Source organism: Carettochelys insculpta, chromosome 6 (genome assembly GCF_033958435.1).
Source record: "Carettochelys insculpta isolate YL-2023 chromosome 6, ASM3395843v1, whole genome shotgun sequence".
Lineage (NCBI taxonomy): Eukaryota > Metazoa > Chordata > Testudines > Carettochelyidae > Carettochelys > Carettochelys insculpta.
In genome coordinates, this window is record NC_134142.1 from 97569655 (window position 1) to 97713833 (window position 144179).

The following is a 144179-nucleotide window of genomic DNA, read 5'->3' on the forward strand; positions in this document are numbered from 1 at the left end:
AACAATTTACCTCCCTCCTTGTAATACCCTTTTATCTACTTGCATTATTACTTAATCTTGTGTGTACGTGCAAGGTATTGCTCAAGGTGAAGGGCTTGCTGTACTGCAGCTGACAGCAGATACAGCCTCAGGCTCTCAGCAAGCACCCAGCATATCTCTCGTATTGTATTGGTTCACCTTACACAGCTGATATAGATGCAACCCCACTGGAAATGGGGTTCCCTTTCATGCCTTTTTTGCCAGTTGAGCACACTTCATTCTGCACATCGTCATGGAGATGCTGAATGGACAGGTAGCAGCAGCTGAAACTGAGTTGCTCATCTGTCGCTGATTGCCAAAAGCTAGGCCAAAGCTGAATTGCAATTATGAGATCCTAACGTGCCCCTGTGACTTAGGTTGCATCCAAATACTGAAATGATTCTGTTGTCTGACACTCTCAGATCACCCTGGCAGTGTCTACATTACCACCCGCCTTCAAAGGACGGATGGTAAGTAGGGTATTGGGAGTACAGCACTTCATTAAGCAAATCTGCCCCTGTGCCCCTCCCCCTGGCAGCAACTTCAAAGTTTTAAACTTTGAAGTACTGACTAGCCGTGGCTCTACCACTGGTACTTCAAAGTGCTGGGGCAACTCCTCAAGAGTAAAGGGACTTCAAAGTTGCCCCAGCACTTCGAAGTACCGGCAGGTGAGCTGCAGCTAGCCGCAAGCTGGTACTTCAAAGTTTAAAGCTTCGAAGTTGCCACGGGGGCGGGGGGGGGGGTGGGGATTTGCTTAATGAAGTGCTGTGTATGCACCACAGCACTTCATTAATAAACTCCCAACACCCAAATTACCATCCTTCCTTCGAAGGAAGGTGGTAGTGTCACCAAGCCCCTTATGAGCACTGCCATTCTTGCTAAACTTCAGTGGAGATTCACAAGACCAGTCCATCTTGTAGTGTTTCTACTACTTTTGCTCATATATAAAGCTCAGTATCTATCTGATTTTTTGTTTCAAACCCTAACTCTAGACCAGTGCTTCCAAAAATGGGGTCTCTGAACGCCTGAGAGGCTGAGGGTTAGGGAAGGAGCTGTCCTTTGAGGAGGACAGCTATGGGGCCAAAATGTATCATATGGCCATTCTGGGTCTTTGAGGGGACGCTGTTTTGTTGTTTAAAAGCTGTCCTCTGCTCAACATAGCCTTAAATACCCGCTCCGTGAGCAGTCACATGGATAGAGGCATGCGAGCAGTACCGGTACTTGCCAATTCAGCACTATGCAACAAAGCCATATAGTTAAACAATATGAAGTGTATGTGCACAAAAAAAACAAAGAAAAAGAAAATGAAGGCCGTCCAGCAAATTTATTCAGCTGTAGCTCAGGGGCTGACCAGCACCTTCTTGGTACATACCCAGTTCCCAAATGAAGAAGAGACAATTGTACCGTTTACTGGTAATTTGCCCACAGAGTCATCTTTTGTTTGTGTAGCTGAAACCGTAAATAGGTTGCAGCTCCTAAAAGCAGCAAGACCAGGGATGCTCCTGGACCAGAAAGCCTGGGCAGGAGGGTAAGCTGAAGCGGGCATCCCACATAACCCATAAGGCAGCCTCACAGGGTCAAAGCTGGAGCCATGTCCCCTGGCAATGCCATGTGGGGATAGCAAGGGCCAGAGACCTCTATGGGCAGCATACACCAGGTTGGAGCCCAGCAGCAGCTGGGCAACCAGCCTGGGGGTGGGGGGGGGCAGAGTGGTTTGGTGGCCTATGCAGGGGCCCTCCCCTGGTATGGCAAATTCTCTTATTTGGGATCCCTACTGGACCAGGGAGGTGTAGTCTGCACAACTGTGAAACTGAGACACAAAAAATCACTTGCAAACCAATACAGCAGAAACATGTCCTGCTTGACTTCCGTGCTAAGAATGATGTTTTGTAGCAAAAGTTGTTAAAACCAGAACATATTGAGCCAGACTCTGAAATCCCTAGAATTGCCCAAGATATACGCTGGTATAATTAAGAGCAGAATTTGACTCACAATGGTGATCACTATTAAAGGCAACTTTAATGTTTCTGCAGGCTCTGAGAAAATGTTAAACAACTGAGTCAGCTCTGGCACTTGTTAGTCACATGACCGCAACTGACATTTGAATGGGTTAAATATCTTCATTTTTGTTGGAGCTGAGCGCAGCATAGCTGGGGTATGAGGGACGCAAAAGGTGATCACATACCAGTGAACATAATTAAATACATGACAACTATTGGGGAAATTTCTGTCCGTAGTTACATTTGTGCAATCATTAGTGAGGTCAATGGTTTGCAGCCTTTGATCTAATTTGCTGTGAACTGAATACAGAGAATCAGATGCTCAGCCTTCATTTAGAGTTCTGACATGCTTATATAAGGAATGCATTGATTTACTTACGTACACAGGACATGGTGTTATAATACAGGATTTAGCCTGTCTTGGGCCTGAATGTTTTCAGAATGTTGTAACCTGCATACAACACATGCCAATTTATTCTTGTCCCACGATACAGCATGATGATTTATAAAACATAGTTGGCTAGTCATCACATGAGTTTGGTGGAAGCAATGTAATCCGCAGTGGATATTTTTGACATAAACTAACATTATTGCTAATGTATTTGGCACTCAGTTCAGGGGTAAACTGCGAAAGCAGGTGTGTTGGAAATTAGGATTGAATCTCATTGTGAACTTCTGTAGAAGAATGTTTGTCTGATCAGTCTATAAATTAATGCTCATGTGTATGACTTAAACCTTGTTAGTCTCCAGAACAAATGCAACCTATTACTTTATTTTCACTGGTGATCACCTTACGGTCACAATCATATGCATTTTATTAAATGCCACTATTTGATAAAAGGAAAAGGGGAACTTGCTGTCAAGCAGACACCCGCACACACATACCCTCTTGCACTCCCACACTTACACAGGCAAACTCATGCAGGGGAAGAGTTGCATAGAGACTGTGGAGGAAGCCAAGACATAATAGGTCCGCTGTGTCTGGCTGCAGTCATGAATCCAGTGTGGCAAGATAATTGTATGCAACCCTCCCCTGGCCACCTGTTGTCAGCTTGGTCTCTTGTAATACGCATGAGCAGTCAGTACCATCCATCCAGCCAAGACTAACTCCTGCAGAGTGATGATGGCAAGAAGGCCACCCTTATAGCTTTGCACCTATCTTTTCATATGTTTCAGCCCTCTGGCCCACTGCCCCAGGACACTGTATGACCATGAGGCATCAGCTAACAGCAGACAGGATTTTGATGGGGCCTCTTTTTCTGTTTTGGGTGGCTTCTTTTGCAAGGTTCAGCTCCTATTTTTCTCCAGCCCACAAGGTGCTGCTGGCAGCTGGTCATCCAGACAGGCTGGCTTCGGGGACTGATTCCATTGCTCACACATCCACATTCACACTTTCCTCATTCATACAAAGGAAAGCTCACTCCAGAGAAAGCAATTTCTTTTACAAAGGAACGGCCAGGATTTATGATATCTATAAACAATTTCTTACCAACTTATAATACTTAATATAGACCTAGCAGCTGCTACAAAACAAAACATAAGTATATAGAACAAAGCTAAATCTAAATCTAAGCTAAAACAAAGCTCCTGTTAAAAAGCTTAAGCATTATACAGGCAATGACTGTTGCGAAGTTACAGAAGGTTACAAGCCTCACATATGCATCCTACTGGACTGAGCGGGACCTTTAATGCAACGCAACCTGCTTGCTAGTCAGTGGTGCAGTAATACCGTGTCACATTTGTAGTACTAATAGGCTATGTCTAGGCTAGAGAGTTTTATTGACAAAACAACCACTTAGTTGACAAAACTCTGGTGAGCATCCAGAGTCCCAAGGTGTTCTGTCAACAGTAAGCTGATAGAAGACCGCACTTTTGTCGACAGCCACATCCCACTCCCCACAAGGAAGAACGCTTCTGTCAACAAATCGCTCTAATCTAGACATAGCCATAATTCCCAGACACGAAGATAATAAAGTGCCTTCTGCCTACACCTGTCCTGATTTGTGCTAGCTATCGCTATTAGAATATAGCAAGTCAATAAAGCTGGGGTGTTACATACAGTCTATAAATCTCCTTTTTGGCCACAGCTGTCTGAGACTCCTCCTTAGATAATATTTAACTGCCATGAAGAAGAGATTCGAAGAAAGATTTACTAGTTGTTGCAGTAAAGTGCTTTACTGACCTTTGTCTTTAGATATAGCTAACCTTGAGAGATACTCACAGAGTAAATCATACTTTTCTTAGTAGAGATAGGAGATTGGCAGAGAACAAATACGAACTGCATGCCAAGAACATTCCTTGTGTCTACATGCGCCCCTTCCTTTCTAAAGGGACATGTTAATGAGAGGGTTCAAAAGATGCTAATGAAGCACTGCAATGAATATGCAGCGCCTCATTAGCATAATAGCAGCAGCATCAATTCGAAAACGCAGCTTTTTGAATTGCGCGCTGCCCATGGAGACGGGACCTTCTGAAAGGACACCCCCCCACCGCCCCCACAGTTTTCAAAAGCCCTTCTTCCTATCTGGTGATTGGAAGAAGGGCTTTGGAAAACTGGGGTGGTCCTTTTGGAAGGTCCCGTCTCCACGGGGGGCATGCGATTCGAAAAGCTGCACTTTCGAATCGATCATGGCTGCCATTATGCTAATGAGGTGTTGCATATTCATTGCAGCACCTCATTAGCAGCTTTCGAACCTGCTCATTAACATGCCCCTTTCGAAAGGAAGGGGCACGTGTAGACCCAGCTATTATGTACAACTAACCACAGCTGAAAATTCTGCTCCCGCAGCTTGCGCATTACAACACAAAGAACAACAATGCACGTGAGCAGGAAAAGAACATGGCAAAACCAAGCAGGAGGCAAACATGAGTCATGCTCGATTGCAACTACTGCACTGCACAGCAAGTTTACTATGATGTGTTGGGAAAGTAGGAGGGGCGGGGGGAAGTCAGCGAACACCCAGCGTTAAGCATCATTATGACTAATGAGACTCTCTCCACACGAGGCATACTGATCTTGAGTTACAAAAAGACTGAAACCTAAGAACTCTGGGAGGTTCAGAGCTAGGGCCTACAGCCCATAGATCTAGCCTTAACTTTTATTGTAGTCAGCAGTAAAGCAAAGAACCTACAGACCTGTATCCTGTAAAGAGATTGGCTTCGGAAGTTAGCACTAGCCTGTGGAATATGTCACAGATAAATGTTCCAATGGTCAGCCCTACTGACTACGCATTAGGTGCAGAGATTTCAGCATAGCATGGTATAAAAGTTGCATCCCAGCTTGTGTGCTGGAGCCTTTGGAGGTGCCAGGAGGAAGGCCACTAGCAAGGGTGAAGAAGATGAGTGTATAAGGCAGATCATGGTTGCTGTGTCTAACCCATGTAGAGTGTTTAGTAGTAGTAGTATCCTTCAAGCTACGTAGACTATGGATCGCGCCCTTCGTAGTTCCGTTTGGCATCCTCATTTGCAGCGTCGGCTGTGACTGTGAAGACCCACATGAGAGTGACAGTCCTTGCTGCATCTGTTGCATATGTAATGGGTGTCTGGCAGTTCCTTGCTGTGCTTTCTGTGGGCTCGCTTCTCCTTTGTTAGCTGCCTGATCCTCAACTCACTCTTCTGAAGGCCCTTGTATAGTTCCTGCCTCCATCTGCTGAGATCATCTGCCAGCTCCTCCCAGCTGTCTGGCTTGATGTCTACTTCCCTGAGGTCTCTCTTGCGAACATCTTTGTAGCGCAGCTGGGGGCGTCCAGGAGGTCTTTTGCCAGAGGCTAGCTCGCCATACAGGATGTCTTTTGGGATCCTTCCATCGTTCATCCTGTGGACATGGCCACGCCAGCGGAGCCGCCGCTGCCTGAGGAGGGTGTGCACAGTTGGGACTCCAGCTTGCTCAAGGACGGTAGTGTTGGACACTCTGTCCTTCCACGATATTCCAAGGATGCGCCTGAGGCAGCGTAAGTGGAAGACGTTCAGCCTCTTTTCCTGGCGGGCGTACAGGGTCCAAGTCTCGCTGCCGTAAAGCAGGGTGCTGAGGATGCAGGCTCTGTAGACTTGCATTTTGGTGTGAGTGTACAGCTTGTTGTTATTGCACACTCTCTCGCTGAGTTTGGACAGAGTTGTGGCTGCTTTACCGATCCTCCTATTTAGCTCAGTCTCCAAGGAGAGGGTGTCAGTGATGGTGGACCCAAGGTAAACGAACTCATGGACGACGTCTAATGTATAGTTGTCAATGCTGATTGATGGAGAAACAGCAATGTCCTGAGCAAGTACATTTGTCTTCTTTAGGTTGATGGAGAGCCCAAAGTCCTTGCATGCTTTGGAGAACCGATCCAGCAGCTTTTGAAGCTGGTCTTCTGTGTGTGACACGACAGCAGCATCATCTGCGAACAGCATATCTCTGATGAGGACTTCCCGCACCTTAGATTTAGCTTTCAGCCTTGCAAGATTAAACAGTTTCCCGTCAGATCTTGTGTGCAACAAGATGCCCTCTGTTGAAGATCCAAAGGCGTGTTTAAGGAGGAGTGAGAAGAAGATCCTGAACAGTGTCGGAGCAAGGATGCATCCTTGTTTGACGCCGCTCCTGATGCTGAAAGCATCCGGTAATGTGCCATAGTATTGGATGGTTACTCTCATGTCTTCATGGAAAGACTGGATCATCTTGAGTAACCGTGGCGGACATCCTATCTTGTGGAGCAGTTTGAACAGTGTTTGTAACTTCATTAACTGTATTAATAAAGCTATTACACATACAGAAATGTTCCTTTAGTGTGCATCTTGTAGCTATGCACATCATAGCACATCTTGTAGCTATGCACATCCCACATGACCAGTAATTTTAATACTTCTTGGGCTGATCTTGAGACAAGAGCCTATCAAACCTCAACTTGATGACAGAATTCTTAAGCAATCAGTATAACTCATACCAAATCTATAGCTGCCTTAGACAACAAGCCACACCCCTGCTCATTGGCATCTTCCATTAGCTAGCTCCTAGCCTAACAGAGTGGCTTTTGTGGATTCCATTCTCAGCTACTTCTTTCTCCCAACACATTGTAGCGGGACTCAGGCACCTAAGGAAGGTTCTGTGGCTCTGTCCAGTAATATCTTCCCCCTAAATGTTGCAATGTGTAAGTTCCTGCATAGCTCAGCCCACTTCCTTTTGCAGTTTCAGTAGTGAAGCCATGAGCCAGAATCGTCATGGAGACTGTGCCTTCCTGCCAACTCACAGTGGTCTCTATGGCTCAAGGTAAAGGCACAATTGAGTAGGGAGTGGTAGTGGAAAGCTATTCCTTACACTTCACGTTACATACATCTGGTATACCAAATGGCCAGAGATAGCGAACAATGTACTTAACTGAGTCCACCAGTGATGTCAGTGGTGGAGAGCACAGCGCAGGTGTTACACTGATGACCAGCTTGCAGAGCTGGTCTGTGTTCTTTTGGTGTTTTAGCTGCCCCACCCCCACATTGAAAAGCACAATGCTGAACTCTGCATCACCTCTCAATGGGACCGTTTGTTGACACTGGCTTTTACACTGATTTTCAGGAATAGCAATTTACAGGGGCTGTAGCACACTCTGTATGCAGTGACCTTGTTAGTCTTTTTTTCCCCTTAAGCCAGGGACAGGCAAAGCCAAGCCTTTGGATCCAGCTTGTGGCCTGCTGGGACCCTCAGGCAGGCTCCCGGCCTACACCCAGGCTGCTTTAACGCAGGAAGAGAACCTGTCTGCGGGGCTGCTGGCTGGACTACGCCTAGGTAAACACCTCCAGGCTAGAGCCTGCATTTGGCACGCAACCCCACCACATCACTGCCCCAGCTCACACCTCCCTCCCAGACCCTGCACCCCTGCTTACCTCCCTCTTCCAGGCCAGCATCCTCTCCTGCATTGCTACGCCCTCCATGACCTTGAACCCCTTGTTGCACCCAAATTCCTGTCTCAGTTCCCAACCCAAACATCCTGCACCCTCTCCTGTACACTTCCTCCATGTCAGAATCCTTTCCTGCCCCACATCCCCTCTCAGACTGCGCGCCCTAAGCCCCTGCTCTAGGTGACAACCCCCTCTTTCATCCAAACTCCTTCGCAGACCCACGCCTGCACCCCAAGCTCCTTTCTACACGCAGCCTCCATCCCAGACCCTGGCTCCCACAGAAAACTGCAGCCCTTGACCACTTACCAAACTCTTTGCACCCCCCACACCCTGTCAAAAATTACTTCCCACCCCCCCTGCCCTAAACTGTGGCATCTAACATGGGCAGAGTTGAGGGGAAAGGAGTGTTGTCCCCGCTCCACTACCTGTAGATGGGTAGAGAATACTGGTCAGCCAGAGATGGCCCTGGCCCAGGCCTGTGGTTTCCACCACCTGCCAGTGGGTGTCTGAGGGTGGAGTGGTGCTGTTGGGCTGAGGGCTTGGTCCTGTGAAAAGAATGAAGGGCCCACTCAGACTGGAATACCTCTACTGCCATAGGGCAGGGGCAGTGCATGGGGAAGACCTGCTGCAAGCAGCACTCCCCATCCCCCCACAATGGGAGCTGCGGGGGATGGGGGCGGAGTAGTGGGCAGCAACCTTCTGCACCTAGCAGTGAGCCTGGTCCCCTCCCAGCAAAGGGCCCTGCTGCCCTCCAGCATCTCTGATCAAGGCAGGTAGAGGGCCACAGGCTGTTTGGGGACTCAGACATGGGGGCAAGGCAAGAATTTTCAGGTTTCTGCTATTAGAAAATTGGCAACCTTTGCTCACGGGCTCTGATCCTTGCTGAGGTGAGGGGCTCTGTCTGCCCCACCAGGCCCTTCTTCCTGTCAGATGTGTAGCAGGCTGCAGGGTGGGAGGACACTACCAAACTTCATATATTGCTGCAGGGGCACAATGTAAAAGTTTGCCTGCCTCCCACAACAGCTTGAATCTGGACCACGTCCATTGGGGTAGATTGGAGGGCATTGTCCAAGCCTCTGCTCATTTCCCCTTCAGCTCCCTCATATTGGCCCTATGACATGCACTCCCATCCCTGTTTTTCTTTTCTGCCAAACACTGTAATCTGGGTTCCCGAGTCCATTGGATTCTGCCCCCCTCCCCCTCGTGGGGGTGATTTTAGAGCTGTGGGCAGGGTTGCTCCTGCCTACTTCTCAGTTGCCCAAGAGGACAAGAGCTTGAGTCACCTCCCCTCCAGCTTCATCTTAGGGAGAAGGAACACCACACCCAGGTGCCGTGGCGGGGGGATCCACTGTGTACATCTGACATAATCCAGTTCTCAGACAAAACAGACAGACCAAACTTCTCTTCCCAGAATAGGCAACATGGGCATGTAAATGTTTGTGGTGGGCTGAACTATTTGATGGTTGTGTGGCATGTGTGGGGCATGATCTTTTGGGCTGATCCCAGGACTAGCACTGAGCAACTCTTGACTTGTAGTCTGTGTTTGATATGATGATATAATAACCCACCTCACAGAGGTATGGATTAATCAGGCCTTGTTGGTGCACGACTAGAGCAGCATAAGTACTATGTCTTTCACAGAATCATCATACCTCTTTATTTAAAACATTAATTAAGTTTTGATATACTTCTGCAGCCCCAGGCCTTTATGGCTAGGCTGTTAACTGCATGCAGCTCATTGCAAAGCAGGCTCTAACTTCCCTGCATCGAGTGGAAATACCATACAGCATTCAGAATGTCTCCTGGACCTCTTCAGTGTGCAGTGGGAGGGTGTAGACTGCTATACTCACTCTGAGCATAGCATAAAGCCCCCAGCATGGCTGGCCAGTGGTTCCCATGGGCCAGATTCTCCCAGAGGTAGGTGCCTAACTTCTATTGAGTTCGGCTGCTTCAATTATACGATCCTCTGTGGCCTAAGTCAGATTCCTACCCTGCTAGTTTTGAAACAAAACATGGCCATAGGCTTTGCTAGTAAAGAAACACACTAACTGTAGTTGCATACACACCTAGCAATGCCAAATGAATGCCAGCACTATCCTTTAATTTGCAGATTTGTGAATAACCTTATGTTTGTAACCGGCACACAGTTCATCAGGGAAAAGTGTCCTTGGGCTAGGCAGAAAAGGAGCAGGGAGCTAGGGCAATAAAACAGCACTTCTTAGCATGAAAATCAAGCGTCTGACTGCCATCAGCATTTAAAGGCTTCAGGTGTATAACATATTACACAACTCTGAATATAAAACTAGTCCAGGACACAGGACACACCTTTTGTAAATGGAACTTTCCAAGTAAGCAGCACAGCTTTTTTTTTAAAATAAATATTGAATGTTTAGGGCAACATGAATATCAAGTAAATAAGCACAGCAAGGTCGCGATATTCGTGTGTTTAACATTTGAGAATTCAATTATTCGTGAGTGGCTGCTGCTTCCCCAGGGCTCCCAGGGAGGAGTGCTGGCAGCTACTTCCCTAGGGCTCTGAGAAGGGAGCACTGGGGGTCACACACCCTGGGGCTGTGGGTGAGGATGGGGCATGGGGCCGCGGTACCTGTGCTGGAAGTTGGGTGAGAAGGGGGCCCAGCTCAGGCAGCCGTGGCACCCCCATGCCCCACACCACATTGGCGGCTGCCAGCCCCAATGCGGCCTATGTACAGCAGGGCGTCTGACCTTCCCTTCAGCCAGGGGCATGACACAGCCACTGACCTGGCTCCCCATGGCTTCACCGCTGGTCTCTGCCTCCCCATGCTGCTGCCCAGTAGCCCGACAAGTTCTTCTCCCCCAGCCAGGGTAAAATGATATTCGCAAAATTCAACATTTGTGAGGGGTCTCAACACTGAACCCTTGCAAATGTTGCGACCCTATTGTATATACAAGGTGTCGACATAAGAACCAGAAGGGGATTTTGTTTTTATTTACTTTCCACTTCGCACGTGGTGTCTCACATGTATGCAAAACACACACACAAGCAAATCCACAGTTCTCAACAACTGTAAAGGGGCTGAATTCATGCTCTCTCTATTCCTGATCTAGCACCACTGGGAGTTTTGCCATTTACCTCTCTTGCTACTAGATCCACTTTTATGGGCTCGGACCTGTCTGCGGAAGGCCACACACATCATGACAGGAGAGGGTACGGGGCACCTCCTTCCATGGACAAGCAGGCTGTCTCTCTCATAGCCAGGAGATGGGTTCCACTGTGTGCTGAAGCCCAACATTGAAGCTGGCAGGGTTCTAGGTCAGTACGGTGCAGTCACCAGTACACGCTCAGTAAACTGCATTCATTAAGCACATTCCCCAGGCTCACCTGAATGAATACAGCAGCGGCAGTGCATTGCTTGATGTAAGCACCTGAATCAGAATTTAGCTTCTATAGCGAATTGGTAGCTATACAGCTTGGGCAAAAATTGGTTTCACTGGGCACATACATCACCAATCAATCCCCTATAGATGTCTCTTTGGAAAAAAAATCTTAGCCACTATTCTGCAGAACGTGCGCAGAACATTCGCTACTGTAGGAAACAATGATGGAGTATTAGGCCAAAATTGAATAGGATAATCAGCTCCAGCACAACTTTAAATGATACAGACACATATGACTAACATGGCACTGAAAATTACAGCACAAAATGGCTCTCCCAGTAAGCATCTGTGTAAAGCCAACCTGCCTCGCTTTATAGTTACAATTCACTTTAACACCACTAATGTGGCAAACGAAATATTGGAAAACAAATGTACAATTAAAACAAAGTGCTGTGGGGTCTGGGTTTTAAGAGCGATATACAAACAGACTTTCTGCCAATTTTCTGTAGGAAACATAGAGGGATCACAGCCACTAAAACTAGTTTTTGTGACTTATCACATCAGCTGGTGCTCTTCACTTCAGCGTACAACGGGAGGTCAAAACTCTGAGATGTCAAAATTCACACTTCAGTGTTTGTGATGGATCTGGGCTACACTCTCCACATCCCAGTCCAATTCCTGATTGAGCTTTCATGGCCAGTGCTTTGGTTTGACCCATCATAGAGATGGGACAGCTGTGAAGTCTGAATGTGATCTGAAAAGCCCTGGGGATAGCGTGTCAGGCTAAGTAATGGAGTACTGAACAGATGCTATCCACAGATACTTAATTCCATAGTCACTCTGCTGGGTTTGAAAGAGGATGAGGTACATTTGCCGTTTAAATCCTAAACAACTCATTATGTTTCTCATATTCTGACATCAGGTGTGTCAAAATAACCTGCTTCTGCAATACTGAATTGTTGGGGAAAAAAATGAATGGATATAATACATTGCTAGTTAGCAGAATATATATTTTTAAACTTTCCTTTTCCAAGCAGAAATGTGAACAAAGGAAATTCATTTCTGTGTAGAACCCAGAAAACCTGCCAGTACTTTGCTTTTACACACCATCCTGTGTCCCGTATTCTGGCCTCGACGACTAGTCTGCACTACAAATGGGAATTTATCATGAAAGAACAATGATCTTCAGCTAACTCTATTCAAGCTGCATGAGAGGAAGGATACCTTGGTGAGATGGGTTCTAGGAGATCTGGGTTTAATTCCCAGTTCTTCCAGAGACATCCCGCGTGAGGCTGGCCAAGCTCCTGTGGCTGGGAGTCACAAGGTGCTTTAGTCCAACATTTAGGCATATTTGGTGATAGAACCATGCTGAGGCACCACTCTAGGCTTGTATGACTGCCTGTCTTCTGGTTAAACAGAAGAGTGTCATTGAAGGACAGATCCTCCACGGTGGAAACTCCCTTGGAAACTCCAACATATTGAAGAATTCGATGATTTTTCAACTGTAGAAAACAGAAAAAAATTATCTGTGTCCTAAATTGATGGCTAACTTTGCAGCACTGTTGAACCAACAATTTCTCCACTGGGTGGGGGTGCGGGGTGTGTGTGTGGAGATGGGAGGAGAAAGGGTCTTGGTGTAAAAACCTCAAACTAATCTTTGAAAATCTACAAACGGAACAATACACTCTGTTTTTGCAGTGTTTTTCCCATATATGACAGCTTGTAGGAAATGCTGCAAAGTGAAGCCCGCTTGCTTGCGTGACAGCATCATGCAGCTGCTCCAAAAGATCTTTAGAAGATCCATAAACTCACCCTGTCTCAAACAAACAAAAGAATTGTCAAAGATTTCTTAAATCCAGAAAATCATGTGGAGGATAACAAATTGTTGGATTCTGTGCCTTTCCATTCCTGAAATGTGAAGAAATGCAATGCTGTGCTCATGGTGACACTATTAGCAAAAGATTTTACTTGGTTGTATAGTGAATAGAAGTGGAGCTATGAAAGCTCTTTTGGACGAACTCCAAGGGAAGGATGACATTTTACAGTCTGTGTGTTAGATTTGAGGAAAAGAAGCAGACATGAGTTTTCTATTCTATTGAAACCACTGAAGACCCTTCCAGTAATTCCAACAGAAGAAATGGACAGCCTCACCAATGAATTTGTGAGCTCTTAGTTCACTAGGAAGTTTGAATTTGAACCAGAATCAATGCTAGTGATGTTTTTTGTAACAAAATGCATAAACTAAAACGTCCAGTGTCAGGGTCACCACAGTTTCCGCTGCTTTCCAAAGCTGTTCTAGTTCTATCTCACAGCAGTGCTGCGTATGAAAGCATTTTCAGGGTATGTGCAAAAGTTTGTGCCCATCAGTGAAGTGAAATTAAACTAGCATACTACAGGGTGTGCTTGCCACCAAAATGAATTCATTTTGCAAACGCTACTGTTACCAGCTCCATCCAAGCAACAAGAGGCCGAAGAAAGCAAAACTGCTATGTTCGCAGTACTTCAGCAAGATCAATATTATTTATATAGTATTTGTTTTCTATATTATTATTTCACCAAGCAATATAAGGGAATTCATACTGTGTTTCTATCAGATATGCTTTATTAGCAAGTTAAATACCACCACCATCACAAATCTCCCTGAAATTAATTTGGAAATCTTGGTAAGTATGGATATGGGAGACAAGGCAGAGTGGGAAAATGAAACAAGGTCTCTCAGGTTCCTGATGACTTGATGTCAGTGGGAGGCAGCTCCTCCTCTGTTTTTCTTGGGAAACGGCTGGCTTGACTTATGCAATGTATTCCAGGAAGGGCATCATGTCTGTGACTCTCAAGTGGAGGAAGATGCCTCTCTTAGGCCTGGTGTTTGGCACCTACTACTTACCGAAGAGCGAGATTTAAGACACACCTCTCCCTTGGCATTTCCTGCTGGCCAGTTTCGGCAGCTCCCATCTCAATCTGCTGTCTTTGTGAATCCCTTCTTTAGGCAACTAATTCTTTCCTTGTATTGCATAGGGAGCCTAGGTGCCTTCACTCAGGGTTGTGAACTCCACCTGGTGGCTAGGTGCCTAAAAGTTAGGGATGCCATGCTGAGCATAGTCCTTCTTATAAGTCTCATGCTGAGTCTCTCAGTGCCTCAATTCTTGGCAATAAAATGGGGCCAAGAACACATTCCTCATCTGTACAGAAAGTAAGCTCTTCAGAGCAGGGAGAGTATTCTACTCAGCCCATTTGAATCTCTTTAATCTGGCAACCCTGGGAAATAGGGCATGTTAGATTACAGAATCTTCCAAGGGGAGCTGGGGGTGGGGTTTGGGTGTGAGGAGAATGGGCGTGAGGTGCTACCTGGCACCATTCCCCCATCCCACTATGGGAGTGGCAGGGATGATGCCTCTAGAGAAGTGTGTTGCTATGCTGATGTTCTCCCAGATGGCAGTAGGGGAGAGGGAAGGGGGAGTGGGAAGCAGCATACCAAGTCACTTCTTCCAGTCTGAACCACAGGTGTTCCAGATGAGGGACTCCCAGACAACAGAGGTTCAAGTGTACATGCAGGGCATCTACTGCAGTAGGGGCTGATCTGGTTAGGTAGGGTTGCAATACTATTACTGATAAGGAGGGGTCTGAATCCATGTCCACAACTGTATGGACTCTGTAGAGGTAACTGGTGTAAAAAAAATTAAACACTTCGTTGGGGATGTGAAGTTAAACAGGAGTTTCTCTGAATGTACATAATGCCTGTTTTGAGTGAGCAGATGCAATTTTTGAACAATCACTTTTCTGAGTAGACTTGCTTGTTAACATCACTCCAGATTCTAGAGTTATTGTGCTGTTTATTTGGTGGGGCATAAAGAAAATAAGTCCTTATATATAAATGGTATAAATTGTTTTATATCTCTGAAAATAGATATAACATTTGCAGAAAGCTGTTGTCCATTAGAAACCCTAAACAAACAATGTCATACAAAAGGGTTTTCTTCCTGCCACACCCACGGAGTTTGACTTCTGAGACAAGAAGGCCTATTTATCATGTACTGGTATCAAATCACTCTCAAATAAAGCAGGCTGTAGTACCACTTGCAATGACAACAGAATAAAGTTTTTATTAAGGAAGGTTTAAAATGTACACTAGGTGTTGGAAATCCAATACGTTAATATTTTTAAAACCAAGATGACCTGTCCCAGGCATTGCTAATTATTAAACCAGTAGAAAGTTTAATTGCCATTCTGTACAATGTGCCTCAGGCATCGGAGTCTTGACATTACCACATCCCAGTCTGCATAAGCCCCTTCAAGGTGACGGGATATTTGAGTTTCTGACTGGTAGCTCTGACGCCCATGGAGTAAACGCCAGTTGTCAAATGTGACTATGTCTCCTATGAAGAGATTAAACAATGTTCTTCACAACTTTGTCACGTTTTCCACCATTTCAAACATATAAGACATTGAAGTGATTTAAATGCATTTGTTTGAGCGTCTCTTAGAACCTACACCGCCCTCCCCAAAACCCCCTCCCTACAAGAAAGAAATGAAAATATTCCTGGAGAGCCCAATATTCCATGACAACATTCGCCTGTGCCTGAGCTAATGAATACATTTTTCAAACAGGGAACTGAGGCACAAAGAAATTAAGGTTAAAACAGCCTAAAGTCTCCAATGATTTTGAATGCTCAACTTGATACATCTAGGACCTAATTTTCCAGAACACCTAGCATTTTTATAGCATTTACACATTTGAATCACAGCTTCAATTCATTTCAGCTATGGTCATGAGAGCTCTGGACTTCTCCAAATCTGACCCCAAGTGTTTCACGTTGGGTACTTTGGCTATGTCTACATAAGAGAGCTTTGTCAACAAAACCCCCAGAGTGTTCACATTCCCAAGGCGTTCTGTTGACAATAAATCGACAGAATGCAGCACTTTTGTTGACAGCTGTACCATGCTTCCCCACAAAGCAAAACGTCTCTGTGGACAGAGATCTGTTGATAGAGAGTCGCTCTGGATGTTCCAGGGTGGTGTGGGGGTATCTTCTGTTGACAGACATGGCTTCCGGGACCCCAACAGCCCTGTCTGCTGTGCTTCTGGTTGGCCATTTTGTTGAGAGAGTGGCCGGGCAGTCCGGTTGCTCTCTGTTGACAGATCGGATCTCTTTTTCGATCCACTTTACAGTCTGGCCGCAATCTGTCAACAGAAGATTTGTTGGAAGATATCTTCCGACAGTAACTTCTGTTGACAGATTGCTCTAGTGTAAACAAAGCCTTAGAGAAGATCAAGATTCCCTTTTGGTATCAGCATTGTACTAAATGTTAAGGATTTTGTTATTAGGCAAAAGCATGAAAAAAATCTCTTTTTATTATTGTTGGCAGAAGCAACTTATTTACTGACCTGGTTTCATTTTGTAGGTAAACTTATGTTCTGGCTTGTTCAACAGATCAACAAACTCTTTCAGTGCTACATAAAATGGCTGCACTTTTTCAGCAGGTATGTCAAATACAGTGTCTCTTGTTGCATTATTATAATTGATACGAACCACCTGGCCTCTGTAATCTACACTGAGAGAAGGAGAAAGAAAGAGAAATGTATTAACATGTCACTCCAACTGTTAGCATATTTTTGTTTCCGTAAGGACAGGCTAACTTTTCCCTTTCAATTGCTGGCTGTTACAGTACAGTACAACAATGAATTGTAATGGTCTGACCAAGTATCCTACATTATCACATACCAGGCTGCTCTGTTTAAGTTTATTATAGTAGTAGTAGTAGTAGGCATCCTTCAGTCTGCATAGACTATGGATCGCGCCCTTTAAAGTTTCAGTTGAGGACTTCATTTACAGCGTCTATTGTGACTATAAAGACCCACACGAGAGTGACAGTCCTTGCTGCATCTCTTGCAGATGTAGTGGGTGTCTGGCAAGTCCTTATTGTGCTTTCTGTGCACTCGTTTCTCCTCTGCTAGCTGTCTGATCTTCAACTCGCCCTTCTGAAGGCCCTTGTGTAACCCCTGCCTCCATCTGCTGCGGTCGCCTGCTAGTTCTTCCCAGTTGTCCAGCTCGACGTCTACCTCTCTGAGATCTCTCTTGCAGACATCTTTGTAACGCAACTGGGGGCGTCCGGGAGGTCTTTTGCCAGAGGCTAGCTCACCATATAGGATATCTTTTGGAATTCTTCCATCGTTCATCCTGTGGATGTGGCCAAGCCAGCGGAGTTGATGCTGCCTGAGGAGGGTGTGCATGGTTGGGATTCCAGCTTGCTCAAGGACGGCAGTGTTGGTAACTCTGTCCTTCCATGATATTCCAAGGATGCGCCTGAGGCAGCGCAAGTGGAAGATGTTTAGCCTCTTTTCCTGGCGGGCATACAGGGTCCAAGTCTTGCTGCCATAAAGGAGGGTGCTGAGGATGCAGGCTCTGTAGACTTGCATTTTGGTGTGAGTGTACAGCTTGTTGTTATTCCACACTCTCTTGCTGAGTCTGGACAGAGTTGTGGCCACTTTTCCGATCCTCCTATTTAGCTCGGTGTCCAACGACAGGGTGTCAGTGATGGTGGACCTGAGGTAAACGAACTCGTGGACGACCTCAAACGTATAGTTGTCAATGCTGATTGACGGGGATTCAGCAACATCCTGACCGAGTACGTTCGTCTTCTTTAGGCTGATGGTAAGCCCAAAGTCCTTGCATGCTTTGGAGAACCGATCCAGCAGTTTTTGAAGCTGGTCTTCTGTGTGAGACACTACAGCAGCATCGTCGGCAAACAGCATGTCTCTGATGAGGACTTCTCGCACCTTAGACTTAGCTTTCAGCCTTGCAAGGTTAAACAGTTTCCCATCAGATCTTGTGTGCAGCAAGATGCCCTCTGCTGAAGATCCAAAGGCGTGCTTCAGGAGGAGTGTGAAGAAGATCCCAAACAATGTCGGAGCAAGCACGCATCCTGGTTTGACGCTGCTCCTGATTCTGAAAGCATCCGATAATGCGCCGTCATATTGGATGGTTCCTCTCATGTTTTCGTGGAATGACTGGATCATCTTGAGTAACCGTGGAGGACAGCCTATCTTGTGGAGCAGTTTGTACAGACCATCCCTGCTGACCAAGTCAAAGGCCTTGGTCAGGTCGATGAAGGCTATGTAGAGTGGTTTTCTCTGCAGGGAGCAGAGAAGTTTATTAATGGGCCAGGATTTTGGAAGACTGATAATTAAAGGGACTTTTTCTTCTAAATATTTTGGCATTTTTGAAAATCTCATTTTATTTTGTCTACATGAAAAAAACCCCACCTTTATTCTGCCTACAGGAGGGCTGACAGCCAGGTAGCCACCGTTGACCCTGGGGCAAGGTGGTAGGGGGCCCTGGCTTTGTGTCCTCAGAAGGGGTGGGGCAAAGGGTGGAAGGGTCAAGGCAGTCAGTACTTTGTGCTACACAGACTGCAGCACTGCCCTTCCCCTCCTGCCTTCAGAGCTGCGTGGAGCAGCACAGCAGCGCTACCTCAGAAGTTTAAGAGGGCCTGGAGCTCTGGCTGCTGCCACAAATGAAGTAACAGCAGCAGTGGCCAGAGTTCCAGGCCCTTTTGGAATGCCAGGCCACAGGGTAACTGCTCTGCACTCCAGCCCCCATGGGCCTGTGTATGTTTAAAAAAAAAATCAAATCTCTCCCCCGCCCCCCCTCTCTCAAATGTTTTTATTAACATATTTTCATGGCCAGAAGGGACCACTATGACATCTAAAATGACTCCTTACCATGTAACAATATTAATACAGCAAAACCACCTCTTAAGAGATTTTTTCCCCCCATTTAGGAGGTTCAAAACAGCATAATGGGTGCACATTTCATACAGAATTTAAAATAAGACCAACTGCTGTGCAGGACATGGTTGCTGTGGAGTACTGGAGGGTGGAAAGATTGAGTAGGAAGAGTTGAGACATTATGATATATTCAATAATAAAAGTTTAAAATAATAACAGATATGTCATAGTACAACATAATTCAATTGATAAGACATGGTAAGTAAAGATGAAGCTGAACCATTGTTTTCCCACAAGGTGGCAGGCATACACCCTCTAACGTCTTCCTGCGAGAGAAACAATGAGAAATGCAACCAGAACTTTTTCTTTCATGCAAGTTTTTGCTGTGCAACCAGCACTTAATTTGTAATGAAAGAAGTGCTGGGACTCAAAGATTTTTTTTTCCATTCATAGCTAATGCAGCAAGCCCAAAGGTACCAGGACTATGGCCTGCCATGATCAGAGGTGCTGGGTCTCAAGGAAAGTCCAGGCACAAATTTAGAATTGTATGCAACCCAGTAATTCCTGGCAAAACAGCAATATATGAGGTACTCTGCGAGTTTTTTTAGATATAACAACATCTTTGACTATTACTCACTCTATAATCCTCTGTTTAGACTGCATAGCAAAATCACAGTAGTCAACCCCAACATCTGTGAAGTCTACAAGAGTGGAGGAGAGGATCTGAAAGGCTTGAGGATTTTGTTCCTTCAGCTTGTTGGATACATAAAATCCATCTACAACTTCACTTTCGCCTCCAATAGCTGCTTGTTTTGTACAGTGAAGAAACTGGATCTGTAACAAATTAGTGCCTCATTACAGGAAGATACAGCCTGGGTATTTAATAAATCATTACAATCAGTTTGCTCATTGCTGTCCTAAAATATGCTAAAAGAATAGTCACACTGGTTTACCATCCCCATTTTCACACCAATCTGAGTTTACTGTCACAATAAGGTAAAACTAAAGTAACCGGGTGGTGAATTAGGCTTAAATCAAAAAGCTCTGGTTTCATAATTTTCATCTGGGCTGAGTCAGTTTGGTCTAACTGCTTATTGTTGCTATATAATTTTAAACAAACTGATCATTACAAACTCTCTAAATATAAGGGATTATTTTCCACATGCAGAAAGGACATAATTAGTTGTGAAAAATATGCTCACCAACAATGGCAGCATTTGTCACTGGCTTATTCTGAATATCAGGTCCAAGATAACTACAGCAAATGCGGACCCTCAGGAAACTCCCACCAAAAACTAGCATTCATCTTTAGCAGGTTATCATGGGAATGAGCTCAAAGCTTTGGAAAAATCTTTGGATATTTTATAGCTAGCTTCTAAAAATTAGTCCACATCCATTTAGGGCCATACTTTTTGATAGTCTGTATTAGTTATGTCTTGTTAAAGTACCCAAATACTATGTAATGATTAGGAAATTATCATGCCCATCCATTGTGAGCCTGGATGGTAAATAAGCTTCTAATATGCTTTAAACTAATTTTATTTTAAATCAGGGTTTTAAAGTTGAACAGGTTGTGCTTTTCTTTAAAAAAATATTTTATGGCAGTGTGTGATTTTGTGGTTTTGGCACAGATAAGATAGTGAGCTAAGGCACATCTGTTTCCTATTAATGAACTACCATTCTATTCCTACTCCACATTAACCGACAGCATCTAAATGAATTTTCAGCAGGTAGCACATTAATGTGAAAGATCTGGCACCTGTTCAGAAACAGATCATGCTGGCCTGTTCTTTTCATCACAAAATGATTACTTCAAGCCTTGGAGTGGTGATGGGGTTGGGGCGGGGGGGAATGCAAGTATGCAATTTGGAGGTACAAATATTTGCTGTAATATTGTTTGATAGCTGCATATTCTTTGTGGTACTCTTTGTTTCAGGACTGTTGTGAATTATTTGAATCATCATGTGCTGGCATGGTGACTCAGTGTTCCACAGGTGAAGAGAGTGAAAATGTATTTCCTGTTATTGGTTTAAAGTTGCTGCCATCCTGTTTTATGGCTTGTCTCCTTGCTCTTGTATAATGGCTGAGTAAACAGAAGTGTCAATTTACCTTCCTTCATTCATTCACAAATTTTATATCTTGATCATGTCTCCTGTGTGTCTCCTGTCTGAATTAAACACAGCTAGAATAAAATTCTCAAAAGGTGCCTAAGATATGCCCAGTCCCCATTAGTTTTAATCTTTTCAATCTCTCCTCATGTGAAAGTACACTACTCCTCTAATGGTTTTCTCTGCCAACCTTGGAACTTCAGGTTTTGTTATTTTTCAGATAAGAGGGTTGGAAATGGACACAGCATTCAAAGCAAGAGACCCTACTGAATTGGATAATGGCACTTTCATACAGTCAATATTATTTTGGTGCAACATACTTCATCCTAAGGTGCTGTTTTTTTCTTCGTTTTTATGACTTGCACATTAAAAAGAAATTTTTACAGAGTTGTCCATAGTGGCTCCCTGTTTAGGGATGTAAAATCCCACTTAATTAGTTAACTGGTTAAGTGGTAGGTTTAACTGGGTAACTGATTACATGGAAGGTGTGTGGGTATGACAAGGGAGCTGCTCCAGCCGGACTGGAGCAGCCCCCGAGTCCGCAGTGGTCCTGGGCACACAGTGGGGTATGTAGCAGCAACGAAGGGTCCTGTGGCACCTTACAGACTAACAGAAAAGTTTAGAGCATGAGCTTTCGTGAGCACAGACTCACTTCTTCAGAGTGGGGTATGAACGCTCCAGCTAGGCCAGAGCAGCCTGAGGCCCTGGCATGCCTCTCCAGCCACTCCCTGCTCTCCAACCACCACCTCCTGCAGACAGTAACTACTCTGGCTGTGCTGGAGTGCCCCTCCCGCCCATAGAGGTCCCACTGGGCTGGAGCAAACCCCCGTCCACTAGTAAGCTTTGTCCATTTAGAGTGAGACTTACCATTAACATCCCTATCCCTGATCCTTTACCAAGTAATTACAGTTAATTTAGTCCCTGTAAGTGTGAGCATTTCAAATGCTTCCTTCCTTTCATTATGAGAAGTGAATTTCATTTGCTATTCTTGCTGTCCATTCAGCTGGTTTTATTAAGTTAGTCTGGAGTGCCTCATATTCTCTCCTAATCTTGATTTACATCAGGCTGTATCTTCTTATTGTTTACTGTCTTTTCTAGATCACCAATGAACATTTACATAACATTAGTGCTATTTTGGCTCAATGGGTTACCTTTTGCCACATGGAAAGCTATTATCCTTGCTCTTTCTGTCTCTTCTTCAACTTCTAATTCATGATACAGAACTCTACTGTTATCATTAATTTTCTTGGTAGCTTCCTGTAATGGACTTTGTCAAGGTCTTATGAAAGTCCAAATAAATTATAACTATCAGTTCTCCTTCATCAACTATTTCGTTGACTCTCAAAGAATTCCAGCAAACTGGAGCAGCTGTTTTTCCCATTATAAACATTTGATGTTGAAACAACAATTCTGAGTTATAACACATTGGCTGTGTCTACACTAGCACAAATCTTCAAAATGGCCATGCAAATGGCCATTTTGAAGATTACTAATGAGGTGCTGAAATGCATATTTAGCGCCTCATTAGCATGCTGCCAGCTGCGGCTCTTCGAAATTGCTGTGTTTCACTGCTGCGCAGCTTGTCCAGATGGAGGTCCTTTTTGAAAGATAGGAATAAGGGGATTTCAAAGTTCCCCGGGTCCTTTTAAAAAGGATCCATGTCTGGATGAGCCACGCGGCAGCGAAACGTGGCAATTTTAGCGCCTCAATAGCATGGCCATTTCAAAGATTTGTGCTAGTGTAGATGTAGCCATTGACATAAATGTCATTGATACTGACTTTACTTAACCTTTCCTATGACATATCACTGAGTAAAATTCAGGGACAAGTTTTCCTTAAGTAGTGTTTCAAATTGTTTTAAACTTCCAGAGAAAGTGCTGAGGTGACTTGATCCCAGTCTATAAATACCACAGAGAATGTATCTGGTATGATACCTTTCATTTAGTGGACAAATGCATACATTTAGTGGACAAATGCATAAATAACTCCAATAGTTGGAAGCTGAAATTAAAGAAATTCAAACTGGATATACGATGCAATTTTTAATTTCAGTGAGGGTGATTAAGTATCAGAACAGCTAACGTAAGGAAGTGGTAAATTCCTAATCATTTGGAGTATTTAAATCAAGACCAGATGTTCTTCTAAAAGGAAATAATCTAGCTTAGCCACTTGTTATGGGGTTTGATAGTGTGCACTCACATAGCAGGAAGAATAATTCCCCCACTGTGGGGATTACTGGGTGTACCTCTATGGCCTGTAATATGGGAATTCAGACTACACAATTATAATTCTTCCTAAAGATTTATTTCCTTTTTTAAAGTTCATAAATCAATATCATGTATCAATACCAATATCACAGTTTTCGCTCAGCAGACACATTACCTGTTGCTTTTTCAAACTATAGGAACAATGAAATTTCCCCCTATCTTTGTGGAAAAGTCAGTAGGTTCCTCTTACCCCAGGTGGATGCTGCAGAACAGGGTAATCAGTGTGAAAACTTAGCTTCCCAGATGTGTAAGCTACATTATTAGCATCCATTTTGTCTTCCACTTGCCAAGTAGGTCTTCACAATGGGGGTTGGGGAGAAAAACAAGAGGAAACACGTTAAAGACCTCTGCCATTTAAGCCAGCAGAACACAATGAAACTATGAAATCCTAATACAAAAGAACTTTAAACTTTGTTGAATATAGCATCATTATTATAATGAGAAGAAAACAATGAGTCCTTAGCATTCTTTGCTGTCCAGTTCAGTAACCTTTAAATTACAGGGAAAATCTCAAATACAGACTTTTGCAAAGTGGCTTTTCCCTAAGTCCCTTAAAAGAAAAATCTCTGGATGAAAGACGTCAAATGTAATTTCTTGCCTTTCCCTTTGTACTTTCTGAGAACTAGTCTCATTATTTTTCCTCGCAATTTTTATTAAATTTCAAAATGGAAGAACTAAGATCAGCATAAATCTTGCTGACAACAGCAACAAATTAGATATTGTAAGGTGACTGAGTACAAAGACATACAGACATCACATTGCAATGCAGTCAAAATGTGTTTCAAATGACACACCATACAGCAAAGTCTAAGGCCAAAAACCACATGTTCTGGTTTGCACAAAGTTCATACAATTTAATACAGTTCATGGCAAACATGTAATATAGATCCAGACACATGTCTGTGAAGTGTAAGTCAACATATGCAGTCCATGTAATCACTGAAGAAGACATGATTTAAAAAGCAAAATATGAAAAACTCATTTCCCCTGGTAAATTACTGCAAGCCAACTAGATAAAAACACAAGCCATTTGAAATATAGACATGATGCTTTTTGCATACTTAAAATGCTCAGGTTAAACTTGAAAGTGCAATTCAAGATGATTTATACTTTGTTTACAAAAGCTTTTGCTTTGGGATAAGGATTTTTAAGTACAGGGTTGCCAAAAATGCAAAAAGCAGATTTATAAAATTGCTGGGAAAAAACCAGACTAACATGAACAAATGTGTTCAACTGTCATGAGGAAATTCATTTAATTATATGATACAGTAAGTATTCATCACATGTGACTTCAGTTCTAAAATATGATAACCTCAACCACATTTGCATAGTAACTAATTTTAAGGCCAAAAATCCTTGTCATTAATGTTGACAGTAGCTTTGCCCTGGTAGGCTCCAGAAAAATTTAATGGCTTCAAAGTACTTTATAGTAATGCTCTTGTTTCTGAGAAAATATATTACCTCCAATGAAATAAAAATACATTACAAAATTACTGTGACATTGTACAAAAAGGCACGTTCGTTCTGTTAAACAAGGCAGCGTTATGGGAGCTAACTTACTTGAACATTCCTTCCATGTAAGGAGAGTCTATTAAAGATCAAGTTACTAACTTACAGCCAGACATTGATTAAACGCAAAAAGCTACTTAATGCAATGCCCAGGTTGAAAATGTAACGCACAGAAGTTGAGAAATTCAAGCCTTAACATAGCTGGAGAGGCAGAACTCAGTCACAGGGAGAGTTATTGTTAGATGAGAGTGCTGGTGCAAGAGATAAAAGAGGAAAATGGAGGTAAACTCAGAGGACACTGATCCTTCAATGGAGAACAAAATGGCTTGAGAATAGTCTATGGATCAGTAACATGGGTCATATTCCAACTTCAGTTGCACAGCCTGCATGACAGAAAATGAAGCACTGTGCAGGTACAACAACTATGTGTTTCACATAGCAAACCACAGCCCACCTGAGATGAGAAGTTAGCCTGTCAGCTGTGACTTGAATTTTGGGAATCACTGATGGGCCACAATAATTAAAAGTTTCTGGAACCCACCCCCAGTTTAGTGAAAATATACCACATTTTTGATTCAGAAATGGGAACACCTGGCATGAAGCAGCGGTTCTTTGGCCATTGAAAAACAATAAAATGTATCTTTTAAAATATTTGACTTGGAGGAAATAACTTAGTTCCTGGATTTACAAGAGGTACTATAGACACTACAGGCTTGACTAAATGGCATACACAGCACTTCATTAAGCAAATTCCCTCCCGCCGCCCTGTGGCAACTTCGAAGTTTCATACTCCCAAGTACTAGCGTGTGCCTAGCGTGTCTACAGATCTTTAGAAGAAAAATCCAATCTTGATTTAAAAATTGTCACTAATAGAAAATTCATCAGGACCCTGCATATATTTTGCCATTGGTTAATTATGCTCTCTGTTAAAAAAATTTACATTATTTCCAGTCTGAATTTGTCTGGCTTCAACCTCCACATATGGGATCACATTATAACTTTCTTGGCTAGACTGAACAGCCCTTAACAAATATTTGCTCCCAGTATAGGTACTTATAGACTGTGATCAAGCCATCTCTTAGGCCAAGGAAACTATCTATTTAGATTAATAAAAGAGAAGGCTATCACTACAAGGCATGTTTTCTAGTCCTGTAAGCTTTCTGGCAGCTCTTCTCAGAATCCTCTCCAGTTTATCAAACTTCTTGAACCATGGTTCCTGAATTGGACAGTATTCCAACAGTAGTTACACCAGTACCAAATGCAAAGCTTATGCACCTCTGAAGCCTCACTTAAACATTAAGTTGAGCGTTTTAGTGGGCTTTAAGAGGAGTATAAACTTTAGGCTGATCCTCTTCTGTGCCGTGTTGACTTCACCCATTATTTATGGCAAAGTCCATTAGCAAAACCTCACTTTTAAAGATCTGGCTAGTTAAACCCTCAAAATACTGAACATTCAGTTAGGAATGAAACCACTAATAGCTAACTACAACTTGAGGGCAGCTGAGTGATACTCAAGAAGATGGTGTCATCTTGAATATAATGAGTGTGCGTAGGTGACAATAAGAAAGCAAAAGAGGAGCTATTTAAGCATCAGGAACAAACAGTATCAACTAAGAGAGGAAGTGAGGTTCAGCCACCATCTGCCCACATTTCTGTTTTTAGTCTCTGAAGCAAAAAAGTATCTTAAACAAGACACAAGAATTTATGCATGCAGGGCTCAATGTTCAAAACATGGCTACACTAGGTTTGCAATTAATGAACATGCAGGCAGAGAATGGTAACCATGACCCAATCCGAAGTCAAATGAAATCATAAAGTCTTTCTAATAACTTCACTGTGATTTGGATCAGACTTCATGCATGCAGATAATTACCTCTTTGGGTGCACATTCTTTGCAGGTGCAATTAGACTGTACATCTTTGGAAATTTATTCCTTATGTTCACAACAGTAAACAGTGTGTATTCACTTTTTATGTTTTCAGAGCACTGGACAATATTAATAAATTAGTTCTTGTACAGCTGTGAGATATCTAACTATTGTGTTATTATCTCTGCGTCAGAGATAGGAAAATGAAGATTTAGAGAGGAGGAGTACACATGCTCAAGGCCCAGTACAAGGGGTTTCTGGCTCTGAACTCTAAGCTAAGACAATTAGGCAGTGTTCAGAGAGAAGGTTCAGAGAAGAGCCAAGAGAATGATTAAATAATTGGAAAACATGCTTTACAGTGAGAGTAAAGAAGGTATTTATCTTAACAAATCATCTGAAGTGTATATTATTCTTCATGCTTGCAAGTTTGGCAATCGGTTTCACAAAAAAGAAATGTCTGTTCCACAGTTATTTTCCACAAGAGCTCAGAGCTCTATTAGTATATATACTCTTCTGTGTACATCTTCCCTTTTATAAGAAGCTGCTGTCCTTTGGCAGTAGAGAGTAAAGTAATAGTTTCTCAGAGCCATTTGGTACAACATCTGTTGATTCCATCATGTTACTGATTTGTTTTTAATTGCACACAAAGGCCAAATATTTTGGAAAACAAGTCTCCTGATTTGAAATTTGCCTTTTGCACCTAAAACGTTCATGAGATTTCACTCTGAGACGGTAAGTTCTACATCAACTTGCATTCTCACTTACACAACAAATATCCTATAGCGAACATGACAATTTTCAAAAGCTTTAATTTGAAACAATAAAAAAAAATCTCACACATTCTTTTAAATGCTGAGGTACCAATCAAGTTGGAAATGGGGCACAGTTGAAATCATCTTTCTACATCCTTGCTAACAAAATAAGTGGTGAAGAAGAGAGGATACTTATAAACCTTTTCCCCCTTGTTCATAGTAGGACATCATAGCCAAGAGCTTCTCTGGAATATTAATTACTGAGAATACTTATACATAAGGAAACACCAGAACTAAGGTTTTAGTTAACACTGCGCTACAAGCTTGGCTTAAACACTATTAAGGATAAAGTGGTTCCTAATGTGCTCCAGCTGCGGGGGTGCAGGCTCTGGGATGGGACTGGGAGATGAGGTTTTGGTGTGGGGACTGGGGTTCCACCCTGTGGTCAAGAGATCTTCAGTATGGGAGGAGGCTAAGGGCAGGAGGTTGGGGTGGGCGTGCAAGGTCTGGGAGGGACTTACAGGGAGTGGGCTCAGGGGTGGGACAGGGGCTTAGGGTGCATGGTCAGAAGAGAGTTAGCAGGCAGGAGGCAGCTCAGGGGTGCAGGAGAGGGCTGAGGTGCAGACACGTGCCTGAGGAAGTTCCAATTTTGTGTGTATGTGAGAGAGAACAGGTAACTCTGCATGGCCCAAGCTCAGTTACAGGAACTGCCCCTTGCAGCTCTCACTGTTTGGGAATCACAGCCAATGGGAGCTGTGGGGAGAGGAGAGTGAAGCCTCGAGGCAAGGGCAGCACTGGGACAGAACTTCTTGGTGCCCATGACAGATCTGGGGGAGGGGAGGAACAGGAGCATGAAGAGGCTCCTGCCCAAGCCTTTGTCAACAGAGAGCAGTCAGACTGCCTGGCCCTCTCTCGACAGAGCAACTGACCAGAAGCTCTGCAAACAGGGCTGCCCAGTGAACTGGAAGCCCTGTCTGTCAACAAAAGGGCTCTGGAGTGTCTACATGGCTGTTCTGTCAACAGAACACTGTCAAGAGAGGCGTTATACCTGAATGGGGAGACGTATAACGCTGCCAGCAGATGTGCCGGGTTTTGTCAACAAACTGTTGACAAAACACATTTTGCATGTAGACGCTCCATGGGTTTTTCTGACAAAACCCCTGTTTTGCCAGGAAAAGCTACTCATGTAGATGTGGCCAGGCTGTCCCTAGCCCTCCGACTGCTAGAAGTTGGGATTGGGTGAAAGGGAATGGATTGCGCGATAAATTGCTTTGTTCAGTTCCCACCGCGTGAAGATCTGACAAGGATCACCGAGGCAACACAACCATTCCTTTGTTCTGAAATTCAAGAGATTAATTTGTTTATCTTATCAAAAAGAAGACTGAGAACTGACAGTTATAATGTACAACTACCTTCACAGAGATAATATATCAGATATTAAGAAGGTCTTTAATCTAGCAGAAGAAACATATTATATGAAGCAAGGGCAGGAAGCTGAAGCCAGACAAATTCAAACAAAACAAAAAAACAAGGTGCAGATTGAATAATAAGGATGCTTAACCTTTGGAACAAGCCACCAAAGGAAGAAGTAGCTTTTCCATCTTCTGTCTTCAGATCAAGGGCGTGTGTGCACTTGAAATCACTAAGCTACATGTGAAAGCATTAAACTGGCAGAACAACTGCAGTGCTTCAGTGTAAACACTACCTATACTGATGGAAGAGGTTTACACATTAGGATGGGTAATCTGCTTCCCTGAGGCTACGGCTATACTACAGCCTGGCTTGATGCTAGTGAAGACCTGTCAAATTCACCACACAGAGCTCTCCCATCAACCCTGTTACTCTAACTCAGATGAGAAGAGTAAGAGAAGCTGATGGACAGCTTTTCCCATTGATCCTCTGGGGGCACAGAACCTGTGGTTACACAACTCCAGCCATATTATTCACATAGCTGCAGTTAGGTAGCTTAAGTCGACTTTCTGCTGTAATGTAGATGTAGCCTGAGAAGTGTAACTAGGTTAATGGAAGAATTTTTCTGTTGACTTAGTGCTATTAACACACGGGGGATTAGGTTGGTTTAAACTACACTACTCCTGGGTATGAATTTTTCCCTCCCTTGAGCAATGTAATTATGGTGATGTAAGTTCCTAGTGTAGACCAGCCTGAAAAATGGATACCATTCAGAAAGGGATGAGTCAGTGGAACAAGCTTTTCAGCTAAGTGCGGGGATCACTGGTATGATAAAGGAGGAAAAAATACTTAAACTGTCCTTCTGTCCTTAAAAAAACTATGAATCTACGAACTGTTCTCCAAACCAGTTCTTAGCCCAGTGTAGTTGATAAGATTAGTTCCTAAAAGCACTAATAGCTATCCTTTTGCTTTACTGAGCTGGCCTGCAAATCCATAATGGACTTTCATAGATAATTTTTCCTTGAGCATTAATATAGTAAGTTTGCTTTTGAGCCAACACCTGGAGCTTGCATTACTCATTCTGGTAGAGCTGTCTGGGTATGGAGCAGAGTGCATCTGTCACCCTTTTTAAAGCATCCTGCAAAATAGGGCTCTAGTTTACTAGCACAATCTAGCCCTAAATCTATTTTTGCAGTTTCTAAATTATCTGCCACTAAATTCATGTCAGAACTAAAATGGATTGGAAAGCAACAGGTTAATCAAAATGATGCAGTTTTAAAGTCTGATATCTGTGAACCACCAGTACAAAAGCTTTCAAGGGCAAAACATACTTACAAGTACTGGGTGAGGTTTTCAAAGCCGAGTAGAGGATTCATCTACACAACTCTCATGAAATAATTAAAGGGTCAATCTCCCAGTCAGCTCTGAACATCTCAACCACCATTCTGACTGACACAGTGAGCAAAAACAGTAGCAACAATTCTTGGTGAAAGTACATCACCCATTAAAGTTTTTCTAAAACACTTTAGTGTACCTCCTATCCTATCACATGGTATTAAACTCAGAGCACAAAAATTACTTTTTTCTGGTATTGACACAATAGATAAAACACGGCACAAAGATGTTATGTCTGACTTCCAGCTAGATGAACGGTCAGCATTCCACACACCACTTAAGAAGTTTCTGTTGGCTTGACAGAGATTTCTTGTTCCAACAGTATTCCCCATTTTAAGTGCAGGGAACCTTTCTCAGACTGGTGGAGTATTTCAAAATAAAAGAAACTTTTTAAGTTCAGCCTCTGTAAATATTATATTTGACAGAGGCTTATTTTACATGCCTACGGTGGTTGCCTACTGTGGTCACATTATTTTATTCTCTAAGGAAATTAGCAGCTTTTTGAAGGAGACCAATATATTGGATAAAAACCTTAGGCAAATATATAGATTTGGTTATTTTGCCTCCATTTTATCCCTGTTACGCCGTATTTTCCTTTGGCAAATCCAATAAGAGCAAAGCAGTATTCGTCTCACAGCAAACTCTTTTCTGGTTGACCACCAGTAAGTGCCGATGGCTGGAGTAATTCATATGCTCTTTGTGGGCCAAAGGCCAGGTACTAAGAGAACTTTTTTCAGCCAGAATATCTCTAACAGAATGAGGCCTAACTTGGCTCACAGGCATCTTTTTGAAATACAATGAAATTTGGACAGCCATAGTTTTTTTTAAATCCAGCTCCTGTTTCAGGAAGACAGAAAAGTTAATCACTCTAGGTTGCTTTAAAATTTTAAAAGGCAAATAAAACTATATCTACTACATTTATCCCAGTTATTGATGCTTTATACAATGAATCAAATTCTTTCCTGTTGCATTCATGCAACCCTGCTGATTTCAGTGCTGTTACATCAATGTGACTGAGATCAGAACTTGGCGCTGGAAATGTAGCTCAGTAGTTGAGTGGACATAAAAAAAATGACAGAATGGAAAATAAATCAGAGGGAACTTGCCCAGTTCCAGAAATAAGCTATGGAATCATGAAGGCTATTTTTGTGTCTTTCAGAACTTCTTCAGTAAACCTGAATAGTGGTAGCACCCCAAATAAGTTATTTTCCCACAGTGGTCAATAACTGACCTATTTTAGCCTAACAACATGAAGAGTTCATATTCATAGGCCTTATTTAAGCTTTTCTTTATGTGGCCAAGATTTTCACTGTACCTCTTCCTAACAGAGAGCAAAACAATGAGGGAAAAGGATCTTTTTTTCCCCTCCCTCTCTTACAAGTGAACGTATCAGGTAAATATATTTTTCCCATTATCAACGAGCCATGGTCATCAATCTTGCCAACCTAGCATATGCCTACATGTCTTAAATTTGGCCTCATACAAAAACGTTACAGGAGGGAAGTCGGTCTTTGCTTTTCTGTTCTAATGTGAAAGGAATGTAGGCTTTCCAGCCAAGGTTTGGATTTTGTCTTCTATTTATTTTAAATCTTTCCAGGAGAAGGAGACATTCATTGTTGCGCCCCTTATTGTTAAATTTTGCACTGAAGCGCTCAAAATATTTCGCTAGAATTTGTTTAGCTTCTTCAGCTAGAATTTGTATGATCTGAAGCGGGGGAGAAAGCCTGGCTTGGAGCCCCTTGATGTCCTGGTTTTAGCAGTTCTGCAGACACTAAGGTATAATATAAAATTGGCAAAACATGACAGAAATACAGATGGTAATATTTAAATCCTCTGGGTCTATTATTTTGTTCTTACGTCATTGAAGAATATGCACTAATCAGATTTCTGAAAATTATTCTATAAAGATGGTTGGGTGACAGAGCAAGATGGCAGAGTTTAGCAGAACATTCACTAATAGCATTCAAATGGGGTCCCAAAAGGATCCGAGTCTGGTTCTTCTCAATACATTCAATGATTTAGATAACACCGTAGAGTGTACACTTATAAAGTTTGTGGCTAATACCAAGCTGGAAGGGATTGCAAATACTTTGGAGGATAGGATTAAAATTCAATATGATCTGGACAATCTGGGGAAATGGTCTGAAACAAACAATGAAATTAAATAAGGACAAATTCACTTCACTTAGGAAGGAAGAGAGTGGGAAACAGTTACCTCAGATGGAATGCTGCGGAAAGGGATCTGGGGGGGTCATAGTTGACCACAAGCTCTATATGGGTCAACAGTGTAACACTGTTCCAAAAAAAAAAAAAAAAACAAACAAACAAACCCTGAACATCATCGTGGAATGTGTTAGCAGGAATTTTGTATTCAAAACCTGAGAAGTAATTCTTCCACTCTACTCCACGCTGATTAAGCCTTAACTTGAGTATTGTGTGTAGTTCTGACTGCCACATCTCAAGAAAGAAGTGGAGAAAGTTCAGAGGAGAGGTGGGGGGAAAAAAAAGATTACAAGGTCTAGAAAACATGACCAAAGAGGGAAGATTGGAAAAAAAAATGGGTTGGTTTACTTTGAAAAAGAGAAGATTGCGGGGAAATCAAAGTTACAAGGAAGAGGGAGAAAAATATTTCCTTTAGCCTCTGAGGATAGGACAAGCAGCAACGGGCTAGTAAAAACAGCAGTTTAGCCTCCAAATTAGGAAACGCTTCCTAACAACGGCATGGTTAATCACTGTAATAAATTGCCTTTGGAGGTTGTGGAATCCCCCTCACTGGACATTTTTTAAGAGCAGGTTACACAAACTGTCAGGGATGGTCTATAATACTTAGTCCTACCTTAAGCACAGGGAACTGGAGTAGAAGATCTGTCAGCATCCCTTCTAGTCCTATGATTCTATGATTGTTTATTCTCCCCTGTAGCTGATCATTAGGGAGCTGGAAATTTAGGTCCCTAATTCATGAAGTCAGTATGACTTCTTGAAGCATGGCACATACTTTTGTGTCTTACTGCTTATGACATTTTGAAATGAACCCTGACATTCAGAAGAAGATCTGCAAGTGAAACACTGTAGGTACTACACAGTTTCAGGTTGAAATTCACTCGTAGTTCTAGGAAAAAGCCATGGAAAGTTATCAATGCACAGGTTCTGCTTTGTTGAGAGAGAGGCTCTGAAATGGGCATACAAGTTGATCTTCATCCTATGCACATCGTGGAATTGGGCTCTGCACTGGTCCTGCAAGGACCACTCTGGAAAAGGGGAGGGGGACAGACCAAGGGTGTGAATCACTAGGTTTATGTTTACATGAGCATTTGTGTGATGCCTGTATTATCTAGTTCATGAGTTCTCAACCAGGTGGTTGCAAATGGATGTCACATTACTCTTCCTATATTGCTAAATGGAAGGAAGAGCCTGGCTAGATGCAATGGGAGAAGTGGTATGGCTCCTAGCACAGAGCGGGTTTGGAACTACTGTGGCCTCGTCAGCTTTGAAGAGCATTTTAAATATTTACATAATAACCCTCACTTTAGCACATTCTGATCTGACTTTTTGGGTGTCTGAGCAGAGCTGTCATTTAAAGGTGGAGAAGGGGGTACTTCAAACTGATATGAAAGACAAATCATCTCATTTGAGCCTCCTGTTTCCATAACTAGAAATGGGCTTGACACATGAAGTTAAATGCAAATGCTAATCCAAAGTTAAGATGTTTGGATCCAGGGTATTTGATCAGGCACGTCTCTACCCAAAGCTCGTTATCTTGTTGATTGATTATCTTCCCATATTTGTTTTCAATTCTGTTTTTTTTTTTTTTTTGCAGTCACCACTTATAATTTGCTCCTGAGTACCATGCTATTTGTCATATTTCCCATCTGGCATGGCAAAGCAATCCACATACATGCAGTATTATGGGTCATCACATTTTCTAATGTGAAGCCAAGAAAAATTCAGATCCAGCTACAAATAAATTAAGCCCCAAGAAGGGTAGTACCTTCTGAAGAGTAACATATCAAAGGTGGTTACGTTACTGACAGAACTAGGACATTTGAAAAACTAGCTCACCCATAAAATGTGAGACGCAGGAAACCAATCCTTTTCCCAAGTTTAACCAATTCTCCCTGTCTAGCAGCAGCTCCAGTTAACAGTACAATTCCTACTTTTTTAAGGGTGGAAAGCCACTTGTAGGCACATTCATCATTGTGTAAAACTTCTTCAAAAGACATATTTGGGAGCTGTAGATCTGAGCCCCAATATTTGCATTCTGAAAGACAAAAAATATCGAAACAAGCTTTTAGTTATCTTTATTATTTCTTATTTGTATCACTCTAGCTATTTCCAAGTTCAAGGTTAGGACATATTCATGATATTAAACTACTTGACAGTAACGATTTGCTTTTGAGTGCATTTTTGAGTATGATTCCAGTCCTGCAATTAGATCTGTACAATATCACCATGTGGAGCCTTGGTATAGATACAGATAAACAGTTTTTCTAGAAGTAAAATACATCAAACAAAGAAATAACAATGCCATTTTAAACCATGTATAATATAAAGGAATATTACACTGCAAAATTTAAATCAGACTGCCCCCTTTCTCTCTCAAATACAAGAGCTGAAAACAGTCTGCACTCAGTTTTTTTAATGTTTTTATGCTATGCTATTATTTTTATTGTTTGTTCTACAGTAGCACCAAAGGATTCCACTCAGGATTGATATTCCATTGTGATTGTTACCATATGGACACTGAGTAGAATAGGATCCTTTCATTGAAGAGCTCATGATCTATGCACCAAGGCTATGTTACACTGACGCAAAGTGCCAGCTGCAGTATGCAAATGGGTGGTCTCGAAAATACAAATAGACACTCATTAGCATATTCACTCACCTGCAGGGGCTGCTGCCAGTAGAAAAAAAGCAGTGTAAACATGGTTCAGCCAGTGAATCCTGCACTTTGTTGGAAGCCTCTTATGCCTGGAAAATATCAGGCATAAAAAGATGCTGACAACGGCGGAGGTTTGCCAGCAGAACACGTTTACACTGCTTTTTTCCCTTTGAGTATCCATTTGCATTTTCAAGACCACCCACTTGCATACTGCTGCCAGCAGTTCGGGTCAGTGTAACTGTAGTCAAAGAGAGGACAGATGAATGTGTTAATGTATGATTTGAAAAAAAAAAAAGAATATTTAAAATGGTTTGTTCTAAAACACAAAGAAAAAAGAAACTGAACTCAATACTTGAAAGTTACAATTCTTAAAGTTAAAATTGATAATACAGTGTGTAGTTAAAGGACAATCAGCACCTTGCTCTCAGTTTCTTTTCCTATGTGGATTTGTTGTGGACATTTAATACTACTTCATACAGATGTCATTTCAGTAATTTAAGACCAAGATGTTAAAAAATGTTAAAATGATTTGAATATGGAGAACACACCACAGCTGGCAATGATTCAGTGAATAAAAAGAATATACATTCTGGCCACTATCATAAAAATAATTTCTACGAGATGTTAGCTCGTGTTGGACCTATAATAAATAACAAATGATATAATACTGTTGCCTAAAAAGAATGATAATTTTCTGGAATTGGAGAATATATTGCAAACAAAGCAGAACATAATTATGAAACATAATTGCATACTGATAACACCTTTAAAAGTTTTAATATTGATCATTCCTGCTTTTAAAAAGTTTTCAGTGTTCTTTAGAAAGGGAATTTTATGGACCATAACCTCATTTTCTAGTTCTTTTACTAGAAAAAAAATCATGTAGGTTAAAACAAAATAAAACAAAGCCACCCTGTAGCTAAATGATGTGAAATAAATAAAATAAACATGGATGACACAAACTTTGGAAATGCTTGCATTTTTTTTTAACCACTTCTCTGTTAGAGCTACAAACAGTGACTTCTGTTTATGATCAAGCTATTAGTCTCTCATTCAAAGCAGGAGAGAAAAAGGGAATTCCTATTGACTATTACCTGAGCCTTATGCTTCATTCACCCTAGGGCATGCCAACACTTTCCAGTTATGTGGAGACGCATAAAAGCGACAATAATGTGCGTGCACCAAGGTGGAGACCCTATGGATTCCTCTATAGGTACAGCACTGTACAAAATGTACATACACTATATTTTTACTAATAAATGTACAAATATATTCAAAGAGATTTTTATTCATGGGCAGAACTGTGGTGGTCTTTCTCCTCTGCCTCCAAGCAGAAGGCGGCCAGAGTACTAAGTAAGGTATGTGTTCCTGAGCACAAGCCTGGGAGAGCACAGAGGGCAAGACTTCAGTTGACTGCAGCATTGTGCACTTAACAGGTAATGTGATCAGGTGAGCTGGCTAGAGGGGCCAAGGGCAATGCATTTTTCAAAATGCATTTTTCAAAGCAGAGAACATGTCACTTCTGAGAGGGCTCTCATAAATCTACTTCATAACATCTCTAGACATCACCACTCAGGAACTACAAGTCCATCACTGGTGGATTAAGACTGAATGCAACCCTGAGACAATTTAACTCTTCCTCCCCAAATTAAAAAGAAGGCCCACTGTGACAAATCAAAGCCGAGTCTATCTGACTCAGATAAATAAACTTTCTGTAATCTGAAAATCACCTCACCACCGTACAAACATAGAAAACAGGCACATCTCCACTTCCATCCTGGTTAGGGGCCAAACATAATGCAGACCCGGTGTTGAGGAAGGATACTGGCCTTTTCAAAGTGGGCTCAGCAGAGAAGAGCCATTGCGAGGCTGGCCCCTTTGCATCACCAGCACTGGACATGGGGGGAGGCACAGCGAACCTTGAAACACTCTGACTCAGCAGCTGTTCTCTCCCTGTGATTTTAGGCCCACTGTGCCTGGGCATTTTGCTTGCCTGGAACTCCACTGGGTTCGTAAGACTCTGCAACGTGCCCATTTCAGAGCTGTGGCTTAAAGACATAATCAGTCCTTGTACATTTATACATGATATATGTGCTATAAAACATGTTTACCACTGAGTGAGAGATTGTGTTCTGCTCCACACATAGAACTCAGATATGTCTGTAGTTGATATTAACCCCCCAACAGCCCACACACAGCAGCTTCAAAGTCTGAGTAAGAGGAAGCTTTTGCTTAAGCAAGGGAGAGCAGGATAATCATATTGTCAATGTGTTGCACTATTTCACATTTCAGAGGAAAGGAAACCCATAACTTCCCAATTTTTCTGAGCGATACGTAGGGTTTACTCAACCAATAGGACACATACGACCAAATGTAAAATCCACTGAAAATCAACAGTTATTTGTTCAGATTCTTTCATATAGCTTCAGCTGCCCAAATACTCTAAACCTAGCATGGATATTCCAAGGGTGCCTTAAGCCTACAGCCCGATTCAACAACATAGTAAAGGTTCCTGACTTTCATTTTAACAATATTGTTTTCTTTAGCTCTTACTGAGTCTCACAGCCACCACATTTTATGAGTTGGAGAGTTCAGGAACAGATAAGCTTCCTGATACAGAGCGATCTACGGATCTCATGGGAGTGCCACGTTCAAAATGAATTAAAAATAAATTAATGGACTGTGACTAGAAGAAAACCCTCCTGAGCTCTTCATTGGGCTCTTTCCTTTCCTGAGGTTTCTGAAGAGGAATGTTTTCTGCATTTACGTTCTGATGCCAGTAAGCCAGACATAAATTTATAGTTGGAAAAGAAAGTACAAATTATATAGTACCGCTGTATTAGAGTAGATTTTCACAAGTGGTGAAAAAATACATCATTGACAAGAGTCAAGGCTTTGCATGAGATAGAATATCTAGGCCATCTTTTCATCATGGGAAACTTTTTAATGTTTCCTATTGTTATATTCAATTCAAGATCACTATAAGACACACTGCAAATTTTTGGCTACGCTGTGGTGTTCAAAGAGAGCTAAATAAGCAGGGGATACTTTGAGCAGCAATTCCTGGGATCATTCTGCTTAGAGGGGACAAAGATAGGAAGCCCTGCAGAAGTACTTTGGGAGGACATGTAGAAACACTGGTTACTATAGCTCTTAAAGACATAGCCTTCAACCCATTAAGGCCAATTTAAGTTGTACTACTGACTTCAGGGCATGCAGAATCAGACCCCAAAGTAAAGCAACATAGAATCGTTCTTCCATTGACTTTGGCCAGCCAGTGCATAAGACAGACCTGGACATGGCAATGCCCCCTACAGGTCAGCTTTTGGGGTGTCTTGCTCCACAACCAGCTATGCCTCTACTGTGCCCTGAGGTCAGGGAGTGTGAGAATCTAAATTCTGGCTTTCCCTGCACACTCTCTCCTCTTTTATGAGCGTATGCAAATGCAGCCAGAATCTAGACCATTATTTAGGACAGGAATGGGGAGTCTCTGAGGCCCCAGCCAGACACAGTTCCTCAGGGTTAGCTACTGACAGTGTGCCAGATGTTTTGTTTGAGTGTTCGCAGGCACAGCTGCTCCCAGCGGCTGTGGTTGATGATTCCTGGCCAACGGGAGCTATGAGGAGTCATGGCCCAGTCACTGGGAGCTGCAAGCAGCTGTGCCTGTGGAGGTTCAGGTAAACAACCGTCTGGCAGCCTGCCAACAGCTAACCCAGATGAACTGCATCTGGCTTGCAAGTCAGGCGTCCCCTAGTTGATTTAAGACAAAAATGTGGAAATGTGACACAGTACTTCTCCCTCTTATTTTGCCTTCTTATTCCTCTTTCTTGTTCTGGTCTCTTCACATCCTTTCCCTCCAAGGGCACACTTACGTTTAGGGGGATCCTGTATGTGATGCCGGCAGACCAGGAGCCAGCTCATGCCAAGGCTCTTAGGCCTCACTAAAAACTGACAAATGTATATCGTTGGAAACCAGTGCTGAGGGAGTTCCCTTAAAATCCAGATCTCTGGAACCACAGACTGGACACACACCTACAGCTGGACTTCCATCTCCTTCCTCTTCCTGATTTCCTGTCCCTCCTCAACTCCATCCAGAAGCTCTGTTCATGCCATTTCCTTTACCATCAAGTCCAGTCCTCTCACTTTGGGCAGTACTCATCTCCGTCAGCCTATAACACATAGACACGGTGAAGAAAGAAATTAAGCAAGCCTCCCTAACTTCGTAGTTTCTTTTTGGCAGTTCTGAGGGTAAGAAATACCACAAAAGATCCAGGTACAAAATTCTATTTCTCTGAACATGTATCAGGTACAATAGTGATGAGCACATAATAATACCTGTAAAGAACAAGACAGAATGGGGTCATTTATCAGTCAACCTGAGTTGGGGGAAGTGTGGTACTGTGTGAATCCCTGGGGATCTTGCTCCTTTAATCAATTGTCTGCCAGCATCTGAGCAAGCAGGTGATTGTGTAACGCGTACAACCTTTGAACAAGCCATGGTCATACCTCCATTTGGGTGCTGGCAGCCCTAGGGCCCTTCAAGGGTGCAGTCTCTGTGTTCCCCTGAGTGGCAGAACTGTTATGCAGAGTGAGTATACAAAGAAGGAGACTACATGCACATGTCTCTTGCTACTGCTTATCCTCCATTCACATTACATGTTCATTTGTGAATCAAAGCAGAACAACTGTGCTAGAGCAGACAGTTGCCTTGCGTGGCTGTAGAAGTACTCCCCGTCAGACAGCACTAAGTGAAAGAAAGCAGCTGCTCTGTTTCTCATGACCCATGGAAGGAGATTATTACATGTGCCGAGGGAAAAATCTTTCCAATTATTTATGTATGAAGAAAGTTAATTTCAAAAGTAACTCTTGGGAATCATCCCAAGAATTTCATTCTGTGATGAGTGAATCTAAAATAAGACATCATCATCTTTGGTTACATCATATCCACCACACCGTATAGAAAGGAGTGATACAGTGCATGCTTTCTGACTCCATTGTAACATTATTTTTTAGTATATATTGTTCATATTGTACTGATTGTATTCCTGTAGCATTCGTTACATGCTGGATGTTGTCCACTCATACAAGTAATCACAATCCCTTGTCTGAAAGGCTTGCAACCTAAGAGGACAAGCAACATGCCAAGCACAGAGGAACTTTGACGAGGACCAATTGCGTGAAGTGGGAGTGGGCAGGAAGGTCATTTGGCCTTGGTCTGAAGCTCCAAAGGAACCTGAAAGCTAGATTTTTCCTCAAGAATTAGTGCATTTGCACAGAAAAAGCCTATAAAAACATTTGTTCAACTAAAAAAAAAATCTGATTATGTCTCACTCTTTTTGGTGCCTTTTGTTTTCATGTGTCATCGCTGTTTATGTTTATTATGGCTAGAAGCCTCCAAAGTGGGAAATGGCCTGGGCCTCTCTGGACCTTTGAGAGGGTCTGTGACTCTTGGGCTATGTCTACACTTGCCCCCTTCTTTGAGGGGGCATGGTAATCAGGATGATGGGAGATTACTAACGATGAACATACAGCACTTCATTAGGCAAATTTCCCTCTGCAGCAACTTCAAAGTGTCAAACTTCTAGCTGCAGGCACTTCCAAGTGCTTTTACTCCACAGAATTTTCAGAAGGGTGTGGCATGAGTAGAAGGGGCAATGTTAGGGCTAGCCTCCCCTTGGACAGTTGTTCAGCACCACCTGTGGAGTACCCAGGGCTCTAGAGCACGTCATGTAGGGTTCTGAAAGGAATTAAATGGTGCTTTTGAATCACTGGGTCCAGGGCAGTTGCCCCTTTTGCTCCCTCAATGCTCTCCTGCTCCTGTCAGTGGGCCAGTTTATTATTAGCTCCAGCATCATGTAACTTGAGGAAGACACACTAGTGTGTGGACAGAAGTCAGTTTAGGAGCAAAACAGAAGTTACAACTTTGAGATAACAGTGCACTGAAGACAAGCCCTTCATTAAAGTCATGCCAATTCTTGTGATTTTGTTGTGCACATTGTGACACTTGATTTTTTACTTTAAGCTCCAGCTCCTACAGACAAGTGGCTTTGAGAAATCTCAACTTGTCATAAATAAAGGAAGACTCTAAATCTTATGTTTGTGGGGAAAAGCTTGAAAATGTGACCTGAACGCACCTTGAAGTCCCAGGGCTGGGTGGGGTACAATCCACCTCACTCTCAGAACCCTCATTTTTCCATTATCCTGCCCAGCTCTATGGTGATGTATAGCTCTGTTCCCCTTCCCTTTAATGTGGGAGAGGGGAGATCCATTCATGCTGCTGGTCTCCTCTGGGCAGGGAATGGTACAGCAGGGTGCTGCTTCCACCTGAAGGAAGGACAATTGCGCTTAAGTGTTTCAGTTGTCTCATTTCTTACATCCTTCCCACGAAAACAGCGTTACACAGGAAATGTTGTCCTAATTAGATAAATTGCCAGGTTGAGGAGTTATTTCAGTTGTTGTTTTTTGTTCTGCTATGTGTTGCCATCTCTTCCTGACTCTGCCAGCTGAGAAATTGGCTGGATTTTTGATTCTCTACTTGCAGTGTAACTTTCCTACAATCATCAGAGAGTTAGCTGAGTTAGTCGGTATTTTCCAAAACAACAAGAAGTCCTGTGGCACCTTACAGACTAACAGATATTCTGGAGCATCAGCTTTTGTGGGCAAAGACCTGTTTCATCACATGCATGGGGCAGGGGTCTCAGAGGAGGATTTAAAGAGGGCCTTTGCCCATGAAAGCTTATGCTCCAAAATATCTGTTAGTCTATCAGGTGCCACAGGACTTCTTGTTTTCTTCTACACTCAACAATGTTGGCACTTTTCTGATAGGTTCAGCAAACCCGGGTCCTTTTCAAAAATTTACTAATCACAAACAAGTAAATCTGAGGCAAATCACTTTCTCTCTCTGTGCTTCAATATCCTCATCAATAATGGATGTAAGTGGTCAATCCTAAAATGAACAATACTCCCTTTTGTAGGAAATAGCCAATAATATTTTTGCCATCTCTCTTGCAAGGGAATATATTCCTGACCAAGAAGATACTCAGTATAAGGAAGTTGGAGTGCACCTACTGGGGCTGCTGACAGCCTGAACCAACTCTGAGCCATACAGCTATGCAGTGTAAATCTGTCCCAAATGAGCCACAACCTAGAAAGCCATAGTATCTTGACAAGGAAGCCTCCAAGAAAAGATGAAGTACCTACGTAATAGCACAAAGGTCACCAGAAGAATATATAATAAAAATGTCTTTCGATTTGAATCTCATTCAGTTTCTGTATTAGCTGAAAAACAGATTTTTTCACCCCCAGTAACAAAATTCGACATGAAGATTTGACAGCATTGGCAATGGACTGTGAATGAGCAGTACTTTGTTACATATTTCTGTGGCAGAAGGAATGCAATGCTACTGAAGGCTGGGAGGAATGTGTCTCCCAGAGGTCATCTGCATGAGAATGCAAAGGGCTGCAGGTGTGATACCTTTTCAGGCAAAGCCTAATGGATAGCAAGTAAGCCATGAGATTTGGTCTATTGTAAACATGTAGTTGTAAAATCACAATTTAAGCTGACACTTAGTGCGGGAGTTGTGAGATCTCACCAATGCTCTGCCTTGTTGTGGGGGACAGGGCAGTCGCCATAGCTGCATAAGACATTGATTACACAGGGCTCCCTGGTTTAAATTAGCATTGTAAAAGGAGAAGGGGAGGGGTACTGGTTGAGCCTGCTTGCTGAGTGCCTTGGCCCTGCCTATGCCTTGGCCGTATAGCCATAAGACTAGCTTGACTAACCGTCCCCACCTGTTGAAAGATAGAGCTGGATACTAGGGTGTTTGTGAAACCCCACACTAGAGATATCAAGAGCTGAAATCACAGAGTAGCAGCTGGGAACACGCAGAGCTGAAATCACAGGGTTCTGCCTCAGGGCGATCCCAAGCAGTGGGGTTGGGAGCAACGACAGTGGCTGGTAGGAGTGGTAGCAGATGATGGCGACTGGCAGGTGGCCGGTAGGAGCGGCAGCGGACCGGCAGGTGGCCGGTAGAAGCGGCAGCAGACCGGCAGATGACGGCGACCGGCCAGTAGGACGAGCGGCGGATGACGGCGACCAGCGGGTAGGAGCGGCGGCGGACCAGCGGATGACGGCGACCGGCAGGCGGCCGGTAGGAGGAGTGGCAGACGACGGCAGCAAGGGGAGGCTGCAGACAAGTGGACAGCTAGTACTGCCCTGGTGATGTATCTGCGGGCTTTGGGTTTGGAACTGCACCACAGAAGGTACACCCTGTAACTGTGTGTGGGGTAAAGGGCCAAGAGCCCCAGCGAGAGACTTGGTTCTACTGCATATGGGGATGGTATCTTGGTAAAGGGGTTTGTCTCTTCTTTGCTTAGATATATTGCATCTGTCACTGTAACCTTGGGGTAGGTTATGGTCATTAAACAAGCCATTTCTATCTCAGACTCTGTGCTTGCAAGGGGGGAGAACCGCCTTATAGGCACCCAGCACGGGGGTGAAATTGTCCCAGGCCACTGGGTGGGGGCTCGAGCCGGCTGGTTGTATCCTTGACAGGAAAACCCCACAGGAGTTGAACCCGGCCCTTCCGGCAGGCATCTGGCATCAATAGAAGGGTTATATTTCTATATATTCCATAGATCTTGCCAAGATTTTCCTTTCCTGAGCCCCACATTGGATCCAGTCCCTGCAAAAGCCCATTCAAGTTCTTTTGGGATATAAAAGCAATTCTGTATAAGAGTGATCACGGAGGTAGTGTTCTCCATCTTAAACTACATTAATAGTTCATATTGCACCTCACGTTTATTTTTAAAAGGTCAATAATTGCATCTCTATTGCTCCATAATGTCTCACAGCAATCATGTAAATTATTCTTATGTGGAACAGTCTTTTGAGCTAGAAAGAAAATACTCTGGGCAAAAGCTCTAGGAAATTATGTACATAAAAAAACACTGATTTACTTGTTGCAGCAGTTACAATCAATGGAATAGATTCATAAATGTTGATAAAGCAATGATCATGGTTTCAAGAATTCTAAGCCTGAATTTTGATTTGGTATTTTGTTGTTACTATTATTAAGGTGCATCTACACTAGGAACTAACTTTGAATTAACTTACACTAGGAGTTAACTTCGAAGTTAGGCACTACTTCAAAGTAGCCAGCAGAGAGTCTACACACATTTTCCCTTACTTCGAAGTTAAGTTAGTAGGGATCCCAACTTTGAAGTCCTTACTCCATTCATGGGAATGGAGTAGTGCCCTACTTCAAAGTTTAACTTCGAAGTAGGGTGTGTGTAGACACTCAACTTCGAAGTTGCTTACTGCCATGTTGTACTTCAAAGTAAGCAACTTTGAAGTTACTTTTGTAGCATAGACACAGCCTTAGAGGGACATTTTTAAACACTCCACTACTGCCAGTAAGGTGAGATTCTAGTTTAACAGGATTTTAAGGGATACTATCAAACTTAAAATCTAGTCACTTTCAAAAAAATTAGTTGAGAGAGAGAGAGAGAGAGAGAGAGAGAGGATATGAAAGACTATGTACAAGATGCTGTCAGATATACAAAATAAACTGAAAATTGATTTCATTTTCATGTACTACTCCCAGGGACACTAATCTTAGATGTTGCTTGTAAATACACAAAACGGAAAATTTCCAGATAGAAGCATGAATTCTAAATCAACAGTGTCTCTAATTTTTTGTTCAGAAATCCGCTAACATCTGTGAACGCCTTTGCTTTTCATTTTCCTATGAGACATCAGTAATGTGATGATTGTGTGTCATTCACCCTTTCTTTAACCTGGGATTTCCAAAGAAATAAGTGATTAATCAGTATTTTCTTGTAAAATATTTACATTTTGCTATTGCAAAATTTTTTGCTATTGCAAAATCTCCTATTGCATTTAATTTTCCTAACCTCTTCTCACAGAATTATTCTTATTCATTTATTTGTAATAATGTGCTTATTATTTCATATTTTCGTAACACCATGAATGTCCGTGGTGTTTTCAAATTCAAACAAAGATAAATTGCTTTCGGCTAAGAGCTTTCAATCTAAAAGACAAATTGTGACCTTTAGCCTTTGACCAGGATAAGGAACAGCAGGATGTGACACTGGAAGACCCTTAACAACTGTGTATGACCCATAATGATTTAACAAGAGGCACTGCAATTGCATCAGAATAATTAACTTCTATGTGAGCAGAGCTAGGCCAGTGTTGAGAGCTTTAGAGAAACCCACCCACACAGCACAAAAATCACAGTAATTTTTAAAAGAACTTCCAAACAGAACTGTAAACTTGAGCTGGGGAGGGCAAAATCTTCACAATGAAGGATCTGATTTATATCTCCTGCTAAAAGACTGTTCCCTTTGAAACTAAGGCCAATTTAATTTAATGCAGGATGGAAGACGTCTAGAGAAAAGAAAATATTTATTATGACATTCTCCATGCATATAGGACAAAGGGTCTTCTCTGACATGGCAGTTAAGATGGATGTGCAGGAACCCCAGATAACATTGAGCTTTCTGGCTTTTTCCCTTCTTTAATCCATATGCACACTGTGAGACTTACAGAGAAAAAAAAAAAACTAAAAATGCTAAAGAAATATTCTTCAAACATCGGGAAGACAGCGTTACATTAAATAGTTCTTTGCTTATAACTTCTGGAGAGCTATATGAGGAAGCTTGCACACTCTGGCCAGTACTATCAGTTTCTCCAGTCCAATTCAGTACCACTCACTCACTACAGGCAAAGCTGGTAGCACTTCTATTGTTAAGATTGCCCAGTACTTTCCAGTCTAAAAACCTGTTTTCAATTGCTTACAACATGGCCAAACTTTAACGGTTTTCCATGCCAAATGTCTGCCAAAGGCTGAATCTTTTGGGAAAGTTTCAGCACTAATCACAGAATACTAGAACTGGAAGGGACCTTGAGAGGTCAGCAAGTTTAGTCCCCTTCACTCACAGCAAAACCAAGCACCACTTAGACCAGGGGTCAGCAACCATTCTGATGCAGAGTGTCAAAATTTCACCTTTTGACCTCTATGTACTGTCCGAGTGCTAGTGATACTTTTTAAAGTCACTAGTAGTCCTACTTACAACAGCTTCATTGATAAATAAAGAAGCAGATCTTTACCGTTTAGGTGGTGGTTGGTAGCATTAACAGGTGGCCTGGCTTTGAGCAAGTTCCTGGCCACATGGAGGAGAAGGGATGGGACTGAGATCCCAACTTGCATGCTGCTGATCCCTGACCTAGACTATCCTTGACAGAAGTTTGTGTAACCTGCTCTTGAATATGGTGAATAATGGAGATTCCACAACCTCCCCAGGCAATTCACTCCAGTGTTTAACTACCCTGACAGTCAGGAAGTTTTTCCTAATGTCCAAACTAAATCTTCAGTTTAAGCCCACAGCTTCTTGCCATATCATCAGAGGTTAAGGAAAATAAGTTTTCTCCCTGCTCCTTGTAATATCCTTTTAGGTACTTGAAAACTTTTAACTTGTCCCCTCTCAGTCTTCTCTTTTCCAAACACAACAAACCCATTCCTTTGAGTCTTCCCTCTTAGGCTGTATTTTCTAGACCTGTAATCATAATATTTTCTTCCTCTTTTCTGGACCTTCTCCAATTTTTCCACATATTTCCTGAAATGTGGTGCTCAGAACTTAATACTCCACGTGAGGCCTAATCAGCACAGACCAGAGTGGAAGAATTACTTCTTCTGTCATCATCAACCTCACAAAATCCATCAACCTCATGAAAAACTTGCACAGATACAGACAGATATCATCTTCCTCTCCAAATATAAACAGAATGGCATCATACCAAAAGGACTGAAGGTGAAAAACCCACTGAAATCAACATACTACACAGATTACAGTGAGAGATTGTGCCACACACACTCTAAGAAACGGAGGAACCACCTAATCAGCATCCTGCACAACAAACAGGGCAATACCAAAAGAGAGCTCTCAAATCTAGAGACCCTCATAAATGAGCAATCTTTTACGCAAACCTCCACATGGCTGGACTTTACTAGAATAAGACAGGAGATTTACAACACACATTTCTCTTCTCTACAGAAGAAAAAGGACTGTAAACTATCTAAACTCCTACTTTCCATATAGGGCTACAATAGTGGTACCCCTAACTCACCCAGCAATATTGTCAATCTATCCAACTACACACACAGCCCAGCAGAAGAATCTGCCCTTTCTCGAGGACTCTCTTTCTGCCCCACCACCCCCACAAACTTGAGACAGTTCTGTGGTGATCTGGAAGCCTTCTTTCGCTATCTACAACTCAAGGAATACTTCCAACGTGACACTGAACAGCACACTGACCCACAGGTACCCTCCCACCTACAGAACAAGAAAAAGAATTCCTCATGGACTCCCCCAACGGTCAAAATGACAAACTAGACCTATACATAGAATGCTTCCGCCAGCGTGCACAGGCTGAAATTGTGGAAAAGTGGCATCGCTTACCCCATAACATCAGGCGTGCAGAACGCAACGCCATCAACAGCCTCAGAAACAACTCTGACATTGTCATCCAAGAGGCTGACAAAGGAGGCGCTGTTGTCATCATGAATAGGACAGACTACCAAAAGGAGGCTGCCAGGCAACTCTCCAATACCACATTCTACAGGCCTCTGTCTGAGGATCCCACCGAGGAATACACAAAGAAACTACAGCATCTGCTCAAGACCCTTCCTATAAAAACACAGGAACAGATTTACACAGACACACCCCTTGAACCCAAACCAGGTTTATTTTACCTGCTACCCAAGATCCATAAAGCTGGAAATCCCAGATGCCCCATCATCTTAGGCATTGGCACCGTCACCACAGGATTGTCTGGATATGTGGACTCTCTACTTAAACCCTATGCTACCAGCACCCCCAGCTTTCTTCAAGATACCACCAACTTCCTCAGGAAACTACAATCCATTGGTGACCTTCCTGAAAACACCATCCTGGCCACCATGGATGTAGAGGCCCTTTACACCAATATCCCACATGAAGATGGACTCCAAGCTGTAAGGAACATTATCCCTGATGAGACCCAGGCACAAATGGTGGTAGAGCTTTGTGACTTTGTCCTCACCTACAATTATTTCAGATCTGGGGAAAAATTATACCTTCAAATCAGGTATAATATACTGCTATGGGCACCCACATGGCCCCACAGTATGCCAACATTTTTATGGCTGACCTGGAACAACGCTTTCTCAGTTCTTGTCCCCTAGTGTCCCTCCTCTACCTGAGCTACATTGATGATATCATCACCATCTGGACGCATGGGAAGGAGGATCTTGAAGAGTTCCACTGTGATTTCAACAGTTTCCACCCTACCATCAACCTTAGCCTGGACCAGGCCACACAAGAAATTCACTTCCTGGACACTACTGTGCAGATAAGCGATGGTCACATAAATACCACCCTATACCAAAAACCCATGGACCGCTATGCTTATCTACATGCCTCCACCTTCCATCCAGGGCACACTATATGATCCATTGTTTACAGCCAGGCACTAAGGTACAAATGTATTTGCTCTGATCCATCAGACAGAGACAAACATCTACAAGACCTTTACCAAGTTTTCCTCAAACTACAATACCCACCTAAGGAAGTGAGGAAACATTGATAGAGCCAGATGGGTACCCAGAAGCCACTTGCTACAAGACAGGCCTCGCAAGGAAAACAAGAGAACAGCACTGACCATCATATACAGCCCCCACCTAAGTCCTCTCCAGCACATCATCAGTGATCTGCAACCCATCCTGAACAATGATCTTTCACTCTCACAGACCTTGGGAGGCAGGCCTGTCCTCACCAACAGCCAGCCCGCCAACCTTAAACAAATCCTCACCAGCCACTACAAATCACAAACCAGTGACTTTAGGCCTGGAACCATAAGAACATAAGAACATACCCAGTCCCTGCAACAGTCCTCGCTGCCAACTCTGCTCACATATCTACACCAGTGACATCATCACGGGACCTAACACCAACTATAACATCAGGGGCTCCTTTACTTGCACATCTACTAATATAATATATGCCATCATGTGCCAGCAATGCCCCACTGCAATTTACATTGGCCAAACTGGACAGTCTCTCCGTAGAAGAATAAATGGACGTAAATCAGACATCAGGAACGGTAACGTACAGAAGCCTGTGGGGGAATACTTCAGTCTCCCTGGACACTCAGTGGCAGATTTAAGGGTGGCAGTCCTGAAACAAAAAAAAATTTCAAAAATCAAATGGAGAGAGAAATTTCTGACCTTCAATTTATTTGCAAATTTGACTCCATTAAAAGTCTGGGAGTGGCTCACAGCTTACAAAGGCAGTTTCTCTGCTCTGGATGTTAATATCTCCCCATTAGACTCTGACAAAGGCTCACATCCCCCCCACCTGATCTGACTTGTTTTTAACTCTTTTGATAAGTACTGTTGATACTGGGCTATTTCCATCTTGCTGAATAGACCTGGTCAGCTCTGGCCCTCCCTCTTACTGGGACCCCACTCTTTAAATACCCCTCTGAAACCCGTCCCCCGTGCATCTGATGAAGTGGGTGTTTGCCCACAAAAGCTTATGCTCCAAAATATCTGTTAGTCTATAAGATGTCACAAGACTTCTTGTTGTTCTTCTGTCTTGCTTACAACACTCCTGTTAATGCATTGCAGGATGATGATCGCTTTTTTTTTTTTGCACACTGTTGACTCATACTTATCTTGCAGTCCACTAGAAACCCCAACATTCCTTTTTGCAATACTCCTTCCTAGACCATCACTTCCCATTTTGCATGTGTGAAACTGATTATTCCTTCCCAAATGGAGCACTTGACACTTGTCTTTATTGAATTTCATCCCATTTACCTCACACCATTTCTTCAGTTTGTTTAGATAATTTTGAGTTATAATCCCATTATATAAAGCACTTGCAACCCCTCCAAGTATGGTATCATCTGCAAAATTTATAAGCATACTCTTTATGCCATTATTTAAATTACATATGAAGATGTTGAACAGAACTGTGGACCACTGGAAACAGTTATCCAACCATTTATGAAACCATTTTAACACAGCCTGCCTATGTTGTATTTCCCTGTTCATTGATAAGAGAACGTTGTGCTAGACTGTATCAAATGCTTTACTAAAATTTAAGTACACTCATCCCTCGCTATACAAGCACAATTGGTTCCCAACTTTCTGCTCGTAGACAGAAACTCCAAAGAGGGGCACTAAATTCCTATTAAATGACATGTAAAAGCTCCGATAGGTTCCGAGGGCTCCTAACTCGGAGAAGGAGTGGCAGCAGGCGGCACTGCTTTTGAAGGGTGAGTGAACTTTGGGTTGGGGAGGGTTAAAGGCAGGGGGAAGTCTGGGACCGTGAGCAGGAGGGAGGGTTAAAATCTGGTGGTGGGTTGGGGGGGCGGTTCAGGCTGCCACAGTTTGGAGATGATGGGGGGAGAGGGGAGGGCTGCGGGGCCATGGGTGTCAGGAGCCCGGGGGGTCCGGCTGCAGGCTGGTAAGGGGGTCTGGCTGCTGCTGTTTGGGACTGTGGGGTCACAGGGGGGTCAGGTGGCGGGGCCACGGAGGTCAGGCGGCAGAGGGGTCTGGCTGCAGGCCAGTAAGGGGGTCTGGCTGCCCCAGGGGTCAGGCCGCCCCAGGGGTCAGGCCATGGGGGCCGTGGGGTTACAGGAAGCAGGGGAGGTGTCTGGCTACAGAGGCGGGGGGGGGGGTTTACAGGTGGTGGGGGTGGTTGGCTGCGGGGGGCGGGGGTTAGGCTGTAGGGCCACAGGGGTTAAAGGTGGCGGGGGGGGGTTGGCCGCAGGGCTGGGGGGAGTCAGGCTGCGGGGCCATGGGGGTTAGAGGCAGCAGGGGGGTCTGGCTGTGGTGTGGGTGTCTGCCCATGCGGGGGTACAGGTGGTGGTGGTGGGGTCTGGCAGCGGGGGGGGCGGGTTCCAGGCGGTGGGGGCGGCATCTGGCCATTGGGATTGCAGGTGGTGGGGAGGGTCTGGCTGCGGGGGTTACAGCTGGCAGGGGTGTTGGGCTGCAGGGCCGGCAGGGGGTCTGGCTGCTGCTGTTTAGGGCTGTCAGGGTCAAGTGGTGGGGGTCTGTCCACGTGGTTGGCAGGAGCATCAGGCTGCCACGGTTTGGGGCTGGGGTGGGGAGCGGTCTGGCTGCAGGGCCAGCAGGGGGTCTGGCTGCAGTGAGTTGGGGCTGGTCAGACTAGGGGGTTGGAGCCACGGGGAGGGAGCTCGTATTAGCAGGGGGGAGTTCACTCGTAGAGTGAACAAAGGTAGATAAATGTGTCCATTTAAGTGAGTACTCGTAAATACTCGTTTAACGAGGGATGAGTGTATGCCACACCTACTGCTCTCCCCTTATTCACAAGGCTTGTTATCCTACCAAATAAAGCTATAAGGTTGGTCTGACATTAATTGTTCTTTACAAATCCATGCTGACTATCACCTTATTATCATCCATTAACCTTCCTGGCACCAAAGTTAAGTTGATTGATCTGCACTGACTTTTCTGGTTTGTCCTTATTTCCTCTTTTTATAGATGGGTACTATATTTGCTTTTGTCCAGTCTTCTGGAATCTCTAGTCTGCCATTACTTTTTTTTTTTTTTAAAAAGATGATAGCTAATGGCTTAGATTCCTCTTCAAACAGCTCCTTGAGTATTCTAGGATGCATTTCACCAGGCCTGATGACTTCAAGCCATCTAAATTTTCTAGGTATTGTTTACCTTTTTTTTCCTATTTTAATTTCTGAACCTATCTCCTTTTCTCCAGAATTCACTGCTGTAAGCATCCAATTATCCCCAACCTCCTTCGTGAAAATTGAAACAAAGAAGTCATTAAGCACTGCTGCATTTCTATATTTTCTGTGATTGTTTTTCCCTCATTTAAGAATGGGCCAACCATGACCTTGGTTTTCTTCTTGCTTCTAATATATTTGTAGAATGTTTTCTTATTATCTTTTATGTCTTTAGTTGGACAGAGCTTCTTTTGTGCCTTCATGTTTCTAATTTTGTCCCTATATATTTGTATTGTTTATATTCTTCCTTAGTACTTGCAACTACCTTGGAGGATAGGGTCATAATTCAGAATGATCTAGATAAATTGGAGAAATGGTCTGAAGTAAACAGGATGAAGTTTAATAAAGATAAATGTAAGGTGTTGCACTTAGGAAGGAATAATCTGTTTCACACATACAGAATGGGAAAAGACTGTCTAGGAAGGAGTACAGCAGAAAGGGATCTAGGGGTTCTAGTAGATCACAAGTTAAATATGAGTCAACAGTGTGATGCTGTTGCAAAAAAAGCAAACATGATTCTGGGATGCATTAGCAGGTGTGTTGTGAACAAGACATGAGAAATCATTCTTCCGCTCTACTCTGCGCTGGTTAGGCCTCAGCTGGAATATTGTGTCCAGTTCTGGGCACCCCAATTCAAGAAAGATGTGGAGAAATTAGAGAAGGTCCAGAGAAGAGCAACTAGAATGATAAAAGGTCTGGAGAACATGACTTATGCAGAAAGGCTGAAAGAATTGGGCTTGTTTAGCTTGGAAAAGAGAAGATTGAGGGGGGACATGATAGCGGTTTTCAGATATCTTAAAGGGTGTCATAAGGAGGAGGGAGAAAACTTGTTCTTCTTGGCCTCTGAGGAGAGAACAAGAGGCAATGGACTTAAGCTGCAGCAAGGGAAGTTTAGGTTGGACATTAGGAAAAAGTTCCTAACTGTCAGGGTGGTCAAGTACTGGAATAAGTTGCCAAGGGAGGTTGTGGAATCTCCCTCGCTGGAGATATTTAAGAACAGATTCGATAGATGTCTATCAGGGATGGTGTAGATAGTGGTCGGTCCTGCTGGCGGGGCAGGGGACTGGACTCGATGGCCTCTCGAGGCCCCTTCTGGTCCTAGTGTTCTATGATTCTACTCTGATCAAATGTACATTTCCATAGGATTTTTAGATCATGCAAGATCTCTTAGTTAAGCTAGGGTGGTCTCTTGTCACACTTCCTATCTTCTCTATGCACTGCTCTTTTGAGCTCTTAAAAATGTCCTTTTGAGAAACTGCTGTCTTCAATTACTTTGACCTATGGAGGAGAGATTGAGGGACTCAGGCTTATTTAGTCGGTAGAAGAGATGGGTTAGGGGCGATTTGATAGCAGCCTGAAGGGGGGCTCTAAAGAGGATGGAGAGAGGCTCTTCTCAGTGGTGATGGATGGCAGAACAAGGAGCAACGATCTGAAGTTACAGCAGGAAAGGTGTAGGTTGGATATTAGGTCCATGTATACGGACACGACTGTCTCCCTGCCCAATGAGGAGCTGCTGAGCAGTCCAGTCCCTCCTGTCTCCCACAAGGAGCCCCCAGGGTGGCTTGACAGTGCAGCCCCTGCTCACCTGGAGGACCTGCCAAGGGCAATGCAGCCCTGGACCCCAAAGAGAAGCCACCATTACAGCAGTGCCACCCTACGCTTGCCACCATGGGTGGCCATGGTAAGCCCCTTGACCTCCCATCCCCTTGTCCCAAGCCCCCTGGTCTGGCCCCCCACCACCCTGAATCCTGTATCTTTCCCCCCACACCCAACACTGCCGGGCAGTGTTCCTTGTCAACAGAGAGCTTGGGCAGCCACCCAGGAGAGATTCAGGTGCTGCCCAGATGATCAGCAGAGTGCCCACAGCTGGCTACAGTGGGCAGCATGTGTTTCTACCAGTGGTGCACATCCACATGTGCCTTGGTGCACATTACAAAATTTATTCCACCCATGGATGACAAAGAGAAAGAACATTGCCCTCCACCTCCCACCCTATTCCCTGAGCCCACCACGTCCCCAAGCCCCTGCTCCGACTCTTGTATCCCCCATAACCACCACCCTCTGCCCTGAAGGACCTGAACAATGCTGGGTAAATCTTCAAGTAAGAAAATATAAAAACAATTGGACCTTATCTTCAGCTAATCTAAATGTGCATAACTCTATGGCTTTTAATGATGCTAAGTTGATTTTCATCAGACAAGGATATTTACGCTTGTTGCTCCATATTTAACTTTGTAACAAACTAGAAGCGTGACTCATACCAATACCACACATAAATTTTAGACAAGGCAAGCTGCTATAACCATTACTGTTGTCACTTTCTACACGGTTACTGTGCTCTGCCACATGGCACAGCCAGGGGAAGAATCTCTTTGGGAACCATCTGTTCAAAATTGTTCTACTTCTTAAGATTTGTAGAGCCATTTTCATCATCACACTAAATTTCTCAGATAAAAAGCACTCTTGTAGCTGTTCATTACTGCATAAACCATCGCTTTGTAAGCAATGAATTCTGCAACTTTATCTGCATTATAACATAATTAATCCCTCTGCCAAGACTATTTTGCTAAAATAATAAAAATTGTTCCACAAAGGCCAATTCTACCAGACGAAACTAAAATGGATATCGCCAAGGTTTTAATGGCTCCAGATAGAAGGCTACAGTGCATTCAGTCAAAAACTCAAGGGAACGGTAAAGCAAAAAGAAAGTGCAAAGACAGGAAATTAATCATGGAACCCAAAACACCATTTCTCAACAGGCCACTTTTAGGAGTCTGGAAACTGGATGTTAAATCTAACTTTAATTTAGGAGCCTGCCTGTGCTACCGGTATATGCAAGCTTGAATTATGGATCAGACATCATTTTATACATTGGAATGAAATAACCAGTAATTGTAAAGCAGGCACGATAATAAAAAAAACATGTTTTAAAATATTGTACACCATTTAGAATCCTGGAACGATTCTGGTTTTGTTTTTAAATTTTATGTTTATAGTAAGCGTACTTATTAAAGCCAATTTAATCTGCCACAAGTGCACCTTCCAGAATGCCGCTATAATCATTGAACACAGCATTTTTATTATAATAAATTATTTTTGTAACTACCTGAATTCATAGATATTAAATTGAAGTAATTACTTTCTGCAGCTGTGAATAAACTTGGGGTCAAAATTTGACTTGCAGAGCTGCTATCTAGAAAACAGCAGTTAAGTTTTTCTTTCTACCTTTTACTTACTCTGTCATTATATATACAGTAAACTCTGTCTTAACTGGCATTCTATCATCCAGAACTCTCAAATTTTAATCGTAAGTAAAATTTAATTATGTTGTCCATAAGTACACTATAGCAAAAGTAAATACAACTAAATACAACAAATACAGTATAAGCTGACAGTGTATAATACTACTGTTGTTTGTAAGTAAAGTACTCTGCATACATTTTTGTTTATTTCTTAATATCTAATCTTGCTTTTCTTTAGTGTTATACCTAGCAATGCATCTCTCTCTATTATCCACAATATTTGAACATCTGGCAATCTCCCAGTTATGGGACTGCTGGATATGAAAGAATTTACTGTATTTGTTATTAATCTGAACTGTCCATGCTAAAACTTGTACTTAGAGCGAAATGAGGAAGCAGTTGGTTGAACGGGACTAAGAATTGATGGCACTGAAAAAATTACTAGCAGGGGACACTGTCACCAGCAGAACAAGGGAACTGGGAGTAGGACTCAGAGGCAACAGAAGAGGATTTATTTATTTAAAATATTTTTGCCCCACCTCTCTAATATATTTCAGGCGGCTTACTTTTTTTTTTTTTTTTTTTTAAAATATAGGCATATCTAAAAAGATTAAAAAAAAAGTCCAAAGGACATAAAACCTACTCAAATATCTCAAAAGAAGGAACACACACAAACTCATACACCAATAAAAGCCAAAGTAAAAAGGGTGGCTTTAACCTGGTGCCAAAACAACGTTAATGTTGGCGTCATGCGAATATCCCAGGGAAGAGAATTCCACAGCCTGGGAGGAAAGGCTGAGAAGGCCCTGATCCATGTTGATGTTAATCTTATCTTCCTATGTGGGGGAACAGTGAGCAGAGCCTCCCCTGCTGATCTCAATCCCCTGGCAGGTTCATATGAGAAACAATGGTCCTTTAAATACCATGGAACCAACACATTTAGGGCTTTGTAAGTCATAACCAATACCTTAAATTGTGTCCAGAACCATACTGGAAGTCAGCGCAGCTGCTGGAGCACTGGCATAATGTGCTCCACAGAACGAGTGTTCATTAAAACTCACGCAGCCACATTCTGGACCAGCTGAAGTTTCTGAAGACTCTTTAAAGAAAGTCACATATAGAGTACATTACAATAATCCAGGTGAGATGTGACAAGAGCATGGATTACTGTGGACAAGTCATGCTTGTTCAGGAAGGGTCGCAACTGGCGGATCAGACGAAGCTGCCCAAAATCACTCTGAGACACTGAAGACATTTGATTTTCAAATGTTAAAAAAGGGACCTGGAGGACTCCCAAAGCTGCATACTTGTTTTTTCAGGGGAAGAGTAACCCTGTCTAAAACAGGTACCATGCCACATTCTTGAACATATCATCTCTTCACCCACAGGACCTCAGTGTTATCTGGATTCAACTTCAGCTTATTAGACTTCATGCAGTTCATCACCATCTCTAGACAAAGGTTTAGATGAGTTACTACCATACCTGGTTCTGGTGTCACAGGGACATAAATTTGGGTATCATCTGCATATTGGTGGCGCCATCCTCCAAACATTTCCCAACGGCTTCATGTACATGTTAAACAGCATAGGGGACAAGATATGTGTGGGGAGATCTGATGAGGAGCAGTAACTTTGGAAGTGTCTGATTATTGCACACTGCTGTTAAAGATTAAGACCCTTATCCTGGGATTGGGACTATGCAGATAGTGCTGCCACTGCACCAGAGTTTTGTGTGGGAGGGTGCGGGGGTGCGCTCCATATGAATGATATGGTTCATTTATACAGGTCTGAGTACATAACTGGGGCCGAAGTTAAGCAATTCACACAGAAATAAGTAACTCAAGCTTAGATGTGGTTTGTGGAAAGAGAAACTATTTGTGTATAGTAACAGAGAGTAAGCCGTGCTAGTCTGGTTCTCTGTGTCTTAAATATTGAGTCTGTTCTGGTCTGGCTATGGTCTGAAGAAGTGGGTCTGTCCCACAAAAGCTCACCTAATAAACTATTTTTCTAGTCTTTAAAGTGCTACTTGACTGCTTTTTTTTATTTGTGTATAGATTACTTTTTACGATAAAATACATCATAAGATGAGCCAAGAATTCTCCCATGCCCTACACGTTAATACAGACACTGCAGCAAGCAGAAACAGAGAATCTTGCATATGTTATTCAGGGGGAAAAAAAAGAATTTGTTTTATGAGCTACTTGGCTTGCAAGTGACTGGAGAAGAACCTATTAAATACATAAATCATCTGGAATCATTTAATTGTCAAATATGGGATTTCTTTGCAACTTCCTGTGATGTATATGTTATTGATCACAAGACTGATCACTGGTCTGGCTGAATGTGACAGTTCTTATATCTCGAATGCTGTAATTGATTCTGTATTATTCTAAATGTTTAAAAGATAGTAGTGGGAATACGATTTATTTTCTGTTTATATTACTGTAGTACAATTTCATTATTTATGTCATTAAAGAGCTAATTAGAATTACTCTGATTTTTTAAAAATTCTGCATGATAATATTCTGTTCATTTTAGTTACGCAAGCAGTCTCACTGAAGTAAATGGGGCTAACTGAAAGAGAATGGCCATCAAGATTTCATCTCCTCGGACAGCGTGTCCCAAATGGTGTTCGGCAGAACCCTGGGGTTCCATGAAGTGAAAAGACAGGTTCTGTGAGAAAATTCTATTAAAATAGCTGACTCTTCTGCGGCTCCCTGCCCTGCCGCCACTGAAACTTGGTTTAATTGGTTTAACAGCCTGCATGTCAGTGGGAGGGATCCAGCCTTTAAACCAACTGAATTTAGTTCCATTATTTCAGCAGAGGCAGGGAAAAGAACCACAGAGAGCCCCTCACTCGCTACTTTAGCGGCCACACCCCTCTGGTGGACATGAGTCAGCTCACCCCCACATCAGCCTCCTTTCCTCTGGGTGCACATGGCTGCCAGACGTAGGATCCCCAGCCAGTGCCACAGATGGGTTAGTCCCAGGGGATGAATTGGGGCTGGGAGGGGTTAAGTCTGGGGATGGAGAGGGGGGTTTGTGGGATGGAGAGGTAAAGCTTGGGGACAGTGGGACAGATTTGGGGGCTGAGGTGGGTAAAACCTGGAGAAAGGGGGAGGGCTTAGGGGCCAAGGGCGGTAGAGCCTGGGAATGGGGTTCTGCAAAATTCTTTCAAGTCTAAAAGGGTTCCACGTCCAAATAAAATTGGGAAACACTTAGCATATTCCAGTGCATAATCACTGAATCTAACGGCAGATCTTCGGCTGGCTTAATCTGCAACAGTTCCACTGATTTCAAAGAAGTTGCTCCCTGGTTCTTAGAAGGTTCACATAGGCTGGGTCTTACACTTGCCCTCAACTTTGAAAGGGGCATGGTTATCAGGGCAACAGGAGATTACTAATGAAGTGCTGCAGTGAATATGCAGAACGTCATTAGGCTAATTCTCCCCCACGGCAACTTCAAAGCATTAAATTTTTAAGTGCTGGCATGAGTGTTTACAGGAGTAAAGGGACTTTGAAGTAGCACGGGCACTTCGAAGTGCCCACGGCTACACACATGCTGGCACTTCGAAGTTTGACACTGTAAAAATGCCGCGGGGGAGAATTAGCATAATGAAGTGCTGCATATTCACCGTAGCATTTCATTAGTAATCTCCCATCGCCCTTATTACCACGCTCCCTTTGAAGTTGGGGGCAAGTGCAGACAAGCCCATATTGTTTTTAGACAATATTGCAAAGCCCATCTTTTTGTTCTCTGTTTCCCTTTAAAGGATGGCTATAATGTATTTAGCATCCTCCTTCCCACAGATACAGAAGCCTTTTACAAACCTTGGTCCTACGCTTGTGATACACATGCTTACTCCTGTACTCAAGCTGAGCATCTTGCAGAATCATCTCTTTCACTGAAATCCTATCCTGAGTTTTTTGGTGCAATCTGGAGTGGAAGTGGATTTAAAATGACCAGTTTCTCTTTATTTCTCCAGAAAAAGCTGTCAAAGAGAATCTATGTGCCTAAATAGAGGTTTTAGGTGCTAAAGTTAGGCACCCAGATTTGAAAATTTTGGTCATACGTATATGTTGGTGGCAGATATAAACTACATTGTGGTTAGTAAAATCTGCACTGAGCTGACAGACCACAGAGTGTAGTTACAACAATTTTCAACATTTGCAAGGCTTGCAAATTTCCAGCCACAAGTAGCATTTTTGATTCCTCTGGCTTAAGCTACATTATAAACAGAGTCCAAGAAATACAACACACATATCCTAATATAAGCCATCCACACAGACCATCTTTTATATTCTATCCTTTCTTTCAACGCAACCATGGGTTTAAATGGCAACTTGCTGAGGATCTCATATTATTCATGAAATGAAAAACAGTGCAATCCTTGATGAGATATATAATCTCACATCATTAAATTCCTTTGTGAGGCCATTCCAGTGCCTTCTATTCACTGTTCTAGGGTGTTTAACTCAATATACCTCCCTTCACCAGTTCAAAACTAATTACAAATGTAATTAAAAAACAAGTGTTTTCCTTCTCTCTAGAAAAAGTTCCCTTGGCATCAAAATTAAAATGTCTTTGGACTGCATTGACCTTCAAAAGTTTACCATTAAAGACAAATTTAAGTTTTATATGACACTGCAACTACACAATTATGTGAAAAAAATGATGGAATATTCAACTAAGATGGTTTTCCTTCCTAATCTTTCCTAGGTTCCACTAAGCAAAACTTTCTGATTCTCTGTTATACTAAATAAAATATTGAGAACATTAGGATTCCAAGGACTATTTGATGGGTCGTTGGCTTCTCCCAATGTCAGAAAAGATAGGTCTGGATTTTAACACTTGTTCTAAGCTACAGAAATTTGTTCTGGCTCCCTTTTTACTTTGCAGCAGCCTGAAAACAAATTTTCTTACCTTGCAGCCTTCAACATGGTGGGGAATCCTCTTAAGGAATGTCTCAGGATACAACAATGGTCAGGGAAAGATGTGCCTAGCAGATGCAACAGGTTCATGAGCTGATGCAGATACACAGAGCCTCTAAGTGGATAGATTCAGCCACACTGGATTCCTGTGGATCCCCAAGTTCACTGCAGGGTCAAATCCACCCACAACTATGGGAAAACGCCAGGAGTAGAATGTTGCCATTTTTACCTTCTTCACTGGACCCTCCTATGGGATCTGCTGCTGGAGGGTGGCATTCTGATCCCTGAGTCCTAATGTACAGAACTCCAAGGGACAGAAAAAACACATTTAAAGTATTCTTACAAATACAGGGAGTCCTTGGACTTGCAATGCGTTCTGCTCCTCAAAATTGTGTTGTAAGTCAAAACATAGCAAGTAGAAACCACTTTTCCCATAGGAATCAATGACCTAAAGAGGGGACTGGTTCTTGAACAAGGCTTGATATGCTATTTTTACTGCAATAACCAAGATTTCTGAACTAAATGATTTATATGTGACTAACGTAACATCATCCGTACATTTATTTGGTAAACAACGTTCAACCAGACACATGAATTGGGCTTGCTTTTTACAGAGCTGCTTGTAAATAACCTTCTGGTTTCACTACAATGAATGGAGCCTGGAGGGGGGACCCTTTCAGTCATTTATCTGATTAGCTACCATGGACAGGGTAGCTTGCTGCCGGGTGGCTTTGCCACTTGTTTTTGATTGGCTCCCGGCCTCAGGCTCAGCCAGTCCAAAAGCTTGAACACTGAAATCAGTAATGGCTGAGGCTCAGTCTGTGATATGTGCTGTTCTCCCTGTTGGCTTTCATGATTAAGTGAAACAAGAGTCCTAGAGAGGAAATGGACTGTCATTTGAAAAGCATCATAAGTGGCGTCCAGTTCAAGTCAGGTACCGTAAGTCTGAGCATTCCCTCTAAGCTGTCAGAGTTCTTCTGTATCTAAAACACTTTAAATGCCATGTACCCTACTGAGAAGCTGGAAATTTACCTATTTAGCACTTAAAAGGCCTCAGCATCTTTCAGGGATGAACAGATTTTAATGAATTGATCTTGACAGCACCTTGAGGAGTTAGGTGAGATTTGTGAAACAGTGAAAAGTGCATGACTCCAAGAAAACTGCAATGTTTTCTAATGCTATAAGGCCTTTAATAGAGCTGGAAAATACTTTCAGGATGTGTCTACATTAGGAAATAACTTCGAAGTTAACTTGAAATTTAGGCACTACTTCAAAGTAGCCTGCACATATTTTCCCTTACTTCGAAGTTAACTTCAAAGCCCAACTTCAAAGTCCCTACTCCATTCCCAGGAATGGAGTAGTGTCCTACTTCAAAGTTTAACTTTGAAGTAGGGTGTGTGTAGACATTCAACGTCAAAGTCGCTTACTTCCAAGTCGTAATTCGAAGTAAGCAACTTCCAAGTTATTTTTGTAGTGTAAACATAGCCTTATTCTCAACCAAGCACTGCCTGTTGATCTTTGGAAATAATAAACTTTTTGGTCATGTCTACACCAGAAGCCTCTGTCAACGGAAGTTACTGTTGGAAGGATTTCTCAGCAAAACTTCTGTTGACAGATCTTGTCTACACACAAAACTGGATCAAAAGAACAATCTACTCTGTCAGCAAAGAGCAGCCAGACTGCCCGGCCCTCTCTCAACAGAATGGCTGACAAGAAGCTCTGCAAAGAGGGTTGCCTGGTGAACTGGAAGCTGTGTCTGTTGACAAAAGGGCCCTGGAGCATCTACACTGTCGAGAGAGGCATTATACCTGAATGGAGAGAGGTATAATGCTGCCAACGGATGTGCTGAGTTTTGTTAACAAACTGTTGACAAAACATTTGCTGTGTAGACACTCCACAGTTTTTCCAGCAAAAACCTGGTTTTGCCCAGACTTGTGTAGATGTGGCTCAAGATTTTTCAGTGCTTGCTTTTTTTTTTAAATTAAAAAAAAGATACTTTTACTGTCAGTGGCAAACACAGTAATACCTGTCCTGACCAGAGCTGGTAGTGGGAGCAGGAATATGGTCCAGTATATTCACTCATCCTGTCAACCAGGACATGACTGCAGGGAGATGTGTAATGTGCACATATTGCTACTTCCCAATTTCCTCACTAACATCCATGCAGTGAAGGGTTTAGCCTTTATGTTGCTTTTACACTCGATTTTTTTTTTACCTTAACATTTCCCAGTGTTTCTACAACTGAGCTCCAATGGTGGTTCCTTTGGCCGCTCGTAATTTTACTATCATGCTGTCTAACTTTGCTCAGAGCAGGCATAAATGACACAATGGTAAATATGTTGGTGGCTAAGAGCTCCTTGTCCATAGTGGAGTTCCCACCATTGCTACCACTGGTGGAGCTGAATGGACACTAACCAATGGGGCAAGCTACCCAGTGGAGAACAGAAAGTTCAGGTTGAACCCCTCTAATCCAGAACTCTCTCAATTGAGATTATCTGTAATCCATCATGATTTTAGTTAGCTGGACAACCCCTTATCATGGATGCAGACAGGTTTCCCAAGGCCTCATGAAGTTTGTTTACAGCCACCAGTCCTGGCTCTCCGTGTTCTGTGGTGTTATTTAGCTGTACTTTATGCCTAAATGTCTGTTAAGAGCATAGTAAGCAGTGGAAGCATTAGTAATGCTGCTAGACAATATTGAAACTTCTGTGGTCTGGCAAATTCTCTCATTTGACACCGGTCAGGTCCCAAAGGTGCAGGACTAGGAAGGTTCAACTTGTAATACTAATATAGCTGCTGGCTAGTGGCCATTCAGCTCCACTAGAGGTAGCAATAGTGGGAACTCCACAACAAAGGGCTCTTAGCCAGGCATTGTCTCTATGGACAGAAAGAAGGAAACATGTATCAGTTTATGGTGGTAGTTTTATAGAACATCTGCAGTAATAGAAGGTAAGACCTTTCTTTGCCCAACTTCTGCTGGTGCAAGAAACATGTTTTCATGCTTACACAGAGCTCTTCTTCATGTTTTAAAGTAAGACCACCAGAAACCCATCTCCCAAACTTGCACACTTTAACATTTTGCTGGAAGGAAGTGTTTTCCCAGAACCAAGACATTTTCACTTTTATTTGCTTTAACCAGAACTCACTTAAAACCTCTCTCTTTTTGATTAAATAAACTTTTGTTTTTATTTTAATTTTACACAGCATTGTGTTTGACTGCAAGTGATTATTAACTCCAGTTAAAAACAACACACTGTTTTTATCTCTTTAAAGGAACTTACTCCTCCTCTGAATGCTACAGGAAAGAGTTGGACATTTCAGAGCAGGCAGTTTGAGAAATTTTGGACTGCAGTTGTGTTGGAGTCACTTGGTTAATAGTAACCAAGTGTGACCAGTGTGTGATTGTGATATAACAAGCAGACTGATGGAGTAAGTTGTGTCGGAGTCACTCAGTTAATAATAACCAAGAGTAGATGAGAGTGTGATTGTGATATAACAAGCAGACTAATGGAGTCAGAATTGCTCTACACACAGACACTGACTGCATGCTTACATGCTGGCTGGGAGCATCCAGACAGGTTGCGTGCATCATCTACACAGCAAAGAAAAACCAACTGCAGATGTGTAGCAGTCAACTGGGGCTCAATGTGTGCGATGGTTTCCTTGCTGTACAGGATTCTGGGCTAGAGCTACCACCTTGGTTCTAGGACCTGGATGGTGGGGGTTGAGGCTCCCAGAACTTAGGCTCCAGAAGTCAACCCAGAAATGAATCAGCTCCCCAGCCCAAGCTCTACGAGCCTGAGCCAGCTGGCACGGGCCAGTCAAGCTTTTCTTTGCTGTGCAGACATACTCACAAAGCAGCAGAACACTGAAGTCATTCAGTGTTACCAGCCAACTTGTGACATAACCGTGACATAACCTTTCCCTAGTCTCAAATGAGCCCCACAATGTGACAGTCCGAGAAAGCTTGAAAGCCTGTGCTTCACCAACGGAAGTTAGCCCAATAAAAGATATCACCTCACCCACCTTGTCTCTCTAACATCTTGGAGCCAACTTGGCTACAACAACAGTGCAAACATCATCTGCAGTAGTAAATGAGATGACCCCCCACGCTTTATGGAAAATGGGCTGTATCAGCATAATTTTGAAATACTTTGAACAAAAGGAGGCTTGTGACTTACCATTTTTAATATTCTAATCTGCTGGATCTGTAAAACCTATTTTTGTGCCTGAATCATTTTTGTAATTGAAGTTATAAGTATTGCCTACATATTTGTACTCCAAATGTTTTTCTCTGCAAAGAGAAGACTGGGAGGTGTGGCTACTCTACTGTGAGAGTATGGCTTCTGAGGGGATAACAGTACTCACCTCTTATTGGGTGTCAATCCACATCTGAGCAACTTTGCTGGACTGAATGTTCACAGACAACAGATAATGTCTGATTGCCTAAAAAGGGCTTGAACAGATGACCTGCACATGCGACAGTCTCCATCTTGGAGTAAACAGTTACACAAAGAGAACAATAGAATTCCCTCCACAGGAGAAAGGTATAAAGGGACCCCAGGGTTCCTTCATCTTTTGCCTTCAACCTGCCCAAAAAATTGCCTGACACACCGTAAGAAAGAGGACTTAACTGGAGACCCAGGTCAGGATAACATCATTTCTGATCCGATGATTTCACCTAATATAAAAACAGCTATTTAGGGTAACAACTCATGAGAACAGAATTAGCTCTGCTTTTTCTCTTTGATTTGAGTCGATCATTTATTTTGATCTTCTTGTCCTTATCTATAACGCTGTAAATCTGTTTTGCTTAGTAACAACTCTTTTGCTCACAATCAAACCCAGTATAAATTGTTAATATGTGAGGAGAGCTACCACTGTGCATCTCTCCCTGTCATTGACAAAAGGGGCTTACCAAATGAGCCTTTCCTGTGCAAAAGATTTGCACAGGGAGAAAGATGAATTTATTTGGGGTTTTGATCACTTTTGAGGGTTGATTTCCTCTATGCTATGCCCTAGAACTACATCCATTCAGTGATGTGGTTAATCAATGTCTTCATTGCTTGTGACGTGCGGGGGGTGGTGGTGGTGGCAATCTTTACATTTAGTCAAATTAGTTGCTCTACAAACTCTTATTTTGGAAGGGATTGAAGAGGGTTATGCCTATATTTAAGTACATATTCAAATTATAAAAATCAATAAGAAGCTGTGACTTTAAAATACTTAAATTCTGCCAACTCTTTAAATTACCACATAATAGCACATACTACAAAATTCTTCATTACACAAACTACATCATTTTCCCATATGTTAAAAAACAGGGAATAGTCTTCTTCTTTTATCCAAGAAAATCTACATCTTGAAAATCTACTAAAAAGCTGTTCTAAACAGGGATTGTGTACTTTGCCAACGTTTCTTAGGGGTACCCAATCCCACTAACATTATTCTATTATGTCAGCATTGCACATTTTTTCCACTAAAGTATAGTCAATATAATTTCCATTTTGCTACCATTGGATAGGACTGAAGGATAAAAATTATAAAAAGCTGAGCAGTTTACAAATGTTAAAAATGACCCACTAGTACTTTGACAGTCTTCATTCTCGCTTTCATGGCAGAGCTAAAATCACTTAATTGAAAACTGTTTATGTTTCTACTAGCTTACAGGAACACTTAATAGCTGAGCATTTCACGAGGCATCAAATGCAAGTCCAAAGGAGTTCATTATTGTCTTTCCAACCCAATTATGGTATGGCTGATATGAAACAGACTTATGTGCTTAAGAATGCCTGTAGGACTGCACAGATCACGGGCTTATTAGAGAGAAGATACTAGAACTAGAGCCTTTGCTAGGTTGTCAAATTGCCACTCAACACTCATCTGTTATCTCCTAGTTCTGTTTCTTCTGGACAAGTTAATGTATACCACATATCCATAGAGCCAGTTATATCATAAGCAGGTTGGTCAGACGTCACTTGCCCGTGGTGAATCCATGCTGACTGTTCCTGAGCACTTTCCTCTGCTCCAGTGTTTCAAAAATAACTCTAGGAGGACCTGCTCCATGATTTTTCCAGAGACTGAGGTGAGGCTGATCAGTCTGTAGTTCCCCGAATCCTCCTCCTCCCACTTTTTTGAAGATGTGCACTACATTTGTTTTTCTCCAATCATCTGGGATCTCCCCTGATCTCCAAGATTTTTCAAAGATAATGGCCAGTGGCTGTGCAATCACATCAGCCAATTCTCTCAGCACCCTTAAATGTGGTAGATGCAGCCCTATGGAATAGTGCACATTCAGCTTTTTCCAAATCGCCCTTAACCTGGTCTTTCATTACTATGGACTGCCTACCTCCTCCACCTACTGTGATGCTCAGTGCAGCAGTCTGGGAGCTGACCTTGTCTGTGAAGACAGAGGCAAAACAAATATTGAGTACTTCAGTTTTGCCCCGCATCATCTATCACTAGGTTCCATACCCCCCCAATCACCTGTCACTGATTCAATAAGGGTGCCAAACTTCCCCTGACCACTTTCTTGTTGCTAACATGCTTGTTGCAACCCTTCTTTTTATCTTTTGCATTTCTAGCTAGCTGCAACTCCAATTGCATTTTGACCTTCCTGATTATACCCTTGCATGCTTGAGCAATAGTTTTATCCTCCTCCCTAGCCCTCTGTCCAAGTTTCCACATCTTGTAAGCTTCATTTTTTGTTTCAGCTCACCAAAGATTCTCTGTTAAGCCAAGCTGGTTGCCTACCAGATTTGCTATTCTTTCTGCACAGTGGGATGGTTTGTCTCTGCACCTTCCATAAATCTTTAAAATACAGCCAGCTCTCCTGGACTCCTTTCTCCCTCATATTAGTCTCTCAGGAGAGCCTGCCCATCAGTTCCCTGAGGGAATCAAAGTTTGGATTCTGCAGTCCAGAATCCATATTCTGCAGCTCTCCCTCTTGTTGTCAGGAACCTGAACTCAAAATTCTCTCCTAGTATAATTTCCTTTTCTAAAAGGCGTTTTAGTGCCTTGTGAATAGTCTGCTGTACTCTGCTTACATTTCACAAACACTCTCCTCTCCACACAGGACCAGATTTTTCCCCATATGTTTGTATTTCATTTTTAGTTTTGTGGCCAGGGAAGCTTTCAAACTGCAATGTGGAAATCTCAGAGAGGTCTTAAGTGGCCCATTCATTCCAATGAAATGTTCTCAACTGAAAGAGAACACTTCACGGATAAGAATACACCTTGAAACAATAGACTGGAGATTCAAGAACTGCTTGATTTATGTCAGTTGGTGTTCTCTCCCCATCACAAATACTGAAAGATTTCTGATCTGCGTCAAGCCCACGTGTTCTCAGCTTCCCACCCAGCAGGGTGTTCTCTGTGTCTGCCGTCAATATGTCTGTTCTAAGCTTCCCCAGAAAGAGCTGGGTCTTCCCCAGATCATAGCTCACATTGGGCTGGGGGCGGGGAGCAGGGAAGAGACTCAGAAACGAAGGAAGGTTCCCCCAGAACCTGATTTACATGTGGGTGGGTCAGGGATGGGGGAAGGATATCCCAGCATGCACAAAGCAGGACCGAGAGTGGGACTCAGAAACCTACAAGGCCTAGGACAACAACACCCTAGTGCTTTCATGCGATATAGGAAGTAGTGCTCAAGCAGCCCCAGAAAAGCAAGATCCTTCCAGTACTTGGCTTACCTCATACCCCAGATAGCCAGGGCCCCCACATACTGGCACACATACAGGGACAGGAAGCAAGGGCCAGACACCACCAAAGGGAAAATCCCAGCTTATATAAGTGAGGCACAGAACCTCCACTCCCAGAAAAGCAAGCACCCCACCCGATCTAGCTCATATGGGAGACTGGGAGTGGGGGGACCACAGATTGGCTGGGACTTCCTGTAGCCTGGCACATATGCAATGTGGCAGTGATAGGGGATCCAACACCACAGGGGCAAAGACCTTCAGATACCAGTTTGCATGTGAAGGCAGAGGGAGGGGCTCAGACTACCCTAGGCAGACAAGCCCTGTCCCCTGAACTTGGCTCAGATGAGGTGGGGAGCAGGAAAGGGGCTGTCACACCCCTATAGCTGGGCCGGGGGTCTTCATGTTGTGGCATAAGTACAAGATGGCAACAAGGTCTGATGGGCACCTTGTCCTTATTCTCCTTCATGTCTCCCTTCCCAGTGCCCTACCTTTCCCTTCCTAATCATCACCTGATTCCCCCAACTACTCTCCCCTATTCCTCTCTACTCCTTCACTCCAATAATCTTTCCTCCCAGTGAGCATTGGTTAAAAGAAAAAACTCCACAAGCAAAAGAGCTTCTGCAGCTTTGGAAGTCTGTGTATTCAGGCTACGTTGTGTCAACCTAAAGATGTCTTTCTGACAGGCTGACTAGAGCAATACATCCGCTTTTTTAACTTCAGACTTCTGCCTGGGGTCAATGTTGAACTCACAGGTTATGTCTTCACCTGCAAGTAAATGTTTGTTGCTGGCCTGTTTCCTCTGACTAAGGCTCACAGGGGAGGTAAGGGGTTCAAGATAAAGGGCTGTTTAGCTGCTGCATAGACATGGGCTCAGGCTTTGGCTTGATCCCTGGAACCGCCTTGTCATGAAGCCTGGGCTCCAGCCTGAACCTGAACATCTACACCACAGTGAAACAGCTCCTCAACCCAACCCCACGAGAATGAGCTGGCTGGCACTGGCCAGCCACAGGTTTTGATTTCAGCGTAGACATACCCTCAGTGCCTTAGGAGATGGTAGGATTCATTGATGTCAACTTATCCTCAGAACCTGATGGACTAACTTATCCTCAAGAACAACCAGAAGTCCTGTGGCACCTTATAGACTAACAGATATTTTTGAGCATTAAGCTTTCGTGGGAAAGACCCGCTTCATCAGATGTCTCTCTGATACTTAACTTATCCTCAGACACTAACTCATCCTCAGAGGTAATTTGCCAGACAGTTCCTCTCTCTCTGCACATGCTCAGGCCAATCCGTTAAGGAGAAGAGGCAAGTGAGCCTTCTCAAGATCCTCAATGGAAAATGAAACTCTTCAGCTAATGTTTGATTTTCATTTCCCCCAAGCATCTGAAACCCTGATGCAATGATCTGAGCCCTGCCTTGACTTCTATTGGTGGGCATAAAAAGGTTGCCAGAATCTGTCAACATTAAGAAAAGCTGTTTCTCCCTGGTACTAGTCTATTGCAGATGAGATAGTGCAAAATCTGTGTCACTAACAAAACCGTGCACACTCCGTGAAGCACACGGTGGCTGTGTCTACACTATTGGCTAGGGTATGATGCTTCTGCTTGTACACATATATTTGCATTAGCTTAAGCTTAAGTATGAGTGGCGTCATGGTAGCAAAGACAGTGGAAGTGGAGCCTATGGTGACTACAAATCCACTTGAAACAAGTGGGTATGTAATTGGCATGCTATTCCTCTACTGCTGCTATTACTTCTATTTATACCAGCACTAGCTCAATGACAGTTTACTATGAGTTCATGTGCATGAACAGGAGAGTTACACCACTAGTTTGTCATGAAGCTGTAGACCAAATTCCAAGGCAATCTTAAGAGCACATAGGAGAGGTGAGCTTGAAACGGAAAGCTGATTCTAACCCCAAGTACAGTAGAGTTGCTGCTCAGCTACAATAATTGGTGCCAGGATTTCAGGTTGGGTATAAACTTCATCAGAAAATATGTGTGGAAAAAATGTCACTGGAATTGATTTGCACTGAAACTAGATGCAGAAACAAACCATGTGATTATCATCATTTGGAGAAGCTTATTTCAAATTTACCATAAAGACATACATGCAGTTTTAAGAATGCCTGATTTGTATATGGAAAGCACTTTGATACCACATATGACTGCATGTGCATATATATGCATCCCTCTTTGTGTGTACACCACTGATTTGCAAATGCAATGCAGACTGTTGCACATGTGCAGCGTATAAATTTGCATGAAAACTTTTCAAAATGTGGCGCTTACGTTGTTTGTGATTCAGGGACACAACTGCCAAATTACAAGTACGAACTAGACTCTGATTTCCAATCAACATATTGAAACTGAATTTCTGGTAAAATCATGTGAATACAAGCTATGTGACAAAACAAAACAAATGAAGAAAGAGGAGTGGAAGCCTGCACTGAAAAAGGAAGTAGACAGCAAGTCTTAACAGACGGTATGTTTTCTCCAATTTAAAAACCACAGATGTAGCCAAATAAAAGAGCAAGAATATAAGTAATTAATATGACATCCACCCACACTTGTGTGTATACCAAGTTCCATATCTGTTGTCATCTATCAGCATTTGTTTTTCCTGAAGAAAACTTTATTTTCACTGAGGAAGATAAAAGAACAAATGAGTCAACATTGCTCATTAGAAGTCTCAATTTTAATCACTGTTGGTCTGCTGTAGAAACTTCCTCCTTCTTTAATAATACCACATCCATACCTTTTTAAATATTACATTCTTAAGTTTTATGTTGTAAATTTTATTTGTTTTTTACTGTTTTGTAAATTATATGTGCAGCCTAACCAGGTTAGTGAATTAGGGACAACTTTTTCAACTCATTTATATTTATATTAACATTAGACTAAAATTATGGGACTCGTTTAATCAGAATCAAACTCTAACCTCTTTCTTACATTTTTCAAAGTTATATCTTAGGCTGTGGCTTAAAGTCCAGATCCCATATGCAAAGAGACCAGAATTATCTGCAAAGCTTATACACTATATTTAAAGAGACACTATCAACCTGAAGTATAGTAAAGTGAAAAAACTGGTTGTAAGCAGTTTTAGGTACTTTCCCTGTTCCTGATTCTTCCTGATTAGTTCAATATATTATAATATCACAACTATGTTTTCGTATTTAGAAAATATTTTTGTCTACACCATTTATGGGTGAGAGCCCAACAAAAACAATCGGGGAAAACAATCACAGTGAAGCGAACCTAACTATAGACAGTGAAGCATGAGGCCCTTCAGAGCTTTCCACCTGGGTGCTACGATCATGAAGATGAAACAGAACCCTGAGGGTCTACCAACACTTGCTGCTACCATACACAACATATCAGGCCTGGAGAGATGGCATTAGGAAATACACTGTCCCACAGGAGAAACCGTTAGCTAGCTAGGGAGAAGACAGATCCACCTAAGGAAGAACTACACTATATGGAGACCAGAAAAACAGCCCACAGAACCCACTGCCCATCCCAAGTCTCTCTGGGTCAGTCAGCATTTTTTTACTGTTTTATTTAATGTCCATCTCCCCCAAACAGCCTCTAAGAAGGATAAGGGATTCCCCAGCCTTATGAGAACCTCCTGCACAAATTCTGGTATTGGAGTGCACTTGGGAGCAGGTTAGACATGTGCCGAATGACAGGGCATGAAGGGATATTTGCAGGAATTCTCCTCCACCTCCCCCCACCCCTCGAGGTATCTCCAGAAATTCAGAGGAAGGAGTGGGCAGATTGCCCATTCACTCCATTTCCATCTGGCATTTGTCCTGTTCAGGATCCTTTGGCCCAGTAAAGAGCCTAATTATATATGAAAAGGGGACTTCACCCACACAGTAGTAGTAAAGGTCAATATTAATAAATGTAGTTCTGTCCTACTAATGTGATTTACTTCACTAATTCACGTCACTCAATAAATCAAATATGTTTGCTTCTCCTCTCTCTGATTGTGACAAGCTTTTGATACTTAGTTTTTGAGGCCAGAAGTGGGTTTTTTTTGTTTTTTTTTTACCAAAAGTTATAAAAAAAGAAAGAGAGAAATTACCCAATAACAAAAGCAAGTAACTACTTGTAAAAGAAATGCCACAACTGCAACAATATCCACAGCAGAGGTTAGCCTCTAACCTAAGGCATGCTGGTTAGGGGTTAGACTAGCTATTACAATTATTCAGAAGGAATACAGCTTGGTAGGAGAAAATGCCATTTGTAACATCATACTGCTGGGACCTGATTCTCACCTTAATTTACATGTGTTTTGCACCCGAGTAAATGACTTCAAGAAAGTTACTCCTAGTTTATACTAGTGTTGAGGAGAATCAGGCCATAAGTGTCTAGAAAGCAAACATTCAATTTACATAATGAAAGCTTCCATTTGTAAATGAAATTTGAGGAAAATTAAAAGAAGCTGTTCACAGTACCCAACCATTTTTTTCTTGGAACATAGTGAAGAGCAGAAAGACACTACAAGAGTATAAAGCCAGCTCAATTATCAATATCACTGATGTGTTATGATAGGCAATTTACATTATTTAATATAAATTAAACAAACATTTTTTGTCTGTATCATAGAGAACCAAGTTTCTGAAAACTACTGACCAAATAACAATGTATCCTCTTCCTTAGCTATTAAAATCTGCTTGCTCAGTCCTTTCCCGCTTCCCTTTCCAGGGGTAAAAGGGCTACAGAGATAGCTCCCAACACTTCCTCATAGGAAAAAAATATGGGTCCTCTCTCCATGTAGATCTTAGGGAGACACTCAAGGAATGCCCCCCAGCCCCCTCCCCCCAAAAAAAAAGAAATGAGCAACTAGAGTTGTTTTCTATAGAAAGACAGGAGACTAACTTTCTGCCTCTGGAAAATAAATGTTCTGATTTTGAAAGTTTCAAAGGCCTGGTCCCTAAAGTAAATGGAAAGACTCCCATTAACTTCAATGGGGTTTGAATTAGTATTGAAAAAGGGGAACCCAAGGAAGCATGTATTTCTTAAGAGAACAGATGTTTCAAGGCTATTTGAGCCAGTGTCAGATGCTGTAAAAAGAGAACAAGGGGTTTTGAGGAAGGGATAAGAAACTGCTATGCATAAGCATAAATTATATTCAGTTTCTCCAGAGAGTAATTCATGTATGGAATTGTTGAGGATGTAAACTGATTTAAACACTGGACTGCGAAAGTTTGGGGCTGATATCATATGAAGACTTCACAAAGGGCCCTGACATGAGCCGTGTATATTTATGAACTGGTAATTAAAACTAAAGCCAACAAAAACTCAGATCAAGCCAAGGCGTGATATCACAGTGTACCTGAGCTTTCTGAGCAAGAATCGGCAACTTGCAAACTTCCCAGGAGCTACTTGTCAAAATGGATGTTTGTTTTTTTAATAAATAAAACACACACTCTTGTACAGACAGGCAGACGGCCATAGACTATCCTGGTACATAGCAAAACTTACTAAACCAAATGAAGTACATTCCTTGTTCCAGACTTCTGCCACTGGCTTGCAAAATCTTTTGTTCTTACATGGTTACAAACAGTTCCTTACTTACATTGACCAGCTTTTCTGTGTAACTTTGCACTAGGATCTCTGTTCTGTCCCATTTTGGAAGGGGAGGGAGCCATCAACAGGTGTACAGCTGGCAAGGCTGGCTACTGCATCCAGGGGAGAGGACAGCCTCCGTGGACCTCTGGGCAAGTTGTTGGGGAATGGCAGGGGCTGGCCCTGAGTTCCTGGCAGGGGTGAGGCTTTGGGCATAAGGGGCAGGGGCAGACAGCCCTCAGCACCACCTGGACTGTAATACAATGCATTTATCAGCTCCTCCCCACCCTCCCCCCGCCCCCACAGTGCTCAGGTCCTCCCTGAGTACCCAGCACAGGGCTCCAGAGGCAATTAAAAAATCCCAGGGACTCCTAGCAGGCCCGATAGCAACTCCCACCTTTTGTCTCCTCCCCTCCACCTCCTTTTGACAGGCATCAGATGCTCCAAGTCACCCTGTTATTGGTGCCATGGCAGGGAAGGGTAAAGGGAGGAAGCAGAGATCTGTAAGGGTATCTAACTCATGTCAGCTTCTAATCAGGAAGCTTTAACTGGTTCCCTGATACTCATCCCTCTCCTCTACTCAGTGTAATCCAGACACAGGAGAGTTTCAACCCCATGTGTCTTGGAATTTTCTTTTTCCACCTGTAGCTCCCTAAAGTTAAGATAAAACAATAGTAACCACCTAGTACTCTGCCCCTGCCCCCAGTGATTAAAACATCTGTCCTTCTGATTGCTTAGAAATGAGGCTGAACCAAGCTCCTGACCTTCAAGTTACTGATCTTGTGAGAACTTCATGGTCAAACCCAATTTTTGCAGTTAGTCACTTTTCATAAGAACTAAATTCCTGTTTTAACAGATGAAATCTTACCTCTTAATCTGGAATGACTCAGTGTTCTTAAAGAGCAAAACTGATATGAGACCCTTTCAAGGACAAGAGCAGAAATCTTGTCAGGTATAGAGCGTACTTTTCCTGCTCATAACAACAGAGCATGCAAGGAAGAGAGGCGCTAATGAGATATGTCAGGGGTTAGCAACATTTCGAGGTGGATTGCTGAAATTTGACCTTTATGTATGGCCTGAGTGGCGGTGATACTTTTTAAAGCCACTAACAGTCCTACTAATAACAGCTTCATTAATAAATAACTTAAGATGCAGAGCTTTAGCATTCAGGTGGTGGTTGCTAGCATTAGTTCGTCTTTTGTTAGTCCGCAGGCAGCGTGGCTTTGACCAAACTCCCGGCTGCATGGGGGAGAAGTGGCAAGACTGAGCTCCTGCCTCATGTGCCAATGAAAGTCAGCTCAGTGCCACTTTTGGCACCCATGCTGGGGGTTGCTGAGCCCTGATATATACAATCACACACTTCAGCAAGACAAGTGGTCTGAGGTTGGTGATGGTGGGTCACTCAGAGTTAAAGGGTGGGTTTTTAATAGAGCTCCCTGTTTGTGCACCACTATCATGTTGTCATTAGAAATGTAAATAGCATTATATAGCGTAGTGTACAAATTAAGTCATTCTCTAGAGAACATAGCCACATTATTGGAGCATACCAGTAAAAAAAAAAAATCTAGGTATCATGGTATAAAGGAAACTTGATAAATGTTAGCACAGGCTCCATGGTGCATCACTCAGCTACTTATTAACACAGACAGAAGAAAAAATAAAAGAGCCCTTTTCATTTCTGCTACAATGCCTTTAAAATTCTGTCCAAAACTTGATTAAAACAAGGGCATATATTATTATGTATGCATGCTGTCCTGTAAACTTTTACATATGTGATAGTCTAGAGTTTTAAGAAATGCCTAACAGATTAGATTTTAATCCATACCTGGTAAAAATAATTCTTCTTGCATTTCTGCTCTGGCTTGTTCTGAAAAGCATCTTTTCTTCAGCCATTCAGCCTCATATTCACTGGTGTGTTTGTCCGGCCATGTAACATACACCTTGTGTGGTAAAATTAAAAAAAAAAAAAAAGATGATTAACAGTGAGAGAGTCAATGAAATCTGATGGCCTTAAACCATTACCCAAGAGACCAGCAAAATTCAATCTTCTTACTAGAAATGTAATTGAAATACATTACTTGATACTGTGCAATTAAATGTCTCTTGTGGGCAATCTCTCCCAGTTTATATAACTCAAAACATGATCCAAAAGTTCACTTAAGCATTACCTAAACTCCCTTCTTTTACAAGAGATCATATTCACAATGACGAAGCAATGCAGCCTGCTGACTGGTGCTGCATGCATTCATTCCTTACACCTACAGCACTTAGCAGTGGTATGTTCTGTATGGGTCCCAGTAAGGGAAAGTAGGACATTAACAGATCACAGAGAGCAGCACTTTACTGCAGGGCGTGTCAAGGAGGAAAGGACGGAAGAAGAGACTTGACAGTGAAGAGGATGACAACTGGAAGTACTGAACGAGAAAGATGTGAGAAGAGAATACTTTTAAAAGCTATTTCCCCTAGTTATGAAGAATTAAGAGTTCTAAAAATGATACATTCACTACCTTTTTCTGCTTCAGGAAACTGACAAAAGAGCAGAAGAACTTACAGTTTTCTTTGGCTTTAACTAAGAGTGCTTTCTGCACTATGAATCACCATATTCCACACACCCTATCTGTAGATATCCACCCCCCATTACTGTATTATTTAATAATTATTATTTATCTTACAATAGAACCCAGGAGCCTCAATAGGAATTAGAGTCCTCCTGTACTAGAAGCTGTAGAGAGGTAGACAGGCTCTTCTTTAAAGAGCTTACAGTTTAATTAATAATTGTAATTTGAGTGTATGGGTAAAGTAGGGGTTTAACTTGTATTCAGACAATTCAGAGACAATGTGTGCTAATGGACACAGGATGGGACTGGAAGGCAGGAACTCCTGAATATTAATCGTGGCTTGGTATCTGAGCTTTTTCAACTGCAAAATGGGATAACAATCCTTATTTCCCCTCCCATGTTTGTAAAACACATTGAAAAGACCAGTGCTAAGGAGCATAATTAATGACAAAATAAAAGGAATGGAATTTGCATGTGTGTTTTATAAGCATCAGAGTTTCCCAAGCAAGAAGGTGAAGGGTCAAATCCTGCACTTAATTTCACCCATGCAACTCCAGTGGGGTTCTACAGCAGAGACGGAGGACAGACCTGACCAAAGAGGATCTCTCACTAAATGTTTAAATGTCAGGTGGTCAAATAAATTTGTAAAAATTCACCTTAAACAAATTAAAAACTATTTATTAGCTCAAGTAAAGAGTGTCCTGCCCTTGGCCCTTGACAACTTGATGCTTTACTGCAATATCACAAGAAGAAGACTCAGCAAAAAGACAGTCACTTTCTTTGTGGGGGAGTTATACTAGCCTTACTCCACAAAGAGGCCATTGTGGAAAGGGGGAGGACCTGGAGGGTATGAAGTTGGACATATAGGGGAAGAGAAGTTCGAGGGAGTGGAAGACTGAGGTGTTAAGAGTCTTATCCTCACACCAGCGCCTAGCGATTAAGAAGCGAGGGCTATGGTAAACATGCTACCTTTCTCTACAGTTAATTAAGGAAAAAAAACTGACTGGGAATGTTTTTGCAGGTTTCTATACCTAATGCTTAACATTTCTCAAAGAATTTTACCATAAGAATGACAAAAATGAAAGGATTTGAATTCCTCAAATGATAACTAAACCTAGAAACCATGAAAATACACAGTATACTGTGTGGATCCATGATTATGGCATACACTAGTATTTGAGCTGCAGTTCTATTCTCTCTGTTCAGGTTACTAATGAACAGATAAGCAAGTATTACACAAATGGCATATGAAAGCAAAATTTCTTTTAAAAATACCTTTTGTCTATCTGCCAAAGTGACCTCCTTCACCCCAATGTTAACATCCAGGTCTTCCAAAAGCAGTTTGCGTGCTTTAGCAGAATGCAGGAAGCAGTTAGGGCACTGACAGTTGTCCCTTAGCCATACTGCAGGGTAAAGGCTCTTACTCCCATCTTCCCAATAAATGCAGACAAAATTATTCATGTCCAAAGCTTCCACCTTCTTGATAGTTGCAGTCATGTTGAAAGGCTGAACTGCTCCAGCTGTATGCTGACAACAATTCCTCGAGGAATGTGGTCTTGTAAGAGTACTCCTGCCCTTTTGCACTAGCAGCCAACTGTGTGAATAGTCTTGGTGGACTTTGGTTCTTAATAGACTTTTAGCCATAGCATTCCACATGTTGACGACTCGTACAAAAGCTTCAGAGCAAGAATGCCTTCTTCTTTGTGCAATTTCCTCTGAGTACTAGAAATAAGAGCACAACTAATTATAAAAAGAATGGAAATAAAAAGAATGTACAAAAATAAATTAATTTCCCTTTCTCTTTCTACTGCCCCACAAATTCTGTCCTAGGAATACAAATTCTCTGTTTCTTGGAAGTTTTGCCCAAAGACGAATGCATGTTTAGGCTTGACTTATCAACTTGTCAGGGAATTTGAGCAGTGCCTCAACTTTTCATCTTGGTATACCTTACAGGGGCTTACTTTTCAACAAGCTGACTTCTGGAAAATCGGGCATCTCAACTTGGGCACCCAAAGCTGAGGTGCTCAAAATCACTAGGTGCTTTTGGAAATTTGGGGTTTAATATACCGTTGTGTATCTCAACTCACATAATTAATGATGATTTCAGTTAGAAGACTGAACTATCCCCCTGCAAGGGAAGGATACAGTCTATGGATTCAGGATGCATCATATATTAAACTACGAACAGAACCTGTGACTGAATGTTTACCTTATTCAGAAAAAAAAAATACTTCTCTGCCCGTATTAATAAATCAATCCAAGGACTTTTTAAATAGAACTTCTCATCACTTCAAAGCTTTTGTGTCCATTTCTGGTTTGTCCAGTTTTTAGTGTATTTTTTAAATATAGGGGGGCAAATCTTGATGCCTTTGTACTAGTATTCCCTCTAATTTTTTCCATCCACGAGCAGAATAAATGTTTTTATGTGCAACAAGGCGTGTGTGGATAGGCACCACCAATGAAAACAGCTGGGTGGCACCTTAATCTCTCCTGGACTGCTGCCCAAGCACTCAGCTTACAGGGAACACTACTTCGCACAGAATTATGGCCCCATTAAAGTCAATGGCAAACTGAAATTGATTTGGTTAGGGCTACGGCTTCGCCTTCACTCTTTACACAGGAGATGTTCCCATGGTTTCAACAGGTGTTCTGTCTGAGTAAGGAGTACAGGATTTGGTCCAGGATTTTAAATTTTTTCCCTGCTAGTTATGAGCAAGAGCGGGGTAAGGTGGGAAATGTGCGCCTCTTCCATTTTTTTTAGTTTAATAACAGAAAGAAAAATAAAAGTAAAATATTTTTATTTTTTCTCTCCACTCTAACATATTAATCCAAGGATCCCAAGGATGCCGTTACTGTCTATCAGCCTAGTGCTATTTTAATAAACTTGTATAACAAACATTCAAGCAATGCAGCTGTGAGCCATTACACTTCGTAGGTGTCGCTCCCTATTCTAAAGCAGTGGTTCATAGTCACAATGATAATTTATGCTCTACATATTTATTTGTCGCTTTTTAAAAACATAATCCCAATACTAGGATTTTCCTACTCACTGTAAAAAAAAGAAAAAAAAGGGAATAATTTTGAGTGTTTTAATCAATTATAATATGGAATAATTGGATACTTGTTCTAATCTCTCTGAAAGACAGATTTACCTAGCACATGTTAGGATACAATTCAGGGTTTTGTAATACTGAAATCTTAGAAGATTTCAGTGCCAAATAAATGTGAAAACAGAAACATGAGTAAGATGGCTATTTTAATGTATTGCAAAGCTTGAGTTAGGTATATAAATCATCACAGTTTTCCGGAATATAATGGAGCTACAGCAACCCATGTTCTAGCTCCTTGTGTATTCTCTACGGTTCTTTCAAGTTATTGGAAAAAAGACAATCAATTGTTGACTATATATACTCCTGTATTTCTGAAAGTTCCTGTATAAGGAAAACTCAGGATAACTGAAGGCTGGGCTGGGCCTTTAAAGCCCAGTCCATTGTAAAGGTGGGGAGCTATGCTGCCCTGTGTCAATGTCAGGAAGTACAGTAAGGTCTCAGAGTACATGAACTCAGATTACATGACCTCGGTCTTACATGTCTGACCTGGATTCCCATAGCAAATCCTGTACCGCGATTTCCAGCTGTGCTTAACTCCCCTCCCCCCTCCCAGCTCAACCCTCCTCAGCTCCACATGGCCCTAGCTCAGCCCCTCCCCGCCAGCTCCGCTCACCACCTGTGCATAGCTCCTGTTCATTCCCCACTCCCCTCTCTGGCTCTAGCTCACCACCCCCAGGCGTGGCTCTGGCTCAACCCCCACTTATGTGAAATCCAGGTTTACGCAAGGGCACATGGAACAGAACCCTTGCGTACTCTGAGACCTTACTGTATTCTGCCTCAGAGAGCTAGAGCAGTGTTTCTCAACCAGGGGTACATGTACCCTTGGGGGTACACCGAGGTCTTCCAGGGGATACATCAATTTATCTAGGTATTTGCCTAGTTTTACAACAGGCTGTATAAAAAAACCACTAGTAAAGTCAGTATAATCTAAAAGTTCATTCAGACAATGACTTGTTTCTACTGCTTCATATGCCTTATGCTGAAATGTAAGCACAATACTTCTATTCCAATTCATTTATTTGATAATAAGATGGTAGAAAGTTGGCAAGTTTTCAGTACTAGTCTTCTGTGATATTTCTGCATGCTTTGTAAGTAAGTAGTTTTTAGGTGAGGTGTAATCCATAGTCTATGCAGACTGAAGGATGCCTACTACTACTACTACTACTACTATAATTTGGTGGTATGCAAAACAAATCTGACTCCTGAAAAGGGTACAGTAATCTGGAAAGGTTGAATGACATTTGGTTTTTAAGACTTCAGACTACCTTCGGACCATGTTTCTCAACTGTTGGTACACGTACCCTTAGGGGTACATGAGAAAAGTCTGGGGTACTTTAAAAAAAAAAAAGGTTGAGAAACACTGAACTAGAGCTTCTTGTCTCCACAGAGAAGGCACAGTGCTTTCTCTGACACCTCTTTTGGCCTTAAGGCTTAGCTGGCCTGCTTGTTTCGTGCTGTATTGGGAGGGAAGGGTGGGAGTAGGAACAGAGAATGGCTCCCACCTGTGCCATACTCCTGTTGGTTTCTTTTTGATAAGTTCTCAATCAGTAATTCAGTAGTAATTCTGAGGCCAGGGTAACACCACAACAGAAGGTTGAATTAAGGTATGCAATTCCAGCAACGCTAGTTACGTAGCTAGAGTTGATGTATTTTATTTCGGGCTTCTGTGCAGTCTCCACTAAGAGAGGTCAATGGGAGCATTCACTCCCATCAGCTTCACTTATTCCTAAGGAGGGGCACCAGTACCAGTGCCCTGGTATCCCTCCTGAAGATCGACCACAAGTGCAGATGTGGCCTTAGCAACACTAATGAAGGTAGTAGTGAGAAACTCAACAGTAATGAACAACACTAATGGAGGCTGTGCCAAGGAAGTTGGAGGGATGGCCTGGGCGTTTCCTCATTCTCTCATTCCGCATGTCTCATCTGTAAAGAGGGGGTGAGCTCAATGTTCTTGCCCTACGAGTAACACACACAAAAGTGCATTTTGGAATGCCTTTATAAACTTTTTGCACGGGTGGGTCACAGCCCTGCCTAGTAAATTTTCACCAGTGTCTCGTCATTAATGCACCTTCCTGCAATCAGAGAGATGATGGCATGTCACTCACCTTTTAAACCTCATCCACGTATTTAATCTTTAACCTAATCACTCACCAAATCACTGTCAGCACTGAAGTGCTGAAGTGTTTTGGAAGATGAGTAGGTGTTCTTAGCTGGCCCTATGCTTTTCTTTTCTTCCAATACACATCTCTGTGAGGACAAGGAGAAGTAGATGTGGTTAGCCGCTTTCCTATTCAGCCCACATAAAATAAACCTAAATCCAACTTCCTTCCATGGCAAACAGCCTAACTACTCTTTACTTTCTGTCAGTTGGTCTTGTTCCTGTCTCTTCCAGCTTAATTGCCTCAGAGCATGCAAGTGCACTACATCTTGCAAACAATCCAGTTCCATGCTTGACTCCAGTGCTTCAGAGAGGAGCATGACCAGAATTTGGTGCTCAAAAAGCCTTCAGTTTCTGCTCCATTCATGAGCAGGTTTCTTGTCCTTACACTTGAGCTATTAGGTGCAGGAGTTATAATTGTGTGAACAGTGTTGTGACAGGTCGCAGTCACAGAAGACCCCTTGGGGTGTTCCCTGGTATGTTGATCATGCCACCGATACCTGCTGCCTTGCTGTCTCAGGCTTCCTACCACCCTGTCATGATGAGTTAGATCCCACTGGTGTCCACCAGACAAAACACAGAGTTGAAATTACTGCCTACCTGCAGAGCAGGGCAAATGTTGTTTAAGCACAACTCTGGGGAGGATGCAGTTCTAGGGCACAGCTCTGGGGAAATCACCCCCATAAGGGATCAAAACTCCAAATAAATCCATCTCTCTCTCTGCAAAAGATTTGCATTAATAAAGCTCATCAAGTAAGCCCCGTTTATCATTGAAAGATATGCACAGAGGTAGCCCTCGCCATGTAATAACTATGTATACTGAGTTTGATTCTAAACAAAAGTGGTTTTTTTATTAAGCAAAACAGTAGGATTTAAGCGGTTAGAAGTAAAAACAGGCAGATCAAAGTGAGTTAGCAAATTAAAACAACACACAGCTTGTTCTATTCCACTAAGAATCTAGTAGTATTCCACTTGTTCTATTCCACTAAGAATCTAGTAGTCCCACACCAAAGGCTTTTATGTAAATTAGGGGGTCATGGGATAGGAGGAAAGGTCCTTTCATGGATCGGGAATTGGTTAAAAGACAGAAAACAAAGGGTTGGAATAAATGGTAAATTTTCACAATGGAGGGGGGTAACTAGTGGTGTTACCCAGGGCTCAGTCCTGGGGCCGATCCTGTTCAACTTGTTCATCAATGATCTAGAAAATGAGGTAAGCAGTGAGGTGGCAAAGTTTGCAGATGACACCAAGTTGTTCAGGACAGTCAAAAGCAAAAGGGATTGTGAAGAACTACAAAAAGATCTCAGCAAACTGAGTGATTGGGCAGCAAAATGGCAAATGAAATTTAATGTGGGCAAGTGTAAGGTAATGCATGTTGGAAAAAATAACCCAAATTACACGTACTACATGATGGGGTCAAATTTAGCTACGACAGATCAGGAAAGGGATCTTGGAGTTATAGTGGATAGTTCTCTGAAGACATCCACGCAGTGTGCAGCGGCAGTTAGTAAGGCAAATAGGATGTTAGGAATTATTAAAAAAGGGATCGATAATAAGACAAAAGATATCATACTTCCTCTATATAAAACTATGGTACGCCCACATCTCGAGTACTGCGTGCAGATGTGGTCTCCTCACCTCAAAAAAGATATATTGGCATTAGAAAAGGTTCAGAAAAGGGCGACTAAGATGATTAGGGGCTTGGAAAGGGTCCCATATGGGGAGAGGCTAGAGAGACTGGGACTTTTCAGTTTGGAAAAAAGGCGATTGAGGGGCGATATGATAGAGGTATATAAAATCATGAATGGTGTGGAGAAAGTGAATATAGAAAAATTATTTACCTTTTCCCACAATACAAGAACTAGGGGACACCAAATGAAATTGATGGGTAGTAGGTTCAAAACTAATAAAAGGAAATTTTTCTTCACACAGCGCACAGTCAACCTGTGGAACTCCTTGCCCGAGGAGGCTGTGAAGGCCAGGACTCTATTAGGGTTTAAAAAAGAGCTTGATAAATTTTTGCAGGTTAGGTCCATAAATGGCTATTAGCCAGGGATAAAGTATGGTGCCCTAGCCTTCAGAACAAGGGCAGGAGATGGATGGCAGGAGATAAATCACTTGATCATTGTCTTCTGTTCTCCTTCTCTGGGGCACCTGGCATTGGCCACCGTCGGCAGATGGGATGCTGGGCTTGATGGACATTTGGTCTGACCCAGTATGGCCATTCTTATGTTCTTATGTTCTTAGTATGTGAGTGCTTACCCTAAACATCTGTTCAGGTGAAAGCTTCAGATCAGAAAGGATCTTATCCTGACCCAGATCACCAGTTCACTGTAAAACTCTTTCACCCTCTTAGGGTTTATCAGGCAATTTCCAAGGCAGGCTGAAGACAAAGGAGCTGAAAGATTCTTATTGCTTAAACAGACATTCATCCTAAGCAGGAACCCTTTGTTTTAGCATTCCTGCCTGATGGGAAAAAAATGAATTCCAAAATGGAGGCTGTACTGAGTGCATGGGTCACATGGCTTTCTAGCACCAATCACCTCTTAGATTTACAGGACAAACTAGATGTTAAGCTGATCACTGAGTCATTATGGTTGATATCCCACTGGTTTGGGTTGTTCTGGGAGCACCAGTAAAGGCTATTACTAGCACCTTTAAAATCATAAACATATGTGCACTTCATATTTCTAACTTCACGCAGAAGAATACGTGCACAAAAACTTGATATACAGAGCCAGCAGATTATAACATTAAGGCTGGGTCTGCACGGCATAGCTTTCCCAGCAGATCCACACTAATGAGCAGCCTTGAAATTGCAAATAGTTGCTCATTAGCATGATCCCATGGTTCATTAGCATAGCCACATGAGAGAGCCCGGTCTTGGTAGAGGGGGGTGCCAGCAGTAAAGAGGCAGTGTGGACATGCCCCGCCAGCAAAAAGCCCCTCTGTCGCCTTACACATAACGGTCTGGTGACAGAAGGTCTTTTTGCTGGCAGGGCACATCCACATGGCCTCTTTACAGCTGGCACTCCCCCTCCCAACCCCCGCCGAGACCAAGCTCTTGAGCGGCTATGCTAATGAGCTGTGAGCCGTGCTGTGTAGACCCAGCCTTAAATGATAGGCTAAAAGCAGTACACTGTCCAAAGCATCTCCAAGTTATGTATATTTATATTTATAACTCATTTTCCACAAAGCATGGGGGTGGGTCTATAATAAGTGTATAGAATAAACTCTGCCCATTTTCAAAAGAGAAGGATAATAAATGTGATACTTTCAAAAGGAAGCAATTGTCCTATATTTTCATATTTGAATTTTATAGATATATTTAAAAATATTTATTGAAGTCATTAGTCTCAAGAGTCAAGACTTCTGCTTTGCTCTGTGTTTATGCTATACTGCATGGAAACACGAGTGTGTATACCAAAAGGATATGAGTTTCACAGCTAATTTACTACAGGGAAAATTGCAGCAGGAATTTGTCCAGAAAGAGTCTTTGACCAGCTTCATGTTATCCTTTGATGTGTATTGCTTAACTGGTGTCTGTTTGCAGGGATGGATAACTGAGTCATTCAAAATGCATGGCAAGCAAAATCTGTCCTAAAATAGGATGCCAGTAAATCTCTCAAGTGGTTTGGAAAGGAAAGCCAACATGCTAAATGAGAGAGAAGCCACCAACCATTTCATAAACAGGCTTGGGAAAAAGGATAATAAAGACTCTGGAAACAATCCACAGGGTGTAATTTATATTGTAAAGGTGACATCTGCAACCCAAACACAAATTTTAAAATATAATTTTCATTGGATTTGAGAAGCATGTGATGTCATTCCCTGGAGAGCAAGATCAGATAACCACTACTACAACTGTCTGTTTTTTGTTTTTTTTTCATGTTAAGGGATTTTTTATTTAAAATAGCTGATAATTTTGTTCACAGGGAAATATTGTTATATCAGATTCATTGTTCTACACTCTTGCTCTAAATAAGCTATCACCGGGAGAATCTTGGATCAGAAGTAGTTATGAGCTACATTACAAGTGGGAAAGTTTGCACTACAGGAGGTGTCACATTTGTTCTATTCACAGAGGACTTTAGTTTCTAGTACAATAAATCGCACCTTTCCTCAAACGATAAACATTCATTTAAAATTACATTTAGTCTTCATATTCAGAATCTAATCACTTTTGGAAAGTGATGCCAGGTCATTCTCTTTACATAGTTTATTCCCTAATCAGGAAGTCTGAAAGCAGGCAGTGTCATTCGTTAAAGAAGGCAGCTAAAGTCTATTCCATTTTGAATGTAGGCAATGAGATTTCAACATTCACTTTAGTTTCTTACCGTGGGTTCCATTAAAACTGCCTTAGTCCTTCCTCCTTTTTGAGAGACTACTATTTCATAAATTGCAGCAAAATCAAACATCAGCATCTTGCAATGCTTAGAGTAGGGGTGAGCATGGTTGGCAAAGGCATGAAATTTTGAAAAGGGGACGTCACGCTCATCCATCTCATTAAAATGTTGAACTATGTTATGGTTTTTATGTATGTGTAGTCACATTTATGTACACCAATTAATAACTTTTTTCCATTCTACATATACTTTTCTTACATGTGCTGAAAGGTTTTCCCCCTCCCCCACATACGAACAAAACCCAAATTTCCATCTGTTTGGATTACATTAGACAGGTTGGAGGAGGCCCTGATAATTGCAGGGAAGAAAAGTGGGGCCTGACATAAAAGGTTTGCTGGCTTAGAGCATGCATTTTGTAGAAAACAATTCTGCTGAAACTGTCATACAGTAAATCCTCAACATACATGGCTTCAAGTTGTGCATAACTAACTTTAATGTGAGTTAAGCTCAACTTGATGCTGTCAAGCTGACAGCCACGCATCTGGGGGAAAGCAGGGGGAAGGCTTTTAGCTCACCTATCTGTCTGCAGCTATGGGCAGCTAGCCAAGCTAAAAGCCCCTTCTCCCTGCCTTCTCCAAGCTGTGCCACCGGGGGAAGGCTTCTAGCTCACTAGCTGTCCGACAGTGGTGCTGCTGGTGGGGAAGGCAGGGAGAAGCAGCCAGGAAACTGACCAGCCCTGGTGGACTGTTCAGTTTCCTGGGTCCCTGTGCAGAAGGGAGCTGGGAACCAAGCAGCAGCCTGGTTCCCATCTCCCCCAGGACTTGCATCAAAATTTGAGTTATGTGGGCGTTGCCGAAACTCAACCCCCATGTAGCTTGAGGGTTTACTGTATTAATTTTCTACAGCAATTAAAGTAGTCCACAATGCTTTTTAAAGCTGCACAAACCCTGGTTCAAAATTTTTCCAATATTTGAGCATAATTTGGATCCCTTACTGGTGTAAATTGGGACTATGTATTGAAGTTAATAGAGTTTACTCCAGTATAAAACAATAGCCTTCCATTTTAGCATGATTCAATTTGCTATTTGTGATGGATCTCTAAAACAGCTGAGCAACAAAGATATTTCCTTTGTGGTCAAGTTACCCATTTCCTTGTCCAAATATACAAAAGTTCCTGTTGCCAAACCAGTCTGCTTATCAACTCAGTGTCAAGTGATTGCCTGGGCTACAGTAATTGTGTAATGAATAAGTGTATTTATTGTTTTCCTCAAGTTGTATCATGGTCATTTAAAAAACAAACTCCAATTCACCCCAATGGGGAGTTTAGAAAAAGCTGACAAAGTCCCTTTGTTACTATTTTTCCTCTAGATGCATTTACAAAAACCTCTGTGAGTCTGCTCATAGTTACATCAGTGTAACATCACTGACGAGTGGAAATTTAATTTTCAACAGTGTACAGGCAAGTAAAATCAGCAGCTCTGGGCCAAATCCTTCACTGAATTGGCAAAGTTTTACAGACTTTACAACAACTTACACCAACTGAGGATTTGGCTTGTTGTCCGCAAAGAAAACGATTTACAACAAAGTCATTTTACCTCCAGCAACACATGACACATATATCGAAATGAGCCTTCAAGTTACAGCAAACTAAAGTCACTTTATTCCTGAATGAAGGAAACCATGTGTACGCTGACTTCACACCTTTAGTTAATTTATCTTAATTTTCCTGAATCCCACATAGACACAACCCTTATTTTGTAACTTAAGACATTTTCATAAAAGCAGGAAGGGGTCCTGCCTGATTCTGCTTTCACTTACACATTGGTTCTACACCAGTGTAATCCAGTGACTAAATTGATAAGTATCAGAGGGGTCATTGCATTAGTCTATATCCACAAAAACAACCAAGTCCTGTGGCACCTTATAGACTAAGGTGCATATATATTGGAGCATATGCTTTCGTGGGCAACGACCCACTTCACCAGATGAATGCGCCTATTATATAGTTTAACCAGTTAACCATTGGTAGACCAATGAAGAACAGCCACAGCTGGGGACCAACTGCCTTTGTGGAGCAGGGGTCCTGCCAGCCTGCCACAGGTAGGATCCAAATCAGGCTAATCAGCCTGTAGCAGCTCCAGCAACAGTTAGCCATAACTGTAGTATGGATAAAGTCCAGTTAACCAGTTGCCCAGTAAGCAGTCTAACCAAATCTAATGCTTACCGGATAACCATTTTGGGGCCAACAGGACCACCTGTAAGTGGCATATGTACAAACAGTAAAAACATTGGAACCAACCTACTCTGGACTAATATAACTTAGAACTCCCTCCTCAGGATTTAAAAAAAAAAAGACTGGCTAATTTGCTATATTTTTAATTACACCTGTAAAAATCAGTTAATTGTCTTTCACATTTAACAGCATAAGCTAATTACTGCTGGGGACAAGACAGAAAAATTTTCCCAGTATGCAGCAGCATACAATTCAGTAAATATGTTCCTCTCCTATGTTCTTTGAGGAATCAGACACCACTCACTGCGAAAGGCAACGTACCAGACTGAATGCCTAGCTAGTTTGAAATGTGAGTCAAATCTTAAGTTTCTAATAATCTTAAAAATGGCACCTTTTTTTTCCCAGGGCCAATTTGTAAAAGCTTGACTCCATGCAGCCCATAAATAACAATTCAAACTCCACCAATCCACCCCTAAAACCCACAATCTAATTTAAACCCATAATAAATTAACCATTTGGAGGACACTTTAGTAGTCTGAGTCTCAGATTCAAAACAGAGATGTCCAATTATGAGCACTTTATCCTCCTAAATATACCATGAAGAGAGCAAGATTGGAAAAAAGTAAGCCGCTCCTGAGTGTTTGCTTGGCCTTTAAAGAGACCATGGCACACTTCTTATGGGTAGCCTACAGTCCTGGTGTCTTTGGCCAAAGCCATATCCTTGCTCTCCCCGCCACCAGCACCGGATGCTCCTGTGTTACTGCCCTTCACGCCACAGCTAGATGCATTTAATAGTGACTGGTGCCTGCTTGAATGACCATAGAGGTGGGGGGAATAGTAACAGAGAGGAAGCTGTGCCAGTCTATACACTATCAAAACAAAAAGCAGTCAAGTAGCACTTTAAAGACTAGCAAAACAGCTGTTCTGGTCTGGCCATGGTCTGAAGAAGTGGGTCTGTCCCACGAAAGCTCACCTGCTAAACTATTTTGTTAGTCTTTAAAGTGCTACTTGACTGCTTTTTGTTTTGAGAGGTGGGGGGGGGGGGTGAATAAAATTCCCCGCCCCCGACAAACTCCCCCAGATCCCGATAGGTGAGCTGATGAGCACACTCCCCACGTGCGGGCGGTAAAAAGCGCCATTCAAACATACGGCAAGTCCCCGCTCCCGCCTTTCTCCCCTCTACCGTGCCCCGCCCCCTCTGACATCGTGTCCCACGCGCCCATGGGCATAGGGGCCGCTCCTTGTGTCCTCACACAAACAAGCCTCCCCCCACCCCCTGTAGCGGCTCCCACTGACTGTGCCCCGCCCGTGCGATGGGCGCCCTGGGGGCAGGAAGCGGCGCTGCGAAGTGCCCGCGGCCGCCCAGCGCCGGGGCCGCGATCGGAGCGCGCGGGGCGGGCGACGCTTACCCCCACCTGCGAAGGGGCCTGCTCGTGTCGGGCCGCCGCAGCGCCTTGCAAGCAGCTGGCTGGGCCACGGCGGGCGGAGCCGGGAGCGGAGCCCAGTGGGGGAAAGGCCGCACAGCCGCTGCAGAAGGGGAGGCAGCGTGGGGCGGGCGGCGCCGGTGGCTGCCTCACTGAGCGCCCCCTGGCTAGATGCGCTCTCCATTACCGCACATTCGGCGAAGGAGTTACAGTTAGGGCAACTGCTCTCAAGAACCGCCCCCCGCCACACTCTCGCTCTCTGTGTGCAACTCCTGTCAGCGCTCCCGCTTCTAATAAAGCCTACCCTCAGCGAGGGGCGCGCTAAAGCACCGCGGTCATCCACGCCCCTTACCGCCGCTACCGGAATAATGTTCTTTCTGCAGCTGAAATCCTTAAAAAGCCCCTCTCTGTTCGGCCTAGAGATTGCGCATAGCTCTGAAACCAGTCTTTCTGCCCCACAGGCAGACCTCCGGCTAACAGCTGGCTAGGAAGAACCTTCCTCAATTACAACTGAGCCCTATCAGAGGAGTAGCCTAGTTACCCTGCATCTTCAAAAACAACAAGAAGCCCTCTGGCACCTTATAGACTAACATATTTTGGAGCATAAGCTTTCGTGGGCAAAGAAACTGATGGGAAGCTGTGGCTCTGTTTTTGGTAGCTTTATGAATCAGTGGCTATGTGTATCAAGCAGGTGTGCTGAGAATAAGACTACTGTGAACTTTCATATCTGGCATTCCATCATCCAGAACACTGAAATAAGTGGCATTTTAACCATAAGTAAATTTTAGTTAAGTTTTCCATAAGTACAGGGTAGCAAAAGTAAGTACAAGTTGACAGCGTACAATACTACTTTTGTGGGTAAATAAAGTATTCTTGCATATATTTGTTTTTTTCTTAATATCTAACCTTGTTTTTCTTTAGTGTTATGCATTGCTGGATACACCTCTCCACTCTCCAGAATATTTGAATATCCAGCAACCTGTTCCTGGGGCTGGCAGATATGAAATATTTTACTGTATATTTATTTAATAAGAGCTGAGTTTTGCTCCTCCTTTCCTCTGCATAGGAGAATCACCTCAGACAGATATATTCCAATGTTTATATTCTAAAACTTCAGACACACACTCTTAAGATGTTCCAGACAAACCACATTTTATAATGTATAGTGAGAATCCTGACCCCATTACAGTCAGTGTGAGTTTGCCATTCTTGGTGGGCGTAGCTCCACTGATTCCAGTGGCTTTGTGTTAGGATTGATTTGACCAGATTTAATCCAACTTGTTTACAGATGAGAGACCAAAACCATCATGATACTATAAGGTGGCTTATAAACAACAATTAATTAATTCTTACAATGTCTCTCACAAAGTGGTTTGCATAACCTTTTATTTTGATGAGGAAACTGTTACATAGAGAAACAAAGGGACTTGGTCAAAGTCACAAAGAATCAGTGGCAAAGCTGGGTAGGAGTTCCTGGCTGGTGAGCCTGTGTAAGGTCATTAGTCCATGTGTTTGACAGGATACTGTAAAATACTAGTTCAGAGATTCATTCATTGGTTAATAGATTTCAAAGCCAAAAGGGAACCATTTTAGTCTGACCTGTATAGCACATAGTATAAAATGCTACCCATATACATATGGAGAGAGAGACCCCAGTGATTTGTGCTTGACTAAAGTAAAGTAAGCCATTCCTGATTTGAAATCCACCATTTTCCTTTATGAAGATCTTTTATGGAAGAGGTGGAGGCTTACCTTTTCAAATGCACTCATTTTCATTGGCTGAAATGAAAGCTGAGGTGAGGTGGACATCTGCTTCAGGGGATTATTCTGCACAACAGTAGGAAACTCCACAACGTATTCAAACCCTGCCATGCTTCTTCAGACACGTAATTTCCTCCGGTTGCACTCATTACAGCAGCAAGTTTGTGGGTGGTGCAAGAACATTTTTACCATCCCCATGCTGTTTGGATTTAGGATAATTCTAGGGCAAAATATGTTCGATTCTGCCTGTACTGTGATGCAAAGTGGCTGCATTGCAGTGAATGATCTGGCCCTTCGTCTGAGAATTAATATTGCAGATACTACTATCAAACTACTCTGCTCTGAACAACCAATCTTAGACAGCTGAGGTTTCTATAAAAGAATGTAAATGCATGGTTAAAATACCTTAATTTATTTGCTGTGCTATGTTTCTTTAGCAAATATTTTATTGCTCCATTTATTTCAAAGGAATGTTTGTTGTGGGGATTTGCTAGCTGAAATTTCTAAGAGAGAGAGAGAACTTTCTACTTCTAGTTCTCTGGCTAAAATCCAGCTGCAGGTTGTGATGGTGAAAAGCTCTTATCATTCATTAGCTGCTTAGTGGATTGTGAGAAATGAATTTGGTACTCACAGCAGTTTTCAGAGGATTCTGGAAAGATGTCCACTTGTAATAAAACATCACAGCATGCATTGATAGGCATTGCAATCAGCTTTCTCTGCGAGAAGCCAAGAATTGAATATTTTTTTACTGTCACATTCTTCTTAAAGGGAATAGGGACAGCTGCATTATCAGCTGCTTGAGATATACCTATTCTGTTGGTAAACAACATCCATCATGTTGTATATGAAGCACCTGACAAACTGGTGGTTTGTCAGTGTAAATAGCAAATGGATAGTCTTATTGTTAAGCATACTCAAACCAGCATATACCACAAACACCAAAACATTCAGAGATTAAAAATTGGATAGTTTGCTGGAAGCAAGCATGAACAGAAGCAGAGAAGGAGTTAAATGACTGATTAGAGAATGAGCTCTTGTATGTGGTTTGAAAAGTAGAATGAACTTGGACTGAATCTTTTGATATATAAGAAGTTAAATATTTGCTAGTAATATATTATTAAATAGTAACCTTCATATATCAAAACAGTGTTGTAATGGATGCCCAATTTTATTTTGTATAACAAGATATCTTTTCTTTCAAGTTATGGCCCAAAATCCATTTTCCATATTTCCTCTCATGTTCATTCCTGGCTTCCTGTCTCTTTCTTTAAGGCTCAGACGTGCTCAAGCTGTCTTCCATTTCTGTTTTTGTTTGTAATTTCCTAACAAGTATTTTTTCCTATTTAAATGATTCTGCAGAAGGCAGGAATTTACAAATTATAAACAAATTGTGACAGTGTGAATGTAATTAGGCTGGAAGTTTATTAGGGTCAGGTAATTTGGCTCTTTTCACATACACACAAGTTACAAATAATGCTTTATGTGGATGAAAGTACTACTGGTTTAATTATATAACTTCTTCCAGAACTTTAATGTGGCTTACAGAAAAGTCTAAGCATCAAATAATACTAAATATTCCACAAATGTATTGAAGAAATATTTACAAGCTATTACAGACATTAGTAATCAATATGCTAATTTTTTACATTTATGGAGGGAAAGGATAAGACCATTGTAACTTTATGTAGAGTGGCTAAGCTGATGCTGGAAAAAACATCATTTTTAATTTTCTGACTTGAGGGCTCTTGACCTTGCCATCTTAATGTTAGATTAACACTAGAATTTTGAGTTGCTTTGTTATGAGCAATGTTTCTTTTGTTAAATGTGCGTCTTTAGATTTAAGAACATTGTCAATTATGCTTGCTGAGGATGCAGCTAAGTGGTTGTGTTTGCTAACTAACAAATTGGAAAGGAAAGATTCAAAGACAGCAATGTCTAAAAATGTTTGTTCAGAATTTTTGTAAAAGAGAACTGTATATGTTATTATACCCACATGGACAGAGCTTCAACAAACTCAAATACAACTAAAGATGTTTTGGTCAAACATTTGTACAGAGAACAAGCTTAGACAATTTTCAACCCAAAAGGTGCATGGTTTGGCATGTAATGAGCACAGACAGCAGACTTGCAGCTGCAGGGCCAATTCTACAATGAGATTATTCTAAGTACAGTACTACATCCAATAGTTACAGTACAAGATTGGTCCCTTTAAATTTATAATACAAGTGACATAGTATTCAAGTGGAAAAGTATCGCATCCAAATGGAGGGAAAGAAGCACATACACTTCTAGATCACATAATCATTCAACAAAAACATGACTCATTACTGTTATCCCCCTTTGGTTTTGAATGTCTATAAAACAAGGAAATTTAAAATAGAAATGTCAGAAGCACTGTATAGTGGAAATCTGGAACTCATTTATTTTACAGTACATTAACATGTCTTTGTTACTTTCACAATATCATTTTACAGAATCCTGTACTGTTGGATTATTTATTTCCCCTCAGTCTGATTCTGCCACCCTTATTCACTTGAAGAAATATCATACTGTATGGGCTGTCCCTTTGATTTCATCTGGTCTACTTGTGGTGTAAGTGATTCTGAGAAACCGTAGCAAACTCAGACCCTTTGTAATTTGTAGACAAAATATTGTGCGAACTCTTAAGTCAAGAGATAACATGAAAATCTTTAAAGGGAAATAGATCTTACTAAATAGGAAAGTCTAATTTTTATCCAGTTATCTTGTTAGAATATGGGCTTAAGCATGTCTGTAGTGTTTTGTTCCAACTTTGCAGAATGCCTCCTAGTGCTCCCTGGCTTGTAGAAAAGCAGTTCTATCCTGCAGGTAGATAGGCCATGCAAGAGGTACAAGGAGGGATCCTTGCATCCCCCTGCCCTGTTGCACAGTAACATAAGACTCAGGCAGAATTTAGTCTATAACTTTTGCCTTGGGACTGATCTTGCCACTCTCACTCACATTTAGTAGTATTTATGCAAGTTATAGTGGGGTCAGCTAACCACCATGATGTCTCTTGCTGGAATCAGCTCTGTTCATTGGAGTGTGCTGCCTTCTGGTTGGTGCCTCTCTCGTCTTTACTCAGCTCCACTGTCTCCATCATCTCTCTGTGGACCCACATCACTCCCTGATCACAGCAGGGCAGCTGCCCCACAACACAAATATTCCTATGGAAGTCAATGAGACTGTTTAAGTAAACACATGCTACTCAACCTGTGTAAGGATTGAAAAATGAGACCCAAATGGAAAGCTCTTTGGTGTAGGGACTGTCATTACTATATGTGTGTAGAGCACCTAGCACAATGAGATGTTGTCCAAGTTGAGATTTCTAGTTGCTAATGCAATGTAAATGCTAAAAACAAAAATGGAACTGATTCTCTGAGACAGAACGACAGGACAGCATTAAAGGTCTATAAATCTTGTGTATATGTCTACGTGAGGCAAGCAACTCCACACCAGCTCCATTTACAGGCCGCTTAGAGAAGGGGCTTGGGGAGAAAGGATTGCTGCTGTACGTCAGTTATTCCAAGCAGTAAAATGAACAGATCCTTCGGACCATGGGCACAGGGTGAAAGTTAGAGCAGCTTTGACTGGCTTGGGACTTCAGTCTCCAAATCATCTACACAAAAGTCATTGACATTGGATTAGGTCAGAAGGACGGAATAACAACAGACACAAGTTCTAGAGCTAAAGGGTCAGAACAGGCCTGTCAGGGACAACCCAACACAAGAGGTAGTGCAGAGGGGGCGTTCCTGCTGCTACACTCCTTGTGGCAGTGCGACCTGCTCACCTGTGTACACTCTTCCCAGTCTAGCATGACTCGGCCCACTATGTGGTATCTAATGCTTTCAAGGGTGTATGGAGGGGGCTGTGCTGCTGTGATCCTGAGAAGTCTCATTCATGCAAATAGTCCATTCAGTATAGTACACAAGCATCTGAGTTTGTAAGATCAGCACGATATCTGCAAGGAAAAGTGACTCAATTCTATTTTGAATTTAGAACAAAAAGTGGTCTCGTCCACTAGAACCGGGCTTGAGTCTCCTCTGTTCTTCAGTTTACACGGGTACAAGGCCTTTGAAATCAATGCAATTAAACTGGCCACAAATGAGTAAGCAATACAGTGGTCGATCAGACTCACCATCTCCACTCTTTGACATGCGAATGGCTTTTTAAGTCCCTTTCAAACTGAATATTGCAAAGATTGTCATCACAAATATTTGTATTTGTTTCAATATATAGCACTCATTAGAATGAGGCCTTCCACTGGGAAAAGATGTGAACTTTGCAGCAGAACAGATGAATTTTACAGTAAATGAGTAAAAGAGCCAACTTCTTTCTGCTGGCCCAAGAAAATTTTATTAGGCTTACTCAGAATTCCAAATTCCAAGTCAAGGAGTCGACTGCGTCTTTGAATAAACAGAAATCTGGTTATCAGCTTTGCTAGAGCACTTGCATGGTCTTCAGAATAAAAGTCTTCTTACAATACTAATCACTTACGTGATTCAATCGACTAAGAAAAGGCAGCTGCCGCTATGTGTTATTTAATACACAATCCAAAATTAAACAGATGCTTGATATCACATAACATTTAGAAATAAGTCACCTTGTTATGATATGTCACCCACGCACAAAATGAGCAAGTTTAGGACTGGGATGAAATTATTTAAAATTTTTACAGGTACGAGAGCCTGGCTCTGGGTGCCCCATAAGGAGTGGGGCCTCAGGTGGAAGGGGAGGAGGTAGAGAGCAGCATCCAACAGCCAGCCCTTCATTGCTGCATGGATAGCATGTGTTCTCTAGGGCTCTGGTTGCAATTTAAAGGGCCCGGGGGCCCTAGGTACTGCAGCCATCGTGGTGGCTGGGAGCCAACTGGGCCCTTTTAAATCACTAGCCTTGGGGAAGCTGGCCCTTTTGCCCCTCCTGCCTCTCCTGTCAATGGCCCTGTCCCTATGTCCCTCCATCCGCAGCCCACAATGCTGCCACAGCAGTGTTTTAGTGTCTGTGTACAGGCCCATACAGTGGCCACTTCTTATTGGTACACTGTACCATCCCATTTTCACATCTGTTTAGGATACAAGAACATGTAAAGACCTACTGCATAACCTGGTTGGATGTTATATTGTAATGGATTGCTTATCAGACAAAGAGGACACGTTAAAGAAATACTTAAGTAGTTAGTGACATCTTTCTAGCTGTTGTTAGTGAATCCACGATCTGAAATTCATACAAGACTGATCAGTGGATAAATTTTCCATATAAATGACTCTATTGTTACAATATCTGTTGATGATAAAGTGGTTTCCTGGATTCAATTATTTTCTTAAGTCAGTGTTCCCAGTTTTTAACATCAGTTTCCTCATAACATGTGTTAAGGTTACTCTAAAAAATCAAATTAAAAATGTGTAGCATAGTGTTGAATGTATTAATAATGGATTTGTATATTCTGATTAAATAACTGAGAGTGGGACCTGACATTCAAGATTAGTGGTAGCAGAAATAATGTTGTAAACTCAGAAGAGAGTGAGAGTCTACCCATTTTAGCTCCTACAAAAAGTCATCACTTACATGAATAGTCTTATGGAAGCCCCTAGGACTCCTTGTCTGCTTAGTGCCTACACATGCAAACACAAGTATGTTTGTAACATTAGCACCTAACACAGTCTAACTAAGAATACTTATTATGTGCAATAAGAGGGAGTAAATATTACAAAAATAATCTTGTTATTAATTTGACTGTGTAGTTTCCATGATCTATATGTTCAGTGCAAAGTACGTTGGATTCCAGAGGACATAAGAATCATATTTCAGTGTATAACATCAAAATATAAAAATACCTTGGAAGAAATTACACCAAGTCAGCAACTGTTGTTCTAGTTTAATGCTTAAGGAAGGTCAGGTTCTGGTGTCTTAAGGAGTTAATTACATCCTTCTATCACATAAAGTTTGTCAAAGAGGTATTCAGTAACATCAGACCAATTTACAGGAAGGATCTTTTTTGTCACTGTCCAGACACATGCCTATTAAGATCTCAAATAACCATTATAAGGATAATAAGTGATGTTTGAAAGTATGAAAGCATAGAAAGTATGCTTATGTTTGCAGATGATACCAAGCTGGGAGGGGTTGCAACTGCTTTGGAGGATAGGGTCATAAGTCAAAATGATCTGGATAAATTGGAGAAATGGTCTGAGGTAAACAGGATGAAATTTAATAAGGACAGATGCAAAATGCTCCATTTGGGAAAGACCAATCAGTTTCACACATACAGAATGGGGAGAGACTGTCTAGGAATGAGTACAGCAGAAAGGGATCTAGGGGTTATAGTGGACCACAAGCTAAATATGTGTCAACAGTGTGATGCTGTTGCAAAAAACACAAACGTGATTCTGGGATGCATTAACAGGTGTGTTGTGAACAAGACACGAGAAGTCATTCTTCCACTCTACTCTGTGCTGGTTAAGCCTCACTTGGAGTATTGTGTCTAGTTCTGGGTACCGCAGTTCAAGAACGATGTGGAGAAATTAGAGAGGGTTCAGAAGAGAGCGACAAGAATGATTAAAGGTCTAGAGAACGTGACCTATGAAGAAAGGCTGAAAGAATTGGGCTTGTTTAGTTTGGAAAAGAGAAGACTAAGGGTTGACATGATAGCAGTTTTCAGATATCTAAAAGGGTGTCATAAGGAGGAGGGAGAAAACTTGTTCTTTTTGGCCTCTGAGGATAGAACAAGAGGCAATGGACTTAAACTGCAGCAAGGGAGGTTTAGGTTGGACATTAGGAAAAAGTTCCTAACCGTCAGGGTGGTCGAACAGTGGAATGAATTGCCAAGGGAGATTGTGGAATCAGGTTAGAACAGGTTAGATAGATGTCTATCAGGGATGGTTTAGACAGTACTTTGTCCTGCCATTGGGGCAGGGGGCTGGACTTGATGGCCTCTCGAGGTCCCTTCCAGTCCTATTATGCTATGATTCTATGAAAACTAAGGGCCTGGTCAACAGCTGGGCTTTTATATTGACTTCAGTGGGCTATGGATCAACCCCTAAGTTGTGAACATAAGAATGGCCCTACTGGGTCAGACCAAAGGTCCATCTAGACCAGTACGCTCTTCGAACAGTAGCCAATCTCAACCTCCAGCAGGAGGTAATCATCAAGTGATCCTTCTCCTATCACCCACTTCTAGCCTCTCACAAACAGAAGCTTGGGACACCATTTCTACCCATCCTAGATAATAAGTATTGAAGAGCCTATATTCCATCAATTTATCAAGTTCTTTTTTGAACCCTGTTAAAGTTCTGGTCTTCACAACATCCTTCGGAAAGCCATTTCACAGGTTGACGGTGCACTGCATAAAGGAATACTTCCTTTTGTTTGTTTTAAACCTGCTACCCATTAATTTTGTTTGGGGACTCCTGGGGTTCTTTTGTTATGGGAACAAGTAAATAACTTTTCCTTATTCACTTCTCTATACCTGTCTGATTGCACAGACCTCTCATAACCCCCCTTAGTCTCCTTTTTTCTAAACTGAAAAGTTCTAGTCTTTTTATCACTCTTCACATGGCAGCTGTTCCAAACCCTCTAATCATTTTTTGCCCTTTTCTGAACCTTTTCCAATGCTAAGATATCTTTTTTGAGATTGGGCAACCACATCTGGACCCAGTAGTCAAGATGTGGGAGTACCATAGATTTATACAGATGCTATAAGGTATTCTCTGTCTTATTCTCTATCCTGTTTTTAGTGATTCCTAACATTCTGTTAGCTTTTTGGACTGCTGCTGCACATTGAGTGGATGTTTTTTAGAGAACTATCCACAATGACGCTTGTGTAAATTATGGTGGGCATATATTTGTAGGAAGAAATGATCTGTTAAGGAGACCAAAAAAACCTCTTGAAATGTTGACAGGCTGTTTATTGTGAAATGTGTTATTATCAATGTAATACAATTTATGAAGGGAACTGCTTTTGCAGTAAAATGCGGAACGTGTAATATGAAATATGGAAAGTATATGGAAAATATGATGTAACTATGGGAATTCTTGTGTCATCCCACACTTGCCAATCTTAATGCTGAATAATGACTCTCTCTCTAAGACAGCCTTCCCTAAGGATTGTTTTTGCTCCAAAATAAGTTCAAACATGATCCACTCTTCTCATGTGGAAAACAGGTTCAGGATGTGTTTCAAAGTAAGAACATAAGAATAGCTATAATGGAGCAGACCAGTGTTCCATTTAGCTGTCCATGATCCTGTCTTCCGACTGTGGCCAAGACCGGGTGCATCAGAGACAATGAACAAAACAGGGCAATTATTGACTGATCTATCCACTGTCATTCATTCCCAGTTTCTGGAAGTCAGCGGTTTGATGGCGTCCAGAGCACGACATTGAATCCCTGACCATCTTGGTTAATAGCCATTGATGGACCTCTTTTCGATGAACTTACCTAATTTCATTTGAACCATTTACAGTTTTGACCTGTGCGCAGAGCTATCCGATCCATAGGATGAACTGGGGCAACCACCCCAGGTCCTGTGCTTCTGGGCCCCTCTGTGGCTGCCACTCCAGCCATCCAGGGGATTAAGGCGACAGGCACAGGGTGGCAGCAGGCATTGCATCCTCTCGCCCTCACATACTCACCACGCAGATGGCAGGAGCTGGAGTGGCCAGAAGAGCAGCCTGTTGCACTTGGCTTCTCAGTGGTGGCAGGAAGTAGAGTGCTCTAGTCCCAGGGCACTCCACTTCCCACTGCTGCAGAGAAGCAATGTACAGCACTGCCTGGAGAGGGCAGTGTGGCAGAGTGGAGCCAGCCATGAGGCTGCTTTGGCTCCTGCTGCCCGCTTGGCAAGTGGCAGGGAGGTGAACCCTGATGCCACCATGCCCAGCCCCCATACTCTCTTGGGCCACATTGCTCAGTGAAATGGGGGAAGGAGCGGTGGTGGAGGATGGGCAGGGCACAAGGTGGAGGGGAGGTTTCCAGGCTCTGCGCCCCTCCCCTCACCTTGGGACAGCCCTGTCTGCGCAACATCCCCAACAATGAGTGCTACAGGCTGACTATGTGTTGTGTAGTCATTCCTTTTGTTTGTTTTAAAACTGCTGTCTATCAGTTTCATCAGGAGACCCCTGGTTCTTGTGTTACATAAAAGGGTAAATAATACTTCCTTATTCACTTTCTCCTTATTCTCTTTCTTTTTTGACTACCACTGTGCATTCAACAGATATTTTCAGAGTACTATGCACTGTTACTCTAAGATCTTACTTGAGAGGTAATGCCCAATTTAGATCCCATTGTAATATATATATTGTTTGGATCACGTTTTCCACGGTGCATTACTTTCCTTTTATAAACATTGAATTTCATCTGCCATTTTGTTGCCCAGTCTCTCAGTTTTGTGACATCCCTTTTAATTAGTTAAGGAAAATAATGAAGTAATGAAAAGGGATGGAAGGTGCAGTTAGCCAGCCCCGTCCTTAGGCACATGCAGAATATGCAACTGTGTAGGATACCACTAAATTTGGGACCCTATGCTGTGTGCTTAGTGCTGTCCGAGGACAATGCCAGCTCAAGCTGCTCCAATCTCCTGCCTTCCAGGCCCCCTACCTGGACTCTTGACCCAGGCAGCCCAATCCCTTGGTCTCTGCTCTACCTCCAGGCCCCACAAGCCCAATTTCCCAGTCTCTGAAAGCTCCAATTCAATGACCCACAGCTCTGGTGAGCGGCAGTGCTCCCCCTTCTGGCTGTTCCCCCTCCAGTGTCCTGCCCTGCTCTTGCCCTCATAGTCCTGAATACAACCCTTCCTCCCCCACAGAGTTGCTGTCCTGCTCCCTAGTGGTGGTTGGAGGGTACTCAGACTACACTGGGCACCAGACTTCACAGGGACAGACCTGCACTTGGCATTGCATTTTCTAAGGTGTGAATGCTAAGGACATGTTGCAAATGACCATGATTCTCTTACAAGGTTCAGCAAAACTTAGGTTCACTTGTAATGTGCAATAATTTCCAAGACACACTATTAGGAGCTACAGTAACATTTTCCTCTTTACTACTTTGTTCCTGAAACTTGGATTCCTCCAGTTGCTAACTGACTGTAAGCAAGAAAACTATGCAGAAAATTAAAACAACAACAACAACAAAAAACATCATTATTTTCTAACCTATACACTGATGAAAGATGAAAAAAGTGTGTGAATGGTTTATGTGGCTGTTTCTCTGTTTTGCTAGTAAGCCTACATTTTAAGGGCTGAACATAGACTCACATTTTGCTGATTTTATTGCTCATAGTTTGGGTAGAGATTCAGGAAACAAATTTCCTTAATAGTCCTTAGACAAACTACAGTTTTGAAGTTTGCCAAACTCTACACGTTTGCTTCATTATTTAGAGACGTTCAGTTTCTTTCACTTAAGATTCTATTTGCAAACCACAAAACCAAGGATTTTCTGAGCTAAGACTAAGAATCAGAGATTATGCTCTGTCCTTAGCTCACCCGGTTGACTACCATGAAACTGCATACAGTGTAATGATTTTAAAGTGTCTTTTTTTCTTCTCAGGTGCAAATCCTGATGAATTGCTGTTCACTGCTAAAATGATAAAAAGCCCTCTTTTAGCAATTACCACACTCCAACCTTAGCATATTAAAGTTTGTCAGAGCTGGCCTGTATCTTTAAAAAAGTTTTCCTTCCCTTTTAGGCTACGTCTACACTAGCCCCAAACTTCGAAATGGCCACGCAAATGGCCATTTTGAAGTTTACTAATGAAGCGCTGAAATGCATATTCAGCGCTTCATTAGCCTGCGGGCGGCCGCGGCACTTCGAAATTGACATGCCTCGCTGCCACATGGCTTGTCCCGACGGGGCTCCTTTTCGAAAGGACGCTGCCTACTTCGAAGTCCCCTTATTCCCATCAGCTCATAGGAATAAGGGGACTTCGAAGTAGGCAGGGCCCTTTCGAAAAGGAGCCCCATCGGGACGAGCCGTGCGGCAGCGAGGCGCGTCAATTTCGAAGTGCCACGGCCGCCCACATGCTAATGAAGCACTGAATATGCATTTCAGCGCTTCATTCGTAAACTTCAAAATGGCCATTTGCGTGGCCATTTTGAAGTTTGGGGCTAGTGTAGACACAGCCTTTATGACAATTCTAGACATATGATTTGGTTTTACAAAACCTCCATCACTTGCTTCCATCTGCTCTTCAACAAACAGATAAAACACCCGCTCTGAAATTAATGCTAGTAGGTGGAGTCATAACAGACATAGGCAGCTTGCTCTTAGTACAGCCTATGACTTTTTTAAAAAAATAACTGAGCGCCATACAGGCTGAGGTAATTTGACGTAAAGGTATGGAGTTAGTAGGAAGAAGTAACTGATGCCATTGTTCAATAAGGTTCCCAGTTTAAAATCCTCAAGGAATTTTCAGCAAGAAGCTGGAGAGTACATGTTAAGCTCTTTAATGTACAAGCCCACAGCTATGGCTACACTACAGTGATCTGTCAATGGAGATCTTCTAGCAAAACATCTGTCAACAGATCACATCCACACACAAGAGTGGAAGAAAAGAACAATTCGCTCCTTTGACAGAGAGTGGCCTGGCTGCCCAGCTGCTCTCTTGACAGAACGGCCAACTAGAAGCACAGTAAAAGACTGCTCGGTGAAATGGAAGCCCTGTCTTTTGAGGGCCCCCTGAGCATCTACACGGCTTTTTTATCAACAGAAACTGTTGACAAAGAGGTTATTCCTCATCATGAAGTAGAATGCTGAAGGCAAAAGTGCTGAGTTTTGTTGACAGATTGTCAACAAAACACATTTTGTGTGTAGATGCTCCGTGAGTTTTGTTGACAAAAACTCTCTGGTGTAGATGTAGCCTATCAGTTTAAAAACAGAGGACCAGACACAACTGCTATTGCTTACTACATAAGCTGAAGCAATTAGACCTCAAACTGAAATGCAATCTGTCATTTTAAAAAAGGCCTTAGCTGTAATTTGAAGTCCCTAAAAGGCCAGACAAACTTACTGATAATCCAGTCCTGCAAACGGTATCAGTACAATTTACCACTGATTTCAGTGGGATTACTTGCTGTAGTAAATTCTCCACGCATTGCTGAAGGGCTTTAAATACTCCAAATCCCAGAAATGATGCATTTTTAATAGTTATAAAATGGTTGTAGCAGCTTAGTTTGTGTATACACATTTAGTGTCACAAACTGAACAGATACAAACCCAATTTAACTACATTTAGGCGTTCATTCATAGTTTTGCATTATATTAATTAAATTGGCTAGAAAAATCACACCTTTATTTAAACAGGCAAAGTTTTCTATGATCCATGCCTGAGTACTGGCAGAATCAGACCCTCTCTTTATTTGGTACTCATCTTAAAAATGACAAAGCAGACATTTTCAAACTTTAGATGAGCAATGTTGTGTTGATGACTTAAGGCCTGGTTTGCCCTTCCAATCCGGAATATATTTAAAAATACTTTTGCCAAGTTATAGCTCTCCAATGGACAAATTTATCACAGAGGCTGATCACATGAGCCTATATTTCAAATAATGTAAGGTGTTTAGAGTTGAATGATCACATACATACACAGGGACATTGGTCTGAATGTGCAATTGTACCAAATCTCTGTGTATAATTTGTGCTTTGGAACTAGCCACTCTGCAAGCCTTTACCTTGTTGAATTGCTTGGAAGGGCCAATTAACATAGCTACAGCAAATCCTCTCCATCGCAAAGCTAAATCAATTTAACTTAGGCTAAGTTCAGGAGGACTGTGTCTGAGAATTTGTTGAACGTCTCTAGTCCAGCACCCTCAGGACCTGACCGGTGCTGAACAAGAGAATTTGCCACATTGCAGAAGGTCAGTATGGTCTATCAGCATTACCAACACTTCCACTGCTTACTGGGCTCTTACAAGATATTCAGGGGAACACTGAGAACCAGGGCTGGTGGAAGTAAACAAACTTTGGGGGACCATGGGAAACTTGACTACAACCATGATAAGTGGATATCTGTCTAACTAAAATCATGCCAGACCGCAGATGTTGCTGGATGTGAGTGTTCCAGATGAGAGAGGGTCAACTTGTAGTAGGGTTTGAACAGAAGTATAAAATGGTAAACCATAGTGTAGATTCAAGCCATGTTTGGCACTTCCCTTCCCTTTATATGGTTTACAGGTTATCGTGAGGCTGGTGATGTGAGTTTCTAAAGCTCAAGCTTTAATACTATACTGCTTTCCAAAAAGCTGAGAAGGGAGAGGCCATGGAGTGAGCCTTTAAATTAAGTTTAAAAGAAAAAGGCTAAATTCATCTCTGGTGTTGGTATCAGTGGCAGCTAGAAATTTATTCTAAAATCATTTTAGTATAAATGGAGTTATAATATTTCTCTATTTGGCACATAAATCTAAGTGGAGGAGATAAAAGAAGATAGGAAAGACAGTGAAGTATGAATTAACCCCCAGGTTCTTTGAGATACTGGCACGAGCTTAGCTCAAAAATATTATTGAGAAGGAGCGGGGTGGACTCAAGAACAAAACGTCACAAATAAATATGTTGTCTGGAGGACCAGCTTCTGCCATCTTTTCTCACATGAAGTAGTACCTTACTCTGAAAGCCCATTGAAATCAGGGAGCAAAATTTTCAGAGAGGCCTCAATGCCAGATTTTCAAAGGTATTTACACACCTAAAAATACAGATAGGCACTTATTAGAATTTTCAGAAGTGCCTAGACACCTGCCTCCCATTGACTCAATGAGAATTAAGTAGAAGATGCTTTCGAAAATCTTATTAGGTACGTATCTGCATTTTAGGTGCCAAAATACCTTTGAAAACCCGGCCTCAAATGAGCACTTTTCAAAAATTTACCTAGTGAAACTAGTTGTAGCATAAGATACTGCTACATATGGGCATGACTGGCAGAAATGGACACTAAATGTTTACAAACATCTTTTGCTGCAACTCAATGAAGTTGCAAATTCTGTATGTTGATTTTTTAATGGTTGTGAGCACCAAATATCTGCTGTAGCCACTTTTTTTCCAATTACTTGTAATGAAACTTGACTACAGTTGCGTACTTAAGAATTTTATGTTTTTAGTAAGTTCTTACTAGATAGCTACTTCATATTCCTGCAGTTTTGCTGAAAAGATGTCAGACAACATTATGATTAACATCAGGCATGACTCATTAAGAACGATAAAAGAAAATGTATATTTCAATTTTATGTTCAAATATTTATTAAAACAACACACGAACAATTATTTTCATCCAAACAGTGATCCTGCCAGCAGTACCAGTAATCTAATAGCTAACATTCCACCCAATTGATTAAATAGTGATGGCAATACAGATTATAACTGCAATCCAAAAACCTGCTATGCACTTTTGTTATTGTCAAGGAGTACAAATAATTTTAATAACAAATTAGCTAGCAAAAGTGCAGTGGTAACAACAGATAAAAATCACTGTCTTGGAACAGACAAAAACCTTTTATCAGGTTTAGAAAAATAAAAGTCAGACCTCTGATCCTACAAACACTACTGGGAGTAGTGCTTATTTTCATTTTCCATTTCTTATTTAAAGTTACTCACAGGTGTAAGTTTTTGCAGGATCTGAATCACAAATATCTTTGCAGCTGGCTCCTACGATTTGACAACTTAAGAGTCACATTTATGCAAGACTTAAAGAGTATAAAGTCTGCCAGAATGGTTTTCTTCTATCAAAACACAAATGAAAATCACAGCTTTAAATTACTTAATAGAACAATATATAAGAAGAATATATGTGTTGTTAACAAGATAAGAAAGCTAAGCACTTATTAGCAGGCCAGAGGCCTACATATGGATGAAGTGAAAAAAAAAATCAAAATAAGAAAACTAAAGCGATTCACGAGAGCCATAATCCAATACATATGCATTTTGAATGTGGATCCAGAGTATTTCATTTTGTCCATATTTATGGTAGCTGAACCAAGAAACTAGCTAAGAAAAGATGAAATTAACTAACGGTAGAAATTCTACAATGATATGGTTACTTCATTTGTAATCAAAGCTGCACAATGTAATACAGAGTGTTTTTTTAAATATTGGGACACTTAATTTAGACACACCTGTAAATACCCACTTCATATACATGTGCTATTTGTTTACAATTTACACCCTATACCTTAAAAAAAAAGTAAACCAGAAATCATATCTAATAAATACAGTGACAGAAAGAAAACTGTGTGTTATTGGGAGGTACATAATAAATTTACATAACTTAGAACACACTCCATGCGTCACTGAATTGCAACTAGAATCTACTTTGGAAAAAAACAAACAACGCCCCCAAAACAAAACAAAAGAAAAAAACCCAAAACCAAGGCCTGATCCTCTGCTATTTTGTACCTTTGCAGTCATTTTACACCTGTGCAAAGTGTGTATACAATGCTCGCACAGGGCAGGTTAGTTAGAGCATCTTTAATTGCACCTTGCTCTGTGAGTAAGCTTAGTATTTTGTACTCAACAGAAGTTCTTTGGGAACAAAGAGCTACTCATCAAAGACTCTGGCCCTGTGGCAGCATATGCTACTTACTTCGGGTAGGTGAAAGCGACGACAGAGGTGCAAGGTAAATAGAGTAGCAGGCCGGTGATACTGACACTCTATTAACATTGTCACCGGAGTGTGCTAAAGCTCCCATCAACCCTTGCTTATTTTCTCTTCATTTGTTTCTAGATTAATCTAAACAAGACTTCATGGGGGAAAAATCAGGTTGTGCTGATGTGAATGGCAGGCTCCACCCAGAGCCAGACGGCAACCTGCTTCTTGGCCCTCGCAGTTACTTGCAGGACTTCCCTCGGGCCAAGTCCTGCCAGTAAATGCTCCCCCACGTGCCTCAGTCTCCAGGGCCCCAAGACGTGCAGCCCTGAGAGGACCACCACGGTTGACTGCAAAGAGCCTGGTGAAAAGCAGAGCCCGCAGGCCCCGCTGGGCACCCAGGTGACTTGGAGGTGTGGCTTGGGCTGGCCCCCGCTGGGTGTCCCACCCCACCCCACCCCACCGCTCCCGGTGGCCACCAGCAGAAGCCGTCTCCCAGCACCACGCCCAGGGCTCGGCTGGCCCAGGCCGGCGGCTCACCCTCGGAGATACTCCTTCCTGAGCCTGCCCAGCCTGGCGTCGTGGCTGCGCACGGTCAGGGAGAGCAGCTCGTACTTGTCCCGCAGCCCGGCGGAGATGGCCAGGGTCTCCCTGAGCAGGGCGCGGGTGTGGCCGAGCATGCCCAGGAAGTCATCGCTCAGGCGGCTCTCCTCCTTGTCCTCCTGCTCCTGGCCCTGGCGGAACTTGCTCTCCAGCTCGGCCAGGGACTTGTCGGAGCTGGCGTAGGCGTCGCCGATCTGCTGCGCCTCCCGCCGCAGGTACTTGCCGTAGCTCTCCTCCCCGTCCAGGTCGTAGGAGATGCTCCGGCCGATGCCCTCCAGCACGCGGCCCGCGTCCTCCACCTGCCGGCCCAGCAGGGTGAACTCCTCGCGCAGGCTGAGGCTGGGCGCGCCGCCCGCCGGCCCCTGCTCCCCGCCCGGGCTGCAGCGCCGCGGCTCGCTCACCCTGAAGAGCAGCTGGCACTTCTCCGGGTCGTCGTTCTCCTCGTAGTCGCCGTCCGGCACGAAGTAGTGGTGCAGGCTCCCGTTGGACATCTCCGGGTGCAGGGGGCCCTCGAAGTAGCCCCGGCACAAGCTGCCCAGGCAGCTGAGCCACAGCAGGCGCAGCCCCAGCATGCTGGGGGGACGCGGCGGGGCGAAGGCGGACACCACCCGGCCCGGCGACCCCCTCCCCGGGTCAGGGCAGCTCAGGCGCTGCGCTCCCCAGCCTGCTGCATGGAAGGCGCTGGCCGGGCTCCGAGCGGCAGCCGAGGCCCCCTCGCCAGAGGAGATCCCCCCGCCTGCCCTGCCCTGCCCTACGGCGGGGATCCCCCTCCCCTCTTGCAGGGCCCAAGCGCAACTTTGGGGGTTGCCCCCTGCCCGAGGAGAGGCCGTAGCAAAGCCGCGGGAAGGCTGAGATTCGATAGCTCCGTCTGGGGCTCCCAGACCTTTGCTACTATTTCTTTCACATCTGGCCGGGTAATGTGGAGCTTGGCTTCTGGCGAATGCTCTCCCTAGGATCTCTCGGCTCTCAAATTACACCCGGGTTCCGTCACTTGCAGAGCCAAGAAGCGAGGTTGGAAAGAGGCCTGACAGCAGGACTCCCGTGTTAAAGCGACAGTCCCATGAAGACGTGTGTGGGTCCATGAAGAGCTGCCACCACCGATTTGCAGCGGAAAAAGCAAACGGGGGGCTTCACGGGGTTAGTCTCAGCAGTCACCGAACAGGTCAAGGTTTGTTCAGCAGAGAATATATTCATTTGAAAAGATGAGACAGAAGCACCAACAAGATTTCGTAGCTAAGGAGCATCTTCTCACTGACAGGCCCTGTAAACATTTTTGAACACAGTCATTTGCAGACACAACAATGGTTCATGCGATTCCTTTTAAGTGAGAAGTTAACAGTCTGGAAGGTACAAAACAGGCAGCAGGCTCCCTCCCCTGCCCCCCTTTAAAATTGAGCAGTCTTAGTATTTGTTAAAGTGGTTTCACAATAGTTGTGGATACTCTTCAGGGTGTGGAAAAATAAATCCAGAATGAGAGGTCTGGAAAGATAAAAAGAAGATACATATTCTCTCCAAGCACACAATCACTGGTAACAGTACAGAGAAAATAAAGGCTTAGAATAAAGCTTTAATCTCAAAAAATGGTAGGTTAAAGTTGAAAAGTGAAATGTCATCTTATCAGGCAACATAAGAATATAAGAACAGTCATACTGGGTCATACCAAAGGTCCATCTAGCTCAGTAGCCTGTCTGCAGTCAGTAACCAAGTCAGGTGCTTAGAAGGGAATGAACAGAGCAGGTAACCATCAAGCGATGTGTTCCATGTTGCCCATTTCCATCTTCTGACGAACAGAGGTGAGGGACTTGCACATTCACCTGGAGTGTGAGAGACCCAAGGTTAATTTGCCTATCTCTGCCAGAGGTTGGGAGAAAGATTTTGAACAGGAGACTGCACCAACTATTGAGCAATGGGACACAATGGGACACTATGAAGTGGAGCTTCCTCAGTTTCTCCTATCAAAGCTATTCCTCTGTGGATAAATAATTAGACACAGGATCTTCCACCTCTCTGGTGGGTGCCTAAATCACTGGACTACAAAGTCACTTTCACTCACTCATTCTACCATTTCCTCTTTGTCCATTAAGTATTTAAGTGTCTAGCCACAGTGGAACAGCCATTATGACTCTCAGCATTGGAATGTCTCTTTGCAGATTTTACTCTTATTACTTAAACCCTGTTAGCTTTAACGGGATTTTAGCACATGGTTTTAAGTGCTTTGTTGAGTTTGGCTCCAGGCAAAATAAAATGAAAACAAAACAAAATAAAACAAAACTGCCAACCAGTATAACTGGGATAATATTTGCAACCCCCACAGCCCCCTTGAGTAGTACTTACTCACACCAGCATTCCCAGTAAGCCCAATTCAGAGAATTTGCATATGTATTTTACAGTGAGTAAGGGGTTCAGAGTCAGGCCATTAACTTTAAGCAATGTATTTTGCATTATTGTTGCTAAAAGCCATTTCCAAAATCAACCAACCAAGATAACCACACAAGTGGAAACAATTTAATGCTTAAATTTGTGATTAAGTTCAGCAAACTGTCATTTAAGACAGGGTGAGTTTGTCTAAGCTTTTGTGCCTTGGGTATTTGTAAAAGTTTTACAGCTTAATTATCTAACGTGTCCTTTGGTCTGTTTGCCAGCCCTCTGAGGATGCTCTTGTTTCACCTCACATTCTTGTTGGGTCCCAATTCTGTCTGCCACCCAAAGTGTTTATCTGCATATAGGTCTCCTTCCAAGCAAGTGTCATTGCCAGTCTACAGGTCTGGCTGATACTTGGCTTGAGGTGGGCTCTTCTTTCTATTTATCTGGAAATACAGACACTTAGCTATAGCTTGGTCAGCATGCATGTGCTTTCTCCATTGCAGAAGCAGGAAAAAGACTCAGGCCTGGTCTACACTAGGGATCAAAGTGGATCCCAGATACACAACTCTAGACATGCCATTTGCATAGCTAGAATCAACATATCAGGCTCAACTTTCTTCCCTGGGGTAGATCGGGCCTCTTCAGGCTCACGTTAATATCCCTGACTCTATGCGTCAGTGTGGAATACCAAGGTCAACGGCTGAGCCCAGAGAAATTAATGTTGCCGTGTCTTCAGACATAAGGCAAAATAGATACTTGGAAGATTGAGCATGGTGGGTTGACCCCTCCCCCCCCATAAGTATAGACATACACTCACTCTTTGTATGTTTGTTACTTCACTATCTGCATATATGAAGACTTTTGAAAACATCCTGGGATTTTAGTAGCAATTTTGCCTTCCTTGTAAAACATTCAGTGCTTGCTTTTCGGTTCTGTTGCTAGTGTTTCAGTTGCTGGTTCTTTTGTCCCTAGCTAGTTTCAATCTTATACGCATTGTCCAAGCTCTTAAATAAATTCTGAATCAAAATACAACTCTGCTCCCTGTGGTATGCTTCGGGAATGCTTGCTTCTGTAGAAAGTTGATGATACAGCCACTGTTACTTCAATGACTCAGTAGCTGAACACTGAATAAAAGCCAAAGCTGGTTGTTTTAAGATAGGCAGCTACCTTATTAGAAGCAACATACGCCTGGTTCTCAGCAGGGACACAACAGCAGCCTAGTGTTTGACTGAGAATGCAGTTAAAGTAGTTATCAAACTGTAACATACCTCTGCCCATGCTGTGCGCAGCAATAATATTTTTCCAGGGATGTACATTGTCTCTTCCAGCATTCCAGAGTAAGAGGCAATGCCATGCCCACCCCTGCAATGTACTGTCTTCCTGACACTTATAGGGTTACCATAATTGACCTTTCAAAAAAGAGGACACCCCAAGAGGGATACTGTCTGTGTCAGTATCTACAAACTCAGATTATTTTAACGTACAGGCTGTATGTCCCTTGTCTGGCACTGTTGGGACCTGAGTAGTCCTGGATGAGGGGGTTTGCTGCTTGAGAGGAGATCAGGCCGTCTGCCTGGAAGGGGGCCTCCCATTCCTGCAGGGATCCCTGGAGGGCTTCTGGAAGGCCCAGAGTCTGGCAGGGACCTTTATGGCTGGGAACTAGATGGAGCACCGAGCCCCAGTTGGCTCCCAGCCACAGGACTGCTGGGATCCCCACAGGTGGGGCTGCTGGTGAGGCTTCGTGTCCCAGCCGGCTCCCAGGTGTGGAGCGGCCAGCATTCCCCTGGCTAGGGTCTGCATGGCTGGGGCTGCCAGCAGGGTTCCCTTGCTCAGCCGTCTCCCAGCCATGGGGCTGCTGGGGTTCTCCTGCTGGGGTCCTCACAGCTGTTCTCTGGTCCAGCAATATTCATTGTCCTGATGGAGGAGGGACGTTGCCGGATGAAAGGGTGCTGGACAAGGGAGTTTCAACCTGTACTATATGTACGGTAACACATTAATACAACCTGATTTGGTAGATACTGATACAGATACTCTTCCTGTAAGGGGTGTCCTCTTTTTCATATAGTAACCCTACCACAGGCACAAGTATTTTATAGCTTTTCCAAAATACATACACTTTAAAATGACATAAAAATGCCAGACCACCAGCACTATACCTGTTTTGTTGGAAACCACAGAACATGACAAATAAGATTTTAAAACAAAATAGTAAAAAAACATATCCTGCCCTTGCTTTACTTATCTACCAAGACCTGAATTCCAGTTTCAGTGTTTCACTACCACAATTCAGGATAGTTGCAACACCAAAGCAGAGGAAAGAACACTGGCATTACATTCAGTGGCACAAACCATCACCCTAAAGGCAATGGCCCTGATACTCTGTGCGCCACGGGGGCTCAGAGGGCAGCAAAGTGAAATCATAGTACCTCAAAAGCACTAAATGAGGGAGCAATGTCAGTGTGTTTCCTTGTTTCCAGGGTCCTCATGAAAGTGATTGTATGTGAGCTCTGTGAGATCAGGGCTCGTGCAATTTCTGGGTACAGCTGAGGGACAGCTCTTTTCTTTTTCTGCTCCCATGAAGGTTGTAAAATGGTGAAATCTTGGCTATGCTGAAGTTAATGGGAACATTCACTGATTTACCCCTCAGGTACGTATCCAATGTGTTCCAAGTTCCTTTTGTATGACAGAATTACAACCAAGTAAAAACCAAATAAACTAACATTGCACTTGGCATAGTATATTTTACTGACGTAAAGCCACTCCACTGTTCAGGCATGCTGGGTTTATAACTGTGTAAATGAGAGCAGAATCTGATCTACCGAGCAAATTCTGCCCTGATTTCCTATGCAATGCCATTGAAATCTATGCCCAGTTTTTCACTAAAGCAGTGATATAACTGCCACCGAAGTCAGTGGGAGTTACACTTGTCTGAGGGCAGACTCAACAGAGTTTCGTTTTCAGTACTTGGCTCCAATGAGAGAGATTAAAAAAAGAATGTTGCTGTTTGCAATGGCTGAGTTCTCCCTGGGTCATGGAAACCTGACAGTGACTCCCTTGCAGCATCAGAAAGTCTTGGGTGTAAACAATTAGCTTTTTGAGAACAGATGTGTGTTGTAAGGTCCTAAAGGCCCCACAGGCTTTAGGGACCTAAAACCTTTAGAGAACTGAGGAATTTTAAAGAAGAGAAATACCTGACTTTCTTCTACTAATACTTGGGAAAAAACTTGACTGTCTTCTAACTACTGGTTGCTATTCTGCCATGAACTATTATTCAGCTATATATAAAGATAGCTTGTTTTAAAGGGACCAGTGAGTAGGCGTTTATGTTTTCTTATTTCAGGATTCTGTGATGCTGAATTCCTCAAATGGTAACAGGTGATGGGGCAGATACAACATAAATTTTTATCCCCCCAGCAGTCACGGTTTCTAAGAGTAGTGGGGCTGGATTCCTGCCACTCCTTCTGGTGCTAACAGCAAGGAACCTGGAAGAAAGTGTTACTATTTTGTCTTCTCTTCCATATAGCAAAAACTTGTTATGTGCCATAAAGAGCACTGGATTAAATGAAGTCCAAGCACTGTCAATATTTTACAAATGATACATGTGTGGGCCCTACTGATAAGACACCAGCATCAGTAAGAAGATCATGTTTCTAAAGATCATTTTAAACAAGCACATTATGTGAAAGTCAACATGGATGAAAGCACTTCACAAGCTACATTTAAAACATTCTGAAGCTCCCTGCCTAGATATTTTGCTGTCATATTAGCAGTACAGGACCAGCAGTATAACCTCCCTCAGCAGTCTGCTAGTGTTACACATATGCGTGATAGTATACATGATAGTACAATGTGAAGAGAGTTGTAGTCCTTGTAAAAATACTTAGAACTACTTTCTGCATGCATTGGGTACCACAGCAAATAAGAATTAAAGGATTCTGTTACTGACAGTTATACATGATGGGCTGGCTAGACTCAGGCTATACTGTACCTTTAGTGCAAAATAAGTTATGCAAGTTGCATTGTACAAATTGTGTAATTTATTCTGAGGCATCTTATTTTGACCGTGGTGCAGACTACACTGAACCAGAATTTGACATAAGCGCTTAATTTGAACTCCCTGTTAACTCTCTGGAATGAAACACGGCTCAAAATAGTGAAAAAAGTGATTCAGTTTAAGCAAAACATTTGGTTTGTTTTGAAATGATTTTGGCTGTGTTTTGTTGCACTGAAAACAAGAAAAAAGTTTCAGTTCAACTCAGCTGATTTTGCCAGTCCTCTGTGTGGCACTTCATGGCTATGTCTACACCAGAGTGTTTTGTCAACAAAAACCTGCGGAGGGTCCACTTTTCCAAGGCGTTCAGTTGGCAGTAAGTCAACAGAACACGTTACTTCTGCCAACAGCCTTCTGTCACCTCCCCATGAGGCAGAATGCCTCTGTTGGCATAAAGCTGGTCTGGACCTTCTGGGGGCCCCCCTGTAGACTGACAGGGCTCCCGGGACACCAGGCAACCCTGTCTTCTGTGCTTCCGGTTGGCCATTCTGTTGAGAGAGCACCCAGATAGTCTGGCTGTTCTCTGTCGACAGAGTGGATCACTCTTGCGATCTGCTTGGCAGTCTGGCCATGATTTGTCGACAGATGTTTTGTCAGAAGATATCTTCTGACAGAAACTTCTGTCGGCAGATCGCTCTAGTTTGACATAGCCTAACTGAAAAATCCATTATGCTTTACTCTGCTTGGGAGGATTTCTATCAGCCACCTTTTGAAATAAGCTGGAGAAAGAATTGCTAGAACTAATAAACTCTAGCCAGTTGAGTACTGCTTTTAGTTTCAGACTGTAAATTCTTTGAGGCAGAGACTGTCTTCCTATTTGGCTGCACAGCCTTTAGCACGTATGGCATACCAAAGTAATGTACACAATATTATTATGGGCTGCAATGTACAATTCAGTTACCAGAACTAGAGGCAGTTTCATTCTGAAATTGAATAATTGGAGAAATCAATTTAGAAATACTTGAACACTTGTTTACCTAGGCACCACTAGCACTGATATGCCACTGGCAGCTTTGCAAAGAATGTAAACACACAGGCTATGTCTAGAGAGATTTGTAGACAGAAGTTTTTGTCGGAAGATATTTTGTGACAAAACTTCTGTCAACAGATCACATCCAAACCACCAAAGGGATCGAAAGAGAGATCTTCTGTGCTGACAGAGAGTGGCTGGACTGCCCGGATGCTCTATTGGCAAAATGGCCAACCAGGAGCACAGCAGACAGACATTGCCCAGTGTACCAGAAACCCATTCTGTCGACAGAAGGGCCTCTGGCACATCCAGACTAGCCTTCTGTTGACAGATCTCTGTTGATAGAGGTGTTCTTCCTTGTGGTGAGTGGGATGCAGATGTCAACAAAAGTGCTGCGTTCTGTCAACTAAATCTCAACAGAATATCCGTGGGAATCTGGATGCTTCATGGGTTTTGTGGACAAAACATCTGTTTTGACAACAAAACCCTCTAGTCTAGACACAGCCACAATGTGAGATTTTTGAAACCACCCAGGTAAGTTAGGCACCCAATAGCCATTGACTTTCAGTAGGCGTTAGGTACGTATCTCACTTAAACACTTTTGAAAAATCTCATTCTTAATATTTAAAAAAAATCAAAAACCCTCAGAACCTTTTCCATTATCCAAATGAAATAAATATTTGGAACACTGATACACTGGTGATGGCTTATTTAAAGGATAGAAAAATGGAACACACAAGATGACAAATTTTCTTTTGTTTGCACCTTTTCATTAGAACATAGAAGTATTTTGGAAATATCCTTTGCAGAAGTCATTCTGTTGTGTAAAGGCAACTTTTGTAAGCGATCATGTCATTATTTGAAGTTGTCTTTTGAATACCAACCATTTCTGATAAGCAAATTCTCTACTATAGGCTAAATTAACCCCAGTGATACCCTACTGGAATTTGACCTCAGGATTTTATGCAGCCATTGGGCTACGAATTCTGCCCTGGGATTCATACTGTGTATTAGAAAGATCTAACAAGTTAAAGATAACCTGGAAGAGTTATATAGAACTTAATCCAATTACAGGGTGTATGAGCTAGACCGTTCCAAATAGCAAAGTGTAGAGGAGTACTTAGCACTTTATATGTAATATTTCATTGGTCTAGGCTAGTCATGTTAGCAGGTCCTACCCACAAAAGCTATTTACCTAATAAATTTGTTAGTCTTTAAGGTGCTATATGACTGTTCAATATTTGTCCTCTTAACTCCAGTTTGATACTGCAGCAGCAATTTTGCCAACACAGCCTATTAATTGTATGTAATGATCTAATGGGAACACGCAGTTCTTGCAGTTCGTCCTGTTTACCTCCCCATGGGAGCAAATAGAAGTTATAATGCTGATCATATTTGGTTTTTTTCTAGCCACTGTGCACCAAGTCTGTAAGTGTCACAGAAACACATTTCACTGGCTATGCGTAGTACCATTGTCTCTTTGCCTGGAGACTGACTGGAACAAAACAAGAGGGGTAATTTTTTTGTTGGGGCAGAAATAACACATTTTAAAATTTGACTTGTTCTGCCCAAGAAGAGGCTGAAAAAGAATTTTAACAGATACACTGTGAAGAATTGAAGAAGTCTGTCAAATCCAGCTCTTATTTACACAGAGCTAAATCCAGAGTAAAACCACTGATTTCAGTGGAGTAACTCTGGATATGTACAGGCTGAAGGAAGAGACAAATTTGGCCCAGCATATTTAAAAGATGGGTGCTAAGAGAATCGAAAGAGACAACATATTTAACGCTCTGCTCTTTTCTCTTTCACACAGAAGATACTGAAAATAAATAAAAAATCATGGGTACACTTTTACTTCTTATCAGTTGCCACGTGCCTCGGTTTTTGAACTGAAATATCTTGACATAGCTTGCAGACCACATGAGCATTTTAAGGTATTTTTGTCCCTCTGCAGCCCAGACAGTTTTCATTCAATATAATCCTCAGTTTTGTTGCTGCCTTTCTTGTTGGGGAAGCCATTTATGTCCCATGTGGATGTGATAGACTCTTGAACTGAAAATATTTGTAAAAATTAGTTATAACACAATTGATTGGCCAGTCACCTTACAGTTATTCACTAATCACTTAAATGCCCCTGGTTTTGAACCTAGAATGAATACCTAAGTGTTTACTCTAATCAGATACATTGAATGTTCTTTGTCATGTTTTCTATAACCTGACAGCATCCACAGTATTTTCCTTGTCATTGTAGTTTCCCAGATCAGCCTACCATATGTTCCTATCCTGGGATTTGATTTATAGACTCCATAATGTCACAATGCAGTGGCAAATTAATTCAATTGTATTATAAAGATGAGAAGACAGACAGTGACTAATGACAATGACAAATATCAAAGGAACTTACTGACTTTGAACTTGAAACTCCTGTTTTCCAGACCACTCCATGATACAGCGAATAAAGAAAATTAAAATGCTTCCAGTGTAAAAATCACTTAAACTTGTAGTTCTGTCTTAAAAAGTTAAGTCCAAATACATTCATTCTGAGATTTTATTTCTAGGTGTTTTAGCATGCATTACATTTAAAACTAGACACATTTTGCAATTGAATAGTCTAAGTCAAACATATGGTTTCAATTGAAATACATCAATATTTCCTTGTAAATAAATCTCTCACTTTTATAAATATTCTAATAAAATTCTACAAGATGAGTGGTTAAGAAGCAGGTGAAGAAATAATATTTACAGTCAGTTCTGTATTTATTTTCATACACTCATATTTGACCATTTCACAGTTTAATGGCTATGAGTACAGTGCTTTCATTCAACAGTCGTAACACTGAGTTATTCTGCTTTCCCAAAGATTCATGCAGAATATTGATTAGGAATTCATACCCTCTGCTACAATTTATGCTTTTACCTGTAAGAACATTACTTAGGAACTGGTATCTAACATGATTTGCTTAAGTCTTTGTGGACTTTTCCAAACTGGGTGCCAGGGGTAGACTGGTAAAACTGCATACAAACCCTTCACACTCAAAAAATCTTGCAAGTGTACACAGCCTGTAGTCTAGGCTCACAGTTATTGGCTATTGTTTATATATAGCATCAACAGTGTACTAGGTGCTTTAATGGGACTGATGAAGACAAGGTCCCTGCTCCAATCTATACAAACAAAATTGAAAGAAAGGTGATTGGATGTTATGAAAAGCAGTGGGCATGCACCAGTTTTAGAGGAACATTTAGGGTTAGGGTAGGATTTTGGCATCACATCATGGCTACTCCATCCTAAGTGTCCTAGAGGAGAGTGAGCAGCACATAGCTCAGCCCCAGAGTCCCTCTCTTTCTCACTCACACACACACACACACACACACACAGAACCTAAATACTTATTTTGTAGCTGACTTGCTGACAAAATGGCAAAGGTTCCTTTATCCTAAACAGGGTCCAAATACCCTCACCACCATTCTTCCAATCTTCTGGGCAGTGTGTGTGTGGCGGTGGGGAGCCTAAAGCAAGCCCCAGCTCATATACCCCTAAAGGCCATGTGGGTGGCTGCACTCCTGGGGCTCTCCTGTCCTCTGGGGTTTTTGTACAGCACTTTTTACAGTCAATGAACTACTGTTGCTCTGCCCTACAACTGGCTTTGTGTGACTGTTAACTGCTTTACTATCAGGGTAGTGCAGAAAATGGTGATTTATACGTCAAGTTGTGGATTTTCATTGTGGATTGATCTGAACAGATGTAGTGAGAAGTTGTGTTTGTATATAACTTCCCAATTGTGCTATAGAATGTCTTTATTTGTAATAAAGACAACTCATGTTGCAATGGTGGTAATAAAATAAAAGCTTTTAACATGGTTGTATTACAAACAAACTCTATTATAGATTGTCAGGCTGATCAGCTACTCTCACAACACTAAAACATTAGTCATAAACCAACACCCAAACCTGTAGTAAAAGTGTATAACAAAAACATGAATCACGAAGCTAGTGCAGATAAATAAATTCCCTACTTTTGTGTGTCCTCTGGTACAGTTGCCTTCTCCAGCTAGTGTTCAGTCCCAGTTGCATGGGCCAACCAGTCAGGGTATTGTTCCCAGTCTGCAGGAGTTAGCACCAGGAGAGGACTCAGGATGCAGTGTTGGTGGAACAGGAGCCTGAATTTTTTAATTAGTACAAACGGTTTCAGAACCACCAATGGTGGGGTAGGGGCTGAGGGGGAAAATGGGGTGGGGAGACTGGAGAGGGAGCTGGAGAGGGCAATGGGCAACTGCCTTAGGTGATTAAAAGAGACCCAGAGCTCCCACAGCTGGAGCCCTGGGGCCTTGATATCACTGCCAGAGCCCCAGGTGACACACGCCCAACTGAGGTCCTGGGGTGTTTGGCGGGGAGATTAGCCCAGCACCACCCCTTCCATATGAAGCCATGCCATTTCCAGGAGCATAGAGCTGGGCTCCTCCCACCTTGCCCAGAGCCCTGGCACTTCTGTCAGTGACCTGAACAGGTCCTTCTGATGGGTTCTGTCTTCTTCCATCAAGTGATATCCCCACTTCAAAAACTCTGCTGCAAGTTTCTTCTTGCACTCTGCTGCCTGCCTGCGCCTTTATACTTGCTGGGAATCCTCGTCCCTTTGGTACTGCACCTGCTTCTTGGCCCTGTCCAGGAAGTGCACCATAAGTTCGTCAGAGAAACACTTCCTCTTTGATCACTGCCTAACAGTATAGCTGGACTGCAGCCATGAATGTCTGCTTTTAGGCCCAGAAGTACAAGGTCTGTGCTTCAAAAAAGATTTGCTGAGGGCTGAGGACAGACTTTTCCTGACACAGACAGGAAGGGCAGGGCTGCGGGCTAGCTTCCAGCAGCCAGCCCTTCAGTGCTTTCTGGGGCACCAGTGGCCATTTAAAGGCCTCGGAGCTCTGGCTGCTGCTGCAGCCAAGGTAGAAGCAGATCAGCTTGGAGTCCAGAGCTCCTCTGAATCACCGGGCCTTGGGGAAGCTGGATGCTTTGCTCCTGTCCCTCTGGTCCACAGCTCTGGATTTGGCCTATCCTCAGAGAAAAGCATCTGTGGAATCTCAAGGCTAAAAAATGATACTCGGCAAAACGCCCCATCAGTAAAATCTTAGGAATACATCAGTTTGAAAAGCTTTGCAGACAACTGAATTAATCAGATTGAATAAATTGCACCCACAGTGATAAGATGAAATTTACAAATGTTTAATAATTGCAGACTATTGTTGCCAGGCATGGAAGGTTGCCATGATTTAATTCATAAGTTTTTCAGTCCTCTCTGATCTTTTGCATTCTGGAGGACACAGCAGTCCAGGAGGTTTCTGAATGGCAAAGGGGCATTCTGTTCAAGGGTACCAGCGGCAAGTCAACCAGGCATAGCACAGAGGTGTTCAGGGTAATGGTGTTTGAGTAACACATGGATAAGTGGAGTAAGCTGGTGTCCCTGCCGCAAAATGTGACTGCCTATCTGGTGTTCTACTTCAGCAAATGTTTGCAGATATCAGCACCTGTGCCTGGATCAAAATTCATGAGGAGAATCAGCAGGATACTGTATTAACAGCCACAGATATTACAGACTCACTCTGGCTTACAATACAGCCTGTTTGACTATAACTACAAAGAACTGCACCTCTAGACCCACTTCACTAGCACATGCCTGGACTGCATACAGTCCCACTGCCATCAGACATTGATTTAGTCACCCATACATTTTCCCCCTCACCCTACAGTTTACTGCAGTGTTTCCCAAATGGCGTTCCAAGAAGTGAAAATAAGGGTTCCACAAGAAAATTCCATCACAATAACATTTTATGCTTTAAAATAATTAATATTTAAGCATTTATGAATTTTATTAAAAACAATTTTCATTTGTGTTTGCCACAGTAAGGCTACGTCTACACGTGAAGCCAACATCAAAATAGGCTATTTCGATGAATAACGTCTACACGTCCTCCAGGGCTGGCAACGTCGACGTTCAACTTCGACGTTGCGCGGCACCACATCGAAATAGGCGCTGCGAGGGTACGTCTACACGCCAAAGTAGCACACATCGAAATAAGGGTGCCAGGCACAGCTGCAGACAGGGTCACAGGGCGGACTCAACAGCAAGCCGCTCCCTTAAAGGGCCCCTTCCAGACACAGTTGCACTAAACAACACAAGATACACAGAGCCGACAACTGGTTGCAGACCCTGTGCCTGCAGCATGGATCCCCAGCTGCCGCAGAAGCAGCCAGAAGCCCTGGGCTAAGGGCTGCTGCCCACGGTGACCATAGAGCCCCGCAGGGGCTGGAGAGAGAGCATCTCTCAACCCCCCAGCTGATGGCCGCCATGGAGGACCCAGCAATTTCGACGTTGTGGGACGCGGATTGTCTACACGGTCCCTACTTCGACGTTGAACGTCGAAGTAGGGTGCTATTCCGATCCCCTCATGAGGTTAGCGACTTCGACGTCTCGCCGCCTAACGTCGAAGTTAACTTCGAAATAGCGCCCGACGCGTGTAGCTGCGACGGGCGCTATTTCGAAGTTAGTGCCGCTACTTCGAAGTAGCGTGCACGTGTAGACACAGCTTAAGTGTCCCTGTGTAACTCCAGCAGTCAGTCAGTGGTGTGATTGCCTGTTATATACCACTGTAAATCCCTGCACTCACTCTCAGAGAATGCAGATCACATGGGTGACTGAATTTTTTAGTGTACATTAATTGTGATTTTTGTCTTTAAACATGTGCAGTTAAACTAAATGTTGATCTCATGACCTTGCATTTGTTTTTTATTATCCTTATTTGTGGTCTACTTTTGCAGCTCCATATATGACTGTTTTAGTGGTTCCCTAAAATTCTTTAGAGTTTAAAAAGGTTCTGTGGTGAAATAAAATTGGGAAACACTGGTTTACTGTATACAGGCAACTCTTTATGCTGTGACGTGGCCACGTGGTGAACTAAAAGGAAGGGCAATATATGGTTCTCACTTTCAACACCCCATCATGTCTTTGGAAGAATGTGCAAGTATCTAATAAAAAATTAATATTCAATGCTTACTGCACTGTTTGTGCCTCCTGGTTTCTATTTTGGTGGCAGGGGTTGTAATGCCAAGGTTCTGGCATGCATTTAGCCTATATCAGATACAAGCAGTTACCCATGCCTTGTAAAAATATTGCACTGGACCATACATGAGAAATCCCTCCTGTTCATGTATTAGCAACAACAACAAACATGGAGCCAAATACTTACCAGGCAATGGGACTACTTCTGCCACTTCTTCAATCTCTGTGGCTGGGTGATCCTCTGGAGGATCATCACACAATTCCTCTAACTTTGGATCCATGATGTACCACAGCTGCTCCAGTAGCAAATCTTCCTTGGGGACTGGAGTCAATTTGGTGGCCTGACCTGGTGTCCTTTGGCTCCCCTTTTGTTTTATACTGGATTTGGGAGTCAGAAGGTGACAAGCCCAGTAGGCCAGACTGTAAAAAGCTGAGGACTCAGAGCTTGGCATAGTACCCACCACCCCAAAGAAAGTCTTGTAAAAGAGAAAAGATGATTGGGATATGGAGGTTCCTGGAGGGATTATTGTCATTCCTGGCTTTCCAGTGGCTGCTCTTGAGGCACTTAATCGGCTGCTTGGATTGGTCACTGGACCCGATCAATCCCCAAAAATGTCAGCTATTGTGTTATTTCTTACACATGCTCATTTCAGGTACTCTTACTGAAGCCAAGCATCTTGCTCACCTGAAACCATGTATTTACCAGAATCTATGACTCCATGACCAGGTAGCAACACGCTCGGCAAACAACTTCTTCCTGTTGACACCAAAGCCAACTCAAGAGCCAGAATAGAATGGAAGGTTCAAGCAGCTGCACTAGAACCAAGAGACTGCTTCCGTTTCCTGTGAACTGATTGGCTAGTATTGGAATAGAAATAAGAACATCGACCCACAAGAATGGTGGATGATTTCAGGGATCAACATTTGAGTTAGCCCAAACTGAGTCCACACTGCACAATGGGAATGCATCTGGACCCAAATCCCAGAGGAACTTGGGCTTAGACCTACCCCATGCTTCCAGGTCCTAGGGTCTGGGTCCTGAGAACCTGCTGGCTTGAGTAACATAGCTTTGTTTACAGATGGAAAGTGGAGTGTAGATTGGAGCCTTTGCTTACATTACAGTGTTGACATACCATTATTGACTTTCGAGCACAAGTCCATTTACTTCCCCTAATGGCTTTTGGGGGAGATTTCCAAAGGCATGAACAACAGTTAGGTGTCCAACAATCACTGACTCAATAATAGTAAAATAATTCAGTGTTATCTGTGCCTTGGAAAATCTCTGTTTTTCTTAATCCATTTCGCAAACACCATGTTTTTATTTCACTGTATTCTAAAAGGAATCACAGTTTTTCTTTACTTTCTTTTGAAATGGCAAGGATGTGAGCATATATATGGGAACAGTGTTTTTGTACTGACTGCTGTTGACATTCTAGAGAAGAGAACCAAAGCTCAAAATACTGGTTTTGCAAAGATTCTACATAAACAGAGATGAATATGTTTCTTAGTGCCAGACAAGCCCATTAAAATAAATAGGTTTTAGGGGTACATGCACTCAATGTTTGCCTAACTCTGATACCATTGAATTCAGTGACAGTTTAACTCAATGTACATTGACTTCAACAGGAGCAAAGTTAGGTTAATGCTGAGCATTTTTGAATGTCCTTAGAATATAGACAGCTTTTTCTAGTGGAGTCTAACTACAACTGGTCTACTTATTCACTGCAAATAAATTTGATGAATGTAGTCATATTTTGTGACTCATCTGGGAACTAACCCTGTGAATAAGTTGGGATTGATACCAATTTCTGGAAATGTATGTTATTCATTAGTGTTAGCCAAATAGTTCATGTGAACAGATGCCAGTCTATGTGATGCTCACAAACTGTTCTCTTTGACTATTTGCTATACAACATTCACGATGTATGATCAGTCAGTTAAGTTAGAGGCTTTTGGATGTAAGACTCATAGAAAGTAAATAATACTCCTTCTAAACGTTTTCTGATAAACTATCAGTTCTGTTGCAAAATCCTGGAATTCATGAATATGTTCAATCATCTAAACATTCTCAGTTAGCAAGACAATACCATTAAAAACAGTGAATGTGGTACATTTACTTGGAAATATGCATGAATCACTTTTTTAATGTTACTTAACAAACTCTAACGATAACAATGTTAAAACAAAGCTAATTTGGGATCTAAACTACTCCCTTCATGCTTATGTCCTGATGTTTTCCTACTGACTCAAAATTGAATCTTTATTCCTTCTTCAAATATAAAACATCTGGATCTATAACTAATTGCAGGTGAACCCCTACAGCTGGATATATAATTTTATCAGCTTGTTTTACTAGTTACCAAACAACACCTCTTTTGTAGCCAGATGTCACAGCCATAAATAAGTTGGAAATGTAATGCACTAGTGAACAAAAGCAGCAGACTGCCTGAGTACCTCCTTCTACAACTTGGAATTCTGTTACAATTGGGTGAAATATTTTACCTTTTGAAGATAAGTGCTGTGTTTTTGGAGACCAGTGGGTTTGCAGCAGACACTGTTGCTTCTGGAAGATTCTTTAGGACCTGTTCTAAAGTGGGCCTGCTGGGAATTCTGTCATACTGAGGTGGGGGAACATCATGTGAGGGAATATGATGGTTTTCTGGTCCTTTCTGAGCTGCCAGTGCACTACAAAGAGGCTTGGATGAAGTAGAAGGTCTCACATCAATTGTTAGGATAGAAAAAAAGAATATCTACACTTTACAGCATACAAAATGTACTAGTGACATTTTGATGTATACCACACCATATATATATATATATATATATATATATATATATATACACACACACACACACAAACACACACCCCACATATATACACACTTTATAACAACAAAATGTATACATCTATGATCCAATAGCACAGCTTTCCAACCAGGGACATACGGTAACTTGCCCAGAACCACACAGCAAATGAGTAGCAAGGTCTGGAATGTAACAGATAGCCCTGATTCTGAATTCCCAGCTTAAACTAGATTCTACAAGGTCCTTTTAAAGATTCTAAGAATGAGTGGGAGTTTGCCTTATGTGAATTTTTACTGAAGACCAGCCCTGACTGCAACATTGGGATCTGGATGTAAAACACATCATTCAGAAATATTTGAATGAAGGGTTTTGTTTCAGGCCTCTCTTACGTTTACTTTTGTAAGTTACCCTTATTATATTTACAGACCAAGTCACTAGGTCATATTGTATGTATTTTCCCTCTTGTGTATGTGGCTGATAGTTAGAGACCTGTATTGATACAAACTTTACATCTGCATCTGTATCCACAAAAATGAGTTGTGGATATCTGCATCCACATCCACAGATGTGGACACCAGTGGATTTAATTTGGATAGCTGCAGATTTGCAGGGCTCTACCAATAGACCCTGTCCAAATACTTTTGTTGCTTGTATTCAACAGCAAGCACCTGTATTTCCAGTTGCAAATTCAGTCAGGAGACATTCCATGTGCTAAGAAGAAGGTTAGTATTTACTCAAGAGCCATTTTCATTTTTCATGGGAGTTTAGATTCTGCCAGGAATCCGCCACAGAAACTGAGTATAGTTCCCAATACAAGGATGCCTCTGCCAGCCTGCCATTGGATTGGCTTTATATGTGCTGCCTGTCTGTGGTGTATTTGCTCAAATACATGAGACAGCTCAATTAAAAATGCTGACAGTAATTTTTTTAGTAAAGCTTGTTTTGTGAAATAGCAAATTTAATGTTATTTCAAACCCGCACTTATTTCCCCAAGACAGTGTGTTTTGAACTTTCCAGTGCTTGCTGCTTCATAATCTATCTCTGCTAAGTACATTTAATATCTGATCATCTCCTTATTTTTCTATGAACATTTTAGAAATCTACAGACAAATGTTCACCTTCTCATCTGGGGACATATGGAAATCTTAGTAAAGTGTTCTTATGTTGTATACTTATAAGGACATGAAAGGAATAGTTTTATTTTTCCTCAGGATACAAAAAATCTGGCCTGACAATGAAAAAAATTCAAGAGAATGAGCATGAAAAGTTAAAACAGAAAACTAGGACTAGCTGTCACTGAAAGTGCTTTGAAAGCTAAGTCATAGTTTCTCAAGCCAACAAATACTAATCAAAGCAAAAGCAGTAGACTGCAGGTTGAAAGGGAGTATGTAGTTAATGCGAAAAGTCTTTTACCACTGGAGTTAGAACTCAAACTAGCAATGACAGAAGTAAAATAAAATTGATGGTTCCTGGCTAGTCCCTAACGCTATGGCTACAGTATAGAGTTATTTCGAAATAACCCAGTTACACACAAAATGCATTTTGAAATAACACCCAGCTGTTTTGAAATAGCATTTCCAGACACATAGTGCTATTCTGAAATAGTGCCATTGGCGCCATTATGGCTTATTTGGCAATAGTGCTATTTTGTATCTTAATAATGCCTATTTCAAAATAGGCATTATTCCGCCTGCAATGAGGGTTACTAATTTTGAAATAACTCAACCACAATTTTCAATGTATTTTGAAATAATGAATACGTAGTATAGATGCTAGCAATGGTATTTCAAAATAACAGCTGTTATCTGAAAAGAACTCTGTAGTGTAGACGTGGGCTAGTAGACACCAGAAAGTGCTAAACATTTTGTATTGCAGGAGGGCCCTGTTTTAAATAGTATAACAAATACCTTAGTATGTAAAACTGTTCATCACTATTTTCATTTGGTGGGGTGCAACAAATGGTGCAAGTCCAAGGGAATCTTCATTTTGTTCCATATTAATATGAAATGGCCAAACAAAATAATATAGCTATTTAGGGAAAACATCCATTGATATCAGTGGAGCCAGGATTTCATCCTTACAACTTGCAACTTGAGAAGCATGTTATGTTTAAAAGACCCAAAGCTTTATAAAAAAAAAATCGAAAAGACAGAAACGTCCCCTGTCCCAAAGGGCTCTGATTTTCCAATCGAATTCCCCCACCTCCCCACTTTATTTATCATCCATCTACTCTGGGTTAACAGATTAAAGTACTGCTGGTCCTTGAATTTTTCAGGTTGTAGATTGGCGCATTGTCATGGAGACCACAGTTTGACATTACTTGCAGATTCACAGGGACTAACATGATCTGATTCCCCCTCTGCACTTTTGGGGAATTAAGGCTGAAGGCCTTCTTCCTGTAAAGATTTTTACACCTGCTTACATTTTTACACCTGCTTAACTTTAACCACATGAGTAGTCCCATTAAGCTGTATGGCTAGTTACGCGGCTAAAGTGAAGTGAAGCAGGATTAGGGCCTACGGGAGGGTAGATGTCATTTACACCCTCCCTCGTCCTCACCGGGGCCCCATCAAGAGAGAGAGCAAGTTTAAAATACAGCTGAGGATCCACAAAACCACACCAGTGTTATCAGGTGAGTGCCACTCTAAAGATAGCTCTGGAAGCAGACATGCATAGATTCTAATACTAACTGATAAGGTTTAAATGTGATTTTGGAACAAGCCACCTAAGCTGCACTGGAGAATGTGGGTAATGTAATAATTAGAGAGCATTTATTGTAGATAAAGGATTACTTAGTTTTTTAATGCACTTTGACTTTAATGAGACAAATTTGGCCGGGGTGTAAGTGGGCGTAATTCTTTAATCTGAGACTGCCTTGCTAGGGCTTTATTTGGTTTTTATAAATGTATCGTGTTAGAAATGTTAATGCTGTGTGTGACATGTGTACAGTCAGGGACATTGCTGTAACTGCATGGTGTCTGGCAATAACTATTTCCTTTTCTTTGTTAAATTCAAAAGAAGAATAAAAAAACAAAGGAATCCCTCACTGGAATGACATCAAAAAAGGAAGCCACTCGCATTTCCTCCACTTTAAACAGCGCTTTCTGCTTGTGTTTTCGAGCAATCCTTTTATCTGTTACTAAGAGCTGCGGTTAAGCAAATGTTCAGGCACCATTTGATACAAAACCTTTTATTCCAATAACTCTGACATAACACAAACTACTCCACAATGGGATCTACTGTTCCATAGATTAAGACAACGCACTGGACCACATGAGCAAGAGAGATGAACAGCAAAAGAGCCCATGCAGCTCTAGAGGCAGCTCTGAGGGGGGTCCTACCCAGGCTTTTTCTAGATGTGCCACATCTCACACTCATATTTGCTGTGTGAGAACAACACCAGCCACACTGAAGGAAGTGCTCTTAGCTCTGTAGCCAACAAAAGAAGGCTTGGAAGACAGTAGTTGTGTTAGTAAAACAAGCCCCATATTGCACGTCCCATTCTATGGCAGTGTGCTAAGTGCAGTTGTGGAACCTGTAACACTTCCTTAAGTAGTGATTGCTGTGTCCTCACCACCGTTTTCTGGAACTTATGCACTCCATTTTGCAGGGCTGCTGTACCATTCTCTCTAGCACAAGCAGGTGTTTTCTTGTGCAAAGTGAAGGTATGTATAAGACTTCCTTATTCAATTTCTCCTTTCCAGTCATGATTTATAGACCTCTATCATGTCCCCTTTACTCCCACGTTGATTTTTTCCAAGCTGAACAGTCCCAGTCTTTATAAAATTTCTCCTCATATGGAAGCTGTTCCATACCCCTAATAATTTTTGTTGTCTTTCTCTGTTCCTTTTTCCATTTCTCATATACAGTTGTTTGAAATGGGTAACCAGCACTGCACACTGCTTTCCAGGTGTGGGGGCACCATGCATTTACATAGTAGAATGATAGTTACTGTCTTTTTATCCTCCCATTACCAATGGTTCCTAACATTCTATTAGCTTTAACTGCCCCTGGACACTGAAAGGATGTTCTCAGAGAATTACCTAAGGTAATTCCAAGATCTTGCAAGGTAATAGCTAGTTCAGACCCCATTGTTTTGTTTGTATAGTTGTGCACAAAGCCACAGCAGTATAAATATTGCTGTTGCTGTGCTAAGTGTGGGAAGGAGCAAGTATAGGGTTGGTGGGAATTACAGGATTCAAGATGAGCTGCTCGAGATCAGAATATAGGTGTTTTGTGTGTGCTTTCATAAGAGGTTCATGTAGGTTGGACACTGGTCCTGCAACCTTTAGTCACATTATCTGATGGCACTATTGCATGAACAAGGGTAGCTGGTTAAGGTTGTTAAAGGGTAACCTGCATGACAAACAATCAGCATAGTATTTCTTCTTCCTGACCTTCACCCTGGAGAAAGAGCGAGGAGAAAGAGCTACTTTTGTAATCTTATTGGCAATATGGTGAATTTGTCATTTTTATTATTCACTATTTTCCAGGCTGAAGAAAATTCCATCCTGCATTTTCTCTCCTGAACATGAATATTTTCTTCAGCCTTCCTATTTGGTTTGCAAAATTTAACAAGCAGTACACAAATGTTGAAGTAGAGAGGATATTAACCTGCTTACTCTCCCCAGGTACTTGTTTTAGAAAAATTACAAATACTATCTGCTGCAAAAAAAAAAAAAGCAGTAAAGTAGCACTTTAAAGACTAACAAAATAATTTATTAGGTGGGATTTCATGGGATAGAACCACTTCTTCAGACCATAGCCATACCAGAACAGACTCAATATTTAAGGCATAGAGAACCAAAAATAGTAATCAAGGTTGACAAATCAGAAAAAAAATTACCAAGGTAAGCAACTCAGACAGTGGCGGGGGGGCAGAGTCAAGAAGTAGATTAAGCCAAGTATGCAAATGAGCCCCTATAATGACCCAGAAAATTTGTATCCTGGTTCAAATCACGTGTTAATGTGTCAAATTTGAATATAAAAGGGAGTTCAGAAGCCTCTCTTTCCAAAGTAGTGTGAAAATTCTTCTTCAGTAAGACACAAACTCTTAAGTCATTAACAGAATGGCCCACTCCATTAAAATGTTGGCTGACTGCTTTGTGGATCAGGAGTATTTTTATGTCTGTTATGTGCCCATTAACTCTTTGTCTAAGAGAGTTTGAAGTCTGTCCAATATGCAAAGCATCTGGGCATTGTTGGCACATGATGGCATAGAATCATAGAACACTAGGACTGGAAGGGACCTCGAGAGGCCATCGAGTCCAGCCCCCTGCCCCAATGGCAGGACCAAGTACTATCTAAACCATCCCTGATAGACATCTATCTAACTTGATAGATATGATGTTAGTTGAATTACATGAGCATGTGCCCATGATTCTGTGACTAACCTGGTTAGGTCCAGTGATGGTATGTCCAGAATAGATATGTGGACAGAGCTGGCAGCAGGCTTTGTTGAAGGAAAAGTCCCGGGACTGGTGTTCCTGAGGTATGAACTGTGGCTGTTGGTGAGAATCCTCATAAGGCTGGGAGGTTGTCTGTAGGAGAGAACAGGCCTGTCACCTAGGGCCTTCTGGAGTGTGGCATCCTTATTAAGGATAGGTTGTAGGTCTTTAACAATGAGTTGCAGTGGTTTGAGTTGGGGGCTGTAGGTGATGACCAGTGGTGTTCTGTTCTTGGCTTTTTTGGGCCTGTCTTGGAGTAGCTGGTCTCTGGGAATTCGTGTGGTCCTGTCGATTTGTTTTTTTATTTCTCCTGCAGGTAATTCAAGTTTATGAATATTTGGTAAAGATCTTGTAGTTTTTGGTCTCTGTCAGTAGGATCAGAGCAAATGCAATTGCAGCTAAGGGCTTGACTGTAAACAATGGATCTAGTTATGTGTGCATTCTCACACCTACCATTTGCAAAGAAAGGAGTTTTATTGATTTCAGCATTATTTATAGCCAGAGCTGGTCAGCAGGGCCTTGCTGGCAGGCAGGGTCCAAGGTGGCATGCTGATAGGAGGGCCTGGATGGTGGTTGGTGGATGCTGTTTTCAGTTGGAGCACAGGGTCCAAAAGGCACAGGGCCCAAAGCAACTGTGTTGCTTGCCGTACCTTAAGGCCAGGTCTATTTACAGCAGAATTGCACAGTCATACACTTATTCTATGACATAATGTGACAAATAACAATCAAGACTACTCCTGCTTCATTGTTCTTGGAGACTCACTTTTCATGGACAGCAATAGGAGAAGATACCGTGATTGCCATGGGTCTAGCAAAATCCCATGTACAAATAGAGGAACACTCATTGACACACCTGGGGGCAGTCTGTAATGAAATACACTTAAACCTAAACATAAAATAATCTATTTAGGAAGAACAGTGTGACATGGATCCTGATATTCCTGTAAACTGAGAAGGGAGAAGGGACCAACTGTAAGAAATATAAAAACAATTTTAGAACTCTGATGGAACTTCTAGTTATAGCTCTGCTCAGTAAGATCTCCTTTGATAATGGAAGAGGCTTTAGAGTACACGAATGTGAAAGCCATCCTCTAACAGAACAAGAGCAATGCAGCTGCTTAGAGGCAACTGGTCCTTTGCGCCTCTAACTTCCACGCAGTAAATTTTATTTACTTTTGGAATTTCTATTAGTGTGACTGGCACCAGCTGGAAAACATAATAGAATCTGCAAATTTGCAGATCACAATGAAGACTTTTCAATGAAGATTTTTAGATAATGAATGAAGTTTCTTGTGAATTATAGTATATTTCCCCTGATACGCTACTGTACTTGTAGGCAAAATCGGAGGAAAATCATATCTTTTAATTCACAGCTGGTTTTATTTATACACATGGGAGTTCTGGTAACTACTGCACTTACATGGTTTGTAGAGGAGTATTTACCATAGCAACCAAGAGCTCATGTTTTGTGTTAGGTCAAACCTACCCACAGTTTGTACTTTTGTTGCAATTCAAGAGACTTGTGGGGAAAGCATTCTTTGACTTCACAAAAGAGAGAATTTTAAAAATTAGTTTGTTTTAAGGAATATGCCGACTGTCAGAAGCTGGGACTGGACAACAGGGGATGGCTCACTTGGTAGTTACCTGTTTATTCCCTCTGAAGCATCTGGCACTGGCTACTGTCAGGAGACATGATATTGGGTTAGGAGGACCACTGTTCTGACTCTGTATGACCATTCGTATGTTCTCATTTTGGAGGAGTTCTCTAGCTCGTGTGGCAGGAAAGTAGCATTAACCCCTACTCCAAACAGTCCATGAAAGGGGAGGGAAAGAGGGGACAGATGACTGGTCCTTTATTTTCAAACCACTACAAACAAACAGAGACACTTCTGAAAATACTCATGCCTGAAGGAGCACTAATTTTTCAGCAGAGCTTCTGACTGTGAATTTGAGGGAAGCCGGTGGAGTTATGTGGGGATGGTAGAGGATCTAGGGCCGCTATAGGAAGCCCTGGCAAGGCAGGGGAGTTTGGGGCACTAGGTCATTCTCATCATCCAATGGCTATGAGGATCTGTATCCTGGCCCATTCCTTTGAGGGCAAGCCCAGGAGAATGACATGTTGGAAATTTCACAGTGAGGTCCCTCAGGGACATTTCCTTCCCTGCCCCCAGGATTTTTCATGCAGTGGGGAGTTTGCCCCAGGATTTCGTCTACTTAACATTTCTTTTCTCTTTTATTTAAAAAATGTCTATCTGTGGCACTCTTTTTTCATAAATATGAAATTCAGCTCATGTCCTAATGAACAAGTGACTATATTTCAACTGTTGCCCAGACTTGGTGTGTTAGCAGAGGCCTTTCAGAACCATTAGCACAGAGAAGGAGTTGTTCCACCCCACCCTGTGCCTCATTTTACTGTTTTTATTTTGGTACTGCCTTGGAGCCCTAGTCATGGATCACTACTCATCTGTGCTGGGCATTGTACATACACAGAATAAAAACCAGCAGGCCCTGCTCTACGATTTTAAAGTGTAAGCAATCAATTTTACTGTGATCCCTTTTCAGCTGGATGCTTGAAATATTTTATTCTTTTTTAAATCTAAGAACAATATAAACTTTTTTGGCATTGGATAGGATCTTTTCTTCTCTTTTGATTTTTCCATGTGAGGAAAAATCACCCTACTTTCCCCCTCTCATTTCACATTTTTATTCTGGCAGTAAATACTCTAGGAAATATATTTTGTACGCATTTCTTTCTTTTGACCTGTGTCTTGAATCCTGGCACTGCTGCTTCATGCAAAACAGAATTCCCTATAGGCTCACAAGTTTTGTTCAATGGTATAATTTCATTGTCATGGGCTATTTGTTCTTTCAGGAGCTGTCACACTTGTACTCATTCAGTCCAGTTCTAGTTAACTTAGAACCATTCTGAAGTTCTAATGCTCTTGGCCACACAGAAAATGGTAGAAACTAGAGGAATAAGATTGGGTCATCTATGCCTTATTCTTCACAACAAGAAAAGTTTGGGTATTGTGATTCCTTGGCTTAGAGGACAAGTTTGGAGGACGTATCTGGGTTCTGTTTCTAATGGTGGGCCAAATATTACATAATATAATATTACATAATATAATGTCTCTTGCTATCTATGCATAGTGGGTCAAGGACAAAGGGGTCTTAGTTCATGACTGGTGTCCTATGTGCTATCCCAATGCAAAAAAAATTAAAACAAGATAGAGGAGAAGTGACTTGCTCAAGAACAGCACACAGCAAAGCCAGGAAGAGAACCCATGTCACTTGGTTCCTGCACCATAACAGTGGGGCTGTGTCTACACTTGCATTCCTCTTTCTAAAGAGGCATGCAAATAAGGGAATAGAAAATGCAAATGAGGTGCAGATTTGCAAATCTGACATCTCAGTCTTCTTTCAAAAGAAGCTATTTCTAAATAAGAATACAAATGAGATGCCAGACATGCAAATCTGCACCTCATTTGCATTTTTGATTTCCCTTATTTGCATGCCTCTTTCGAAAGAAGAATGCAAGTGTAGACACAGCCTGGTGCCTCTGTCACCCTAACATTACTACAGCTCAGGCAAAATGGCCACTGATCATGTTACTACAGGTTGAACCTCTGTAATCTGGATTTCTAGCAGCACGTGGAAGACAGCAGTGCGCCAGAGGGGCTGGCCACAGAATAGCATGGAGCTGGCAAGCTGGGCTTTTTTGGGGCAAGATAGGGGCCAGGAGTGGAGCCCTAGTACCCCAGGGGAGCAGAGTCCCAAAGCCCAAGGGGGGTTGGCAGTAGGTGGTCAGAAGCAGAGCCCTAGAGGGCTGGGAGCCAGCAATAGCCAGGAGCAAAGGCATTGTCATTAACTCCCCTTGGTTTGGCAAATTCTCTGGTTTGTTTTTATCAGGTCCTGAGGGTGCCAGATCAGGGAGGTTTAGCTTGTATAGTGACTGAACTTTAGGATGAAACTGTACAAATCACGCCATTGACTCAGCAACTCATCAGTCAGCATGACCACCTACTCCAGTCATAGGCTGCGAGGAAAAAAATCACTATCAAATTCTGGAGTCTCACTTGTCTGTGAGATGGGGCCTGGGCAAAGTGGGGAGTGAAAGAAGTCTTCTTCCTCCAGCTCTGTTCCTTACCTCCTAGCCATACCCTTGTATCTGACTCTTTGGCTGTGTCTACACTACAAAAATAACTTCAAAGCAACGTTGAAGCTGAACATCTACACACACCCTTCTTTGAAGTTAAACTTTGAAGTAGGGCACCAATCCATTCCCAGGAATGGAGTAAGGACTTCAAAGTTGGGCTCCCTACTTTGTAGTTAATTTTGAAGTAAGGGAAAATGTGTGTAGACGCTCTGCTGGCTACTTAGAAGTAGCGTCTAACTGCGAAGTGAACTTCAAAGTTGGTTCCTAGTATGGAGGCAACCTTTAAGTTCTAAGGCCAGCCTTTCTGCACAACTCCTTTGAGCAGGCATTGCCTGTGCCTCTGTCATAATAAGCTCATGTGCTATTCAATTAACAAGCAACCACCACTGCCAAATTCTACTTGAAGAACAAGGTACCAGATGTACCCTCTCAATTTTTTATGTCTACTTTTGTGTGTTTGTGCTACAACACATCAGCAATGTATCTCCTAAGCCTACTGACGTTTGTCACTTGTACAAAATATGACCTGTTTGTGATCAAATCATGAATAAAAAATGTTAAATTTATCCTTTAATTAAATAGTTTGACCTAGATGCCCATGAAGTTTTGAAGAAAAATTAAAAATGCCAAAGCCTAAATCAGTAATTTGATAAAGAATGTCTCTAACATAAGCACGAGTGGTCCCAATAATTTCAGTAACATTGTTCACACTAATAAGCATATGCTCAAGTAACTTGATGAATGGAGGTCCAAATGAGTAAAAAAGAGGAGATTATTTTCAAGGCCTTAAGAGGTACTCCCAGCAAAGGAGAGTAGCATATGAACAACTACTTTCAAAATGTATGACACAGTCTCCTACTTAAGTTTATAGATTGCTGCTTTGTATGCCATACTTTCCAAAGGAAAAGGTTATATGGTATGTCAGCATAGGAATAAGTTCACTAGAATCTATTAATAAATATTCTTCAGCTACATCAGGATAAAAAAAAAATCAAATGAGGTCAGAGTGCAAGCGTTTCATACCTGTGAAACAGTCACAACCATTCACTAGACTCTTTTATATGAGTTAATGAAATAGGAAACACAGGCAAAGGCTCTTCAGTTCCAGGGAAAATTAAAATGGAGTCTGAAGACTCCAAGATTATGAGTCCTTTTTCTTCACCCACGCTGCACACTTTACCATTCCAGCCTCTCCACCTCCTTCGAACATTTGGAGAAAACCTGGTGAGGGGACATTGTTTTCTTACCGGCTTTGAAGTGCATTGAAGACATTTCCTTTTAAAGGTTTCTTTTTAAAATCTGTTAGCTTTTACAAACCCTGTAGACTGTTTAGATGTCATATAATTAATGTAGCCTTGCACTTATGGAAACTTGGCTTTGCTGCTTGGGGTGTTTTTGGCCAACGGTATGTGCTTGCGTCTCTACCAGAGAAGGAATGGGTTGTTGTTTATTACTGAGCAAAGCAGCAAATCCTATTCATGGTGTAGTGCTGACAGAGAAAGCATTTTCCCAGTTTGCCATTCTATTTTGTTTCTCTTCAACTGCTTGTTCTCGCTCCATAAATGGGTCCAAATCGGCAGGGTCTGTTTCCAGCAAAACAAAGCAGTTGGAAAGAGGCAATTACAGCATGACTTCTCTTGTTGCATAAGGGACACACTTAGCTAGGGGCTAGACCAATAAAAAAAATTTTGGATCCTAACTGCCGCTTCAAGCTCCTAAATCCCAGAATCAGGCCCACTGAGAATCACAACCCGCCCCCCCCACTCAGCTGCCCTCAAACTCTGTAGGTGCCTAAACACATTCGGCACTTAACATTTTGCCACCAAAAATTGCTCTAGGCACTCATGTTTTTGTCTCTGAGCATGCATTATAGCCCCAGCCCAGGTGTACAGATGCCCAAGTCCAAGCACGATGTACAAACCAAAGGAAGATTGGTGTTCATCTGCCAAAACATGGTCAGACATTGTCTACCAGAAAGGGCACCTACAGATGAAAATGGGATAAGGAAGGAGCTGCCTTTTAGCATCTAGATAAGGTATTCCCCTGGGTTGTGGGAGATCCTCCCCCACTCAAACTGAAGGGTACCAGGGCTTTGAACAAAGAGCTTCTAGCTCTCAGCTGTGAACCATGGTTACTAAGCTAAGGGATATACTGTTGTTGAAATTTTTCTGTGGTTGATAGTTTCTGAGCATTCTGAAGACCACACATAGCTTCTTGAATAATTCTAGTTCACCAGCAGACATAGCAGATCAGTGGTATTACCACTTCAGTAGTCAGTTATGTCCAGTATTTCTGGCCATTTTTAAGAATATTGGAATTTACTCATTGACAGCTATGGTCACAGTTCTCCGGTCAAATGTATCTTCCTGATAAGCCATTCAATATTTATACTTCAGTAAGATCTAGGGGGCCAACAAAATCAGAAACCCATTGAGATAGTCTCTGTACAAACATAGACTAAATGGCAGTACTTGCAGCAAGAAGCTTAACATCTAACTGGTGGGGAAGATAAATAAGTGAACCGAGAAGGGGAGACAGAAATAAAAATGATAGAATGATAAAAAAGATGACAATTGATATACCACCAATCTGATATTTTTCATTGACTTTTTTAACTTCATTTTGCCTGAGCTGTAGTAATATTAGGGTGGCAGAGGTGGCTAGTGTTAAGATGCAGAAGCCATGTAACTTGGGTTCTCTTCCTTTTTTTGCTGTGTGTTGTTATTGAGCAAATCACTTCTGTTTGTCTATCTTATCTTACTATTTTTTACATAGTGATAGTGCCTATGACACCAGTCATGAACTGATGTCCTTGACCCAGTACATGCACATAGCAAGAGCCATCCTAACTCATATCCCAAGGAGCTTATCATCTAACCAGACAAAGGATTGGAAGCAAAACAGGCACATTGTGGAAAGTAACTTCCCCAAGATATACATACTGTAAGCCCTATGGGCACAGACCATCTCACTCTTTGTTGGTACAGTGCCTCGCACAATATGGCCCCATTTTTGATGAGGCCTCTTAAAGCTATGGTAGTTGATGTAAATAATAATAATCAACATAAAGGGACTTAGCCAGGGAACCACACAAAATAATGTTGTAACCTCAAAGTTCAAGCTCCTGTAAAAAAAAAAAAAATCTTATCAAATGTATCCTGGTGTAACTCAATGCCGTGACCAGGGAGCATGTGAACAGGGTGGTTGCTAAAAGGACGGAGTTTTGAGAGGGGCTCTCCTGGGGAAGGAGGGGGCAAACTACAGCACCTTTGGGTAAGTGGTTCTCTGGAGTGTGTGGGTGCCTGGGTTTGGGGGTTCTAGGCCTGGGTTTGTCTGTTTATTTGGTGTTTGGAGTGCTGAGCTGTCTGTCTGTTTGTTTGTTTGAAAGGCTATGTGCTCAGGCTGGCCATGTGCTCAGGCTGCGTGCCGATTGGCTGAGCGGTAGTCAGAGGGAGGGGCTCTCTCAGGTAGGCCAGGGCTCTAAAGCCCTGCTGGCAAGCGACCAGGGACCATGCGACTGGGTGCTTGCGAACAGGAGGGAGTTTTGAAAGGGGCTCTCCTGGGGAAGGAGGGGGCAAACTATAGCACCTTTGGGTAAGTGGCTCTCTGGAGTGTGTAGGTGCCTGGGTTTGGGGGTTCTGGGCCTGGGTTTTTCTGTTTATTTGGTGTTTGGAGCGCTGAGCTGTCTGTTTGTTTGTTTGCAGCCGTAGCCAAGTGAAGCCGTAGCCAGATGAAGAGTTGGTAGCTTTGGCTGGGACCCAGGGTGCGGCTGGGCTGAGAGATCGGCGTCTTCCTGGAGGATGTGGGGCTGCAGCAGCGTGTGGCCAGGTGCGGAGAGGCCAGGGGAAGGGGGACCTGGGGGCAAAGAGAACTGATAGAGGGCAGTGTGGTGCAGTTGGGAGACATGGGAGTGGGTGGGGGAAAAGGGGACAGGGAGGGAGGATCTGGGGGTGATGGTAGCCAATGAGAGGCAGAGGGGTGGGGACGAGGGTCCTGGGGAGGCGAGGAGTTTGTCACGGGGAGCTTTGGGGACATGTGGCACCAGTGACGTGCAAGAGGTAATGGGACCATACCCACGTTCTCCATATCCCACTGCCTTGTGGATTATCCTAGAAAGGAGCAAGGCTAAGGGAGTAAACCCTGACAGAAAATCCAGAGGGGAGTCTTAAGGCGGTTCTGTGCCAACGTCTGGCATTCACCCGGCAACTCCTGCAGCTGAGCTGGTACCAGATGTAGAGGTTTTCCTCTCCTTTGGACTACATCAGTAAAGCCGAGAGGGGAACACTGGCGTCTGGGCAGCCCAGGGTCCCAATAATCACCCAAGCTCGTGCCTGGAGAGGTACTCCAGCATCGCTAACAGCGTTGAACCAACATGGGAGGTAACAGATACTGGTTATAAGCTCTTGCTCAATTGGCATAGAGAACAAGCTCCAGGGGTTGCCTCCAATGGTGGGAGAGATCGTCGCATCTCACTGGACAGTCACCGCCTGCCTCAAGCTGGGCAGCCCCCAGCCAATAGGGTACTGTCCCACCACAGTTCACCTGCCTCACTGGGTGCATGAGGCTTAAGGTTCCCAAACCTGACAAGTGACCTGAAATCTGAGCACCAGGCAAAACGATAAGAAAATCAACAAGAAAATAAAACCATCAAAGTTTTAAGCTTGCTTGCTGGAATGTGCGGACCATCCTGACAGGTCTGACTGAAGATCTTCAGGACATCAGCGACACCTGAAAGACCTCTGTCATCGATGACGAACTGAAGAGACTCCAAGTTGACATTGCTGCTCTGCAAGAGACACGTCTCGCAGATTCGGGATCTCTAAAGGAAAAGGACTACACCTTTTTCTGGCAGGGTAAAGCCCGAGAAGAACCCAGGGAGCATGGTGTTGGCTTCGCCATCAGAAACACCCTTCTACAAATGGTGAAATTAGTCAAAGGTGGATCAGAAAGACTCCTTCAGGTCATACTTCAAACTTGCACCGGTCCTGTCCACCCGATCAGCGCTTATGCCCCAACCCTGTACGCTGCACCGGAAGTAAAAGACAAGTTTTATGATGTGCTTAGTGCTGCCATAGTGCAAATACCTGCTTGCGAACAACTGTACATTCTGGGTGACTTCAATGTGAGAGTTGAAGCTGATCGTGACTTGTGGCCTTCCTGCTTAGGCCACTTCAGTGTGGGAAAAATGAATGAAAATGGTCAGCGTCTTCTCGAACTTTGCACGTGCCACAATCTGTGCATCACAAACACATTTTTCCAAACCAAGCCACAGCACAGAGTGTCATGGAGACACCCACGCTCAAAACACTGGCATCAACTAGACATGGTCATCACTAGACGTGATAACCTCAAAAATGTCCTTCTGACACGCAGCTATCATAGTGCTGACTGCGATACAGATCACTCGTTAGTTTGCTCCAAACTCAATGTGATTCCCAAGAAGCTGCACTGCTCTAAACCAACTGGAAGGCCCCGCATTGATGCCAGAAAGATGGCTAACTCAGAGAGAGCTGAAAAGTTCAGAGCAAACCTTGAGGAGAATCTGCGCAGCAACCCTGGGGGTGCCGATGTGACATCCAGATGGCAGCATCTGAGGGATACAATGTACAACATGGCCTTGTCGGTGTTTGGAAGAAGAGCTGGAAACACAAATGACTGGTTCGAAGCTAACTCCGATGAGATGATTCCAGCCATTGAAAAAAGCGCGCTGTGCTCCTGGAATACAAATGTTCGCCAAGCCAGAATACCCTCAAGCGCTCAGAGCAGCCAGGAAAACAGTACAGCAGACGGCCAGGCGCTGTGCCAACAACTACTGGCTCGAGCTATGCAGCAGCATCCAGACCAGGGCTGACTTTGGTAACCTCAGGGGAATGTACAAGAGCATCAAGAAGGCGTTAGGACCCACCCAGAACAAGATGGCACCTCTGAAATCCAAATCTGGTGATGTCATCACTGACAAAACCAAACAGATGGAGCGCTGGGTCGAGCACTACTCCGAGCTGTACTCACGCGAGAACATTGTGGTCGACTCAGCCCTCGGTGCCGTCGAACTCCTACTAGTAATGGATGAACTGGATATGGAACCAACTGTGGATGAACTGAAGAAAGCCATTGACAACATTGCAGTAGGAAAGGCCCCGGGCCAGGATGGCATACCACCAGAGGTAATCAAGTGTACCACAGACACTCTCCTGGAACCCCGACATGAGCTACTGTGCCTGTGCTGGAGAGAGGGAGAGGTTCCACAGGACATGCGCGACGCTAACATCATAACCTTGTATAAGAACAAAGGAGACAGAAGCGACTGCAACAATTACCGTGGAATCTCCCTCCTAAGCATCACTGGTAAACTGTTTGCTCGCGTCATCCTCAGCAGACTCCAGAAGATTGCTGAGAGGGTGTATCCTGAATCACAGTGCAGATTCTGCGCAGAGAGATCTACCGTTGACATGGTCTTCTCTCTGAGGCAGCTGCAGGAGAAATGCAGGGAGCAGAGGAAGCCACTCTATATTGCCTTCATCGACCTAACCAAGGCCTTCGACTTGGTCAGCAGGGATGGACTGTTCAAACTGCTCCACAAGATAGGTTGTCCGCCACAGTTACTCAAGATGATCCAGTCTTTCCATGAAGACATGAGAGGAACCGTCTAATACAATGGCACATTATCGGATGCTTTCAACATCAGGAGCAGCGTCAAACAAGGATGTGTCCTTGCTCCTACATTGTTTGGGATCTTCTTCGCACTCCTCCTTAAACACACCTTTGGATCTTCAATAAAGGGCATCTTTTTGCCCACAAGATCTGATGGGAAACTGTTTAATCTTGCAAGGCTGAAAGCTAAATCTAAGGTGCGGGAAGTCCTCATCAGAGATATGCTGTTCGCAGATGACGCTGCTGTCATGTCACACACAGAAGACCAGCTTCAGAAGCTGCTGGATCGGTTCTCCAAAGCATGCAAGGACTTTGGGCTTACCATCAGCCTAAAGAAGACAAATGTACTTGCTCAGGACGTTGCTGATTCTCCATCAATCAGCACTGACAACTATATGTTAGAGGTAGTCCACAAGTTCGTTTACCTCAGGTCCACCATCACTGAAACCATGTCCTTGGAGACTGAGCTAAATAGGAGGATCGGTAAAGCAGCCACTACTCTGTCCAGACTCAGCGAGAGAGTGTGGAATAACAACTGTACACTCACACCAAAATGCAAGTCTACAGAGCCTGCATCCTCAGCACCCTCCTTTACGGCAGCAAGACTTGGACCCTGTACGCTCACCAGGAAAAGAGGCTGAACGTCTTCCACTTGCGCTGCCTCAGGTGCATCCTTGGAATATTGTGGAAGGACAGAGTGTCTAACAGTACTGTCCTTGAGCAAGCTGGAATCCCAACTATGCACACCCTCCTCAGGCAGCGTCGGCTCCGCTGGCTTGGCCGCGTCCACAGGATGAATGATGGAAGGATCCCAAAAGACATCTTGTATGGCGAGCTAGCCTCTGGCAAAAGACCTCCCGGACGCCCCCAGCTGCACTACAAAGATGTTTGCAAGAGAGACCTCAGGGAAGTAGACATCAAGCCAGACAGCTGGGAGGAGCTGGCAGACGATCGCAGCAGATGGAGGCAGGAACTATACAAAGGCCTTCAGAAGGGTGAGTTGAGGATCACACAGCTAGCAAAGGAGAAGTGAGCCCAGAGAAAGCACAGCAAGGACCTGCCAGACACCCATTAAATATGCAACCGATGTAGCAAGGACTGTCACTCTCATGTGGGTCTTCACAGTCACAGCCGACGCTGCAAGTGAAGATGGCCAAACGGAACTACGAAGGGCGCGATCCATAGTCTATGTAGACTGAAGGATGCTGCTACTACTGTAGGACATCTGAATTAGGTGTATTGTATTTTATTCCTGTGTCATAAAAAATACGTATATGTAGGAGATTATATGCCAACCACTGTTTCATGTGGACTGTTTTTCCTCAGCATTTACTGTCCCTTGCCTGATATGTGTATTATTTGCAAATTTCAGTCTAGTGCATATATCACTCTCTGAACACCAGAAACTAAGGGCTTGTTTTCACTTCTGCGAAGATCGACTCAGTCAGGGTCAATCTCTCTGGGTCAGCAGTTGAGCCCTATACTCCTCGCTATCATGAGGAGGCAGGGAGGTTGACAGGAGAAATGCTCCTATCAACCTTCCTTACCGAAGGCAGTCAAATAAGTCAATTTCTGATACATCGCTTCTAGCTACACAAATCCTGTAGCTAGAATTGTGTATCTGAAATTGACTTATTTTCCTAACATAGACTAAACCTAAGCAGATATTTGATGACTTGGTTCACTACTATGGAAAATTGGTGAGAGGGCCAGACTGAGGCAACTAAGTTGTGGAAGGGAAGTTCCTAGTCATCCTACAAGGTGTACAGAAGCTAACATAGTATAAGAGTGATAGAATAATTGTTTCCGTTCAGACTGCAAGCCCTTTCAAGATATTACATTATTATTATTAATTATTGTTAGAAGAAATTACTTGTGAAATAATCTCCTTTAATAAGAAAATATGCCTACTATCACAAATTAAATTAATATAAATCTGATGTTTCTTTATTAGACGATCACCCTGGCTAGGCAACCTGGATTTGTTCCTTAAACCAAGTTCCATATCGTAGCTTTGCTATTACTGGTGAAGTTCATTGCTGGACACACCACCAGCACAGCACATGGATATTAATTAAGTGCTTACTGTGACAGAGAATGTGGCTCTTAAGTGGTGTCTAGGACTTGAACTGGCCTGCAACACATGGGTGAATTTAATCCTAGCGATACAAGACCCTATCCAGTTCAATCCTCATTAAAGTCAATGGAAAGTTTCCCACTGATTTCATTGGACATTGGATCAGACCCAAAGTAGTAGCTAAAGATTTATAACCTTTGGAGTAGCGACAATCAGACCACCATGGATTTACATCCAGTGTGAGAAGATAGAGATGAATTATATGCATGTGCTTCTCTATTACTTATATTTTCCATTTCCAGTATTTCTAACCAGAAGATTGGACATGGTTTAAATCCAAAGTAATATTTTGTGAAAATTATACTTATAACATTCAGATGGTTGCAGTTTGTCTTTGCCATTTTGCTAACTTCTCCAGTTATGTGAATATAATAGGCATTTGATTAAAATGTTTAAAAACATTTTACATTGGCAGATGCCTAATTGTGAGCACATTTTTTGACATTCAACATGCCACCTTAACTAAATTTAATGTAACATCACAGATAGATTATTTCATTTGGATGTCAATTTAATTTTTTCTCTATGCTTCTAACATAAGACTGCTCTACTGGCTCAAGTCTTCAGCTATCTGGTATTACAAAAATGATCCACGAATAGCCTAAAAATAATCAGAGAAACAATATTTTTTGTTTTGCCAACATTCCTTAAGTTGCCAACCTTGATTATCTTATGATCCAGAATACATTGTTTTAATGAGTGCCACATGCCAACGCAAAACACTTTCCATCAGTAAAAGCTATTTTACGAAATAATTTTGAACTCAGATGATGACTCTTTAAAATATGAAAAGTCCACGTCAGTGGCATCCGAAGGGAATATAAGGGAATGCCACATTTCTCCTCCCTGTCAAGTGCTGCTTCCCTGCAGCCAGGCACCCTGCCCCGCCCTTTACCCATGGAAGCCACCCTGGAATGTGGCTGCAGCTGCCACTGAGTAAGCTGCCCCAGAATGCAGCTGGAACCTGCTGGGGCTGGAGGAGCTGCCTCTGCTGCTGCTAGCATATGCTTTTCCCAGCAAGTGGTGGGGGCACGTGCACAAAGTGGCTGGAGGGTTGTCCACGTGTGCAGCAATCCTGAGCAGCACTTTGCCACACTCCCATTCACCACATATAACAAATGGGGAGTGTATGGGACACTGCTGGGCCACATGGATATTTTTCTCCTAGTAACTGCAGTTTTTACTGAACTGTGAACATAGCAAATTGGACCTTAAAAAGCGAAATAATTGACCGAGTCCACAACGTGCTATAGCTGCAAAAAGACATAGAGCGATGCTGACAGGCCAAGTGTCAGCTCATGCCAAGGTCCCCATGTCTCAACTAGATGTCAATAGATACATAGCTGG

General features: G+C 42.6%; 2 protein-coding genes across 3 annotated transcripts; both read right to left on the minus strand.

The window, feature by feature from the left end:
- Positions 1-15318: 15318 nt before the first annotated feature.
- On the minus strand, positions 15319-89348 carry BBOX1 (gamma-butyrobetaine hydroxylase 1). 2 transcript variants are annotated; one of them, XM_074999000.1, is made up of 8 exons: positions 89249-89348; positions 77268-77714; positions 75260-75374; positions 34334-34532; positions 23532-23637; positions 19604-19800; positions 16624-16790; positions 15319-15613 (listed from the first exon to the last, which is right to left on the minus strand). In XM_074999000.1, exons 2-8 carry the CDS (start codon positions 77646-77648, stop codon positions 15453-15455), a joined length of 1326 nt encoding a protein of 441 aa, XP_074855101.1. In that variant the 5' UTR covers positions 77649-77714; positions 89249-89348; the 3' UTR covers positions 15319-15452. The 2 variants fall into 2 exon arrangements, with proteins under 2 accessions (XP_074855101.1, XP_074855102.1); XM_074999001.1 differs by having other exon boundaries at positions 89255-89304.
- A 15937-nt stretch (positions 89349-105285) lies between these two features.
- On the minus strand, positions 105286-107888 carry FIBIN (fin bud initiation factor homolog). Its single transcript, XM_074999002.1, has one exon. It carries the CDS (start codon positions 107773-107775, stop codon positions 107137-107139), a length of 639 nt encoding a protein of 212 aa, XP_074855103.1. The 5' UTR covers positions 107776-107888; the 3' UTR covers positions 105286-107136.
- Positions 107889-144179: the final 36291 nt, after the last annotated feature.

What these genes read in the sequence shown, in the direction of transcription:
- BBOX1 (XM_074999000.1), bottom strand. Translation starts at nt 77,648, where the DNA reads ATGTGGAATGCTATGGCTAAAAGTCTATTAAGAACCAAAGTCCACCAA. An exon ending in TTCTGCAGCATCCACCTGGG is followed by an intron (nt 19,801 to 23,531) that starts GTAAGAGGAACC and finishes AATTTGTTACAG; the next exon opens with ATCCAGTTTCTTCACTGTAC. An exon ending in TACCTACAAAATGAAACCAG is followed by an intron (nt 15,614 to 16,623) that starts GTCAGTAAATAA and finishes ATCTCTTCATAG; the next exon opens with GAGACATAGTCACATTTGAC.
- FIBIN (XM_074999002.1), bottom strand. Translation starts at nt 107,775, where the DNA reads ATGCTGGGGCTGCGCCTGCTGTGGCTCAGCTGCCTGGGCAGCTTGTGC.